The 144,179-nt window shown below is 46.1% G+C and overlaps 1 protein-coding gene and 1 long non-coding RNA gene across 2 annotated transcripts; one reads left to right on the forward strand and one right to left on the reverse strand.

The window, feature by feature from the left end:
• Positions 1 to 31,700: 31,700 nt before the first annotated feature.
• LOC144755828 (uncharacterized) lies at positions 31,701 to 34,642 on the reverse strand. The gene has a single exon (XM_078645126.1). The coding sequence runs from the start codon at positions 34,325 to 34,327 to the stop codon at positions 32,933 to 32,935; it is 1,395 nt and encodes a 464-aa protein (XP_078501252.1). The 5' UTR covers positions 34,328 to 34,642; the 3' UTR covers positions 31,701 to 32,932.
• On the forward strand, positions 34,345 to 100,110 carry LOC144755829 (uncharacterized). The gene is made up of 3 exons (XR_013594974.1): positions 34,345 to 34,499; positions 76,130 to 76,230; positions 99,868 to 100,110. It is a non-coding gene; the product is annotated as an uncharacterized LOC144755829 (long non-coding RNA).
• The last annotated feature ends 44,069 nt before the right edge of the window (positions 100,111 to 144,179 follow it).

A 144,179-nucleotide genomic window follows, 5' to 3' on the forward strand; every position in this document is an offset into this window, starting at 1 on the left:
CGCCTTGGGCACCCCCCAACTTTTTGCTGACTGATACTGGTGGTAACTGACTCTGACTGACCCTGGGCTCCGCCTTATCAGGCCCAGGGCCAGTGCTATGCTAAAAGAGACACATTAAAATACAGTTAAAACACCTACATACACTAGGGTACACAATTGGATGGTGGGGTGCCCCCGTGATTGGCATGACCTACCCTATAGGCCCCTAGTATATAATAGGGCAGGGGGATTGAAACTACATAGAAGTCCCCAGTACCCTGGGACATGGATATTTAGAGGCCAGCAGCCTTTTACTGCACGTGTGCACTGCTGAAGCCTGAGGTCAGTTTAAAAACAGCCCCGGGTGCCAGGACTGGTTTTAAAAGGTAAATTGTGCCCAAATTCGACTTTGGTGTTTGGGGCACTTACAAATGGATAACCTACAGTGTTTTGGAATATTAGGGACCCCCTGGGTCTACCCTAGGTATCCCTGGGGTGGGGGTCAGGTATTTATAAGGTACACCCTTATAAAATGAGTTTTAATATGCCTAGGTAAAGTGAAATTTCACATTTCACTCCCCACAGTGTGGTAAAGTGCTGCTCAAATTCGACTTTGACGCTAGGAGCTCTGTGGAGGGAGGATCTGCAATATTTCTACAGATTCAGAACCCCTTAAGTCTCCCCTAAATGCACATGGGGTGGGGTTCCTGTAAATATAAGACAATCACTTATAAAATATATGTTTGTAAGTTCTGGTGCTGGAAAAAAGGGCCCAAGTCATTTTTCCCATTTCAAATCCCCTGTTACATAGTTTAACATGGTAGGAAGTTATTGATTAATAACTCTTGATAGGAGAGGGCTAGAAATGCCATTCAAAGACTTCCCAGAATGGTATTAATAAATCCAACAATATCATATTGTTGAATTTCTCCTAAAGTGTACATACAAGAAGTTATAAGACTTTCTTGTTTGTAAGTCCAAATTCAGCCTTCCGGTGGTCTGCCCTGATTGGTCAGAGTTAAGTGGATTAGCCAGGCTGTCTGAAGAGGTGATAAAGAGCCCCTGGAGTTAACCAGCTCTGCTGGCAGGGCAGTGTGCTGTTCCATAGGAATGCCAGATCTGGGGCGGGGGGAGGAGAAGAGTCGTAAAATATGTTCTTCAAAGAGGAGAGCAGAGAACAGTGTCATTTACAACTCTGAACTTCCCACTTTAGGCAGATGGTAGTATTAAGGAAGGTATGAGCAGATGCAGGGGGGAGAGTCTAAGTAAATTATCCATCCTAGGGGTGTGTTTAGCCAGCTCTTACCTGCTTGCTGGAAAATCAGCCATTATGGATTTGGAAGATGTGATGCACTCTGGGACAAAATAATGCCGTACTCTACATGATGTGGTCACATATAGGAGGAGTTACCCTACTCCCATTGGTCAGAGGTGACCTCCTACTTGACCCAGAGAACTTGGAATACGTCTCTGAGAGGGGCGGAGCCCTCCAGATCTTCTGCTTGAAACTTACTGAAGCAAGAAGTGCCCTGTTGGGAAGTTTTGCTGTGCAAAGATTTCTAAGCCCTGACCTCTGAAGACTGCACCATCTGAAACTAAAGCCCTGTGGATTATCTTGCTGAAAAAGAACTAAAGAGTTGGCTCCCTGAAAGCTACAGGTTAAAAGAGCTAATCTGGAACATCACCAACTAAATCTACACCTTGGAGAACTACCAGTGGATTTGTAAGGGTTTTGAACCAGTGGATTGTGAGAACTGAAGTCCTCAACTTTCAAGGACCATCTTGGAGCTTCCAGACCCTTGGACTGAGTGTGAGACACTTTGGGACTCCTTGAGTAACTTCAGGAAAAAGTTCAAGAAGTTTAGCGAACTTTGAAGCAAGTTTAGCGAACTTTGAAGCAACTTTGAAAAAAATACCGCGAGCCCGCCAACCAACCAGGTTCGTCCGGCTCCAACTTCCAGAGATTAACCGGGACTAGAAGAAAACTGAAGCCGGCGAACCCTCACTGGATCCAGCTACATGAGGAGCATCGAGAGACCCCGTGAGAAAAAGCTCCAGAAAAGTTTCTAAGTGCACTCGTAGAAAAGGTGACCGGGAGCAACCGCGAGATCCAAGCTGCCTGCCTTCCATCGCGTGCTGGCCTGGATTCCTGGGTTGCCCCGCTGAAGCGTTAAAGGAAAAGTTTCTACGTCCGCTCCAAGGAAGTTGACCGGGAGCTCGTCGAAAGGCAAGCCGGCGAACCCTCACCAGATCTGGACTGGCTGGGAGCTTTGAGGGCCCTCGGGAAGAAAAGCTCCAGAAAAGTTTTTTTGCCTTTGGCCTGGTCTATCGCGAGCAGGTATCACAATATGGTGCTATAATCTTCTAAGTGCTATATTTTATTAAATCTTTGAAAATTCATATCTCTGGTTACCTACATTGGATTTTTGTCCTTTTGGTGTCATTTTAAAAATAAACATATTTTCAATTCTTATAAATTGGTATTGAATTTTTATTATGTGTTGTGTCTTAATTATTTACTGAATTTGTGTTTTTAAATGCTTTACATATCAGTCTTTGAAGTTAAGCCTGCCTGCTTGCAGCCAAGTTACCATGGGTTGAGCATCGGAATAATTTTCTAAGACCTATGCTGAGTCTTACCATGTGTTAGTGGCCTTATTGCCACTGGCAGACCTACATTTGCCCCTACCAATAACCCACTTTCCAACACTGTGTGATTTTCGGTGTCTGAGATTTATGTCAGGTGACATATACCAAATTCTTATGTTCCTCTTAATCAGGTAACATGTGTGAGAAGTTGACTATTCTAGTGGGCACCTTGCACCAGTCCAAACGACCCTTATTGAAAGTAGGTTTAAAGACAACCTATATAGAAAGCTATCCTAGTGGTAGCTGTGGAGAGCAGCCTTCAGGCTAAGTCTTGAAGGAATGTAAAGCAGCTTGTTTTACCAGTCTATAATCTCATGAATGACCAAATGAAAGGAGAACCACACCATGTATATATATAAAATATATGTATTTATTCTAAACACATCCCTCTAGTCTCTGTATGAGGCTAGAGGCAAAAGTACATTAAGTAAACTTATTTAGCACACAGTAAATTAGCACAATATATGATTATTAGCCCTAGGGCCGTCACAAACCATATACTAAGAAAGTGATATAAGAACCATGACTGACATTGATACAAGGCCTAGAGCCTTTAGAACCGCTGGGGCCCCCAGGAACCACCCAAGGTAGTGACACAGGGGACCCACGGGGGCGCGTGCAGTGTCTAAACACAGCCACGAATCACCATTAACTTCTATGGGGAAAGTCGCGGTTGGAAAATTACATATAAAGGACACTTAGAAGAGGACTTGGAGGAGACTGGAAATCAGTGCACAAGAGGCAAGATGGCGGACACGGCTGTGTCAGAGTAAGTCAGGCTGCCGGTGCTCTCCTGCCGCATCGCTTCTTTGACCCCCTGCTTTCTTGAAGACACCACGATTTTTCGTAAGCTAAACGGATTGTAGTGACCCGGTTTGTAGGAAAATTCTGTTTGACTGCCCCACCTGGCTGCGGTGTCAGCTCCTGCATCGCATTGCACTGCAGCGCAACTGGACTCTCGGTAGTTAACCCGACCTCAATACGGGCGTCATAACTTACCTAGCTATGCTGCTATGCTGCTGCTGGATCTATGTGCATCGACCAGACCTGCCTGCCAGAAACGCCGGCTTCAAGTACTGCTGACTGTCGGGTGCCGGCGTTTTCCTCCCGGTTTCTTTTCGGGCGTTTCTGGCGTCGTTGATGGTGAGAGCGGCAATACTTACTGTGTTAGGTGCGTGAAGCCTGTGGGTCATGCGAGACGGCGTGGCAGTGGAATAGGCTCATGTGCAGCTTGCTATTGTGAACAAGAGATCCCTCTCAGGGTTACTTACGCGACTTGGCGGCAAACTGCTTTCTTGACCAGGGTGCACTTGGAGGATTCCTGGCAAAACCCGGAGCGGAGTAGAGGCCCTTGTGCAGTTTGCTGTTGTGAACAAGAGATCCCTCACAGGGTTACTAACGCGACCTGGAGGCAAGCTGTTTTTTCGACCAGGGTGCACTTGGAGGATTCCTGGCAAAACCCGGAGCGGAGTAGCCTAGCACACATAATGAGATCAAAGAACACAGGCTCCAACACAATCTCAAAAGGAGCGACTACAAGGGCGGCGGCTGCTGCAAATACTCATGGGGAGGTATTACCTAGTTCTGGAAGCATGGATACTCATCCACAGATTGGGAGGAAAATAGATAGATTAAAGAATGGTGATAATGGCCTTCACGGGACTGGAAATCATGCAGCTTCCCCTGCCTCAGCTTCTTCAGTTGGATCCTCAGCGGCACTTGATTCTAATGAGTCTACGCAAGGCCTAAAGGTAACAATCCCTTCTATTTTTAATAATAATAATAATAAGAATCTGCTGAGAGAGGATAAGATTGCATTGTTGGTGGTGGCTGAGCTACCGACTACTAGCGCTGATACATCAGCGGGGAACTCTCCTCCTTTGGCCTGCAATGCTCCTGACCCACCCAGTTTTGAATCCGCTCCCACTGACTCTGATACAAGGGCATCGCCCAAATTGGCGAATCCCTCCTTTGAAAAAGAAATCGTGAACGACCTAGATTCTTGCGACTCAGGAGGGAAGTTTTATTCAATGTCTGATGTTTCGGTGGTATCAGAGGGTGAGGGTGGGGATGATTTGGACCTTGACCGGGCAGATGATCGAAGCCTAGCGAGTTCTGCCCTCTTGGAGGAGGAGGAGGAAAATTTCTCAAGCTCATCCGGGGGGGACAATACGGTACTAACTGTTCAGGAGGTTGGCAACACTATACCACTACAGGCTTTCACTGATCAGGGGTCTTCTTCGGATGTGAATGGGGTTGCAGCAAGTCAAAGACTCCCCCTTGACGACACGGGTAGCAGTATCACTCTCCTCACAATATATCAGGCCATCATGACGCATCGGAAGGAGACGAAGGCGGAGAGTCTCCGTATTCATGGTGCAGTGCGGAAACTGCAGAACTCAGTGCGACATATCGCAAAGACAAGCTCTGAACTCTCTACTAGAGTGGCTGAGGCTGAAAATAGAATCTCTACAATTGAGGATGACTTTTCTGTTTGTAAAGCCGATGTCTCAGCCTTGCACTCAGTTCGTGATGATATTAGCTGGAAATTGAGTGATATGGAAAACAGGGCGAGGAGAAATAACCTCCGAATACTGGGGGTTCCTGAAGGCTTGGAGGGGAAAGATATCCGACACTTTGTTACTGAGCTCTGTATGGAAGCCTTCCCTGAGCTAAAGGAGTGGGAATGGGAAAGGGAGCTCCAAAGGGTTCATAGATTCCCCTTTCAGGTTTGGGCGGGGCCGAGGGGTGCTGAAAATAAACCAAGTGCAAAATAACAGTTGATTGACAGAATGCAGAATAATGTCATACATTCACCCCAGTACAGAGATCTGGGCCTAAATCCATCGTTTTTTTGCTCACCACACCACCCCAATTCAGACATGGCCATATGCAAATCAGCCTTGACACTGTGCCTCATGGGAACAGTCCAGCCCGAACTGCCAAGCCATGTCTTCCTTGCACCGGAATCAAGCATCCTAGGACCGGTTTCTGGCTATCAGCCGTCTTCAGCCAGGATAGCTTGACTCCAGTGGTGTGGAGAGCACGGGACTCACGTCTGAGCATACCTGTCCGACTTGGGGTGACAAATGCAAAACAACAGTTGATGGACAGAATGCAGAACAATGTCATACATTCACCCCAGTACAGAGATCTGGGCCTAAATCCATCGTTTTTTGTGCTCAGACGTGAGTCCCTTGCTCACTTTGCCACTGGATTCAAGCAAGCCGGGCTGAAGAAGGCTGTAATACCAGAAACCGGTCCTCGGAAGCTTGTTTCCAGTCGAGGGAAGGCATGGCTTGGCAGTTCGGGCTGGACTGTTCCCATGAGGCACAGGGTCAGACTGATTTGCATATAGCCATGTCTGAACTGGGGTGGCAGAGTGGGCTAAAGAACGGTGATGGATTAAACCCAGATCTTTTGACTTGGTGTGAGTGTTTGATTGGTTCAGATGCTCCGTCCATCACCACTCCCTTTTGTACCGAAAATAGACCAAGGGCAATTCTTATTTGCTTTAATAATTTTTTATTACGTGAGCAATTATATGACCTGGCCCGACCTCGACAATTCTCGCTCTGGTGCCTACTCAACTCACGGGGTCACACTCTGCGACTCTGGGCAATAGCTTGCTTAATCTCCACTACGGCCCCTCGCGGCGGGATGCCTGGCTTTCACCTTGTGGACACCCTGCCGGGGTTTCTCACAGGGGAATACCAGGACGGGTTCCCTAAGCAAGCGCCGGGACGCTTACGGGCAGCTGTGCGCTTTACAAATCCAGCACATTTACATTTTGTGATGCCAGGGCTCTTTTAAACTTTTACCGGTTAAGTAAGTATGTACATGTCTTCTCCCTCTAGAGGGTGGAATTCTACCCCCGTCGCCAGAACTGGCAGGGGGGGTAGGATTCCAAAGTGTTTGACACCAAACAGGACATGTTTCCATGCAGCCATTCCAAAGTTAGCATTAAGCGCGAGTTTATAATGCACTTAAGAGTATATGATCTGGCTGCATCACAGAACAGCTACATAGAAGTGATTCCGAAAGCTGCAAAGGGGTCCTGCTCATGCATGGGCACCCTCTCACACAAAACCAAGCACTCTGCCTTCAGGATTGTTAAGGCCTGCAATAGGAGTGACTTATAGGATTATATGTGTCAGTGTTATAAGGTAGATATAGATAACCTATATCTCAGTTAGGGGTGCATGCACCACCTTACTCAGGCTGCAGTAGCAGACCTGTGGTGCCAATTTTGGAAGGCTTCCCAGGGGCGGCATAACACATGCTTCAGCCCCTGGTAGGCCTCTGGGGTACCTATGCCCTTCGTACCGAAGGTACCATATACTAGGGACTCAAAAGGGTAACCCAGTAACCAATCCGGAGTGTACCTTATGTACATGCAATCGATTTAAAGAGGAGCAGCTAGGCTGGGATCCTGGTTAGCAGGGCCCCATACAGACTAGAGTCGAAAACAGTGAAACACCAGCAAAAAGTGGGGGTAACCATAGTAAGCAGATCCTACTCTCCTACAACATGCCCTTTGCCACGTGATTAACCATAGGCTAAGACTAGAGTTCCTGACTGAGGAGTGAATGTTTGTGCTTGATTTATTTGGGTAGCAAGTGTTATTGGGAATAATGTGATAGCCCACTCACTGGAGGTCACATTAGCTCCATGTTGGATATAGGTGAAATGTTTTGTCAAAGATGTACTGTTGGTTGTGTGTGATTTCCTGGTGGCAAGGATTTTATCTCAAACCATACTGTTGCAAGGACTTCTGCTCATACACAGAACTGTGCACAGAGACCTAGGACATTAGTGAATTGTGGTGTACCAGAAACTCACCTCAGTACCTAGAAACCCCAACCAGCTAGGAATTAGTGTCACATTAGCTCTTTGTCCAATAGCAAAGTAAGCAATGATTAGACAACCTAGAACATGCGACTTAGGACCATCTCAGGAATCGTTGGAAGTGAGAACACTCTTTCGTTATACTCTCATACCAGTCCACAACAGGAGTAAAAAAGAGACACGGTAAGGTTAAAATATTTATTTTAACGACGTGATGTCATGCACAGTATTTTAGTCAACATAAGCAGACATATGATTACAAATAATATGGTCAGCATAGTTACAACTCCATAAAATACAAAAGGAGGAATCATATTACAATGATAGTGCAAACAGGTGATATAGCGCCTAGTTTGAACACCCTCCCTATATATGAACTATGTATTATAAACTAAAGAAGGTCTCTTGAGCTTATTATTTTGGCGGACCCCATTACCTTTCCGCTCAGTAAGTGTAAATTACATCTTGATCAGCAAGGCTCTCTGCATCCCTGGAATCTTCCAAGTGTGTGAAATTATGGCAAGTGTGCTATGATAGAGGCGCAGCTGCCAAAATGTTGTGTCTAGAATGTGTTACATGGACATGCCAATAAACAGGCTCACATGTTATGATAACCTTGACGGCTCAACACTCACTGTACAGACCGGGGGCACGATGTATGTCTAGAGATGTCGAAAAACAAACCTTTTCTTATGTATAGACCTTTGTGAAAGCTAATTGCAAAAACAACTATGCAGTGTCGTGTACAAAAAGCAGCAAAAGGTAAAATGCCGTTTAAACTTCGAAATAAGCCACGCTAACATAACATGCACACAAAAGGAGACCCTAGACCATACTACAAAACCAGAGGTGCAGCCTAGAGCAGTGCATGTTTGGTCTTATAAAGTGTAATCATGGGAGATCAGGACTATTAGACGTGATGTATGTAACCTTCTCAAGACGGGAATACTGCCAATTGATGTGTGCTAATAATTCTTTAAAAAAAATAACTTCTCAAGCTTATGATGTCTTATGGTTCGTATTCTTTGAATAGGATGGGATCTGAATTCATGTATGAGTTATCTGACGACCCCTGCAGTTTTCAGCTATCGGCAGCTGCTCCATGAACTGATGTGGCCAATCTAATATGGGCAGTCCACAGGTGTTGCCAAGACGGTGTCCTCTGCTTTCTGTACCACTGTTCCATGGCACTCTGGCCCCTAGGCTTTGCGTCAGCGTCACCGCCCAAAGCAGCAGAGCTTCCATGTATCGCAACTGGTTCTTATGTAAAGCGCTCTGACACCTTCGGGTAATGTTCGCGCTATATAAAATCGCATAAAATAAATAAATACATTTACATCAAATAAGCGAGATTACAACTAGAGTAGCCAAAACAGTTGGTGACAGAAGCAGAACTTATGCAACCTTAGTACAGATGTCTCCAGTGGCCCTGTGTTTATTGTGACCAGTTTTGGGCAGGGATTTTTGCTCACGCTTTTCCTATACTCACAATGGTTTTCAGAGCTAATGATCTCCAGCTAATGCAAGCCATTATTATGTTATGCTTAAAACCCAAGCCAGACTCGCACCTTCCTTGCACATGCCAGGATGAGTGAGATAAGACTCAATTGGAAAGCTACTGCAGTGTGAAAACAAGACCGATCACTTCTGCCTCATAATAACCCACTGCACTCCCCCTTCCATGTCAAATTCTATACTTTCGATTCCCTGACAGTGTTTTGTGTAAATGGTATGGAGTCCTTTTTCCTTCTTTAAGTTTCCACCCGGTAATTTTAACTTCCATTTATTTTAAGTTAGTAAAAACCTTTTGGGCCAAGCAAAATGAAGGATCCTGATTCACACAAAAAACAACAACGCCTGTAGATGTACTACTATTTACAGGTGTAAATTGTATCACTTTTGAGAATGCATGCCTAGTAGTAAGTTTGGAAACCTGACATTCGTGTGACATTGTAGATGCACTATGAAACGCTGTTCGTATTGTTTTTATCATTATTTACATTGCAAGGAGAATGTTGCACTAGGTCCTGTTTGCTTCACAGTCATTACTCGACGTTCTTCAGCATCACGTCCGGCTGGATCTTGGCTCACATCCGGGTGGTGTGTGCACTGTTAGTAAATGCAGTATTCTTCAGAGCGCTCTTACACTTAAGGCAGTGTTGTCCATATTTATTTGTCTTTACAATCATGAGATTTTTTTTCCCAGTGTTCCTTCCAGTCTCCATTAGTTACATTCTGCTCGCCCCTTTTTTCACATTTCTGGAACGAAGTTAGAAAATGTTCTAGTATTCTAAGATGTTGCAACAAGGGCTTGAAATTGAAATATAAAAGTGCATGTATGCTAAACCAGAGTGCTCTCCAATTAAAAGTATCGCACCTCTGCATAGAAGTGCAGGTACTCTCTCAATTTAAAGAAGTGCAGGTACTCCGCACCTGAGAGTACCAGCTCATTTAAAGAACTGGTTTCAACAGCTGTAGGACGCAGTCAGAGCCATTTGCTCCACCTGGACCATTTGCCTGCACGTGGACATACCCGCACTGCACAGCATCCACGTGCCTGCCTAAATCCTTGCTGACTTTTATTACCTCTACGTCCCTCGTCCTCGACCCAGTCATCACTCATGAGGTATTCCACAGACAGGAAACAAAACAGGAAACGCTTTTAGGCTCCACCCCCCTCCTGCCAGGTGCTATATCAGACCTAACCACCAGAAACACATCCTGTTTTGTTTCCTGTCGGTGGATTACTTGATGGGAGACGCTGGGGTGAATGCCGGGCACTTACCTGCTTCTTTGTCCTGTGGATCCTCCTCTGCTGGGCTCTGGGGGGCTCCCAAGGACCGTCGTGGGATTCCTGGGAGTGGGGATGCTGGGCTTCACTGTCTCCTCCTGGGGTCAGGTGACCTGGGCTGCTTGGCTTCTCGGGTCTCCCTGATTTGCTGCTGCCCTGATGTCTGTTCCTGCTGCTGTTGCCCTGAGGTTTTCCCTGCTATGCGAGGGGTTCCTTGGTGGTGATGACCTGCTTTCTTGCTGTCAGCGCTTGTTTGCTGTGTGGCGCGCTACTCCCCGTTTGGTCTCTCAGCTCGCGCCTGGCCCTCTCTGTGAGTGGGGGCCCGGGTGTCTCCTCCGGTGTTTTCTCTCGCGGTGGGGGGGGGGGGGCGAGGGGGTTGCTGTGCTCTTGCCCCCTCTCCGGGGGACCCAGGTCGATACTGGTCCTCTCGCCGGGCTTCCTCTGCTGCTCCGTGAGGACTCCCGGGCTGCTCTCTGTGTCCGCGCATGCGCGAGGGTGTTCGCGCATGCGCGGTGTTCTCTTCCTTACCGAGCGCTTGTCATGGCCGGTCGCCCGGGTGGGCTCCGGGCGCTCCGGTCCTTGGGGGACATTTCTATTCGTCCTGACGACGTCGAACTTTTGGCGTGCTGGTGAGTGGTTCTCTCTCTTCCCTACGACGGAATTTGCCTTCAGTTTACCGCGCCGGCTGTTTCATTTTGTCCGCCCCTCCCCCTTTTTTCCTCGGGCCTGTTTGTGGTTGGCTGGGGGGTCGGGGGCTTGCGTCCCTGTCTGTTTTTTATTGTGCATTGGTCGTTTATTCATCCATTGAGGGGCCTCTGGTGTCTTCTCTGTGGGGGGGGGGGGGCTGATTGGTGGGGTGTGTGCCCTGCATATATATATCTCCTCTGGGAGGAGGTGTTTCTTTGTAGTATTCATTCTTTGTTACTGCTTTGTGCTTGGGTGTATTCGTTATGGGCAAGCACCATCGCAAGAGGAAGCATTCCCCCCTGTGCCTCCCTCTTCCCCTGATTCCAGTAGGGACCCCTCACCCCCTCCTGTGAAGCATGCCAGGAAGGGTGATGATGACCGGATTAAGCACCTTATCCTGGAGACTCTTTCCGATATGAAGGAGAACAAGAAGAGTACTGCTGGCCTTTCTGGTCCTGCTGCTTTTTATTCTGACATTTCCTCGTCTGATGAGTCTTCTCTGTCTGCTGTTGAGCTTCAGGGAAAGTACATTTCCAGGGATCTCTTGCCTAACGTCCTTTCCCATGTGCGAGTTAACATGGGGTTCCCGTATGATTCTACGCCTGGTTCCTCTCAGGATTCTCTCTTGCCGCAGTTTCGGAAGCCTGTTGCTTCTTCCTTGCCGGTGCGTCCCTTTGTTTCTGATGTCCTGCTGAAGGAGTGGAAAGACCCGGATCATATTTCCATGCCCAGGTTTATGTCCAAGCTTTATCCCTTGCAGGATATGGCGGACAATTTGCCTGATTCCGTTCCTGTGGACTCTGTTGTGGCCAGTCTTGTGGGTCGTCCTTCTATGGCAGATGATAACATTCTGAAGGACGGCGTGGACAAAAAGGTGGATTCTGCCCTGAAAAAGTCTTATGTCGCATCTCACCTGGCTATACGTTCTGGCATTTATGGGGCATATGTTGCTCAGTCTCTGCTGACCGAATTCAAGTCCCTGTTTTCATCGATGCAGGAGGGTGCCAGTTGTCTGGAGTTGCTGGAGTCTATGGAGCGCCAGGCAGAATTCCTGTCGGACATTGCCTTTGATTCTGTGAGGACTTCTGCTATGTCCTGTGGTTCCTCTATTGCTGCCCGTCGTAACCTGTTGCTGCGGGATTGGAAGACGGACGCGGCCCAGGGTTCCATGCCTTTGAGGCTGCCTTTCACTGGTACCCGTCTGGTGACTCGCTGGAGGAGAAACTGCACAAGGTCTTCAAGGAGCGCAAGCATTCTTTGTCCTTTCGTGATCTTCCGCCCCGAGGGGGTTCCTCCTTCTCTGGTGCCAGGACTTTCCGCCAGCCTTCCAGGTTTCAGCAGTCCTTGTTTCGGAGTCAGCGTGGCACTGGCCGGTCTTTTCCCCGGATGTTTTGGAAGAAGTCCCAGAGGGGTGCCGGGTCTGGTCCACAGCGTTCCTGACTATGCCAGCCAAGGGGACATTCTCGCTGGTGGTCCGCCTCTGGTTGGTGAGAGGCTTCGCCAGTTCCTTCCTGCTTGGCGCCTGACGACCTCCAACTTGTGGGTGCTGGATGTCTTGTCGCGGGGCTACCGGATCGAGTTCTTGTCCCCCCCTCACCCTCCGGGGTGGTGGTGACCCCTTCTCCTCAGGATGCCTCCCGCCGTCTGGCCTTGTTGGACGGGGTCCGTTCTTTGGTCAGCAAGCTTGCGGTTGTCCCTGTTCCGGTGGCGGAGCGGGGGTTGGGCGTCTACTCCGTCATCTTTGTGGTGCCGTAGATCACGGGGGGCTTCCGGGTGGTCATCAACCTTCGGGGTCTGAACTTGTTCGTGAAGAAGATCCCGTTCAAGATGGAGACTCTACAGAAGGTTATTCCGCTGATCCAGTCCGGTTGGGTGTTCTCTACTCTGGACCTCCAAGATGCGTATCTGCACGTCCCGTGGCTGTGAGGGATCAGCGTTTCCTGCGCTTCTGCCTGGAGGGTCAGCACTGGCAGTTCTGCGTCCTTCCCTTTGGTCTTTGGTCCGTCCCGAGGGTGTTCACCAAGGTAGTGGCTCTCTTGGTGGCCCATCTCCATCCCCTGGGGGTGTCTGTGTTCCTGTATCTAGACGACTGGATGGTTCAGGCTCCATCCCTGGAGGTCATGTCTCACCACCTTCTCTTGACCATGACTACGCTCAGGGAACACGGGTTCTTGATCAACTTGCCGAAGTGCGACCTGGAGCCTGCCACCCGGAGGACCTTCATCAGAGCTGTGTTCGATTCTGTGTTGGGCAAAGTGTTCCTGCCGGAGGCCCGGATTCGTCGTCTTCAGTCTTTGCTGAGGAAGTTGTTGTCGCAAGCCTCGGCTCCCCTCCTTCAGTGGCTGGAGGTTCAGGGCCACAGGGCTGCTTCTGTCTTCACCGTGCCCTGGGCCAGGGTTCATCTGCGCCCTCTGCTGTGGCATGTGCAGCGGTGGGTCCCCTTTCCTGTCCTGGATTATGCGGTTCCTGTGCCCGTGTCTCTGGACATTGTGTCTGCTCTTCAGTGGTGGCTGGATCCTTTTCACCTTTCCGTGGGGATGTTGTTCCGTCTGCCTCTTCCTCTGGTTGTGACCACAGATGCCAGCGCTTCCGGCTGGGGGGCGACTCTGGACCATTGGGCTGTACAGGCTCATTGGCTCATGTTGGAGTCTCGCAGGTCGTCCAACTGGAGGGAGTTGTCTGCGGTGGAGAGGGCGCTCTGCTTTTTCCATCTTCATCTGAGGGGTTGCCATGTCCTGGTGAGATCGGACAACACCGTGTCTGTGGCCTATATCAATCAATTTGTAATGAATATATCTGTTGGGTAGGTCCATTTTGTGGTGTCTTTGTGTGCATATCTGTAGGTCTTAACTTATAGGTCCGGCTTTCTGGTGCTTGTTTCTGTAAGTGTGTGCATGCGCCATAACTAATATTTTATTTATTTATTTATTTTAAACGTATAAAGTGCGCAAATGCCCAAGGGCGTCTCGGCACTGCGGACAGTGGCAGAGTGATAAGCAGGTTATTGATTAAACAGCCAAGTCTTTATTTTTCTTCTGAAGGCTAACCAAGATTGACAGGATCTGATTCCCAGCGGGAGAGAGTTCCAGAGTTTTGCGACCGTGACAACAAAACGCCAATCACCCCAAGAGACGGTTTTAGTGCGAGGTACTGACAGAAGAAATGCATTGGAGGATCGAAGTGGCCTGTTGGGAGTATGGATGGCTAGGTATTTTATAAGGAACTGGGGACCTAGATTACGGGAGGCTTTATAGGCAATGCATAATGCCTTGAATTTAATTTGGTTCCTCACCGGGAGCCAATGATATCTCTTGATGACATGTGAGATAGGCTTCAATTAAGGGGTTCCTGACAGCATTCTAGCTGCTGCATTCTGAACAGATTGCAGTTTTTGAATAACCCTGTTCTGTGCATTGGAAAAGAGTCCATTACAGTAATCCAAGGATGACATCACCAGTGCACCGACCAAGGTCCTTCCTGCATTAAGAGGGAGATATGGTAAGATTTTTTTAATTATTCGAAGTTTATGAAACGAGGCTGAGACGACTGCATTAGCGTGTGGTGCGAAAGTCAGTTTGTCGTCAAATATTATGCCTAGGTTCTTGGCCTTGGTAACAGGGTTCGGTGGGGGGGCCAATGGCCACCAGAAGCTGGACCAGATGGGGGACAGCTTACCAAAGATCATAACCTCCATTTTGTCGGAGATTAATTTGAGACAGTTGCTGGCCATCCAACTACTGATGTCCAGCATGCCTTTTTGGAAGCTGGCTGCAACCCTTTCTCCGTTGTCGTTTATAACGAGCACCAACTGTGTGTCATCAGCGTACGATGTTAGGCCCATCCCATATGCCTTGATGACTCTGGCTAAGTCCGACACATAGATGTTAAAAAGAATCGGACTTGTGGATGAGCCCTGTGGAACACCGCACGGCAATGTCATCTGGGCAGAGTGGAAGTTGCCCAACGTTACCGTCACTGGCGTAACGAAAAGTGAGGGGGCCTCCCTGCACTGGGTCCGGTTAGTGAGGAAGGATGACAACAGGTCTCTTGCTTTGTCCTGAATGCCCATCGCAGTGACACGGTTGATCAGAGTGTTATGATCGACCGTGTCAAATGCAGCGGAAAGGTCTAGCAGAATGAGAACTGCCGTCCCTCCCTGGTCCAGGATGAGCCTTATATCCTCTGATGCCTTAATTAGCGCAGTCTCGGTGCTATGACTCTTACGAAATCCAAATTGGGTGTCTTCTAGCCGGTGGTAATCTTCTATGAATTTGGAAATTTGGTGGTTTATTTAGCTTTAATTTCGTAGTGCATACAGTCACAAGTATGTATGATTCTGATTCCTTACATTATCACATTATCCCAAACCTACTCGCTTTGCCGTTCACTTTAGCTGTTCACAATGCTGTTCAGAATCGGCAAACGGTATTGACAAAGCCAAAAGATCAACTGACAATGGCGAGACCTGTTGGCTTTTCCAATGCATGTTTTTTCCAGCAATTATCGTTACACCATTGTAAGCAATGCATCACTCCTCATAACGTTGATTAATGCCACAGAAGAAAAGCTTTTTTAAGCAGGCCTGGTGAGGTGGCCAGTTGGACATTTTATTGTTTTTTTAGGCCTGTTAGATGACCAGTCTGCTCAAGTGGTAAATAAATATGGCATCTTGTCCCACTGTTCAGTATAGAATGCCTTTTCCTCAAATACATACCACACACACTTTTTCACAAATTTTGTGTCATGCCCTAGCAGCCTGAACTTCTCTTAGGTTATCAGAGCGCGGTGTTAAGATCAGGGGCCTGATGCATCATTCTCAGGTCGCAAAGGAGTAGCTGTAACTGGCTGATGGCAGAGAATATTTGTGCACTGCAACTGATGTAATAATCCCTTGCAGAATCTCTGCCCCATTAATATTATTTAGGCGGATTTCTCTTTGGTACACCTAATGAAAAGGCAAGCAATGGAGGCCCTACATCCCTCTACCTATAACCCCGCATTCATATTTGCAAAATGTGGCTTTGCAAATCAGATCCTTTCCCTAGAGCAATGGCCGTGTCTTATACTGGAGCGAGAGTTTGTACCTGTGTGCATTATGCCAAGGAGTGCAGTGAGAATGAATACACCAACATGTCCAAGAGACTGACAGTAAGGCAACAGGGTATGCAGCAGTGGCTACAGGAATGAGGCATCACCAGACTGGATTTAAACAGGTGGCGAGTGAAGAAATAGTAGTAGGGTTAGGGTTTCGATTAGGTTTGGAGTAGCTTTAGCCTTACCTTTATAGTTTGGATAAGGGAAAGTGCAAGGATTAGAGCTATAGGTAAGGTTAGGTTTAGGCTTATCCTTAGGTGTAGGGCAAGGCGTGTTGAGGGTTTCCCTAAGATTTAGGTTTAGGCTTAGCATTACAGCTAAGCTTATAGTAAGATTTAGGGTTAGGTTTAGCATTACAGCTAAGCTTAGAGTAAGGTTTAGGAATTGTGTTGAAGAGAGTTAGATTTAGGATTAGGGTAAATTTCGGTTTTAGAGTTCTGGAGTATAGTGATCATACTTGCCACTGCAATAATCGTATTCAATGAAGCGGTGTTTTCAACAGTGGTCATTTCGATGTAGTACATTACTTATAGTTATATCTCAATATAGTTATAGTTTATGTAGTGACATGCTACATCATCAAACATAATCAGTGGTGGAAACAACAAAAGGTGTGAAATGTACTCCTGCAAACCGCTTCTGGGCAACAAAGAGGCGTGTGGCAAAACGTTAGCCAAGTACTCTGATGCCAGGAGCTCTGTTAGCACGATATGAGAAGCACTAACCAAACCAACAGGTTTTGTCAATGCTTTTTGCTGATGCTGCACAGCGTCAGCTACAAAAAAAAGGGATGCAATGATGCGAATGCGTGCATACGCCTCATGTTGCTGCTGGTGGTCATGTCATTCTGTATGCATACGTTACCACACATGTGGAACTTACAGATTGATACGGGCGCCATTTTATATATTTTTTTCTGTTCCAAGACGCCGGACACCATTTGCAATGGTAATTAAAAAAAAAAATTTTACTTGCGTAAAAGCACTATTTGCTTTTTTAGAAATCTGAATAAGCTGCCACACCCACAAAAAATGTAAGAGACAAAAATGTTGAAAAAATATTGCGCCAGCAGAAGACATTGGGTCTGGCAGCAAAAGAAAGTGGGCTGGGGAGCAATGGAGGTGCTTAATGTTGGGCGGTGGTTAAAGAGGGAAATAATAAGCCCAACTGGGGGAAATAACAGAAGAGCTAACTAAGGGTGTGGAAAGGAAGGAGCAACACAGAGCACGCAAGGGAGGTTACTTCAGTTGGAGAAGTGACGCATGAGAGCAAGAGCATGAAAACACATGCATTCTTATTGAATGCTAATAGAAAAAAATTGTTCCCTGGATGTAAGCAGGAAAGAATTTGACTTAGAAGCAAGCAAATGAGATTGACAACCGACCAATGCTAAGCAAAAGACTGGCTCTGAGCCAAATGTATGGTCTTCAAGAGGCCTTTTAGGCGAGATCTGAAATGTCTAAATAACTCCTCATGTTGTTCAATATCTCAACAGACAGTAATCACATAGGAAGAAATAGCACCTAGTAAATGGGCACACACTTTGAGGGGGTGAAGGGTGAGTACGCTATAATGGGGGGCTAATGCTTCTCCAGGGTGGCAATCTTCAGAAACAAAATCCCCAAAATTCTGTATAGATCACTACAAAGGAAATATTGTTTTCTATTGTTAAAAATAAAGGCCCAAGTTTATCAAACGTTCATGTGGCAAGCCACTTTGCTGCGCTGCGTGAAAGGGAAATGACAGGAATGCGCCATATTTAACACTATACAGTGCAGTCCTGTCCTTTCCTTTCCCTGGCGCACATTATGCAGCCTTGCATCATGGTGCAAGGGTGCCTGCGTTGTAGGCAGGATTGTTTTTGTGCATGAAGGGACACCTTTCGGTACAAAAACAACCCTCTGAGGCATTTCCTTTTTCTGTGTGTGTTGCAGAATGCAGCACACCTGGAAAGAGGAAAAAGCAAGGCGAAATAAATATATTTCTTCTCGTTACGCCTCACCTGGAGAGGCGTTGCATTTACACACAATCACAGGTCTACAAGTCATGATTAATCTGGGACTGTGCCACAATCCATGGGTAGATGCATGGGAACACACATGCTCCACCCTTGGAACGCCTCTCTGGGGCAGAGTAACGCTACGCATCGATTTACGCTGCATTTCGTACTCTACATTTATCAAGCCACTCGGGGCCTAATAAATCTGACTTTAGTGTTGCATTGCCCTTGTGCCCCTTTGCGTGGTGCAAGGGTGACACAACACTATGATGAATTTGGCCCAAAAGATTATTTGAAGCCTGTCCAATGAAGGTTCATATGAGATGTAGGCAACACACAGGGCTGGCTTTGGGGCAGTGCGACTGGTGCGTCTGTACTGGGCGCTGACCTGTGGAGGGGGCGCCAAACTCAGGGGGCAGTGTGTTTAGAAACAACATGATTGGAGAGATGAGGGGCACTTATGCCCGGTGGTAGTGAGAGATTCCGAAGAAGTGGTCCTAGGGTGTGGGAGCGCCGAAAATTATTCTTGCACCAAGCGCCACCAGCGCTAAAGCCGGCCCTGGCTACACAATTATTGATGACAATACATTTCATGATTAAATAAGGAGTATGTTCAGCTTCGCCAAATTAACAAATTTAGAGTATTTGAAAAAAAAGCAGCTAGAAAATCTTTCAAAAATGTTAACAGAGCAGGATCCAAACCTCGATGCTTTATCCTTAAGGCAATCCTCGATTTTGCGGGGTGCTTTTCCATGTTCTTTATTTATTTTTTAAACGTTCCTAGTTTCAGGACGCTGTGAAATGGAACTAGTATTGAACGCTTTCAGTTGTCAAAAATTAAGTGGAAACAAAATAGATGGAAAGTTACAAACCCACCACCACAGACCCTTTATCAGAAGCCTTCACTCCAGCGCCACGACAGACGTTCCACACTGACAAAGGCGCGCGAGTAGCTGCGGGGCCCCGGGCGGGACGCTTATCTCCGGGGCGTCTGCTGAGAACGTTAGAAGCCCAGTATTGTGACTGTAGGCACTAGTCACACAAACTGTTAATCACTCGTTACCAAAACAAGGGCCATCGCGCGCCCTTTTTACATCCTCGTTTCCCATGGCAGCAAGTGTCGCCTGGACATTGTGATGAGTACAACGTCACAGTGAAAGGGAAACTAATGCTGAACAATGAATGGCACAGGTGAACCTATATTTATACAAATACCAAACCAGACTGACGGGTCTAAAAAAGGAGCATTGGTAGACTGGCCCTGAAGTGTGTATAAAGAGAGTGGGTGGCGGTGGTGTGGTAGAGATTTAACTTCGCTGAGGTGTTCCTGCTTTGGGAAGTACGCTCTACAGACGCACGCTACAGGCACACTCTCACTACACAGCAACGCAGCTGCCTCGGCGCTCAGTCTCCACAACACTTCTCCACCTGCCCTGTAGGGGCCGGGCACGGCGGGAGTTTCCAGCGCCCGAGCCAAAGGCCGAGAGAGTTGAAGTTGGCACCGTGTGGGCTCTGAACAGAAATAAACTTTATTGATCGGTTCAGAAAAAAATCCCCACCAGCCATTTTCAAGAAGTGACATTTGTTGTACTAATAAACACCGTGGCCACTGGAATTATGCGACAAGTTACAATTTTCTAATTCATTTTCAACAAAAAATGTTTCTTGCTCAAACGGGTCAAAGTTACTAATCGATCTTGCATTTCAGGAACAGGCCTTTTACAAATGTTACTGGCCACTTTCCAGCAACTGGTTGCTAAAACCAAGGATTACATAAATGTGTGTCATGATGGGTCAGTTTAAGAGCACTGGTGTGTAGGAGGAACAAAAACAGTACATAAAGAACGGTGCAGGGATTGTCAGCTCTTCAGACAGAATACATTTTGCGTTTGAGGCCTTCTCTATACACAGGAAAAAATACATTTCCTGGCATTTTTTGTAAACTTGGTGCTACTGCTAGGTAAAGCCCAAAGTGCCCTTTCATATCACACTAATGGAAGTGTGGCCCTCTGTCGTACATACTTAAAATGTATTCAAACATATGTGAATGCACTTCAGAGTGGACAGAATGGTTTCTTGTTACTTTTGTTTTGCAGTTTATATACATTTAGAATTCCATCACAGACACGGTTCTCAAAGCAGCATTGAAAGTTTGTAAGAATCCCAACCATTAGTTCTGAGGTATGGTGTATTTAATATTAAAGTGCCTCTTGGCATGACAAGTTCATAGTAAATATAGCAATGCTGCTGCTCATTGGTATGGGATGTGTCCAGAGGCGCAAGCGTGTGCACACAGTAAAAACTAAACTGAAGTCAAGTTTTAGAACATACCCGGGATGTTCACAATAAAGAGGGCGCACGTATCTTTAGGAGTTGTTCTAGGGCCAAGCGAAGGTGCGCTGTTCAATCAGTCATATTCATCCGTGGATTCAGAAGAGAAGGTACATGTCTCGCTCTCTGAACAAGCCATCCTTTTAGCACAGTGGAAAGGAGTGCAGGTGTGCTGGAGTCAAAGCATGGACCAGTCGCGGGGGCCTCCTACCAAGATACAATAACCCCCCCTCACATACACCCACACAATATCCCCCCTGCTGCCTTTGATGTTAAGGTACTGCAACTTAAATCAGTAGGGGGTTTCAGTGATAGAATAACTCCAAAAATATAAGCATGCCATGCAATGGCGGTGACAACAGGACACATCAACATTTGATTGTAAACTGAGGTTCAGGGTATGTCTCTGGATGCACAAAAATCAACACACCTATTAAAGGAAATAATTACAGTGGGTTATTAGTGAGGGATGTTCAGGTACAAATTAATTCCATACGAAAAGAAAGGCATACTAGATTGTCACCCTCACTGCATTCACATTCACCTCGTGATTAAGATGCATTGGCAAAGCCAATCGGTGTGGGCTCGGCAACCTGGCCAATGGTTAATTTTTATATTGTTGTTTTACAGCGAGCAAATGCCACAAAAATATAAAAGAAGAAAAAAAGAAAAAAAGAGAAAAACATTGTGCCGCCGAAATTTTGCAGCTAAATACTTACAATAAAAATGTAACTTAAAAATTAACTATCACAGATCATTTTTTTTTTAATATAACGGTTATAAGCTCGTCATAGCAGGCAGGTGTGCATTGAATAGGTATAATATTTTTTGTTTTAATGTACATCACAGGAAAATATGATTCTTACTGTCTCATGAACGGACACTTTTGGTTTTGACTTGCAGTAAGCTGAAGATATAATTTAAATACACTAGGATAACGAAAACATAAAAAAGGGAAAAGAAAGAAAAGTGCAGTTTTATTAGGCAGTAGGCAACCTGGTTTGGCGTCACTCACGTTCCATTGGTAAAGAAAGTCTGTGTTACTTGTATATGGTATTGCACTATTGCTAAGGGGACCATTAGGTCTTGGATGGAATCCTGGTTCCCCAGTCATCAAATTGTGCGATCTTAGGGCACGTGACTGAAACTTCCAGCACCTTGTTTCCCCCATCTGCCAAAAGAGTAGTAAATTCCCCCTTCTGTCAAAAGAGAAGTCATTCAGTCTGAAACTAAGGTGCAAAGCACCCACCCATAAATTAAATGAGCAGACGAGCCAAACTTAGAAGGTGATGAGGCAGAGACAACCTGGAGAAAACTGGTGCCACCCCATACCTTCTACAAGACTGTTTCTGAAAATATTTAGCGAACAATCAGGATTTAAAGACTGAGCCAAAGACAAGTTCATTACACATTGCCATGCTGCTAGCAGTGCTAGTTCCCTCCATAAGTACATTTAATGTGTGTTTTCAGACAAGTGTGCGCCAAATAAAAACACTAAATGCACAACGAAGATTTATACAGCCTTTGATGCAGGAACAATCAAGTAATGATCCAAACCCTGCAAACTCAGTTATGCTTCTCCAACACAGTCCAGCAAAGTTCATCTCGTACCTTGCCGATGTACACCAGCTCATCCAGATGAAGGGCTCACAGGCTCAGAAACTGCTGTCTCCTGTGGAGGACCCCAAGCCTCCCTCAGGACCTACATCATCTTGCTGGATGCTCAGAGTCAAACTCATTGACAGCAGCATCAATATGTGTCAGAAGACTGACAACTAACTCTAAGTGTAAATCTCCACAGCACATGTTATCCAGTGACTAAAACGTACCTCACAACATTTGATAAGGTAGAAAATCCCCTAAATGCATCTCAAGCATATGAAGACATAATTAATTATGTTTTCCAACAGGACCAAACAACTAGTGATTCAGGCCTGGTCATCTGAAATGATCCAAGATGACTTCCCCTTCCCCACCCCCCAGCTGACACAAAATCCCTTGGATTCACCTTTAACACAAACAGCTCCTTCAAAGAACACATTACCAAGAAAAATGTAAAAGCTTGTTACCAGCTAACCCTTCTAAAGGAAGTGTAATGTTTCCTACCCCAAACTAACTTCAAAACAACAGTCCATGCCACAACATTCTCTGACATGGCTAGAGACAACACGGTGCTTAACACTCTAACCAACCCCATATTGATCCCCTGAAAAGCATCAGACAAGCCCTAGCCTGTCTCATCAAAAACCCTAAGTTCAACCACATGACTGCAAGATTAAAGGAACTACATCGGCTCCCCCTTATAGGCCACAACATCTTCAGGACCAGCTGCCTAAAATACACACCCAACATAAATTGCACCCCTGCATATCTAGCTGAGAAATTAACTACCCCACACAAACATGGCCATACTGGGAGCCAGAACATCGCCAGACTGGAAACTAAGAAACACAAGATAAAGAAACCAAAGGATAAACCTTAACCATACATCCACCCAAAAGCTGGACCACCATTCTTATTAATATCAGACCTGCCCCAACCCTCCTAGAATTTTGAAAGGAACTTAAAATATTAAAATACATTTTTTCAGCGAACCCTACCTCCAGACATGATATGAACCAATTACCCCCTTGAACATTCTGCCATGTTGTAAATGTTCATGATTTCTACTGATGGACACTCCTTGGTCAATGTTTTGTTGCTTTCCAACTAGGTTCACACTCTACCAATACCTTTCTATATACACATACATGGTTATGAAAATATCATAGATGGCAGTACACAATAATGATATATTTGTGCTATTGAAAAATGCATCTACACAGAACCAAAACACCTTGTTGTAAAGTTCTGAAGCACCACACTTATTCCCTTCCATAGGTCTGAGTCTACCTCTCACCTGCTTTCAACAAAGGGATGACTGATTTCCAGTTAAACTGTTCTGTGAACTGCTTAGAAACAAGATGGAAAGCAGGTCTTACTTCATGAAGATCCTTGCCCTTAACACCACCCGAGTTAGTGTGCTGGCTCCAAAATGCCTACAATGGTGTCTGGAGCAAAGTATAGATGTTGTAGTCTCCTGTCTGAGACACATCTGATGTCGGCTCTTTGCTGCCAATTGCTGTGCCTGTGCTATACCCATGCTGGGAGTGGTGGACTAGGTGCTCTTCCAACACACTATCTATGGAGATCACCCTCCTTGAGTAGAGATGGACAAGAATCCCATAGCCAACTTGGAGAGGTAGATCGGACCATCCTATAGAGCATCACATGAGGAGACATTCTACTGCCGCATTTTGCGGCCAGATGAGTGGCACTCATGCAGGATCTCTACTGCTCTACCAACAAAAGGTGAATGTTGAATCAGTTGGTGGGCACCCCACAGTGGACCTGGCAATCAACTCCTAATTCCATCTAGACCTGCATTTCCTCACTCTCAAGGTGACACCATGTTTGGGTTTGAATAATTATGGCAGGAGCCCTAGTTTAAATAGGATCATCACCGTCTGTATCAACAGTGGTAGTTAAAATAGCAGCATTTCTGCAGCTCTAATATTGGCTATTTTTTTCACGCTTAGCAATATTGATATGAAAATACAATGAAATATCCTATTCTAGATCAAAAATTGGCTTGGAACCACTGCAATGCGAGGTGTGGCTCCAGTGAAACCAAGATCAGATCACCTCGAGACTGACAATATGGATAGTAGGTGAAACTGGTGAGGATTGGTTGGAGGCTCTGCGGCAATGGATGATCTTGCCTAGGCAAGGAACAGAATATATCCAGAGTTGTACATCCAACGGCTTTTGACTTGTACTCTCATGCTAACTGCCTCAAATGCCCTGTTTTAACCTATAACTCTGCTAGGAGGCAATCAAAACAAGGGTCAGGAAGCAAACTGCCTGGCACACCAGCACACACTTCACCCAGATGCACTGTGGTAAATTCAGTGCTCGATAACACTTCAGTTGTATGTCTTCAGTACTCATAATTGCTGCCAGTGCTGTGTATCTCTAGGTGTGTTTCAGGATGTTTGACCTTCTTCAGTAGAGAGTACTACTTTAAATGTGGGGGTGCTGGCAATTCTGCTCAGTCCTCTAAGGTTACAGTACGACTCCACTAACCTATAAGCCTCAGTTGCAAAGTGTCTTTATCAAATATAACACAGTTTACCTAAAATGGTTAGGTTACGTAACTCTTATGTCAAGGGCTCTGAAACCAATTGTCTAGTTCACACTATATACATATACAAATAAATACAAGTAAATACAACAATTCTGTAGTACTAGCTCACTAGAACAAGTCCAACCAGAACAACAATATAAAAAATGAAGAATAATACGTGTTCCTTTCATGATAATCGTGATTTTAAGAAACACTAAAGAGGTCAGAATTTTCAAATTATATTGTGCATATGTTCTATCTCTGTTTAAACTAGGGTTTGTTATCGCCAAGTACATTAAACGCTCTGATTTTGACAATTATGTGGTCCATATGAAATTTTAAATACATTTTACAAAAAACTCCATTTCATTCTTTCACTCTTTTCTCCCTCACTCACATAACACACCTCATTCTTTCATTACCTCTATCAACAATGTTTAAATTCCTCTGACCTTCACTGTCTTATTTCATTCCATCAGGCTTCTCAACTCCACCACTGCCTCGGATTCTCCTTCCCCACACTTCCCTGTTCAGCTCTTCTCTGTCCCAGTTTCCCCCTCAACTCTGCCTCTCATTTGTTCACTCTCTATCTTCCAGTTTGCCTCTGACCTCCATTTCCACCACTCGTATTTCCTCATCTCCATCACTACCTGCATTTCTTTCACTTCTTGCAGTTTGCCTCCCATCGCCACCTCTTATTCTGATTTCAATTCTTCCATTTGCCTCTGACCGGCACATTTCACGACCATCCACTTTCAGATTTATCCCACACTCTGGCCACTAATTAGTTTTCTTGCCTCCAGCTTTATACCGGTCAGTCTCAGCACCCCAACTCAATTTCACCCTATGTAATATTCTCACTACTGTTCCCATCCACTTTTCTTTCTCCACCTTTCTCCCTTTTATTTTTTGACTCTTATCACCTCAGTTTCCTCCGGTTCCTACCCTCTCTTTCTCGACATGCATATTCCAATTTTCTTAATGAGGCTTCCACTTTAATATTTACCTATTTAACTGTTACCGTTGCTAATATTCAGGCACACAAGACCCGGTGTCATGCAACAATACTCTTCCATTTTATTACTGTTTTACACTGACTTTTCTCATGCCATCTCAACGCTTGTCCAATAAAAGCCTGCCTGTCGTGTCTTACTTCCTTATTCATCGTACTCTGTTCACCTTCAGCTCTATCTTGGTCTCTAGCTCGGTCTCTAACTCATGCTCCCCATCCCTCAACCTCGCTCTTATTATCTCTAGATTTCCTGTCTGCACCTCTCATTCTCTTATTTGATCCCGGTGTTATTTTCCTATGCTAGCTCAAATTTCTGCTTCTTTCTAATCGTGCTGATCTTGGATTTTATCCCCACTCATTTCATTTTGACTTGTCAACAACGTTTTTGTTCTATCACCCGCTTTAATTTCTCTGAGTCCTAAGATTGAGGTGAATGCTTATGAGTCACTTTAAAATTTACAACAGGCTGTAGCAACAAAAGTAGAAACAGGCCATGTCAAGTGCATATTTTCCTTTACACAAAACCCGCACTTCAAGCTTTCCTGATGCAAAGCAGGCATGACACAGTCATCAGCTTTTCAAGCTTCCTTTAGAAAGAAAAGGTGCAGCATGGCCAATAGCTGTATATATACGAGTGGGTCACGACCCACAGTGTGGGGAAACCTGCTGTAGTGGGTGGAAGAAAAACGTGAATGACACAATAACAGACCAATAGATGTAGAGGGCTGTCTTAAAGACCTAGGGGCATATTAGCAAGGTCCTATGATAATTATCGCTCAGCGCTTTTAGCGCGAGGATAATTATCGCAGGCTAACGCTGGATTCCATTGCGGAGATAGCGTGCTATCAGCAACGCTTATCTCCCAAGCGATAGGAATCCATGCGTTTGCTGGTAAACAGTGTGATTATCGCTGGAAATCCAGCGATAATCACACTGCAACCAGCGAAACCTTGCTGATAGGGCAGGGTCATGTAATCCACCTCCCATTGAATTACATGACCAAGTCTGAAAATTAGCAGACGTAAAAAAAAGCAGTGTTAACCGTGGTTAGCGCTGCTTTTTTGTCTCTAACAGGGTTAGCGTGAAGCTTGATAATAGGAGAAATGACGCTTAGCGACATTTCTCCTATTATTTTGCTCTGGAACGCCCACTTTGCATCTCATTAGAGATGCAAAGGGAAGCGTAGTGGAAAAGGGTGCGAACATGCGATTTTGCATGTTAGCACCCTGTTATTGATAGGGCAATATTTTTATCTCTGCTTCTTTGGCTTTTAAAGCCAAAAAAGCGGAGATAAAGCCATTGATAATATGCCCCCTACTAAGTATACAATACATATCATTTTAGTAAAATGAAAACGACTTGGCTAACACCAGACCTGAAAATGATAGCCATAAAAATATGGACAGGGAAAACTATCACTACTTGAAGAGCAAAATCTAATAATTCTATTCATTACAGTTCAAAATAAAAAAGGAAAAATATCTGAACCGTTAGAAGAGGCTTTCACGTACAAAGGTCGCGATTCAAAATTTCAGTTATCAGAGCAAAATTACATGCATTTTTTGCAGGGTGCACATTTTAGAACCCTCTGAAAGGGTGTGGCAGCTGGCATTACAACGAACGTCTTTTGAGTTCCAGACTTTTGCAGCTAAATTCATGAACCAACAAGTTGAGCAATCTTACCATCAAATGCATAGTTCAAAACAGTCAATTACTTAGGGTAGCTGATGCTGTGTCACAATTCGAATGAAGGTAATTTCCCTGAAACCCCTCCTTTCTTCCCAGCAATTCTATGGTTCATTGTACTTCTTTTATTTCTACAATTCAAGGGAGCGTTCAAGGAGGTGTGAAAGTTAGAAATGCTCTTTATAGGCATTTCTCTATAGTTTTATGCTTGTTCTCGCTCCCAGAAAGACGAGGCATAAGATTCCCTACTCAGGCAAGTGACAGTGATTGTCAAAATAGAGACTTCAGGGGGGATTTATTAAGATGTTACACTGTGTTTGCAACACAAACATGACTCAAATCAATGCAAAATCTTTTTTACGATTTACTATCTAGCGCTGAACTTATTTAGTGCTGGAAATAACGTGAAAGCTTTGCCTTACTTAGCACCAAGGGGACGTATCATGGCCATTCCCATGCGACCACCCATGGTTTCTGACGCTAAACCCTATTTACAAAATAAAGTAGACAGGGTTTTCGTCAGAAAACTGTGCCCTTTTGAAGTAGGCTCACCTTTTCCGACTTTGTACATGTGCTGCACTGTACAGCACACATACAAAGCAGGAAAAGATTTAGTTATTCTAATCGTGGTAATTTTAACTGGGAGGCTATCCTTCCAGTACAAAACCTATGCTAGACTCACAGAGGCACTCTTGCGCAAAGGTGTCTCCCTGGTGCACAGCAGCCGATTTCAGCGCTGGCGCTAGGGAGGAGAGTGCCTTATTTGCATGGCGCTCTCCTTTCCATGCAGCACAGCATTTGCAGCTGCTGCACTGCACGAGTAAGTGATAAATCGCGCCCTATGTTTACTTTCACCCAATAGTTTGATCAGCTGTAAACAGTTCAGATGGAATCCCTCCCCTAGGAGGTGTTCTCCTAGACATAAGCCAAGGAAATGCTAGCAAAAATAATTTTGAAGGATATTAAACAAAAAATTCCAAAGCCAAAATTCGCCAAGGTAACTGCTCTGATGCTTTTCGGTTCACTAGAACAGACGACACTGCATGCCATCAAGGTCACAGGGTGTCCAATACAACGCTAGCAGTTGTCTTACAGCTCAGTGAAAGCAAGAAACCTCAACTAAAATACCCGCTTCCGCTTTTGAGCAAATGAAGTTATTTCCGTGGGTCTGTGTACATACCAGCCACGATGGATTGTGCTTAGTTAGTCTCTCACGCTGTATTTTTGGAGCTTTGCTTACCGCTGGACAGGTCGCCTACGAACGAGCACCGGTTACACTAACTTTTACTCAGGCACGTTATGCTAGCAGTGTAACAGAAATGAGACTACATTTATTGCCTAAGGAAACTTCGAGGATTATGCTAGAGGACTCTTTAATCATGGTTTTGCACACATCATACACTAATTTGGAGTGGTCAGGGTGAGTTTTGTCTAGATCAGCCCCTAGTGTTGATACATGCCTTGCATATAGTACCTGTGCTCTTCGATTAGTGCATTCACCTGCACCTCTCCGTTTTTAGGGGTGCCATTTTATGATACAATGTGTTTGCATACTGTGATAGACGTACAGCACAAAAATTGCCCCAAGGACCTAGGTCAGGGTGCAGATCGATGTAGTCATGAATAATTTGTGATGTGACAGAACGTTGATGGCATGAGCATCTGGGACTGATACAGAATACGAAGGGGTGTATCTTTGAGTTGGGAGATGTTAGGGATTGTTGCAAATTGTTTAACTAGCATAGTTTATTAGACATACAATATGGCTATTTCCTAGTGATTACTTGCGGTGGCACTCATAATCTGCAATGCTATTTGGATCTATTTTTTCTGCTAAATAAGTCTACAGCGGCCTTGAGGTGTAGGAAGCTCTCTGTATATCGTTATAAATTCAAACAAAGTTAATAATAACATTAAACAAATAATATGCTACCGAGACATCAGGTAAGCCAGCTGTCCCCCCTGAACTATAGTCGGCTCCCCATTGCCTGCCATTGTCATTCTAAAAGTGGAAGTTGTCCATCAGAGACACTTCCACCTCAATCCATACCAAATGCTTTCACAGGTCGGTACCCTTTGAAACTTGACTCGACTTTGCAGATTAAGGCTTTACAAAAAGTGGTAAAAACAATTAATATGGAGCGTTATTGAGATGGAAACACTAAGCTTACTTACGTAACTTGGAGCTGTGCACATGATAGAGAAATAGGATGTCTAAAATGTACTACTGGTGTAAAGCGATATGAAGGTTATGCAAGTTTACCATGACGGGTTTAGGCGCTTTTTTGCAGTGCTGGGTGTATTTGTTCCCTCAACTGCTACTGTGCTGTTCCATTCTTTGGAAGTAAAGCAGAAGGAACAATACTGTTAATTTCAAAATTATAGATATGTTCTACAACAATTATAATTTACAGATATTGGCTGGATATCCAAAAAGTAAAACAATAACTTCTGGCCTTTCACATAAGGGGAATAGACTCATAGTATTAGTTGACCACCACGTAATCCTTGGCTGAGTTGCATTTTCAGCGAAGCTCTCCTTATGCTACTCAGTGATGTTTCTTGTCGGGTAACAGTGCTGGACTGTGAATGAGCCAGTGAGGGGTTTATGTGTCCTTCCAATCCCTCAGAGGGGCACTTAAGGCCCTAGATAGAATGAGTTGGTGACTGCGTATGTGGAAAGTGGTAAAGAACCTTAAAAATAAAACAATGGGAGCGAACTGTGCATAGATGATGACCTGTAGGTACAGTAAGTGAGTCATCTATATGGCTGTTTAGGCTGTGAGAATTGCCAGACAGAAAAAAGAGGGGGCCGGGAGGAACCAATCCATGTACTTAGGTGATTACTGGTAAGCCAGAAGATCAATAAGTGGCAATTGTCGGCCCACGTAAGCATCCAATGAGTTGACAAAGTGCCTGGGCTGCAGCTTCTCCTACACCCTGGCCTCTGTGAATAACCCCAGTGCAAATTAATTTGCTAATGCTCTAAATTTGTAAATTAACTCACTTGTGGAACTAAAGTAAAATATAGCATTAAAAGTGACCTTGAAGTCCAGCTCTTTCCATGGTGTAAGGTGAATGAACCGAAGGCCTTGTTTTAAGACACGTACACCCAGTGACCCCCCCCCCCCACACACACACACACACTTTCTTGGTCCAATTATGTACTGTATGTTCCATGAAACCTAGCAAAGATTAGTGTTGCCGTTTTCTGTAACTAGAATAGTTCGTAGAACTCATGTGTGCTCATTAGTTGATGATTAAGTAATCCCTTTTCCACATACAAGTAAAAATATTTAGAAATGAAAAACTGTTTACTTGGATATGGCCATCCTATCACTGTTTGGCTTTCAAGCACTACTATTTTCTTTTGGGTGATGCAGGACGAAAGTACGTTTTTTTTAAAAATGTATCTGTCTCCCGGCACTCAGTTTCTCTGTAGGGCGAGTGCTTCTCCACCCCCGCCCCACTCCACATTTCTCTCACTCATTGTTTATACTCCACCCAGAGTTCCTTCACGCTAGCCCCCTGTTTTGTCCAACCCTGTCTTTTGTAAATCTCCCCCACTCGTGCTGTCAAGTACAATAAAAGCTTTTGCTCCATGTTTTTTAAACTCAGTAAAAAAAAAAAGTTCAAACGCGCATGAATGGAGGAAAAATCTGGAAAAGTAAAAGTGGAGGTGAGACATTGAGTGCTAATGAATAGTACATTTCTCCGATACACAATTACACACAGCGATCTTGATGGGGGATACAAACATACCACCTATACTACTTACTTCTTTACAAGCGGAGGCCACTAATTACATATACCCAAATTTATTATCATTATCTTAAAGAAATTAAGAGAAAATACTAGTCATTTATTTCGCAGATAATTCTGCTTTCTTGGGTCAAATTCAAATGATGAGACAGCTCGATAACTTGGTTAAAACGCACCAAGTCAGAAGCGTATCACAATATGACATGCATGCTTTCTAGTCAAATGACGGTTATATTTCTTTCTTTCAGAAAGGCGTATGACGTCATGCTGCTACTTTCTAAAACTGCATATTAATACAAACGTTATCAAACTGTCTCATCACTTGAATTGGCCCACAAGACGAATTACATGGAACTCGTATGTCCAGAGTCACTTTCTTTGCCGTTTGTTAAGGTAACATTTAAGGATTTACAGAACTGGTTCCTCAATATTTATTCCAGACATTTGAGATTGTTACTTTGAGAATAAACTGCTGTTGAAAATAGTACCGGTGTTCTGGACGTCGCAAACGAGAATCCCCAATTTGTTTGCACCATACTGCTGTTATATATCACAAATGTAATTGTAAATTTAGAAATACACCCTGCTAAAATAAAATAAACACACAAGATTTTTTTTACATTTTATTATCCCTAAAATTAAAAAATATGAAAAAACGCATTGGGATTTGAAAAGCACTTAAAAATACTCCCACACAAAAACTAAGCCATTTTAATATCTCCAGAAAACAAATTATATTACAGATTTATTTATAACATGTATTGCAAATCAAACAAATTAAGATTACAATTTGGCCATTTGTCTTTACCACGCCGCAAAATCAAATATTCTGTTTTTCCTTTAGTGGTTGGTATTTAAAATCAATTTCTAAAGATATATATATATATATATATATATATACACGCACACACACACATACACACACATACTTGTACAAAATATGCGTAGCCCCCCTTTTCCTTGAGGCACAAAAGTTGGTTGGACATAATTAAAATAACAACAAGGGTAGACAAAAAGTGAAGGAAAAAAAAATTACGTTTGTTTGGAAGGTGGATCGTCGTGTCTTTTTTACAATGATCATATATGGCATACGCTGGCACTTGCATGATGCAACAGCATACTAAATGAAGAACATAGGAAACACTCATTTTCTGGAGTAAATAAGCCCAATTAACTTTAGTCGTCTTTACAATTTGTCCCAGTTTAATCTTTGCAAGTGCGGTGAAAATTCGATTTCACAAGACCGGTGCACAAAGACAATTCAAAGTCAATTATTTCATAAGAGTGAGACTTTAAGAACCATAGTCTTGAATATTAACCCAATACACTGGACAATTTGTTTCACAATTGTTACCACGATGATGATCCAGGTGGGCTCAGGACAACACAAATAGAACTGAAATAAGCAGAACTTGCTTAAAATTTGAGTCAAGCTTGTCACTCTTTTTTTAAGTGCCAAGCCAATCAAGGTTGATCCATCTTCCAAGTGGGATAATCAATGTTGGCTTGGGCGTAAAATAGAAACCTATAAACACTGTTCTTCATACAGGATCAATTACATGGTAACCTTTCAGACAATCATGATTATATTAGAACCTCGAGGAGTCCAGACCTCAAGGGTGCTGGAAATACGACACAATCCAGAATATGTATTCCAAGGGAGAAAGTTCTTCTTACTGGGAGAGAGACACCTACTAACTTTGGTAAGGACTGTAGCAGTTCTAATGGGTACAGACATTTTTAAACAAAAGTGAGACTTGAGTACATGCATCGGACGTAAAGGGAACACTGTTACTCCATTTTCTTTTTAGTAAGTGCAACTGGAAAAATAGAAAAGTATAATGAAAATGTTGGTTTCGTGAAATATATACATATCTATATAACCTTTATACTTCTTGTTCAAAGTCCTGCTTAGGCCTTGTGGCATTATCAGTCACCACAGCTATTAAGGAGGCTGCTCTCCTTCTCCTGCAGTAACTGCGTGTTTTGAGCTCTCAGTCTGTCCAACTCTTTCTCCAGCTCTCGTATACGGGTATGGGGCCGCTCATGGGACTTAATCTCTGGGTGAGAATCCTCCTTGTAAAGCTGAATAAGGGGCCCTCTGGGTAAGGCATGAGTGCTGGGGTCTTCCTTTAAGAGTTGTTGATCTTCAGAAAGAGGTTCTCTATCTGGGCGGGGGTCCTCCCTGGGGGGCTGTAAGATATCTTTCTCTGGTGGGTGATGCTGGGGTCCAGCCCCTGCATGCCAGTGAGCAGTGCCATGGTTAAGAGAGTCCTTATTATGAGGGTGCAGGTGAGATCGCCGGACACCCTGCTTGCGCAGCCGATTGTTCTCGTCCTCCATGCGAGATAGGCACTTCTCTAGTTCCAGGTACTCGCGCACCAGCTGCTGCTTACTCATGTTCTGCAGGCTCTCGGTGTGGTAGCGCTCGTACGTTTCAGAAAAATCTTTGAGGAGGAAGCCCCCGGGGCGTAGGCCGGAGCCAGGGCCTCCCGTGCCATCGCTGCCCGGTCCCTCGACCTCCTCCTCGGGGGGCTCCTCATCACTACTCTCCGTGCCGCCTCCGCTCCGCAGATCGGGCTCGGCTTGGGCATGATCGTCCATAAGAAATTGGGTGGTATTGTAAGGAGCCACTGGCTGGCCCTTGGCGAACATCTCTGCACGGAGGCGAGCAGCCCGCTGGCTCTCACGTTCATCCAGCTGTTGCTTCTCCTCCCATGAGAGCTTGAAATAGGGCTTCCAGCGGCGCTTCTTCTTTGAAGGCCGGCGCCGATGCTTCTTTTTCCGCCACTCTTCGCCGCCACGAAGTGCAGCAGGGACGTTGACATCGCACCCGCCGCTGGAAGGGTTCGCAACCTTACCCTCACATGCCCCGCTATTAGACAGCGCTGCGAGATCACTATGCCTCTCGTCGCCACTAGGCGGCTTTGATTGCTTCTCCAGACCCCCGCCCACCTGCTGCATGCCCACACCCCGCCATGTTGCGATTGGCTCATAAGGCTCTGCCTGCACACCAACCCCTCTATTGCAGTCTCGCTCTTGCCTCGCATTCTGATCTCTATGGCAGTTCTCGTCTAGCTGCTGCGCTCTATGGCTTTCTCGCTGCTGTTCCTTCGGCTCTTCTCTATGGCAGTTCTCTTCCTGTGCCATGTCTTCTCTACGGCAGTTTGCATCGGGACGCTCTTCTCTATAGCAATTCTGCACTTGCTCATCGCTGCAGCGCCACCCACCGTCCACCTCCATTTCAGACGCATGCGCATTCTCTCCCCCACCTGCACTCACAGGGGAAGTTTGGCAGTTGTCTGACAGCTCGTGTTCTTCCATGCCTTGGATAATGGAAGATGTTCTGCAGCGGCAAATCCCGGCGACTGCTGATTCAACAGCGTCTTGTGCTGGTAACTCTTCAGGTTCCTCCTTCAGTTTGCCACGCCTGCTGTAGTGGCTCCCAGGGCATTCTCGGTATCCTTGGGGACCACTCCTTGGGCTGCTCTGTCAGGTGAGCTATATACACAATCTTCCCCTTTCGTCGCAGTTTGGTCTTCCTTCAATGTTACTAGTACAGCTGTCAAACTTATCCCCGCCCACTTCTCACCCTTCTTGCTGCTCCCACTATACAACTTCTTCGCTTGCTGACTCCTAACTGCTGTCTTAAGCACTTGGTAGCTCCTTATATAGCGGAATCTGTGTTCTCCCTGCGCAGGCGCTTGCGTATGTCCTCCTGGGAGCTGTAGTTCCATGACTCCCCGTTCGTATCAATATGGCAAACTTACGCACTACAAATCCCGATAGAGACACCTGGCGGTCTGTTAGTCAACCAATCAATGCGTAGAATGTGAAGGCCCGCCTTTGAGGAATCTCATTGGCTGTAACTTGTGTCGATCTTTGTTAGCACCGTCCCATTTTCTTTACCAAGGGAGGGGACAAGTCAATCAAGTGCGGAAGGCCAATCATAGCAAAGCTTGATGCGTTACAAGGAGAGTACTCCATTTTATCTGTGTTTGAGAGGATCGATGATGACTACGCGTCGAATGCGAGGAATGTGGAAGGGGCATCAGAAACGAGAGAATTAAGACGCATGTTGTGGATTTCTTTTCAAAATAAACTACTTGTATTTAAGCTAGCACTCTTTGCTTTCTGTGGTCGTCTTCTGATGAAAAATTCGTCATTAGGAAAATAGTCCCAGCCATCGACTCGGCGCTAGTAAAGGGGAAGCTCGATTATTTCCAGGCACTTTTTAAATTGCACGAAAAAGCGTTACGCGTAAAGAGCCGAAATCGGCGATGGGGTTGAGTGTAAAAAAGTTGAAATGCTAGGCTAAAGGATACGTTTAATCTTCTCATACAACAGCCCCCCGTTTTGGCGAACATGGCGGACACTGAAGCAAAACAAAACGAGCGCCGTCTTAAAGAAATAGTTGCCCAAAAAGGAGAAGTTTGGAAATTTTTATAAATACCATTGTCTTTTCACATACTATTTTTATGTTTTGGAGCTGCACAAGTCTACACTGTAGTGTGTAGAGCTGGCTGAATTTATAATAATGGAACCAGGATACTAATCCCCGTTTTGGCACTTGCACAAAAACTGTTATTGCGGGTCAACTGTATGCTCTCTTCGCCTTTTTAAATTGTACTTTCGTATTCAGTAAATGTGAAGGAAAAATAGAATTTATTGTGGCCTAGTACTATTTCAGCTACGGTCCCCTTTAATTCCACCTTGGTTTCTATAATCCGGTCACAATCAGGCTGTACATACACCATATTATTCATGCACACCAACTAATGTTCGAGAAGCTCTTTCTACAATTAAATGTTCTTTGTAACCACCCCATCTCATTGGAAGTAGGTTAGAACTGTATCGTATATGTAAATTATTCTAAATATTACGTTGCTCGTTCTCGATTCCAGTTTTGACTAGGCTCTTTTGACTGATTTTGATCATGGATTGTGGGGAGTGCCTCAATGTAGGCAACTGTTGGTGGGATCATAGGTATATAAATGCAATTACAATACAATAAGATTAACCACCTGCATATTGTGCTCAGAAAAGCAGATTGAGAACTCGGGATGAGGCAAGGGCTGAGAATCGAAGGTGTGGCATAACGGCCAGAGCCGCCTACGTTGGCGATCCAGGCTTGAGTCTCGGCGTCAGCTCAACATCCTGTGATTCTGGGCAAATCACGTAATCATTCCGTGCCTAGGAACAGCGCCTGGAGACACCACAGGGATGATTAGCCGCACCGTACAAATCATAGAACAGAATGGAAATTGTTTTGCCCCATAACGGGTGAATAATTTATGCAGTCTGCTTTTGTTTCTGATACGTGTATATGTTTTTTTTTTGTACATAAGATCAATCGGGAAGGAGTAGTCGCATCTCGAATAGTGCACCCTCAAATTTATGTGGAACACATGTTGAATTTTATTTAAACAAGCACTGACTAAGCAAATAGTTTTTGGTTTTATATCCAGCTCCTTGATCAGGGACATCAGCGCTCAGCCTGTCAAAGTTGTGGGATCCAGTAACAGTGAAATGCTAGAATGGTTCCTATTTTCTGTTAAAATGCATTGGTCTTTCTGAAGTAGAGTTTAATAATCAAGTAGTAATTTTCCAAAATAAAAATGTGGGAAAATGATGCAGGACAATGAATGCGGGTCACTCGAAGGTTATGAAAGATGAGTCGGTAGTATTAAAAGAATGTTGCACAGGGAAATGACGTAGGCATGTAGGTGCTTGTGCCGTGGTGTGTGATGTTATTTCACCACATCTTTTGGCTACTTCTCTAGCTGATAAGAAGCATCTTATATTTCAATCTAGCTAATCTATATGACAAGGCTGTGGATAATCAGGAATAATTTTGAGATGCAGAAAGATATATATTTAATTGAATGAAAAAGGATTCTGTATTACCGGTATACACATAAACAGTCTCACACTCTGCCCTTCTGAACGTCGACAAGGGCTATCCAGGAACTAAAGGCCCAATATAGCAAATCGTGTGTAGGATTGTCTATGTAGAGTGGTCTTTCTTAGAGAAACAGAGGAAATTGTCTTTAATTGGATTGCATAATAATAATATTTTTCTGCTCGTGAGAACGGAACAGTATCAAGCCAGGAGGACAATCAATCACCAGGTATTTGTTATACTAAAGTGCCTACAGCCCCACATTTACTGGAAGATACCCCTTGGAGACCATCACATTTGAATTAACATTTAATCTTGCATTTCAATATCCATTACAACTACAATGTTGAGAGATTAATAATCGGGGGCTGTTTAGTGTAGCTCATGGACAATGGAGCCAGGACACGACAAAATGTGGAGGCTTGGTGCTGTGGGAAGTCAATCGCTCTGGCCATGTGTTACGTTTTGTAAAGGATAGTGTTTGGACCGTTGTGGATGAGAGATGTGGAGCTCTCGTTCTTGTGCTAGCAAGCTTTCCAGAGAGGAAGATGGCTCCCACCATGGGTAGGGTGAGGCAAGTCTGACAGAGTAGCTCTAGTGGGCATTTGATAGGCCAAGCGCAGTCCATAAAGTAAATCATGCTGCCAGTCAGGAAATACTCACATAACAGGTGTTGAAGCAACTTGAGTATTCCAGAGTGACTTGATGGGCAACAAGGATCAAACGCTGCCCTCCTCGCACAACTCAATCTAGTTTATGTCTTCTTGTCCCAGGGGCCTTCTCTGATGCGCTGACACTGCAGAGAGCTCACCTTTTGAAATGCTGAGTCCTCTTCCCAGGTACTTCTGTTAAGCATGTTTTCAGCAACAAAGGGAGAAGAGCAGCTTCAGAGAGATTGAAGTGCTGGTGTTTTCTGTGTATTTACAGGGATCCCCTAACTGCAGCTCTAATGTTCCCTAAGAAAATCCTTGGTGCACACTAAGTAGGGGAGAAAGTCAATAGTTCTCTCCACCCTGTTTAGAGGCGGAACATCTCTTGACCTTTTTATGAAGGTTCTGCCAGTGGTATCATTTGTGTGGTTTTGAGTGTACTCTCTGTCTCTGTGTAAATTAAATTCAGTGGCCAATGGTTGAACATATACACAGGTGGCCCCCTTCCAGCAGACACGTTCTCTGTGGACTCTGCTACAGAACGTCATGGAGCTGTGAACTGTTTACTGTTCATCTCCTCTTTTTTTTAAACTTAATTTTAGTAATTAGGAAAACCAAAAAGAAGAAAGAAAGTTGTGGCAATCAAAATTTACACAGAGATGCAAAACCAGACAAACATAAAAAGAAAGCAAAGCCAATACATGAGATACTCAGTGGAGAATGGACATAAGAAGCATAGACAATTACAAATTGGTTATACAGCCTGGAGGGCAGAGTAAAGGCCAGAAGGCACATAGATTAAACTTGTTTTTTTCATTTTTCCCCCTTTCCCTTCCCCCTCCTCTCCTCCTTTCACTTTGGACCTTTCTCAATAAGAAAAGAAAAGAAGCATTTACAATGCAATGGTCCGGCACTGTTAAAGTTAGAGCTATTGGCATTGCTCATGACAGGGACGGGTCAATAGATACTTCTATAGATACAGCAAGGTGCACATTTACTAAAGGTTTGTGCAAGAAATCTTGTGACACAAGTAGCAGAGTAAATCAATTTTTGCATGGAAAACGCCAATGCAGTCAGGCACAGGCAATCGGTATTATGGTATATTGCCTGAAGTACCTATTTGTACTGGGGGGTTTTCCCTGAATCACGCATCATCCATGTCTGATGTCTGTGCTGCTGTCTAAAAATAGGAATGTGTACTGGAGGATGTACAGCGAGTATACGCTAGGCATGGCTGGCTCACTTAGTGTGTGTGCAAAATGGAGTGAGGAATAGGAAGCGGCGTCACCGAGGCTGCTCACTTTCACTCTGTATAACCCGTCATTTTTAGTTGTTCCTTGTTTTAGGTTTGCTGACTGCTTAAAATGCGAGACTTGCCAAGATAATTTCACTCTCGCACAATCCAAGAAGTGATCCACCTTCCCACGAGGATTTCAAATGTCAAAAGCCAACAAACACAAAAAGACTCGGCCGGCCACTGTCGCGCCGTTTTCCTCTTGTTTTTTCGGAGCATGCGTCCAGGGTGCAGCGTTTCCACGGAGTTTACATCTTTAAAGATGCTGTGTGATGCTAAATACAGCACCGCTCTCTACTAACCTGAGAGTTATATGTAGGCCGCAGCCAGCTGCTCGGAATGTTTTTCTTGCATCTGCTACTGTTATTCAAAAAGGAGCCTGGAAGGAAGACTTTCAGGTTTTAAAAGCACAGTTGTGAATATTTCCCTTGGCACACTTGGTTCTCCCGTATCAGCTGCTTGGTGCCAGAAGGCTGCACTACTTTATTCAGGAATGTCTGTCAAAGTAAAATGGCGCATATCGTTCTGACTGGAATTTAATTTGAGAACTTCTGCACGCGCTAGAAAACGAACGACTTTATCAAATCTCGATAGTTTGCTCGCGTACCCCCATTTAATGAGGGGAACACTCAATGCGCGTCATCTAAAAATAGCTAGCACATGGCGGAATTTCAGCCGGAGGTTGTCATCCCAGGAAGTGCTCCCCTCGTTCCATGGCGGGAGCGGAGAGGGTTGCTTGTTAGTTATCTGATGCGCCTGATAATCTCGGTATTTATGTTGGCAGTTGCGCTGGGACAAGGCTGCAGTGAGACAGTTTGATAGATTGTGTCTGGCGTCCTATTTTTGTCGATTAAACCTTTTAGCCAGCAATTTTATGGAAAATATCTACACTTGATCTAAAACTTAAGCTTGTCAGAAATACTTCATTTTTAAGTACAGACAATGGAAATATACTGATAGTTATTGTGCTTATCAACTCCTGTCACACATTTATTCCTGTTAACTAAAGCGAAAGGGTTGTTAAAAATTCTGTGAAGTACTCCGCGCGTCTGTAAGCCTGCCTCCGCCTCTCCCGCACTCAGTCTCCTCTTTAGCAGCGCCGCGCGCTGGTATGCAGACTCCCCCTGCATTCCAGCAGGTGCGCGTCGCGATCCGGCCTGCATTAGCACTGTGGAGACAAGACCTGGCCGCGCGCACAACGTTATCCTATGGGGAAACGCTGCGCGCGGCCAGGTCTTGTCTCACTTCGGTGTTCTCAGACTGCTGAGACGCCGACAATAGTTCTCTGGCGAGAACGCGCTTTCAGCGCGTTATAGCCGAGACCTAAAAAGAGGGAAAAAAAAGATTTTTTTTCATTGCTCAAGCCACTCCCCCAGCGGGGCCCAGATCTTACAGGCCAGCTCACGCCTCCTTCTTCCCCTCCTCAAAAACACTGAAGACTCCAAATTATAAAGAGTGATAATCCTGGCTCTCCAATTGACAAAGGTGGGAGCTTCGGGACTCAGCCATTGTGAGGTAATGCACAACGGGATCAAAGACATGGCTATAAACAAGAAAGCAGAGGCATATCTTGTTCTTTCTACCGGCACAGTGCCTTCACACCCCATTATCACCATCTCTGGAGAGATGGTGATCGGAATATTGAGTGTAGAATTTATAAAGCACTCAACATCATACAAACATAACCCCAACTTTGGACAAGAGTAAAATGTGAATATCGTTAGCTGCTTGGAGCCCGCACCTGGCACAGCAGTCTCCCTTGCGGCCCCCCCATTTTACAATTTTTGCCGGTGTATAATATAGATCAAACATTGCCATATAGCAGGGGTACTCATAGTACGGCCCGCGGGCCAGTGGCGGCCCGGCAAGCCTTCCCTGGCGGCCCGCGGACCTTGTACACATCATACCAGTGTTTTAAATTTTTTTTTTTTTTAAAAGAGTGTCTGCAAACTAAGTTACAGCAGCGCGACTCCGAGACTCTGCTGCTCTGTGGGGGCCGGCCGGGCGATTCCTGCCATAGTTAGAGTGGAGCTGCAGGGGCCTAAGAGGTGAACACAGCCTCATTAACATTCTAATGGTCTTTTAAAGACCTGTTAATGCGCTCGGTGCAGCTATGTGTGTGTGTGTGTGCTCCGAAGCTGTCTCAGCCTGGGCTGACACAGAGGCAGGGTGAGATGACAGAGGGAGAGGGAAAGAAAGGGAGACAAAGTGAGGAAGGGAAAGGGAGACCGGGTGAGGCAGTAAGAGGGAAGGAGGGAAAGGGAGTGAGGAAGGGAATGGGAGGGTGAGGGAGGGAAAGGGAGTGACAGTGAGGGACTCTGTGTACAGTTAGAATGCGTGTGTGGGTGGCTCGTGGCTGGCATCAGTACTGGGTGCAGTGACTGACTGGGTGGCATCAATCATGCATGTCATGTCAGGAGGACAAATAAACATAAACTGCAAAGTGCAAACTTAACTGATGATTGATCGAAATGACTTTTAAATTATTTTACGCGCACTGTGTTACTAGGCCTCGGCTCGGAGCCTAGGCGCTGAGCGGCATTGATTTGAAATGCGATGGGGAGGCTCAGGCGAGGCGGCGCAGTGGCAGGACTCCATCTGGTTAACTAAGCGCGCCGCCAAACGACACTTAGACAGTCATGCCGTCATAAATAACATGTTGGAGGCGAGGCGCACAGTTAGGTGCTGCAGAACAGGTGCCACCGCCGGCCGCAACTTGCATCAAATGTCGATGCCCGTGATATAACCATAGCAATCAAATATGTCAAAGTTACTAAAGATAAAGGGGCCCTATAGTGACATGATGTAAGTTAAAAAACACACCAACACTTATCAACAAAGAGATGCAGGCTAGCGGGACCTTAAGTGACCTTTGTGGCGCAGTCCACGCTGTGCGATGAGCCACATGAACAGAGAGTGCAGTGGAACTGGAGTGAGGGCACTACAGGAAGAGATGGCAAACCGAGGGTGCACCGCGTGCAGCTGCATTGAAGGAAGAAAAATGTTAGCATTTTTAACATTTAATTGAAACTTGAGCACGTTCAGGTCAGTGATTTAGTTCCTGTTTACATTGTATGTGTTAATATTGCATAGTTGCATTCCCTAAAAGTGTTAGCTATTTTACGGATTCTGTTCATGTATTATTTTTCATGTCTCACATTACTCTTGTACAGTGCATACCTTGAACTGAGTGGCACCACTTGAGAGCGCTGGAGCTTAGGCTGAGGGCACTGCGAGTTTCTCACAGTGCCTGTCAAATAGTGAAAAAGATGTTCAGAAATCTTGATGGACATCAAATCCTGGCCTCTCAGCAGAGCGCACAGGGCAGTGGTCATGTGTTCCAGTTGCAATGTGATTCTGTGCATATGGGTTTGATGGAGGTATACTGTTTTCAAAATAATGATGTAAAAGAACATTTAGTGAATGCTTGCTACTCGTAACAAGTCATCCTTAACTTTTACGCCCTACCACTTTCAAATGTCACCAGCCGCCACTGTGAGGGAGGGAAAGGGAGATCGGGTGAAGGAGTGAGAGAGGGAAAGGGTAGGAGGCAAAGGGTAGGAGGGATAGGGAGGGAGGGAGGAAGGGAAAGGGAGGGGGAGGGAGGGAAAGGGAGTGACAGTGAGGGAGTGAGGGAGGGAAAGGGAGACCGGGTGAGGGAGTGAGAGAGGGAAAGGGAGACAGAGTGAGGGAGGGAAAGGGAGCCAGAGTGAGGGAGTGAGGGAGGGAAAGGGAGACAGAGTGAGGGAGGGAAAGGGAGTGACAGAGTGAGGGAGTAAGGGAGGGAAAGGGAGACAGAGCGAGGGAGGGAAAGGGAGACAGAGTGAGGGAGTGAGAGGGAAATGGATGCAGGGAAAGAGAGGAAGGTAAGGGAGGGAGGGAAAGGGAGGGAGAGAAAGGGAGTGAGGTAGGGAAAGAGAGACAGAGTGAGGGAGGGAAAGGGAGTGACAGAGTGAGGGAGTAAGGGAGGGAAAGGGAGACAGAGCGAGGGAGGGAAAGGGAGACAGAGTGAGGGAGTGAGAGGGAAATGGATGCAGGGAAAGAGGAAGGTAAGGGAGGGAGGGAAAGGGAGACAGAGTGGGGGAGTGAGGTAGGGAAAGAGAGACGGAGTGAGGGAGTGAGAGGGAAAGGGAGACAGAGTGAGGGGGTGAGAGAGGGAAAGGGAGACAGAGTGAGGGAGTGAGAGAGGGAAAGGGAGGGAGGGAAAGGAAGGGAGGGAAAGGGAGTGACAGTGAGGGAGGGAAATGGAGACAGTGAGGGAGTGAGGGAGGGAAAGGAAGGGATGGAGGGAAAGGGAGTGACAGAGTGAGGGAGTAAGGGAGGGAAAGGGAGACAGAGCGAGGGAGGGAAAGGGAGACAGAGTGAGGGAGTGAGAGGGAAATGGATTCAGGGAAAGGGAGGGAGGGTAAGGGAGTGACAGAGTGAGGGAGTGAGGGAGAGAAAGGGAGTGACAGAGTGAGGGAGTGAGAGAGGGAAAGGGAGACAGAGTGAGGGAGTGAGAGAGGGAAAGGGAGACAGAGTGGGGAGTGAGAGAGGGAAAGGGAGACAGAGTGATGGAGTGAGAGAGGGAAAGGGAGGGAGAGAAAGGAAGGGAGGGAAAGGGAGTGACAGAGTGAGGGAGTGAGAGAGGGAAAAGGAGACAGAGGGAGGGGGACAGTGTAAGGGAGAGTGAGAGGGAGGGAGGGAGAGGGAGGGAGGGAGACAGAGAGAGAAAGAGAGCGAGAGAGAGAGATGTGTGTCTTGTGGCTCAGTGGACGAAGGTGTCCGCTGCAGGGACCAGTGATCAACCTCATGATCAGTTTTTTTTTGTTGCTTTAGCCCCACCCCCTCCCCCACTGACCCCACCCCCACTGGTGCGGCCCTCGGACACAAACCACAGTGTAAATTTGGCCCCCGAGAGAAAGTTTGTGAGTACCCATGCCATATAGCTTTGAGTGCGTAAGCTACCAGAAACTAGGGCGTAGCTTGCTAGGTCAAGTGCCGGCCTTATGTCCACACCAGTCTTACCCAATTTGTCCTCCCACTTAACATTCTGTAGAGCGAGATAGTCCGGGAGATCAGATAGAAGATGTTGATACGTTGTCCCTATTCTAGCCCTTCTTAAAATTAATTCAAATAAAATAACCTTGTCAAAAATATTGAAGGTTTCATGCTCATAGTTATCAATAAAGCTTCTGATCTGAAGGTATTTAAAAAAGTCATGAATGTTCACATGAAACTTATCCTTTAAAAAGGAAGGAGGCCATTTGCCCGCCAGTGCCTAGATCACCTATGACCTTCAAACCCAATGACTGCCATCTAAAAATAATCTGATCCTGAAAGATAATAGGCAAAAGTCAAACAGCCGTAAAAGGGGTATAAGAATTAATGTTCGGAATTGACCATTTATGCCGAATTTTCTGCCAAACTGAGAACATGGCCCCTATAACCTTGAACCTTGTTTTCTTAGAATAGCTCGGCTCAAGAATTCGCGTCAGGACACCTTTAGCAGCCTCCCCCAAACCTAGCTCATAGATAGTGGGTCTGTTGGAGAGCGGAACCTCAGCACTCTCTCCCAGCAGCGGTAACCAAAGTGTTGAAGCATGGCAGACCAATAATATAGTAGAAGATTTGGAACCGACCAGCCGCCACGATCCCTAGAGAGACACATCCATTTAGCTGCCCTGCGCAAACGACTGTATCCCCAAAGAAACCTATAGCAGATCCTTTCAGCCCTAGCCAGGCTTCGTTGTGACAGCTCTAGTGGGACAGTTCTAAATAAATACAAAAACTTTGGGGGAACCAGCATTTTAACCCCTTCCGTGCTCCCGTCGAGCACTCCCTCCCCAGTGCTGCCAACGGCTGTCGCAGCCCCGCCCACTCAATAGAACGCCCGCCGCGGTTAAGGCCTTAAGAATGTTGCATCGGCCATATAAAGAAAGATGTAAATGGTCTAATCTTTCCAACTTGACATCGACAGTTTCAATCACCGGAAGAATATTCAGATCAGGGATATTGTCTACAAGAGCAGTGATTTTAACCCCCAGATATGCTGCTTCTATGAGAACTGTAGCTTCAGAAGGACCCATAGCGGATGATGGAATGACCTGCGTTTTTGAGACATTCAACCTATAGCCTGACAACCGGCCAAACTGTTCAGCGAGAGTCTTTAAAGCAGAAAGGGCTGAGCCGACATCACTAGTTATAACTACGATGTCGTCCGCATAAGCCAGCGTCTTATACTCTGTAGCATTGACCCTAATAGGCAAGATATCCAGGTTGCCTTTAATTTTGCTTAGGAAGGGATCAATGCACAGAGCAAAAAGCAAAGGCGAGCAGGGACACCCTTGCCTGGTGCCCCTGCTGATGTTAAAGGACGCTGACTCCAGGCCAGAAATGCGCAGTGTTGCAGCTGCGGAAATGTACAATGACTGAATAGCCTGAATAAATTTGGTGCTGAAACCCTTCCAGTGAAGAACTGCCCATAAAAACCCACAGGCGACTCTGTCGAACGCCTTCTCGGCGTCCAACAGGATCACTCGGAGGGGGGAGCCAGTAACTTGAGCCCAATCCAGTAATGCGATGACCCACTGAACATGGTCAGCCGTGTCCCTACCCAGGATAAACCTGTGCTGGCGTAGCGAAACCAATGGGGTAATAACCACCGCAAGTCTAGTAGATACAATTTTAGAGTATATTTTACTATTGGTGTTTATCAGGGAGATAAGTCGGAAGGATGAAGCTTGGGTTTATCTTTCTTCTTAAAAAGAACGATCGTAGTTTGGCGCCACGAAGCCGGTATAGTACCCCCTGTGCTGCCCTAAAAACTGATAAGATGTCTTGGCGGATCTCTGGATAAAACGCCCTATAAAATTCCAAAGGAATGGCGTCAGGACCGGCGGCCTTGCCGTTAGCCAGCGATTTTATGGCTAGCTCGACCTCCTCCCACACAATTGGGGCAGAAAGAGCCTCATTCTGCTCAGTTGTGACTTGGAGGGTGTCGATATCCTGAAGGAAATCCTGAGCCTGAGACTCAGTTTGAGAGCTAATATTATCTTCCGTGTGGAGCACAGCATAAAACTAATGAAACACACCCATAACCCCCTCCTACGTATCCTGAACATTGCCCCAGTGATCCTGGATTCTAGTAATACGATTTAACAAACTTTTCTGTTGAAGCCTTTTGGCGAGAATTCTGCCTGAATTTTCCCCATATTCATACATCATTGTACAATACTGAAAATACTTGGCGGCCAGGTCCTGCCCAAAGAATTCCAGAAGTTTAGACTTGATTATGGCAACAGACTGCTGACTCTGATCTGTATTAAGGCCCTCCTTGATAATACGTGTTAATTCTATCTCTGCGACCCTAAACTCCTCCACACGGCCCTTAATCTGCTCCTGCATAGTCTTCCAACGAAAGGCTGCGAAGCTCTTGGTCTGCAGACTATGCAATTAGCAGCAGTGCCCCTATTAATGTTTAAAAACTCAGTTACCCTCTTCCTCATTTGATCCTGGTAAGCCTGATCCAATAATAATTTCCTTTCGAATGTCCATGTCCTAGGAGCAGTGGCCCTGCGGAAGAAAGGACACTCTACAATCAGAGGATTATGGTCAGATAGAATTCTTGGTGGAGCAGAGTTAGAAGCCGCCTCAGCTACCTGATCGGACATAAAAATATAGTCCAATCAGACCATTTTATTGTGGGGGGCAGAATAATATGTGTAACCATCTTTGTCTTTAGTATGTCTATACCAAAGATCAATAAAACAATGTTCTTGAATTAATGTCTGAAGGGCCCTAAAAACCCTGGGTTTCCTAGCGGTATACTTTTGAGCCCCTGCTAAATTAAAATTTCCGGACAGGTTGATATTGATGTCTCAGCAGACAAATATTGTATGTGGCCATGCTGCTAATTCTAGGTTCAGGCATTTTATCACTTCAGGATCATCTAAATTTGAACCGTATATCGTGCAGATGGTTAGAGATATATTATTAACCACTATTTCAGCTAAAACCCATCTGCCTGCACTATCCTCTCGAGTTTTTTTACAGAACCCGACCCCCCGCTTCAACAAGACGGCTACACCTCTGATCATGGATGTCTGTCGGGAGCATGCAATGAAATCACTCCCGTGTGGCCCAGGGTATATATGTCTCTTGTAGACATAATACATCCAGTTGCATAATACGAACAATTTTAGAAAACAAGGCCCGTTTTTTACCATCATTGAGACCACATATGTTCCATGAGCATAAACGCAATTTACCCTGCCCCATTTGAACTCAAGAAAAAACCTAATCTCCACTGTGAAACGTTATCCATTTTAGTCAGACATTCTGGGATAGCACAATACCTATTAATAACAGAGGCAGTACAAATACCACGACTACAGCACAAACCCGAACATTTGGTGACCCCCACCCCCCTTTTCCCCACCCTTACCCTCAACCCTTCGAAACCAAAGCCCCCTCCAGCACAAACCCCCCCAACCCCTTCACCCCCCCTTATAAGGCAACAGGATCTAGGTCCTTGTGATGGGATATGCTGGTTTCCCACGCTCTCCCCTAGATCCCTCCCCCGATCATCAGCAGCCACAGAGGATTTGAGCCAATTGGAGTCCCGAAAAAGAAGGTACCCTAATACACCCAGGCAATCGGCTCATACCCCATTTTAAAGCATCAAGGCTACTGGAATAAAGAAACAGAAAGAATAACCAAACATTACTAACTATATTGAATTCAAAAACTCTTTCGCCTGAATTTCAGAAAGAAAAAATCTGGTCTGGCCCTGGTGAATTATTTCAATTTAGAGGGAAAAAGCAAGAATGCTTGAGCACCCTTCGCCTGAAACGGCGCTAATAACTGGCACTGCCACCTCCGCTCCACAGTCGCCGGACAAAAGTCTGGCCTAACAAAAAACTCGCAGTCTTTCCCTACTCTCTTCCTTTCTCGCCTAGCTAGGCCATAGATCTTCTCCCTAGCCAAGAAATTGTTCAGACAGATTAATATTGCCCGAGGCTTATCACCAGTCTGGCCAGACTTCTGCCTTTGCCTGAAAGGAAAGCGATGTGTGCGTTGCACTTCCAGTTGCCAGTCCCATTGCTTTAAGTCTGGAAAAGCTTCGTAGAGTTCCTCGACGAACTGTCTGGTGTCCGAGCCTTCACTACCTTCCGGTACCCCCAGAATCCTGAGATTGTTCCTCCTGGCCCTGTTTTCGAGGTCCGTCAATTTCCAAAGCATGTCATCCTTTTGTGTTTTAATGAGATCCGTAATGCCCTTCTGAGTAGCCAAATCGTCCTCCAGAGTGGAAATCCTCTCCTCGGCTTCGACAATTCTGGTAGAGACATCAGAGCATGTCTTTGCCACTCTACGGATGGAATTTTGCATCCTCCGACATGCACCCTGTGTTCGAGCACTCTCCTAACGAGTCTCTTCACGATGGGCCATAATAGTCTGATAGATAACTGAGAGTGTCATCTCTCCAGGGGGCGACTGAGAAGGATCGATCACACCACCTCCCCCCGAGGCTATAGGACTGCCCTCAGGACCAGGCTGCATGGAGAAGGAGTAATCCGAGACTAGTGATACCGGGTTCGTACTTGAAAAAAGGGCCCCTTGATCTCTAATAGCTTTTCGTACTGTACAGGGGCCTCGAGGTGAGACTTCTCCCCTTAATGCTTCGTTGGTTCGTCAGTCGCCAAACTCACTATCGTCATCTGTCCAATCCTTATCCGGCCCTTCATCCTCTGATGAGCCAGCGTGTTCGGATAGTAAATAACAATTGTCTCCCCCTTCTAGCTCTTTTATATTTCTGTTGAGATCAGACAGACCATTATGGCAAGCCTCTTGGGCCCCTGTACTTACAGTAACACCACTTTGGGGAGGCGTTTCATAAGTATTTTGCACAGGAATGGCCCCGCTTTCAGCAAGCGGAACTACAACTCCCAGAATTTCATTGGCCGCGAGGGGCAGTGTTAGCTGGAGTTCAGTGTTTGCCTCTGCTCGATCCGAAGAAATTTTGCAATCATCCTTTCCACCCTCGCCCGGCAGCCCACCACTGACACCAGCACTGAGACCTGCCTCCCCAAACTCGCTCCAGAAAACAGCTCCATCTCCACAGATTGAACCAGCACTAGCCATGACTGCAGCAACGGGCACCGGGCCAACGGGAATCAGGGTCGCACCTACCGTCTCCGAGACCGAGGCATCGAGGTCTTAGGAGGCGCCGGCGGCCCTCGCTTGTTTCTTACCGGAACCAGCGGGGTCTTTACTTTGCCGGATTGGAGTTTAAACATCGCGGGGAGGGTCTGCTTCATTTAACCCGGTACTGCGGACGCCGTCTGACTGTTGTCCGCATCCCCAGCAACTGTCGTGCCTCCACGGGTGACTTGTGGCTCTTTCTCCATGCTTGCAGATTTTCCCGGGCTAGCTTGATTTTTCGCAGCCGAATTCCTCACGGGCAATTTCGGAGCCATGGCGCTGTGTGAGGACCCAAGTAGACGGAACCGGCGGCGACGACCAGAGCAGTATGTGGAAGCTCCATCCCAGAGCCACAGTATTTTGCTGGTAAGACGAGTCTCTAAGAGCGGCAACCCCCACAGCATGGCAATCGTTGTGTTTAAATTTAAATCCACATAGGGAATTGCTCGTGCTTCCGCCCCAGGAACCTTAGCAGTCACAGATCGAGGGAGTTGTCCGGGAGAGAGAGCGCACCACCAGCACACTCAGCCGAGTGACCGGCTGCCATCTTGCCTGTACTGTTCATCTCCTCAATGCTAAAAGAAGGACATGTGCCCTGCTTAAGATCAGATAATCTGTCCTGCTGCTAATGACTGCATTTTTGCAATCACTAGGCTGTATAGATGCTGAACAGAGCATCTAGAAACTTTCTGCACCAGTCATGCAGAACGAAGGGCTACTGCACAAGATCTGTTTAAAAGTGTAGTTGAGCTGAGTGGTGAATGATTAGCAAGGTCACCCTATGCCTGTGCCAATATTTGCTTTGTTTCTTCACCCTATAGGACTCCCAACTTAGATATTTACCATTTCCACAAGCTTACACCTTGCATGACATTAGCACAGATCCATCACTATATTCGGGTGAGGCATGGAGAACCAGGCACAGTAGTCCAGAGGAGCCCTTTACAACCAGAAACAGCACTCCAAATGATGTAAAACAGCCTCCCTTTTCTGGTGTCCCCGCCTACACTGCAACATCCTGTTCACTCTCCTGAGTTTCACAAATATTGCATTGATGCTTACTGATTTCTTGCACACTGTGCAGTAGGTGCTGTTACCTAAATCCGGAGCTCTTTTTCTCAACACTGCTAGTTGCCAAGAAGGAGGCATTTTCCATCCTTCTTTAGGCTCTGGGCTTGTGCCAGAAAGCATCCACGCTGATCATCTTGTGATGTCTTACTAATAGTTTGCTGTGGTGTAAAGTCAGTTTGGCTTTAAAGGGAATGGGCGGGGGCAGGGGCAAAGAGAGGCAACATCATTAGTGAGATTTTGGATACATTCAGCATTGCTACAAAAAATCGCCCCAGAAACATTGCTAAAACACTCTGGGCCAGATGTACGTCATTTTTTGCATGCACAAACGGGTTTGCGAACCCGTTTGCGCATGCAAAAACAAATAGCGGTATGTACCATTCCAAAATAACGAGTCGCAATGTATTTGCAACTTTCTATTTTGGAATTGCGAGTCGATGTTAGGAAGGGGTGTTCCCTTCCTATTAGTGAGCGCATCTCCAGGTACAAATGTTTTGCAATCGCAATTGAGGTAGCAAAACACTCTAAAATTACCACCCTCTTCAAGAGAGCCGTAATGGGATCGCAAAAGGGAAGGGGTCCCCAGAGGACCCTTCCCCTTTGCAAATGCACGGGAAAATATTTTTTAAGGGCAGGCAGTGGTCCCAGGGATCACTACCTGCCCTTAAAAAAATGAAACGAAAACGTTTCAGTGTTTTCTTTTTTAAATGCATCCCGTTTTCCTTTAAGGAAAACGGACTGCATTAAAAAAAACAGCTTTATTTAAAAGCAGTGTCAGACACGGTGTTCTGCTGACCCAAGTAGGCCACTATACCTGGGAGGGCCTGACATTCCCAATGGGGACGCAAATTGCGAGAGGCTCATTAATATTCATGAGCCTCTCTATTTGCGACTCCACTGGGAATCACTAACAGTGTGGGTGAATGTTTTGCCATTGTGCAACATTCCGTCCATCATCTTGTGTGTTTTGCTGTTCACCCTATGTGGTAAGGGTATGCCCAGACGTGGGTCTCGTGCTCACTAAGCCACTGGAGTCAAGCTATCCTGGCTGAAGACGGCTGATAGCCAGAAACTGGTCCTAGGATGCTTGATTCCGGTCCAGGGAAGACATGGCTTGGCAGTTTGGGCTGGACTGTTCCCATGAGGCACAGGGTCAAGACTGATTTGAATATGGCTGGGTCCAAACTGGAATGGTGTGGCGAGTAAAATAACAATGGATTAAACCCAGATCTGCGACTAGGGGTGAATGTTTTGCCATTGTGCAACATTCTGTCCATCATCTTGTGTGTCTTGCTTTTCACTGTGTGTTGCACACTGTTGTACATCCAAAATTGCGCCTCGCAAATCACAAAAAACTTGCAATTTGTGATACGCTATATTGAAACAATTGCACATATACCTTTATCCGGTGTGTGTGGCACACCCCACATGAGGATTTATACACCTTTGGGCTACATCTTTTGCCCAGAAAAGTCTCATACCAAGACCTCCACAGTTGGGCGTCATCTCGAAGCAATATCGTGCTGCATAGACAGTCGGCTCCCTTTAAATCTTTATATTGGCAAAGCCTTACAGTATTTTTGTGCCCGACTATTGGAACATGTGGCATCCTTGCTCGTCCTTTCGGTTTTGAATTAACTTTTTCATACAATAGGATTAATGAAATTACAGTACGGTAAGACGGTGACCTGATGAAGGCGATCTCGCCGAAACGCGCGTAGTCCTACTGCCGCCTTGCCATCATCATTTGTGTCCAAGTTTTAGTTTGTACTGTGTCTTAGTTTTGTATACTTGCTTTAATCAATGGAAAAATAATGTCTAACAAAACTGTTTAGTAATATCATTATAACAAGTCTTAATAATCTCAAATAATACATTTAAATATGATCCATATTCTGATTTCTTCAGTCTGTCATGTTTAGGCCATAGCTGTATTACATCAGTTTTTGGGTTCTTCTTAAGTGTTTTACAGCCATTTGACCTAGCTATAGACCATTACCTACCTCATTTCTTGCCCTATGTATAGCTAGTCTATTAATTATATAGGGGTCCCCTGCTTTCTAATCACTATATTTGGCGTCATACATCTGGCCCTCTGGGCTGAGTTAACCAACGTATCAAGAATATCTCTTTACAATTTGAGAGAGAGTTAGGTGAGTGAGTATAGTGCCAAGCCTTCAACCAACCCATAACATCCCTCAACTGGCATGGACCGTCCAGTTTAAACGTTGCAACCCTATTGCCGAAAAACTCTATGGAATTTGTTCTGATATATCACTTGAGTCACTATAACAACCACATTTGCCTCTATTAGGCTACACCCACCATTGGTGAATCTATGTAAATGCACATCGCCCTATCTCGCTACACATATTTTATGCTGTATCCACCCTTCATCTCCAGTGTGCTCGCGTCAACTCTTTCCAGCTCAACCCTCCGTGCTTATATTTCAATGTATGTAAAGAGCAAGGTTGCAGACCCAATGTTTAATTGTGCCATTAGTACAACTTCACACTTATTTCGATGTCCTATTCCTATTTTATACCCATAGTCAGTTTCAAGTATTTTCTTTTGCTGCCAGCATTGCACCGCTATGTAACTTAACACCCTGTGAGCATCAGCTTCCTTATATTAAAACATCTTTCCAGTTGTTAGGTAAAGTTTCTGTACCCTGTTGACCTAAGGTTCTGGCGCATTGTATGCCACTCCCTGTGCTTTTAGTTTCACCCACTGAATTTTAAGAATTGCGTGCATATATTCCAAGATGATTTTTCAGCCCGTACAGCACGCTAGTCCATGGGTACTGTCTGGCACTTCCTTCTCAGCTGTCAGTAACAGCACAGACTTAGTCCTAATGCATTCCACACTTTGCTATGTTTTCATTGATTTTTAAAATATGATAACGTTGACGAAATTACACAACTAGTAGGTTTAATAAAAAAGTCTCAACAAACTCCTTCCATCACATTGGGGCAGCAGTGTGTTGTAGATGAAAGGATACAGCTGGAAACTTCTTCAGGTAAATCATAGGCATTTTATTCAAGCCAGCAGCAAAACAAACACTTCATCAGCTGACCAGAAGAGTAACTGACAAGCATCGAATCTCTAATGAAAACACATTAGAATACACAAAGGAATTCTAGAAGAGTTAGGGGACAAGGACCCAAAGAAAGGCCAGGCATATAATAATACAACATATGAGTGACTAATTATGTACAACACATCTTCCTCCTTTATATAAACAGAACACAAGGGGCAGGATTCATACATTTAGCATGGGAATGCCCTGAGGTATGTGCCTATTGGACGGAAGTCCATACAGCTCTCCAAGCAATTACTGGATATTCTTTCGACAAAGACCCACTGATTATGTTACTGGGATATACAATGCAGATCCCCAAGCAACATCGGAAATTCATATCCTTGGCACTACTACTAGCTAAACGAAGAGTGGCGTGCCATTGGGGACGTGGAAAGGCGCCTACATTTAAGGATTGGATAGCAGACCTCATGTATAATCAGGAACAAACAGCGGTATATGCAGACACGTTACCAGTTGGGTGTCGCCCTAAGGATATTTGAGGACCCTTCCAGGTATACTTACCTGGCACCACAGACACCCCCGATGATAGTGTGGAGGTAGCTGATGGAGATACGAACACACCTCTCGACCAATAACAGTAGACTCTCGGACACGATTCAATATATGATCTTTACACTAGCTTGGGTACACATACGCGACTAGTTCATCACATAGTCATATTAGCTAAAAGTGAATTACAATACTGAAAATCACTATACACAGGAACATATCACAAGCAGACTGTTATTTTCTTAAGCACTCTTGATTGTGTTTCCTCTACTGAATAATGTTTTCAATGCTATGTACTACGCCTATGTTGCAGATAAATTCAAGCCTTGTGCCCGCCTAACATGGTACTTCGATGTTTGTATGTATTTAGCGATGAAGCTGACTGTGCAATTGCCCTGTCTATGTAACTGTGTCCACATTGAATTAAAACATAAATAAAGTTTAAAAAAATAAATAAAAAATAAACAAAACACAAATATAAAATTTTCCTGGAAATAAAGAGAAAGACATGAAGGGAAAAAATAAGCAGAAATAAACGTTTAATAAATGAAATCATTTAAGTAAGCAAGTGGTCTGCGACATCTTAAACCTCTGGTCCCGAGAGACCTGTGTATGTTTTGTGAGCTTTCACCACTAGCACTGGCATCACCAACACCCCCTTCCCTTCGACTGCCAACAAATGGATCTACACCAGGACTGAAATCTTCAACCAGCATGTACCCACTACTTCGCTGCATGCCATCAAGATTTGGGTTGGCAAAATCAAGAGAATGAGTGGCCTTGGCCTTTTGGTATAAAGCCACTCGGGGAAGATTACATTTTTCACCATTAGTCAAAACCGCAAAATGTGAAAAAACATCCTTAACTGTAAATGGACCACTAAATTTGGAAAGACCCTTGCGAAACCTACCTGGTTTAACCTTGACCAGGTCACCTTTAGAAATATAAACCTTACTGCCTTTAGAAAGACCAACAGGTGCAGAACCCAACACACCACCGCTTGCAACCCACTCCTTAATCCAACCAGAAGTCAGTTTCGTTCCAGGAAGACTACAACGTATGAGTTCAAAAGGAGACTTATCACCATGGTTAAGCTTTGTAGTACGATAGGCCTAAACCATTTCTTGCACCATGTCTTGGGCAAATCTTCTACTCACACATGCCATCTGGATAATATCCTTGACCACACAATTAGCTCTCTCACATAAACCATTTCCCTGCGCGTTGTACAATGAAGTACGATGATGCACCACACCACACTCAACAAGAAATGTTTGCATGTCACGAGAAACAAGTTGAGTGCCATTATCAGTAATAATTATAGAAGGCAAGCCTTCTTCCTGAAATAAACTCTTCAAGAAAACAATAATGCTCTCTATGGTGATGTCGCTCACAGAGCTCACACTTAACCATTTAGTAAAAACATCAATAACCACGATGGCAAAACGTTGAGTAGATGGTAATTCATCCATAGGCCCTATAAAATCCAAACAAATGCAGTGCCAGGCACTTCCTGTGATGGCTATATGACCCATCGCTGACTTAGACCCTACCTTAAGTCTTTTCTCCCCCTCTTTGCACACAGAACATTTCTCCACTCTAGAAGTCACCTGTTCGTCCATGCCTGGCCACCAAAAGTTAGTTTTTAAGCGATGTTGAGTCAACGTGTGACTCAAATGTCCCTCATGGGCCAGAGTCAGAAGCTTGGACCTCCAACCAAATAGAGGAACACATCAGTCTCCCCTCATGAGGACATTAGTACCACAAATAGACAATTTGTCCAAGATTTTAAGAAAAAGACGCACAGAAACTAGAACACAACTCTCCCGCCTGGAATCTAAATTAATGAGATCCATGACTGCCTTAAGAACATGATCAGCATCCATCTCCCTGCACCACTCCTCACAAGAAAAAGTTCCTTCACCAACAACAACCACATCATGAACAGAAGCAACAGCTCCATCTTCATTAGTTAATGTAAAAGATGAACTATCTAAAGATTCCCATTTAAGAGATAGTCTAGATAGACAATTGGCTTGAAGATTTCTCCAACCTTGAATATGAGTGACTTCATATTGGTACTCTTGTAATTTGGCAGCTAATCTTACTAACCTCACTGAGCCCTTACCCGCACCCCCAGGCGTCAAAATCTTCACAGACGGCTTATGATCAGTTTTAAGTACAAATCTTGTTGCCCATAAGTAAGTGTGGAAGTACTGAACACCCCATGCCGCTGCTAGTGCTTCCCTTTTCATGACTGAGTAATTCTGCTCAGTTGACGGGAGCGTCCTGAACGCAAAAGCAACAATTATTTCACCCTCTGGATGTTTCTTTAATAGAACAACACCTAAACCAGTAGCACTAGCATTGACCATGAGAATAGACACGCCTTTGATATCAAACGGTGCCAATACATCTACCTCACTAATTTCCTTTTTTATTTTATTGAAACAAACAATTTGTTGTTCTCCCCATTAAAATTTTACACCTTTCTTTAGTAATTGTCTCAAATACAAGGTTTTTTCAGAAACGTTTTGAACAAACTTAGCATAGTATTCAATAAGGCCCATGAAGGAGCTTAATTGGTCTTTAGCAGAAGGAAATGGGGCTAGTTGAATGGCAGCCTAATCCATTGTGCTTTGCACGCACGGGTTCGTATCCCATCCTCGTTACCAAAATTGTTGTAGATGAAAGGATACAGATGGAAACTTCTTCAGGTAAATCATAGGAGTTGTATTCAAGCCAGCAGCATAACAAACACTTCACCAGCTGTCCAGAAGAGTAACTGACAACCATTGAATCTCTAATGAAAACCCGCTAGAATACACAAAGGAATTCTAGAAGAGTTAGGGGACAAGGACACAGAGAAAGGCCAGACACATAATAGTAAAACAAATGAGTGACTAATTATGTACAACACAGTCATGAGTGGATGTGCAGTTTAGCTCCCCTTTGAGTAGTATCAGGGAGAGGATAGTTACGATAGTTGGGGTAACAGAGTTCCATATATTTGGCACCACCAATGAAAATGATTGTTAATGGTTTATGTAAAGTCTGTTACCAGTTTCCGATGTTGCCACCAATGTTTTGTGATTGTTATTAATTGAAAGAGTTGGGATGACCAACCGTGTCTGACGCCATAAAAGGCTCTTTTTTAGGGGGTGGGGAGGAGTGGGAGAATTATTTCCATTTTCCACCTATGACAAACTTGACCATCATCAATAGGTGTCCTAATAAAACTGAATCTTGCCCCATAAATCCTTTTCAATTGGGTTCCCTCTTGCCCAGAACCAAGAAGAGGTACTGACTTCTGTTGCTTATAATCCTCCTAACAATAATCTTGGCCTTTTTAACCCCTTCGCTGCGGGGGTTATTCCCCCGCTGTGCTGGGGGGGAGGGGGGCGCGCACAGCACCCGCATGCTCTCAGCTCGTCATGCAGCACGGCGCTCCTGCGCTCATGACGAGCTCAGCTCGTCACAGGTGCATTGCCACCCGTGGAACGCTCAGCACAGGAGGGGAATTCTCCCCGCACCTGAGCGTTCCACGGCTCATGACGAGCTGAGGTCGTCATGAGCACCAGAGCGCCGTGGCTCATGACGAGCTCAGCTCGTCATGAGCATCGAAGAGGTTAAGCTATCGCTAGATGTTTATTAAATATTTGCAAGATTTGTGGGGCCCACTGTTGGCAATGTTTTTTCAGGAAATGCTCCATGCAGATACACTACCACAAGACCTGCTGAATTCTTTACCTGCTGAGGCTCTTCTACTGTCACATGGCTAGTTTAGGCCCAGGAAGAAACACTGCCATTTTACATGTACACGTTTCTTAAGTTACCTTCATTTCTACACAATGACCTTGGACACACATGCTTACCTGACAGTGTAGGATACGTTTCTCTGAAACCACATTGCTTACAATTCCACTTCTTAAGTAGACTATCAAGACACCCTGAACATTTAATACAGGGCCTGAACACACATACAAATGTTGTTGTTTCTTATTCGTCCATGAGGTGACATGGCTATCGCAAAGACAATAAACAATGTTGACACGGCTGAAGCCTCGACACGGAAGCATGGATACTGTTATAAATACACACACATTTCCGTGCTCCGATTAGAGGAGCACTCTGCTGTCATTGCGAGGTTGTCGCTGTGTCAGAGTCTCAGCCCAGGTGATTACTGTTTACCCTCTGCGAGGAGGGATGTCCAACTTGTGACCAATACAGGGAGCTACATACCTTGCCTTCAGGTAATGGGGAGTTAGATCAACCAGTAAGGGATTCTTGGCAGAACAGCTGCCCTAGACAACTAGGTTAAGGAGTGCATAGTAGGAGTCTACCATACTCAGTACTTATATGGCAGCATATATACACTGTTTTAGCACAATGGTGGAATCGTTTATCCTTTTCTCTGTTCTTATATTGTTAATTATTTTTATCTGCTTCTGTCTAATAATCATTGCAGCACATATATTTTATATAAATAAATATTGAAAACGCCCCTTTGTGTCTTTCTTGTGTACCTTTTTGAGTGAGCACAAGTAACTGAGCGAAAAGGTTCAAGATCTGTTACCACCATTCCTTGAGAAGTCAGGGTTGTCATGTTCTGAAGTTGCCCAAACCATTTGCTACCTCACTAGTGTTAGGGGTATATATGGTGGCATTGTGAGCTAGCAGGTCTATAGGCCAACATATCCTGAGGGTTTGCTTGGAATCAGTCTGACACCATCCCAACATTTATGCTGTCCAACAAACTAACAATTCCTACTGAGAAAGTGGAAAGCATACGACATGGCACCAAAAGTGGGACTCAAAACCATAACCTTGTGATTAAGAGTCTCATGCTCTGCCATGCTGATCTCTTTTTTGACTATCTAGGGTACTCCGCTCTTAGGCCTCCATTACTTTTTTTCCACAAAAGATATCCACCCCAAATTTGTGTCCTTTCTTCCCAACAACATGGAAATCCTAGAGGTACCCGAGGTTTGTGGATTCACCTGGAGAGTACAGAGAAAATATTAAAAATAAAGATTTTTTTTTTTAAAGAATGGGAAAAAGGTGCTCCTCAAAAAAAGTGCCCATTTTGTCCATAGAGTGGGCAATAACGAAAGGTTTGCTGTGTACAAATCATCATCTTCCCAGCTTTCAGGAACATGCAAAGCTGTATGAGAAATATTTTTCCCACAGTTTTTGTCATTTTTAGGTCTCGCCTACTCAGCGCGCATGCGCTGCATAGGCAAAAAGACATTTTGCAATTGCTTTGGCTTTTCAGCCAAAAACGTGTACGCGTTCCATTGCCTTCAATGGCAACGCGTGCACATGTGGTGATTCAAATGCGGGAGTGCAAGGCGCCATATGGTAGCAATTATCGCTCCTGGCACTGCTCGCCCTCGCAAGTGAAACGCTTTCACTCGCCCCATCCTCTTGCCCCTCCCCCTGCTGCCTCCTTTTATCGTGAGGAATGCGCTTGTTATAGATAAGCTTTTTCATCGAACTGACCTATGTGACTCTTATACCATACAGAACAATGTAAAACACTTGGCTATGTATATTTGTGATGTGTCTATTAATGTGGGAAAGGGTTAAAACCCCCCCAAAAGACTGTATCTAACAGAACACTGCTTGAGATGCACATGTTAATGCGGTCACCAATAAAGTGTGTTAAAAAAAAATAGATAAGCTTTTTATCTAATTCCATTTCATAAGTTGTTCGATGTGGCAAAAGATGTCTTTATATTTTACATCTCTGGTCTGATTGCTGATGCTAGGTTTGTGGTAACCCCAGTGTTCCCTACAGGAGTATTGAGGAAGTGCCTTTTGTAAAAACCGCACGCGCTCAGCAGAGTTGTCTGTTACCGGTGATCTCGTGGAGAGAGGGAGGCACTGAATCCAGCACTGAGGTCTGAGAGAACTGACGAGTATGGGTGAATGATGGCTGCGGGGCTCACTCCTTCGCTGCTGCTGCTGCTTCTCATGCCCTCTTTCACTGCGGATCAGCACCTCGATGGGCCCGGCCCTGCAGACAGCGGGGCCCGGGACCGACTGTCAGAGACTCAGGAGGTATGCCCCTCTTGCGGATTACCTTACATGGACAGGTACCCCCCTCTGTAAGCTACTGCGAATGGCACACGTCAAACCGGATGTACTCATTTGAAAATGGGAATTAGTGTTAAAATGAGTGTATTTACAAATGACTACTCCTTAGATACATCCGCCCATACACTCCCAGGTGTCAAGGCCAGAACATAATTTGATATTCATTACCGATTAGTCACGATATATGAATCCAGTGCACCCCATAGTCTGTGTGTGTAAAACGTGGGATATAATTAATCAAAATCCCCCTCTGCTCATTCAAATTGTAGCTTTTAACGCCCCATGCTGACACACAACAGAACTTTACACAAGGGTGGCTGGTGGGACACATTCTTACAGACACAGATAAACAAGGTCTGGACATGCTACGAATTCACTACATATGGTGCACTTCGCGCCAGGATACTCATGAGTAGTTGTGCGCGCTATAAATACCAATATAACATAACATAACATAACTGCTTCACCTGTACAGGGAGGGGAGTCTGCTGTTAGATATGATGACGTGCGTGGCGCGCCCTCAAGGTCACAGGGCAGGTGTTCAGGGCAGGCCTGTTCTTCTGTGCTCACTTTAGGCTAGTGCGACTTCAGGGCCACAATAAAAGCCAATACCGCGGATAAACAGGCAGTCACGAACAAAGTGCAGGGGGACATGCCGGGGGCAAGTCCATTCCCAGTATCCCCCAAGGCAGAGAATAAAGGCAAATGTCCACCTCTAGTTTGTGACCCTGCTTCAGACTTGGACTCAAATTAAAATGCATGCCAACGTCAGTAGGCAATGGCAGCATTAAAAGCATTCTGATTTGATAAGTTACTCTGTGTTCCACAGACTCTAGCAAGGAATAGCATTTACATCAAGACTGAAGTTGAACCGTTTAGTGTTAGAACTTTGTAATAACATTATTTTGAAATTAGGCATTAGTACTATTTTACCATTTTAATTAATTTTTATATACATATATATGTGTGTGTGTATATCTAATGATATTCACTCGCAATGAGTACAGTCCTATATACTCCAAATCATGAGGCTTGACATAGGCCAGGACACGTTTTTCATGGCTCCAAAATTCAGAAATTTAGCTTGGCAAGAATTTTGCATTTTTTAGCATAAAATGTCTTGTGGAAGACGTGTTTGGCTCCAACTAAATTTTCCTGCAGGATAACTTTGCAAAATTTCAGGTTTTATCGATACTTCCCTCTCAGATTGAGCACCTAAACAAAGCAATCCCTCACCACCTCGAGTCATTATACAATCCCGAGTTGTACAATTCCATGAAGAAGGGCAAGCATTACTCTTTTCTGGTCTCTTAGTCAGTAACTGGTTAGTTCCAGGACATCTTGTGGTTCATAAAAGTGCTCTATACATTTTTCAAAGTATGAAGTACTGCACTCAGCCTGCAGCTGTACCAGCTCGTTCAAGTTAAACTTTTACAAATTGAAAAGCATAATTCTTTGGTTGTATGTGGAAAAAAATATGTATTCATTATTTAGTGCTTTACTTTATTGCTGTTTTTGAATTTCTTTCCCCAAACACCAAACCATGTTTAATTTTCCTTGTGCTTTTATTATTTTACAGTGACGTCAACCGTTAAACAGTTTACCAGTACTTAAGTACGCTGATAGTTTGGTGGTTGTGAGAATGGTGGTATAACAGTGCTCTCAGTCATCCTATTTTACCACAAACTTTAATATCTTTAATGGCTAATATAATATAATCAATAATATGCTGCATAGTTTAACATTTATAAAGTCCCAAAGGCGAGACCTATTGCATTGCAAATGCTTGTTCTAAGAGGTAGCCACTTTTTCCAAATTTGTTTGCTTTCAACCTACTTCCAGTTTGTGATGTAAAAAGGTGTGAAACACTTGGGTGATGCCAAAAAGGTATACATTTCTGAAAAGTAGGCAAAAGATTTTGAAAACAGCAAGGTGTAATTTGTGTTGATCCTTGAAGGTTTTCCCAAAGAAACTAACAGTTGTACTAAAAATATATAAAAAATGAGTAGGAAAAAAACAGGCAACTGTAACACCGTTTTCATATGTAACTTCTTGTTGCAATGGCCTATTTACAAAACCAATACACCTTAACGTTTGCTAGTCTCTTCTGGTCGCAGGGATATATAGGGTTTGTAGGTTCTCCAAGAAACTGAGGTACACAGAGCCAACAACTGAGCAGCACCAAACAATAGTTTTTCATTGTGTAACAATATAAAGAGTGAAAGGGGTATGAAGGAAACCTGCATATTTCTGAAATGTACACTTGATGCTGAGTTTAGGAGCAGTGGTTATTTGTACACCTGTGAACTTGTGGGTAGCTATACCAGCATGTGATTCAGCCCGTTTTGCGGAAGTGCGGCACTTCCGCAAAACGGGTTGAGCCGCGTTGGCCATTGGCTGACGGCAGCACCCGCGAGTTAGTGCTGCCGTCGGCCAATGGCCGACGGCAGCATGGATAGGGTTAATGGTAGTCCCCCCGCAAGGAATGCCATTGACCCTGGTTTGATCAGTTTCTGTTGCGGGCCCTAGGCCAATGGGAGAGCACTAGGTGGTAGGAATTATGTGGATCCCTACAGATTCTGGAAGTTATGTCACATAAATGCGCAATTTTAGGCTGAGTTTGAGGTTTTCAGGGCATTGTGGGTAAGAAATCGTTTTGGGATCCATGCAAGGCACACCACCCTGGAATCCCCTGGGCGTCCATATTTCAAAAAGGGTTGGGGTAGTTAGTTTCCCTGGGTGGTAGAGCACGGGACCGAATAGTGCAACCATTCATCCTCTTGCTTGCCCTAGGAATGGGGCACTGTGCCCCAGTTGTCCCACCAATACACAATATATTATTTTCTACAATAACCTATATCCTTATTGTTTAGTGTACTTTTACCTCCAGGGGGCACGTGGGGGTGATAACCTCCATTTCAACGCCTGTGTTGGGGTAATAAGACTAAAAAACTAGTTACTTACCTGTACACTATGGTTCTCCAGTATTATCTTTCATCAATGCACATGCTTGTTTCTTCCCGGTCGTCATGGTGGGAGTTTCAGGGTAACAAGATGACTATAGCAGTACTAGAAAACTGCATAGGAAAAAATCCCATAGCGAATCATATTATTTGGTAACCAAACCTCATCATTATTTGGTCCAAAACTCAGCCAATCAGCTGCCAGCCCTGACATCACACTCCCCAGCAGAGCCACCATACCTCAGATTTCCAGCCCCAAGTGGGAGCCAAGGATATATATAGATTTGAAAAAGTCTACCTGAGAAACGGGGAGGTGGGCGGACCGCATGTGAATCTATGAAAGATAATACTGGAAAACCATAGTCTACAGGTAAGTAACTAGTTCTTTCTCCATTATTGAATCTTCCATAGATTCACATGCTTGTATCAGAATAGCGAGCAATACTTGTGCCAAGATGCGTTGCTCAGGATAGAACCTCACATTCTCTGTGGGCTCTGCTCCCATTTCTAGTATATTATCAACCTTAAGATTAGTCTGATTGAAGACAGTATTCAAATAATGCAAGAACATAAACATTTATACATTTGAAAACTATGTATTTTTTTTGTAACTTATTTTAATTGACATTTTGCATTGACAGTGGCATGTTGTATCAAATAACATTCTCATATAACCCAGCTACTAGTATTTATCTCAGAGCGCATTAGTAATCATGCCATTACTAGTCAAGTATCCAGTCGCTATGGGAGTCGTCCGATAAGGACATGCTGAATATAACTGTGGGGGGGGGGGGATGTTCATGGAATGCAGGGTACAAAGAGCGGATGTGACCGAAGGGTGGCGTGTACTCCTGTGATAATGTGGTATAGCAGGGTACCAAGGGTGGAGGGGGGACCCATACTCAGTCTAGGGACAAAAGGACGGCTTATCCTGAAGGCGCTTAGTTTGGTGCTGCTGTCAGTTAGCTGCGGGTGTGCCACGCGGTAGGGATCCGGCATTTGTGTCCGCGGCTTGTCCCTGTGGTAGTGTGATTTGCGATGTGTGAGGAGTTCCCACCGGGTCGTCTTGGGTCAGTGGTTGCGAAAATTGATGCAGTAGGATGGCCCAATCCATTAATATGGGGTGTTTACGTATCCCTTTCACCTCTTCTTCCCTTAACGTTTCTTCCTCCGCTAGTGCCCCTTTCTTCACTGCACCTACCCATGCCTCGAAAGGGGGGCCTGTGAGGTACCGCCAGTGCATGGCTATGTTTCGTTTTGCTAATACAAATGTTATGGAGACAAACCTGAGGAGTACTTTGTGTTGTTTCTTTCTCTGGTAGATACCCAGTGCACAGGCGTCCCATGTATCTAAGAACGTGAGCCCAGTAAGATTTCTGAGGGAATCGTGTATGTGTTGGCAGTATGAATGTAATGTGGGGCAGCTCCAGAACATGTGTTGGAAATCCGCCGCATGCAATTGACATCTGGGGCACAAGAACTGGGTTTCGGGATAAAAGCGTTGGAGACGTGCCGGTGTCAAATAGGCCCTGTGTAGGACATAGAATTCTATATTTTTAAAGTGCGCGTTTCGGGACACCTTCTTGGGGTATTCGAGAGCCCTTTCCCATTCCTTCTCGTGTAAAGAGCGGCCTAGTTCCTCTTCCCAAGTAGCCCTGAGAGCCTCTAGTGGTACATTTCTGAGTTCCCTAATAGCTTTATAGAGCCATGTAACCAGGTGTCGCCCCACTCCCATATGTAAAATTGTGTGTATGACTGGGTGTGTAGGTGGTTCCTCCGTCGAGAGGTCGTGGTGTGGACGATAATTTGCAAGGAGCTGGCGGTGGAGTAGGAATTGGCCCATGGGGAGATCATACTCCTCTGTCAGCCGTTGGAATGGTCAGAGCCGGCCATCCTCAAATAGTGATTCCGCCTCAGTGATACCACAGTCTGTCCATGCTTGTAACATGTGAGATGTGTAGTAGCATTCCTGTATGGGCCATCCGGCCAGAGGGCGGAGAGGGGAGTATGGGGCCCTTCCGGGCAACATGCGGTGTACCCTTTGCATGCATTTGCGTGCGAACGTGATGTGTAGGGGATATGTACGTCTAGGTTTGGTGCCCGGTAAGAGTAGCCGGCAGAGTTCTGGGATGGGCACTGGACTGTTCACGGTATACGTCTCTCCCAACTGTCTGCCTGACGTCCAGTAAGAAAGCCACTGGAGTTGGGCGGCCAAGAAATATGATTCGAAAGAAGGGGCGGCGAGCCCTCCCTGTGTGGTTGGTAGTTGCAGCTTTGCCATTGCTACCCTATGCTTGCTTGTCCCCTAGATCAAGATCAGTGAGCCAAGGAGTACATCTAAGTCTCGGAAGAAAGCTCTGGGCGGGATGATCGGTAGGTTCGTGAAGTAGTATAGCAGCCTCGGAACCATGATTATTGGCGATAGCCATTCGACCAATCGGGGCTAGGGGGAGGTTCTTCCAGAATCCTACCGAGGCTCTGATGCCGGCTAGTGCCCTGCGGTGATTACCTTCATAAATATCGGCCGGGGTGTGATAGAGACGAATCCCTAGGTATCGGTGGGCCTCTGCGCTCCAGGCGATGGTTTGATCACCTAGTCTGACGACCCATGGGGGGGAGTGTGGGTGCAGTGGGTATACTTTGGATTTCTCCCAGTTCACTTGCAACCCGGAGACTCCTGCGAACTCTGTCTGTGGTCCAGATGGGTGTTAAATCAGCAGTGATGTCTTTGATATATATTAGGAGATCGGCATACATAGAAACACTATGCGTGGTATTCGCTATGGGAATGCCCCACTGTTCCCCCTCCTGTCGCAGTCGTGGCCAGTGGTTCCACCGCGAGGGCAAAGAGCAGAGGCGAGAGCGGGCAACCCTGCCTCGTGCCCCGTTGCACTGGGAATACGTACCCGTGAGGTGAATTTGGTGTATAAGAGCCGTGTGTAAGCCAAAAGAGAAGGGCCAAGGCCTAGTCATCGTAGAACCGAGAAAAGGTAGTGCCATGTAAGGGTGTCGAAAGCCTTTTCAAGGTCTAGGATAAGGCAAGCCGCTCCGGGGTAGGTGTCTCCTATTTGATCTTGGACATGGAACAGCCGGCGTATGTTCTGAGATGTGTTTCTGCCCGGGACGAAACCACATTAGTCGGGATATACCAAGGGCCGTATAATATGCGTGTATCTATCCGCCAATATCTTTCCGAGGATCTTGCAGTCGGTAGAGAGGAGTGTGATGGGGCGATACGAGGCCATCAATTGTGGGTCGCGGTTGGGTTTCAGGAAGGTCACGATGACCGATTCCCGAAGGGATTTCGGCAATTCCCCAGCATCTAGTGCAGCGGTGTACATTGCCGCCAGTCTGGGGACCAATAAGGGGTAGAAGGTCTTATAGTATTCCAAGGGGAAACCGTCCAATCCCGGTGCTTTGTTGCGGGCTAATGCGCGCAGGGCCTGGGAGATGTCTGCGGGTTGTATCCTCGCCTCTAGTGACATCTGATCCACCCTCGTGATCTCGGGAATCACCACGGGAGCAAGGAAGTGGTCTATTCTGTCCTGTTCCACGGGGTTGGGTGACTGGATACCTCCAAGTAGTGTTGGTGAAATGCCGAAAGGATCTGATCTTGGGACCGCACTAGGTTACCATGGGGGTCTATCACCTGAGTGATAGGCTTCACCTCGCTATCCTGTTTTGCTAACCATGCCAACAGGGTACCTTTATTGTCTCGTTCCTTGTGCATGCGGGTTGCATATGACCTGAAGTTGTAGCGTTGGAGATCGACACAGGCTGCCATGTATTCCGTTCTGGCTTTGGCTATCTGTGCCACCGCCCCTTCCGAGTGCACATCCTGTTTAGTAATAGAAGCTAGGTGCTGCTCGGCTTTAGTAAGTGCTTTCTCTAGCGTGCGTCTCACTCCTGCGATTTTGTGTGATACATTCTTCTCGGGCTACCACCTTAAATGTGTCCCATTCTATTGATGTGGAGGATGCCGTTCCTGCATTGTTCGTAAAATAGTCCTCTATGCGCCGGCCCTGGTCATGTGTGAAAACCGGGGCTGCTAGGCAATCCCGTGGGAGACGCCACGTGGGGACTGGGGGGCGGGGGGTTCCCCAGTTTAATTGCAATATGTGTGCGTCCTGGTCAGAAATTATCCTCCCCAGGTAGTCTGTGTGATGTACTTTGGGTAGGATAGCCGCTGAGCACAGGAATCTGTTCAGGTGGACCCGAAGATTATGGGGGACGGAGTGAAATGAGTATAGTTTGGTTTGAGGATGTTGCATTCTCCATGCGTCAGTAAGTGCCCATTGTGTGACCCAAGCTTTGAAGCGCTCTGTTTGTTTCTGCGCGGCTGAATGTGTGGGTGGGGGGTGGGAGCAACCAAAAGAAAGAGAAAATCAATGGGGGTGTCAGTACGTGCTGGGCGAGGTATAACGCCGATCGGGCTTTCGTAGGATCTCATGGCGCCGTCTGGATTGTGTCAACTCATGGCTGTGGCGCAAGTATTCAAGACAGGAGTGCGGGTTATATGATTCGGCATGAAGTGGTTGTGGGATCAGTTCAAGCCGGGAACGAGGCTCTTTGCCCATCCATCATGGTATCAGCTGTCTGGGGGTGACCATGGGAGGTGTACCCGTGTCCACTCCAGAGATCGTCCCATCGCTGTCGTCCTCCCCTTCTGAGGTGAAGAGATGTGGAGCTTGTTCAATGTCCCCCGAATGCGAGGGGGTCTGTAGGTCTATCAACGCTTGTAGGGCCCCTAGCCTCTCTTTCATTATTTGTTCGAGGTTCGGGGAGTCATGGGCGCCGGACCGGGGCATGGTCTTGGCCCCGCTGTTCTGTTGCTTTGGAATGTGTCTCCTTGTGCTTGGTGGTTTGGAGGTTGGGTCCCGTGTGTAGTCTGTCCTGGATTGTTGCGTGCAGTGGCGGTCTGCCCAATCCTGTGCCTCTTCTGCACTCGTGTAGAAAGGAGCCATACCATTGTAGAGTATTTTAAGATGGTCTGGAAAGTGGAGAGAGTACTGTATGTGGTTCGCCCGTAGTCGGCGTTTACTTCCAAAAACGTAGATCGTTGCTGTTGCACCGCCCGCGAGTAATCTGGGAATATTAGCGCCCGGCCAATAGGTGTTGCCGGGTCGGTGGCTCTTTGAAGTGGACAGGAGCTCCCGCCCTGGTTGCCCCTGTGCATGGATTCGCCTCTTTGCTGGGTTTGGCAGTTTATGCTGACGCCGGTAGTTAGGGCGCCACAGGGGTCTTTGGTGCAACAGTTCTCGCGGCGCACCGCCTGCAAGGTGTAAGGGGTTAAGGTGGGCTATGAGCTAGACTACAGTGCCGCCATGTTCGGGTTGGGCGTCGGACACTCTCTGCCTCAGGATGGTGGGAATGTCTCGGTGTGGTTCCGCCCTTGGCCCGGAGTCCCTGTTTCACTGGGCTTAGGAGAGCAGGCGGGGCTGCCGGTGAGTAGTGCACCACAGAGTCTATGCAGGGGCTGTTCCTATGATGCTTCGTCAGTGAGGTATGGAGGCTGCAGCAAGGAGCCATCGGGGTGTCTACGCCGCCATACCTCACCGACGAGGTGTCATAGGAACAGCCCCTGCATAGACTCTGGGGTGCCCTACTCACCGGCAGCCCCGCCTGCTCTCCTAAGCCCGCGGGTGCGCGCAAGAACTGTTGCACCAAAGACCCCTGTGGCGCCCTAACTACCGGCGTAATCCTTCTAGAAATGCTAGATCTGGACAGCGCCAAACCTTTTCTAGGTCCAGAAAAGGCCACAAAAAGTTGGTTTGTTTTTGTGAACGGCTTTGTTCTGTCAATGTAGAATTTTAAACATCTTTGATGTCTAGGGAATGTAGAGCCCGTTCCACGGATGACGAAGGGTCTCTAAAGAATGTAGGTAATACCACAGGCTTGTTGAGAGGAAAAATGGAGGGAACCTTAGGAATGAACTTTGGATTTGTTCTCAAGATAACCTTATCTGGTCGGAATTGGAGAAAAGGTTCTGCAACTGAGAGAGCCTGAATTTCGCCAACTCTCCTTGCTGATGTGAGAGCTAAAAGCAAGGCTGTTTTCCATGAAAGAAACTGTAAATCTGATTTATGTATCGGTTCAAAAGGTGGTTTCATGAGCTGGGCAAGAACCGTATTAAGCTATCAAGAGACTATCGGACAGTGAACCGGGGGGAACACCCTGAAAAGTCCTTTGAGGAATTATTTTATCACTCTTTGAGACCAGAGAGATGGGTGGTTAGGATTCCTTCTATATCTTGAGATAGCTGCCACATGCACTTTTATAGATGCATGTGAAAGACCTGTTTTAGCCAAATGCAAAAGATATGGGAGAATTTGTTCTGAAGAGATATTAAAGGGATGTAGACTTTGAGATGCACACCATTGACAAAATCTCTTCCATTTAGCCGTATATGTAGAAATTGACCGAGATTTTGAGAAAATATCTCAGCATTCCTGAGAAATATTCAAAGATTGGAATACATGCTCATGAGATTCAATGCTGACAAATTGAGCAATTTCAAATTTGGATGTAGACTTTGACCTTCGTTCATGGAGATAAGGTTCTGTGAGAATGGAAACTGAATCCTGAGTGTCACGGACAGCTTGAGGAGATCTGAGAACCACGCTTGTCTTGGGCACGCTGGAGCTATGAGGATTAAGTGGCATGGTTCTGATTTCATTTTCCGTATCACTCTCGATATCAGAGGAAATGGAGGGAATGCATACGCGAACATCCCTGTCCAGCACATCTGAAGAGCATTGCCCCACGATCCTTTTTGATGAAACCTGCTTGCAAAGTGTTTGCATTTTGAGTTGTGGTGGTTCGTGAACAGATCCAGCGATGGGGTGCTCCATAGAAGAAAGACTTTGAGAAGTTGATCTTGATCTAATTCCCACTCGTGAGAAACCCTGGTTGATCTGCTCAGGATATCTGCTCTTGTGTTGTCTACACCTGGAACGTGCTAAACTTGAAGCGAGATGTTGTGGTGAAGTAACCACCTCCAAATCTCTTGCCCTTGTTTTGAGAGAAGTTTTGACTTTGTACCCCCTTGTTTCAATAGGTAAAACATGGTTGTTGTACTGTCTGTCCTGACCAGTACTGTGGAATCGTGGATTCTGGGAAGAAATGCCTGTAATCCCAAGAACACTGCCTTTAGCTCCAGCAGTTTGATGTGAAGATGAGTTTCGCATTCTGACCAATGACCCTGAATTTCAAGGTCTTGAAGATGTGCCCCCCAACCTTGACGAGATGCGTCTATCATCATAACATAGCTGTGATGTTGAGGTTCGAAGAGCAGACCTTTTGTTAAATGTTTTCTGATTTTCCACCATGACAGGGCCTTTTTTTATCTGAGGAGATCTAGTCACTCGATCTTCGAAGGACCCTTGAGATTGAATCCATTGCTTGTCCAGAAGCTCTTGGAGAGGCCTCATGTGTAGTCTGCAATTGGGAAGTAAGGGGATACAAGAAGACATCATCCCCAATAATGACTTGTGGATTCTCACAGAAGTGTACTTTCTTTTCTGTAGATGAGATGCTAGATTTATTATTTTCTGAATACGCTCCTCTGAAGGATAAACTTTTGCTTCCTTTGTGCGGAGCATGGCTCCCAGAAATTGAAGGGACTGAGATGGGATGAGAGATGACTTTTCTAGATTGACTCTTAGATCCAGACGACTGAAGATATCCATGCAGCATTGTAGTGAGTGCGTGGTTTCCTGAAACAAAGTTCTTTTTATGAGCCAATCGTCTAGATATGGGAAGATTTGGTGACCTTGAAGTCTTAAGTGTGCTGCCACTGGCGCCATACACTTTGTAAAACCCTTGAGGCCGCTTGAGACCAAATGGTAAGACTTTGAATTGGTAGTGAAGCCCCACCACCATGAAACATAGACATTTTTTGTGATTTATATGGATCAGAATGTGAAAATAAGCATCTAAGAGGTCCAGGGATGCCATGTAGTCTCCTTTGCAGAGAAGAAGGAGAATTTCTTGCAGAGATAGCATCCGAAGAGATATCTTTTTGATGAATTTGTTCAAACTTCTCAGGTCCATTACCTGTCTCCATTTCGCTGTGTGTTTTTTCTTTATTAAAAAGAAATGCGAATAAAAGCCTTTCCCTCGTTGATGACGTGGAACCTCTTCTATTGCCTTTTTTCCCAAAATGTCCACCTTTGAGTGCGGACAAGTGCTGTTGCTTTCTGAGAACAGGAGGTTCATTCTGAGGCTTCTGTATAAATTCTAGGGTATAGCCCTGCTGAATTATGTCCAATACCCATTTGTCTGTTGTTATCGACATCCATTCTTGATAAAAAAGAGAAAGGTAATGCTCTTTGAAGTCTGAACAAGTGGCGGGCGCTTTGATGGAGTCACTGTCTTCTAATAGATTAGTGCGATTTACCTCTCGGGGTAGCCTTCTCTTTTCCCTGCTGATGATACGGGATGTTGGAGGATCGACATTTTTGGCTACTAGAAAACTGGTGATACCCCTGCTGATTGTAAGGCTGTTATCTGCCAGACTGGTACGAGGATCTTTGATTATATTGTCTTCTAGTCCCTCTCTTTTGAAAGGACTGAAATCTGCTCGCGCTGTATCTGTGTCAGCTTTGATGCCTTGAAGGGCCTCTTAAATGTGTTTTCCGAAGAGATTTTCTCAGTCGAACGGCATGACGATTATTTTCTCTTGGACTTCTCGTCTAAACGAAGTAGCTTTAAGCCATCCTTGTCTTCGTAGTGCCACTGCAGCTGCCATTTGTCTGAATGAAATAGACGAAATATCCACTGCAATATCTATAGATTCGGATGCCGCTCTAGATCCATCCTGAATTATGGTGGCAGCCTCTCCCTTTTTATCCTCCGGCAGATGGGCCAACAATGGTGCTATATCTGACCACATTTTCCGATTGTACCTGCTAATGAGGGCCAAAGCATTTGCAGCTCTAATGGAAGCTTCTGCCATCATGGCAAAGCGCTTCCCCGCACCATCCATTCTTCTTCCTTCTTTGTCTGGAGGAGCTGCAGATGTTGAAACTGAATTTTTTGAATTGCGTTGTGCGGCTTGCATTACCACTGACTCTGGCCGTGGATGCCCAATTAAACACACTGGAGAGGATTCTGGTGCCCGATACTTCTTCTCTATCCTAGGCACCAAGGCTGCGACTGAGGCAGGATTTTTCATAAGTTTCAATCCCTCTTCCTAAATGAACTCGTTAATAGGGATTGCACTGATATATTTTCGTGACTCTTCTTTAAAATCGTATAGAAAACATTCTGGTTCCTGAACTGGAAGCGGGAGTTCAAATCTTTTTGAGGCTTTTTCCATAATATCATGGAATTCTCCAATGTCCTGTGGAGGAGAATTTGCTGGAGACGGCGGTGGAGACGGTGCAGTAGGAATAATATATGCATCCCATTCTATCCCAACTGGACTGTCTTGAAGAAGTTCTCCTTCTTCAGGTTGATCTCCGTCACTGTCTGCCAAATCATCTCTAATTGTTATAATTGGGGGGATCGAATCTTTTGAACTGGAGGTGGAGGTTGAGCTACTTGACATTGAACTTGACTTGCTGCAGGCTTTGAGGTTGGAGCGTTAGCTTCCAGAAAACGACGATAGTAGTCGATAATCATGTGACATAAATCAGTCACGAGAGAAATTGGCATCGAGACAGACTCCTCTCTCACCTCAGGCTGTACTTCTTCCTCCTCCTCATAAGCATATGACTGTTGAAATGACTCATATCTCTTTGATTCAGTCACTGGACGATCCTGGAAAGAAAACACCTCCTGAACTTCCTGATATTCCTCTTTGTCAGTGTCCTGGCTTTTTATTTGGTGCTGAGAAGGGCTACAAGCCACTCCTGTCGGCTCCTCATCCTCTGACTGCAAATCCAGTAAGTTTGATGGAGGTAGTGGTGAAATTTTAGTCCAGCTTGTAAAATCCGTAGATTTCTCGTCGACGGTGGAAAGGACTTCAAAGTTATCAATGACTTTGTCTTCGGGGACTTAAAATATGTTGTCGACGGAGCTCCCGTCAACGATGGTCGCGTTGACGACGAAATAGGGACTGTCGTCGACGAAGTCGTTGGCACCAACGGTGTCATCAACGAGGTCGTCATCGACGCAGTCGGCAGCGGCGTCGACGCTGTTCTTCCCGTTGAGGGAATCGTCGACAAACCTTTTTTCGACTATGTTGTTTTAGTTGTCTTCGTCGACGCAGCTGTCGTCGTCGATCGTAGTCGTCGAAGTTGTCGTCGACGGTGTTGTTGCCGTTTTCACAGGAGTCAATGCCGGCGACACCCCCACTTTTGTAGAAGGAGCAAAAGACACCTCCCTTGATACAGATGACTTTTTTAAGGGAGTGTGACGAAGAGAAGACGAACAGGCTTCTTTGACTTTGGTCTTTTGCTTTTTTGGATCTACCTTCTCCTCAGGAGCAGAAGACTTCCTCTTCTTGGAAGCTTGAGTAATGACTTCTTCCTCACATTCAGAATCTGAAGTGGCCTTCTTCTTTTGAAGCCACAAAAGTAAACGTGCCTCCCTGTCTCTCAAGGTTTTTGCCGAAAAGGTTCTACAGTGCTTGTAGTCTTTTGGCACACGTTTAGGGTGGAGGCAAAACAAACAGTCCTTATGTGGATCCTCAGAATATAGTCTAGGTTTTCCACAGGATCTGCAGGGCCTGAACAGCCTCTTTTTAGAGCTTTCAGCCATAGTAGGTAAGAGAAGTAACACAGTACCTTAAATCCAGCACAAAGAACTTTCAGTTGAAAAGGTGAAAAGTTCACACAGAAACAAAACTGAGCAGAGCTCAGTGGTACTCCTTCTCACACGAAGGCGGTTGGAAATCTGATGTATGATGGCTCTGCGGGGAAGTGTGATATCAGGGCTGGCAGCTGATTGGCTGAGTTTTGGACCAAATAATGATGAGGTTTAGTTACCAAATAATATAATTCCCTATGGGATTTTTTCTATGCATTTTCTAATACTGCTATGGTCATCTTGTTACTGTGAGACTCCCACCATGACGACGGGGAAGATACAAGCATGTGAATCTATGAAAGATTCAATATTGGAGAATGGTGCTCCTGGTGGAAGGGGCGGGAGGTGTAATACAAGCCCATTTCTAGCACTGGCGTAACAAACCTTGAGGGGGCCTCCCTGCAAGGCCCGTGGAGGGGCCCCTTCCGGGCTCAATCAGGAGTTCTGAAGCCAGAGTGCTGTGCTGAGGGGGGCCCTGGAGCTTGGGCCCCCAGCACCTCGGAGCCTGCGGGGGCCTGTGTTATTCCCCTGATCTCCAGGGGGGTACCCTAAAAAGATCCTGGTATCTAGTGGGCTATCACAACTCACACCCCACATCAAACCATTTTTCTAGACACTCAATTAGGATTCAGAAACAACCACAGCACCAAAACAGCACTCATCGAACCCACTGACAACATTCAAATCAACTTGCACTGAGAAAAAACAATAGCTCTCGTCCTGCTTGACCTCTTCACAGCCTTTGACACTCTCACGCAGCACCCTCATCAGAAGACTCAATGAGATTGGCATACAAGGATTCTCTCTCAAATGGATCTGTTCCTTCCTCGCAGGAAGAACCCAAAGGTTCGGGCTTCCATCCTTCACACCAGAGAACAAGGAATTGATGTGTGGAGTCCCAGAGGGATCATTCCTTAGCCCCACTCTTTTCAACAAATACATCACACCGCACGCCAATATCAACCGATCACAAGACATCACCACCATCTCCTATGCAAATGAAACCCAACTCATCCTCTCCCTGACAGACAAGACAACCACCACCTAAACCAACTTCACCAACTGCATGACCATGGTAGAAGACTGGATGCGAACCAACTGCCTGAAGCTCAACTGCGAAAAGAGGAACAACTAGTCTTTGGCAACAAGACCTCCCCATGGAACTCCGCATGGTAGCCTTTGGAGTGAGGACCAATGCCCACATACCACGCAAGAAATCTAGGGATCATCCTAGAAATCGGGTTCAACATGACATAGCGTGCACCTCCTGCATCCACATCCTGTGCATACTATGAAAGATCTTCAAATGGTTGCCTCAGAACACCAGACCATCACGCAAGCACTCATCACAAGCAAGGTGGACTACAGTAACACACTCTATGCCTGAATCTCTACCGAGACTCCAGACCATCCAGACTCGCACTCGACCTGCCACGCCACACCCACATCACAGTGCTCCTCAGAAAGCTTCACTGGTTCCCCAATCATAAACACAGCCAATTCAATTTTTCACTCACACATACAAAGTCCTACACAATATAGGAGCAGAATACCAGATCAGCCGCATACACTTTCACCAACCTACCAGACATCTACAATCTGCATCGCTCTCACAAACTCCCCGCATTCACAAAAGCAAAATTGGAGGGTGCTCATTCTCCTACATTGCTCCAACGAAACAGGATGACCTCCCTCAACACTTCAGAGCATCTTCCTCACTTCTTGAGTTCTACAGGAAGCTGAAGACCTGGCTCTTCATATAACCACCTTGGGGACCGCACACCCACACACCTGCCCAAGTGCTTGGATACACTCTCAGGGGATTAGTGCTCTATACAAATCAATATAATTAGGCTATGCTGGTTTAGGTTTAAACTTATAATAACTAATCAAACCCCACCAAAAGAGAAAGAGACCTCACCAGTGTAAACATATAAACACTGAAAAGACACATGCACAACTACAAACTAAATGCCATTCAAAGAAAGTAAAAGTCCTTTTTATTTCTTCCTGAATGGGCCAATACAAGGTAAAGTTGTTATTCAAGGTAGCAGCAAGAACGACTAGGCTAACATTATTCTGCTTGAGTTTTGTTGTTTAAGAATGTCACTAAAATATTGTTTCTTCTTCCTTTTGCTTTCTTCAGTTTTTTTGCTTTTTTGTCCAAAAATGCAGAGTTTAGAAGGATGTTTTATGCCTTGTTTAATTAATTTATAAACTGTAGAGAATCAGGAAATAACAACATCATATTTTATATTTTGGCTACGTTTGATGCTTTCATTGATAGGTAAAATGGCTGGTTTCAAAAGAATCTTTCCCAATATGTACCATCACATTTACCCACAGAGAATGGGTAAAGCCCCTTGATAAATCAGTCCCCATTTCTAGCGAGTCAGTATTAATAGTAGGTGAATTTCCAAACACCCCAGGCTTTAAACATTCAAGCAAGGTATAGTGACAGGCATATGTGAAAAGAGTGCAGTCACAAAGCATCTGGGATAGTGGTGAAAACATGACACCAGACTTATGGAAAACATGGAATGCAGTGTCACTTGGAAGTATGCTGCGAATGTTCTTAGCAAGTTCAACAAAGATTGAAGTAATATTGTTTGTATTTGCAGTGATTCTGGTACGTATATGAAAAAGTTGTATGATGACCTGTCAAAATCGATACTTGACCTGAAGTGCTTCCCTGTAAGAGATCCTTGCCACTTGCTCGATGGTATGCACCTTTATAATCTCCAGAGTTAATGAAAAATGCTATTGACTTTTTAGTCCATTCTGGTGCTGTTTTGTTATGCGCAGAAATGAAAACAAAAATATTTCTAACTTTTGCGTTGTGTGACATAAAAGAAGAGTCATCCCAACGGTGTCATTTATCCAGTGCTTCTCAGTCCTAGAGGCTGTGGATGCTACATTATACATGTGCAACCGTTGACAAAATATTTGCTGAGTGATGATGCCAAAGGCAAGAAATGTGAGAATCTTCAGTTGCATATTGATAGTGAGGTGAAAAAAAATGAACACTCTACTGCTTTTGATTTTTACAGGAAAACATGACTGCTGTTGTGGACATAATACAAAAACTAAAGTCTGAAAACACCCTTGTCTACCAAGTGTTCATCATAATTGGCATAGATGTGAAACATCTCCTTGAGAGTAGGCTGGGTGATACTTTTAGTGATTTTAGCACTGCAACATGTAAGCAAAGAAATGTTGAGGAGCAATTCAGGACATTTTATTTTACAATGTATGAGAAATGGCTTGCAATGATGCATAGAAATGTCCCTTCGCCAATCATGGCATTTGCATTCAATAAAGCCTCACTGTGGTACTCTGCACATGTTCCAGATCCCTTCAGTAAAGGGGAGTTATCTCTGGACTTTCAAAAGTGCCACTTTATTTTGGACCGCTTCAATAACTGAGGGCGTATGTGCCCAGTTCAAAGCATTTGTTGTAGAACCTGTCCCAGAGATTCGCAATCTTCAGGTGCACCAGTATTGGCATGGAAAGCTATGTCAGTGGCCAGAGTTAGCAAATTGTGTACTGGCTGTTTTGGCATATCCCGTCTCAAGCGCCAATGTCGAGAGGGCCTTTACGCAGGTGTGCATGGGAAGGAAAGAAAGATCACGCATGACAAAAGACTCTCTGAAGAAGTAGTGTATGGTGTACCATAATAAGTTTGATTTGTAAAAATGCATTTGAACCTCATATACACTGTACGTACACTGTCTATGTACCATGCACTATCAGTGCTGAAAGCAAGCAGTAATAAAAGCAAAATATTCCATAAACACTGTAAACACACTCTTTCTGTTGCTTTCAGTTCCATGAAAATGTGTAACCACTCATAACCACTGTTTTTTAAAGATAATGAAATCACACAAAAACACTGGAAAAAAACAACAGAATTTACCAAAAATATAAACTTAAAACAGGAAAGCCTAAATATAATATAACATGGATTTTAGTAAAATTACTTTATTCGATTTGGTTTAAGTCATAAAAAGAGCGGCTTAACCGCTAGAGCGCATAAACACATAACGCATAAAATTCACGAGCAAAGTACAAATTAGTTGATAAATTCTCATTTCAAATTTGTAATAAAAACTTTTTTTTTGATTAATAAAATATGGATTGAAAAGCGCCCACAATAATTCCAGTGGTTTTTATTGATTGAAACATTTCCACTTGGATTTCAACTGGTCTCGCCTGCAGACAGCTCATGCATGCTGTTGCTTGCAACAATCTATTGTTTCTAAAAGGGGCTTTTATCCCGCTTGTTACTTATCATTGATTGGCTCCATCGACAGTCTCATGTCCTTGCTTCACATAGGTTAGTATGTCGAGTCCAGTTTCATTTTCTTTCTGCCTTTGTCCCTTGGATGGAGCATGGACCAAGTACTGATTAAATGTTGCCCTTCTCCTGCTCCCCTTCAGATTGAGGTAAAAAAAAGTTTTATTTATTGCTCGGATTTCTAGCCAATAATGTTAGAAATAAGGGCTGAAATGTATGATTTACTGCTCGACCCCATTAAAAGTCCAACAGCAGTGACTGTGTGATTCTATCTAGACAAACTAGACTCGATCTAGTTGAGGCAGCCTGAAGAAGATATGTCCTATATGAATAATACTTTATAAATTCTGATTCTATCAGGAGAAATATTCCGTTTAAATGCCAGATCATTATCGGAAAGTGTAAATTGTTTTTGCACCATTATTTTTCTTACTACGGAGATGTCAGGTGGGGCTGTCATGCAAGCACTAACACTGCACTTGTTTTTTTGCGGTTTTATGAAACACAAACTCGACCCACAGGTATTGGAGTGGTTTACATGAGCACTAGTTACATTACAGAAGGTTGCATACATTTTTTAAGGCACAGGCAAATTAAGTGGTTAGCCCCGATTAAGTGATTCGCCCAGAATCACAAGGTTGTTGAGCTGACTTTGAGATTCGAAGTTGGTTTCCCAGTTCCACAGGTGACAGCTCTGGCTGAATGTCACATCCTCTCCCATTCATTCTCCCACTTGATAAATCCACCTTTTCAAAGGCTCTCCATGCCTGTAATATTAATAGTGGGCCCTGGTACTGGGGTATGTGTTTGCAGCAATAAGTGCGGATGAGGCAAGCGATTTAGCATCTCCTGATTCCCCATCTCCATCTATCATTTCCAGTTTTCCAAGGAGGGGCAGAAGGAAGGGGAGACAGCAGCCCACAGGCTGCATGGCTCCTAGCCCCAACTATTTGACGGCATTGGGAAAGCCAATACTTCCCCCTACACAAGATCTATTGGCTTTGTCAACATTATTTTGGCCAGCACAGCCGCTGTGAATCATAGCTGTAAGTAAAGAAAATAAAAGTGCTAAGATGTGGTCAACACTGGCCAGAATCATGTCCACCACTTCAACAGGCAAATCGAATCCACTCAGCTGTTTTGGCTCAATCTCCACACATGGTCCTTCTGAAGAGGTACTTGCAGCTCGGGACAGGGGTTGAATATGTTCCAGCTCAGCAGGTCAGAATACCAGACTCTCAGAGCCCAGTCTGGGCATATCAGGATGAGGTGAACCGAGCTCTGACCCGCCTGACCACCTTCTGCAGCAGCGGCGGAAATGTGTAACTGAGACCAGAGGCCCATGGAAGGCAGAACACATCTCCCAAGGAACCCTGTGGTGGAAACTGTAGAGTGCAAAAGGGTTTACAATTACCATTCTTAAAAGCAACCGAAAAATGTACACAAGACATGCACTAATGAATGACCTGAACTACCTTCTGTTACAGATGCCACTTGTGGTCAGCTAGATGGCATCTTATGAGCTCTGTTGCATTGCCACATGGCAGTCATGTTGTCCCACAAAACTTGCTTAGGACTGCGCTTGACAGAAGACAGAAAGGCCTTGACAGCTAGCTGGGTGACAAACTGCTGCTGATCTGTACCTTGTCCACTGACTTGCTGCAGTCAATCTGGAATCCTTAATTAACCTTTGAAGGTCCCAGGCCGCCCCGTCCAGTACACAGATGTCGGAGAGGCACCCCCAGTGCTGAGCCCATTGAAAGCGGAGGTTACACTGTAGAGCCCAAATGTACCAACATGCACGAGGCAACAGCAGGACACAAAAGACCAGGAGTCTGAAAAGTCTCAGAACTGTGAAGCCATTATACAGGGATAAGCTATCTGAATCATATTCTGAATGTGCTCAGCTCACTGTTCGAGCAGAAAAGCTTTGAACGCCACCATGTCCAGAACAGCCCCTCTAAAGGGAGTCCTTTGCATTTGCATTGTCCGAGAGTGGAATTTCAATTCTTTGATGGAGTACCCAAGGGAAGACAGCAGGAGTTCCGTAGGGGGGCTGCTATGGACAATGAAAAGCCCACCCCTCAACAGTAAGTCATTGAAGTATGGGAAAACATGCATCCCCAGTGTGAGAAGATGGGCCGCAACCACCACCATCCCCTTTGTAAACACTCAGGTGAGGCCGAATGGCAGGATGATGACATAATGAAGGGGAAGAAAAGCCAGTGGGACTGCTATATGGGTGCCGGAAAGTACTTGTCCTGCAAGTCCAAGGACAACATCCAAACCCCAGAGTCTATGCAGGGATAACCTGGGCAAGAGTGAGCATCTTCAATTTGTCCTTCCTTAGGAAGCTGTCCAAGAACCAAAGGTAAAAAATCGACTTGAGCCACCACAACCCCAAATCCTCCCCCTCCCCCTTTTCCAACAACAACTGAACCACTTGGGGAAGGATCAATGGTAACAAAGGCCCCTGCAGGCCCTGCATTGCGGGAGGGGGTGATCTCCAGGGGGCCCCCTCAGCACAGTGGGTGGGGGGGCAAGTTCCAGGGTGCCCCTCAGCACAGTAACCTATCCTGAGAGGTCCAGAGGGAGTCTGAAGGGGAGAGGGGCCTCCATGTACTTTGAAGGGTGGCCCCCTCAAGTTTAGTTACGCCACTGGGAAGGATGGAGGTATGCTCTGATGATGTACGAGTTAAAAAAGTAAGAACTCGAGTCGGTTTGACTTAAAGGGAAGAGCATAATCCAGATGAATAACTAGGCCCACTGGACCGAGGTAAATGCCCTGCAGATGGGTAGGTAAAATGTATTCTAGCCCCTACGGACCACAGGTGTCTTCTGAAGGTGGGGAATCAGATCCAGTTGACAGCAGCAGCAGGGAAAGAGGAAGATCAGGACTGGCCATGTTGTCAGTGTCCTTAACCTCTGACACCACTATGCATCCTGAAGCTTCAAAAGGGTTTAACAGGCTGCTAAATGGACTGAAATGAGTACCTCTAGAAGTAAGGCCTGTGTGTAACCCCTGAAAAGTTTGGTATTGTTGATGGAACTAACAGGCCTGCGAGAGCTGGCCCAAGCAGCAGGTATTACCACAGCTATATTTAAACCATTCAAAACCTTTATACAGCCAGGAGCTATCAAAATGTATATCCAAAAAAGATGCTTGCACATCATCGGATTAACTTTTTTGGGGGGGAATTTGTTTTTATTAAATTTTAAACCTCATCAACATGAGACTCACATAACATCATATACATAATAATAGGGCGTTGCAATTGGACACTTTGGCGTCATACAATTATCAAAGAAACACCATCTGCTGTACATTGTACTTGTGTTTTCATCAGTCGTCCACTCCTGACATTTACTTCAAGCAATGATACCAGAAGCCTGATCTCAATGACTTAGGACAGAGACACTTTTCCCCGCATTCCAATTGTACACTTTGGGACCCAGGAGGTGGGCCTGCTCCCTCCTCATTTGCACGGTCGCCTCCATTATCATCCTTGCCCTCCACATAGGTTTTATACAATGCCCAAAAATTCTTTGGTCTATTTCTTGGTGGGAGCAGTTCACTATAAACTTCAGTTTGTGTACTACAATAAAGCATTTCCCTTGACCATTGTACCAGTGTGGGAGGAGGTCCTCGCATCCAGCATGTCGCTACACATCGTTTTGCTAGCAACAAACCCATGTCTATTAATCTCCTTGACCCCTTTGGTATTGCCTTAGAATATCCCAATAAGGCGAGCGCCGGCTCTGGCAACAGCGTCAATTTTACCACTTGGTTTAGTTCAGTAAAAATCAACCACCAAAAATGTGCTATTCCCGGAAAAGTCCAGGACAAATGAAAAGAATCAGCAGCCTGTGCGTTACACCTATCACAGGTTGACTCCTCTCAGAGCCCATACCTATGTAGTCGTTCCGGGGTGTAATACATCCTGTTGAGGTATTTGAAATGTATTAATCTAAGCCTCCTGTTCAGGGATATACGTTTTGTGCTGAGACAACAGTATGTCCACATATCGTCCCTCTGAAGATCACGTTGCCAGGCCAGCCTCGCCTTAGTGTAGTCACCACTCCTAGTAGCCATCGAGATATGGTAGACCCTGGAAGTCTTGGTAGGGTCATCGTATTAACTTGGGGTATGCATCCAGGTGCAACAGCAAATTAATGCCCACACAGTCTGTAGTGTCTAAACAGACATAAATTGTACTTGGTCACATCCTGTCTGGTGCGAATGGCCTGGGTGAAGGTATTTCGGAACTCCTCAAGGAGAATAGACAAGATTTTAGTAGCAATATCCCAGAGGCCATAAGCAGACTGCATTCAGAGACTGCAATGTCAAACTGGCCAAGGAGAACACCCTCTTTCCAATCACATCATTGTGCTTTGATTGTCTATCATGTATCGCCACAGGAAAGGCATTCAGGTTAGCTTTGTTGGCTGAAGTCTGAACCACAAGATTTTCTGGCGTGGTGTGGTGTGTCACAGAGGTCAGATCACCTGAAGCAGGCCTATTGTGCCTTTTAGCAGTGTTGAGTATGGTTTTGACTACAGTGCTGTTAGGGCATCATTGAAAAGTAGCAAATCTCTGAAGCCAAGGGAGAGGTTGCAAGAGTTCTGTAAGGCAACTATTGTTCCAACACCTGTGAGGCATTACAGCCCACCAACACAAAGGCCCCAGTGGGGAGTCCAATTCAGTCTCTGGTGAGGTAGCAATGCCAGTAGTATTTTGAAGGTCTAAGTACAAGCCAGCATTCGTGTAGTGGGGTAGTAATACATTGGCTGCCTCCTCCTGATCCTGGTTAAGTAAAATCTCTCTAAAGAGCTTGTATTGCATCTAAGCCTGAAGTAAACAAAGCCTCCATGCTCCAAAAATACTAGTGTGAGGCAAAGGCACTGCTAGAGATTCCTCCCACACCTGGGCAGTGTTTAGTGTTTCATAGCAAGAGATCCGTCAATATGGAACTGAACTCCATATTCAAGACCAGTGCTGGGGTTGGATCAGGATTTGGCAGCTCCAGAGCCTAAACTGGTGCCATACTGGCCAGAACTCCTGTAGCCTTCAGCAAGGGAGCGATGGTACAGTGCCAGGAGGAGGCCTAATGGGTTCAGTCATGGCCGGTGAAGGCCCTTTCTGTAGCGCCACAGTCGCACCCGACACCGTCGTCTAATGCTGGCTCGGTTGGGTGCGACGTACAGCACTTCTCCAGTGGTGAGGGTATGGAGAGCTCTGGCAGGCCACAGCGCTCAGCCTTTCTGCTTACCTCACGGCGGCTGGCTGACTGACTGGAGTTGTTCTCTGCACCTGCATACTGGTCCTGGGGGTTTTACTTCAAGGATGTACCTTGCGTAACTCCATGTTCTTGGTGTTTCCTCCTCCCAGAATTCCTTGGAAAGGAATTATATTCACTTATTCACCCTATCCAATATGGCAGCCGTCCTTAGTTCTCCTATGGTGCTTTTCCCAATCCATCATGGTTTCCTTTTTCCCATTATGTACATTTCTGGGTTTTGTGTATAAAAGGAGATCAGAACTGCCTTGCCCTTAAGTCGCAATACTTAGTCAGTCTTGTCGAGGGGTCTATACTTCCTTATGTTTTCCTGGGTCTTGATTCCTGTCCTCATATTCCGTTAGTTACATCTTGCTCCCCTTTCCTTAAACTGCCTGTATAAATGTGAGCAAACATTTAGGAAATACAATTACTGAGTGGACCTATAAGTATACAGAAATAATATGTGAACAACAAGATGTAATAAAGTATCAAAAATATGTATTTATTTGTATGAATATGATTATTTTGAATATTATATTCTTTTTTCTTTTTTAGGGCAAATTTGGAAACATTATATCATAAAAAACAGTTACTTAAATGTGTGCAGTATAATCATACAGTGTTTAGCACATTGTTGAACCCTGGTCACTATTTTAGGTATGCAGGCATGCTGACACACTCATACTCTACCTATTACTGCAAGGATATATTACACAAATATTGTATATAATTGACATACATGTAGTGACACAGCATAAAAAAATAACAATAGAGTAACTATAATTCAATTAACATCACAGCGGTTTCATAAAGAAAAAGTATACATGTTAATCATGGTTGAAGAAATTCATGTCCTACGCAAATTTCGGCTATACAAATACATTTGTGGAAAAAACAGCTTTGTGGGTCACATATTGAGGGTCCTACTCAAAATTTCTACTTCAATGGATAATAAAATCTAGAAAAAGGATAGTTAAAACATGTCATAAGGGAAGACTGAAAAAATAGAAAAAGGAGGAAAGTGGTATTCAAAAAGTCCAAAAGAGTGGACTAAGTCTTAGATTTATTAAGAATTCTTAGAGTCACCAAGTAACGTGTTTGATGAAAGCAATAAAGAAAATAAGTGGAGCCCGTGAATTAAGAAAGCACCAAGTGAAGATGGAAATACACATGCACAAACAGATTGCCATAGAATGTGCATGTGGCGCTCAGGTAGCAGATATTATGAAACTGCTTTAAAACAGGCATATCGATATAGTACCCAATGTATGCCCCACGTTTGCTAAGAACCACATGTCCGAGCCACATATATGTAACAGATGAAAAAGAAGAAAAACATGTACCTTGTCAGACATACGAGATCATCTGACCTAGAAAAAATGATGGACTGGGGACACTGGTGCAGGAGTCTAGGCTGCACCTTGTAAAACATATGAGATATATTTATTACAGAAAAGGACTGATGAAAACTGGAGAAGAACTGGCTCAGTAAACGAACACCGGACAGCTACGCAGCCCACAAGAATGCCACCCGCAACCTCGTCACATCCGCCAAAAGGTCCTCCTTCAAAGACAGCCTAGACAAACACGCACACAACAGGAAATATAGTCAGGGGTACCCCTATTCTTGCAAACACCTCAAACTGCCTGTATTCCAGCTGCTTCGCCTGTGGTGCCAGCATCTGATGTTTTTTTGCCAAGTTTTCCTACAACAGGGGCATTATCTGCTTAGGTGTTTGCAAGTGTTGACAGCATTGTGGCTCCCGGAAGGGGTTGCCCATACCTCTGGCAGATCAAGACCAGGACGACCTGGGCAGTCCGCTCTCCTCAACCACGAGTATTTATAGCCTGGTGTGGTTCTGAGCCTGACAGATTGTGACGTCTACAAATTGGTCAAGTTCCAGAGACAATGGATCCAGCCCAAGATACTGTACAGTGTGCACTGGTGGATCAAGCCCAAGCCCTGCTGCAGAATGTACAGAAACAAGCAAAAGAACTGCAACAATTATGTGAGGAAAAGCTAGACTTGCGCCAAACCTTTTTCTGGAGATACTAAGTAGCTAAAAGAATTCATAGACTTCCGGCAGTCTTTTTCACCTTCCGCCCTGCACAGTTTGCTCAGGATACCGTAAAGATTGGTAACCTTATTAGTGCCTTTTCTGGGGCAGCTTTAGCTTAGGCAACCCCGTAAGTAGCCACAGACAACCTATGCCTCACGGATTATGCAACCTTTTAGAGAATGTGTGAGAGACTGGATTTGTTTATTTCAGTTGAATAAGCTGTTTGTGATATTCAACTAAGAAAGCAAGATCTTCTCACTTATATAACCCAATTTCATCAATTTGCTACGGACACCAACTGGGTAGAATGCCCTCTTATAATCTTGTTTCGCAGAGGTCTAAGAGAGGAAAATAAAGATGTGCTCTTTCACCCTAGTCAAGCGGAGCCTATTTAGACATTAATGGATCAGGCCTTGCTGATTCAACACCACCTATGCCGATCCGAAAAGTGATGAGCGCAGCCTTTCTCAACTTACGAAAGTGCACAAGTCCCTGCCCGAAAGACAGACACTGCCCCTGAGAAGTCAGTCTCCTCCAAGAGAAGAGCACATGCAAGTTGATATGGCAAGAGGAGCATTATCAAGTTCTGAAAGAGAATACACGTGTAAATATGGACACTGTATGTACTGTGGGTCAGCTGAACACCTAGTCTGAGGTTGCCATGTTCGGCCATAAAAACCGGGAAGTGCCAACTCCTGTCCCTTTTGAAAGGGAAAGGGAATGGAATCGCTTCATTCCCGTTCATCAGAATATCTAGGGATTCGCCAGCCTCTTTATTCATTTTGCCCATTCTATTGGAACTCCCTAGTGGCAATAACGAGAAGGCTTGCCCTTTTGGACAGCGGGGCGAGTGGCCTCTGCCTGGATGAAAACTGGGCATGAAAGAATGCCATTGAACATCTTTGGTTTCGGGACCCATCAAAGAAATGACAGTTCCACTGAAACTGTACTTTGGCAAGAATCAAAAGACTACATCTTTCGATCTCATAGCTTCACCAAACCATATTATAATTCTAGGAGTTCCTTGGCTGCTGCACCATAATCCTTACATCAACTTGGAGACTAGAATAATATCCTTATCTTTCCAATTCAGTCTCAAATTTGATTATTCCTTTGAAAATTAATGGACTCCTAAAAAAATGGCTCATATGACACCAATAGATTCAGGAAAAATAAATCTCCTTCAAGTGGTACAAGTTCAATATCAATCCTCTGATGGGAAACCTAAGGAATTATCCCCCAGCCTCCTGTGTGGACTGGAGTCAAACTAAATGCACATAAATAGTTGAGAGCAGAGAAATGCCCACTTTATAGAAGTAGTATTTCTAAGCTATTAATGACAATTCCACCTTTACCACGAGGGAGTGTTTGTCATTGAGAATCCAATGATAGTAAACAGTATGAGGCCTCTCCACTGTAAGCCACTACTGCAGCTTAAAGTAATTTCAGCCATTCCCCTATGTTAAACTATGAGAGAAGCACAGGCCTCGGCAAGCATATTTAAATGCCAAGTGACAGGACAGTGAGCTCAGGTCCTGCCTTGGCAGGCCTGAGACAGGCTTGAAAGGTGACTTATGTGGGTGGCACAACCTGTGCTGCATGCTCACTATGAGCATTTGAAGTAGAGGACCTGGGTATATTATACCACTGTACAAGGGACTTACAGGTAATTCAACATAAGCCAATCAGGTATACACCAATCACTAGCATGCTTAGGAAGAGCACACACTCTTTAGCACTGAATGGCAGTGGTGAAGTGCTCAAAGTCCTATGGCCAAGAAAAAGATACAGCAAAAAGGGGGAGGCAAATGGCAAAAAGTTGGAGGAAGATCACCCTAAGGATGACAGGTCTAACAGCCTTATGTGCCATCCGGCACCTAGATTACAGCATAGCTGAGGGATCCATTCTAACCTCAGTTATATATACCTATGGCAAAAAAAGTGTGCCTCAATTTCAAAGTATTATAACAGAAGGGGCACCCCCCTCCTGTCCCTCCCAACTTGTACCATTTGGCTGAAAAGGCCTTGAGTGGCAATGTGCCAAGTCTAAGGAGAATGTACAATGTCTTAGCCTCTGAAGAAGTAATTCTGTCAAGAAATAATTCAGACTGCATTTGAGAATTAAAAACTTCTCAATCAAGCCATCAGACCTACGCTTGCGCCATATTTCCTTACGGATGTAGTCCCAATAGACTCTCGGAATCCAAATAGCTGAGTCTTTCGTCATTTTACTGGGCTCTTCCCAAACGTCCTCTATTTTTTAGAAGGCTACACAAAGCTTTCACTGTTTTTAAGCATGGTGTGATACATTGTGTGTCTAAGATAATTAGCTCCTCAGGAGCAGCTCTGTATGGGGCCAAAGCGGGCGTTGTCCAGATTTTAACCCAGTAAATCAAGATTTTAAGTTGTGCTATGTGATGAATCATCTTTAAATTCAAGTCCCACCTTAGGAGTATGAGAAGTGTGCTAACTGGAACATTCAAGAGAGATCTCCTAAATTTGTTTTCTGAGCAAATCAATTGAGTAAATGTCCCAAAGCCCCACATTTCTGCCCCATACAGAATTCCTCTGAGGGTCACAGCTCTCTTTACCTCCAGGGCTGGCAAAAGTGCCCTACTAGAAGTTGACTTGATTTTTTTCACCACGGCTGCCGATCTTTGCTGGAGAGTAGAGTTACTTTTTAACAGCTGGTGGTCCCAAGAAAGCATATCCATAAGCCTAAACCCTAAGTAATCGAAATTCCTGAACTGCTTAATGGTTGCTCCATCCACAAGGATTTTAGTTCTAAATGTATGATGTGAGTTTAAGACCATGAATTTAGACTTGCCACCATTGATCTCCAAGCCCCTATGCTTACTAAATTGCACAAAGTTTAACAACTTCTGCAAGCCCATTGGTCTGTGCGACAGAAGCAAAGTATTATTGGCAAACCGCAGTACCGGAGTGCTGGTGCCGGCTAATTTTGGTGAGTCATGCTGACAGTCATTCAGTGCTTCTAACACGTTGTACATATTCAAGGAGAATAATGTGGGAGCCAAGACACACCCTTGTCTCACCCCGCATAATAGGGATCCTAGTGATGAACTCCCCTTGGGCATTCCACCTAACCTGTGTGTAAGTCTCTAAACGTAATGTAACTATGACATGAAGGCTACCTACAAATGATAGTTCTTAATGGTAATATACTTCCAACAAATAGTCATGAAGCAATACATCTGATCAATGGTACTTGTTTTCTTGCAAAAACCTGCCTGAAAGTTCGACAAGATCTGGTGCTCGGCCATCTAATCCTTTAGCCATGAGAGAACTTGCCTGCAAAATATCTTCTGAGTGTTATCAATAAGGCAAATCACCTTATAATTTGCAGGATTATCTTTTGCCCCCTTCTTATGAATAGGTACAATTATGCCACCATGTCATGTCTCAGGTATTCCATCCCCACTATAGTATTACTGAGCATGTTCAGACAGGGAACCCGTATATCTGGCTATGAGTGAAACAGGTCCCCTGGTATACTATCAGGGCCAGGAGCCTTTTCTTTTTTCACGTGCAGGAGAACAGTCCTGTTTTTCTTAAGGGTAAACACCTGTGAAATCGCATCCAAATAAGAAGGGTTGGTAAAGGAGAAAGCACGACTATCATCAGGGATGCAGTGTGCGCCTTTCTGATCACTGTCCCTTGTTTCATACAGGGCAGAAAAGTGTATGACACATTGTTCTGCCCGGATAAAAAACATCTGGTGTATTGATTTCAGAGATGCTACCAGTGGCAATGATTTTATGGCAAGACAGGAGGCTAGCATTATGGATAATACTTTTATTTACCACTTCTGAGCAGCAAACACTTCTAAGATAAACACTCAACATTAGGTCCTATATAATCATGCCATCCACCATCTTTTCCCTCTTTTGTTTGCTGCTTCGGAGCAGATAAGTACTCTTTATGTTACTTTATACGTTGAATCATATAGAATGTGTTTAGAATGTTGAGAGAGTTTTGGTACCAATTTATGGACCAGGTGCGTCTGTTAAGGTTATATTTCCCCATACAAGGATAAAAATGTTTTGCTGTCTTTGTTTTTTTATTTTTTATTAATTGTTTGAGTTGTCAAATAAATGTTTAGAATTCTTTAGTTTTTGGTGAGGGGTGTTTAAAACCGAGGATTTAGTTTTAGGAAGAGCCGTTTTACAGAATTAAATTTTTTGATTGAGAAACAGTAGTTGTGTCAGCGCTTACCATTATAGCGCGAGCTTTGTTAGCTGCAGTGCAAGGCTTCGGCAGCAGGGGGTGCGAGGCTGCAGAAGCCGTCTGGCGGCCATTATCAGCAGCTGCATTACTATGCGTATCGTCATGGGCAAGTTGTCTGCCTGATTAGAGGAGTGAGCTTCGCCGATGCGTGTAACACAAACATTTCGGAAGCCATTTTGACGCCAAGCACATTGTTGCGCAGAATTCAAAAGACGTCAAGGCCGGCATTATTTAAAGATTTGGCTTCTGGCTTCTTTTGTGTGAAATTTAAAGGTTGAGTAGGTTATGTGTTGTTTAGGAGAATTTAGAATCGGAAGGTGAACAATTGCTGATTGGAGGTGCCATTTTGAATTGGGCTTCTATCGGGATTTACTAAGTTATTTTTTATCAGCATGTTGGGCATGTTTTAAGGTCACGAACATATTGCTAGGCAATGGATTATGCCGGTTGAGTAACAGCAATTGCCTGACTAGTGCGTTGGCGTTTCAGGTAGGAGGTAGCCTTTTGAGGTTTGAGATAGATTTGGAATTTGTAAGGAGATTAATTTTAAACATGGCTGATGTATAGATTGGAGGGACAGATCAGGAGACTATAATTAAAACGTTGTTCACAGATGAAATTAGAAGTTTGGTTCAGGATTCTGTGAGGTCAGCTTTAGCTAATAGGAAAAGGAGTCATGCAGATGAGGAAGATGACTATTTTGCAATCTCTGAAGGAGAAGAGAGTTTACAGAGGACCAGGAGATAAATGGTCTGATAAAAGAAAGCACCTGGAGCATGGTGCAGGGAAGAGGAGTCAAAAGCGGCTCACAAAGAAAGGGTGTTTGTGGTAACACTACAGAAGGGTATGTTTTCCTCGCAGAAAGATTTGGTGGTGAAGATTTCGATGAATACATTTTTAATTTAAATTATAAAGATGATTTGGATTATGATTTTGAATTAGCGAAAAAGGAAGAAGCAAAGGAGAAAAAACTGTGGTGGATCCACTTGGACAGAAGTTTTTTGACCCTAAGGGGATTCGTCATCCCGAGGGTCTGACTGGTGGCCTATGAGTCATGTGGCAGATTATATCAGGCATTGGATTTGACGAACCTTAGGAAAAGGGGAATGTCATGTCATGAGAGCAGAGTGTTCCTGCCCTGTGATTGGGGAAAAGGATTCCATGACACCAAATCTGGACCTGAGTTGATCACCAACACGTTTAAATTGGGTAGGGATCTGAGAAAGGGTCTTGAGAAATCTCTCAAACAGTGCAAAGAGAAACTACTGGACACACTAGGGCCTCTGGCTAGGATGTTTGACATGCTAGAGGAGGCATACTTGAAAGGTTCAGATCTGGATATTAATCTATTGAGAGGATGGTGCCAGAGGACACTTTCTTTTCTAGGAAGTGTGAATGCAGGGCTAATCGCTGAGAGACGTAAGGCTGTTTTGTTTTGCAGAAATCCAAAATTGGGAGATTTTGCACGTAAGTTATCAAGTAAGGATCCCAAAGAAATGCTTCTTGTAGAAGGTCTAGTTAAGGCACTGAGAAAATACATGCACACTTTCACTGCATTGGATAAGGTGCAGTTTAATATGCGTAGGGAGGTCAGAAGAGTTTTTCTGGCATGGCTGGAAAAAGAGGCAACCTCCCAGCCGTAGCTTCCTTAAGTCCCATGGGCAAAGCAGGGGATTCTTCCGAAGTTCCCACAATAAATATGGATTTTACCTTCAAAAAGTAAAGGGGGTCCAGATCAAGGGCTGCAAGGAGCAGAGGACAATCATCTGTAACACATCCAGGTGAGTACAGCGATCTGCTCTGGTTTTATCCAGCAAAAGGTCGGTGGAAGGTAAAGTCATTTTGTGGATACTTGGAGAACAATTACAAGTGATCCTTTAGTTTTGGAACAATTGTGGGGTACATACTAGAGTTCAATTCAATGCCAGAACAAGGGCAAGAACAAAGGGAACTTTGTTCCGACAAAATGCAAGAAAGCATAGTGAAGGAAGAGATAGAGAGTATGTTACAGAAGGAGGCAATCATAGAGATAGAAAAGGAAGATACAGGTTTTGTGAGCACATTATTTTTGGTGGAGAAAAAGGACAAGGGATGGAAACCAGTAATCAATTTGAAGGATGTAACTTACAGACACTTCAAGATGGAAGGCATCCAACTATTGAGAGATGTCTCACAGGATTCAGATTGGTTGGTAAAGTTGGATCTGAACAATGCTTACTTTACAATTCCTATGTTGAAGGAAAGGCCAAAGTATCTTCAGTTCAGGTGGTAGGTTCAATTGTACCAATTCATATGTTTACCTTTTGGATTATCTTCAGCCCATTGGTGTTTCATAAAGGTAATGAGATCAATAGTGGGTTATTTAAGGGAAAGAGTGGTATGTATGATCATTTATCTAGACGATTTATTGATCATGAATCAAGATTTTTCAGTGTGAAGTTAGAGTTGAAAACAGTGAAATCCCTGTTAGATTTAGAAAAGTCAGTGTTAGAGCCAACTCAGTCCCTGGAATTTTTAGAATTTGTGTTGGAGGCTGTGAAAGCTCAACTGTTATTAAAAGAAGATAGGAAAAATGAGGCAAGAAGTGAGAACTGTATTGAGGAAACAGGTGGTGGAGTTGAGAGATTTGGCAAGGGTTATTGGTCTTTTATCCTTTTCGATACAGGCAGTGTTTCGAAGTCTGTTGCACTACAGGGCTTTGCAATGCAGGGATGTGGAATTCCTATGGCCTGAAGCCCAGGATTTATTGTTTGGGGTTAAGGGCAACAAGTTTTCATGTGTATATTGTCCTTGGGACAAGTAGGCCCAACCCCCTGCAGCACAAATCCTTTGGCTGCCAGTTTGCAGTACCACATTATGGATCAGGTGAAGGTGTACTGTCTGCAGTTAAGGTACTATTTTTGTCCACATGTCAATGGTGTTCAAACATGTATTTATGGTTCATTAATTGAAAGCCTTTATTATTAGTGTGAGTGCTCTAAGTAAATGTTGTAAGCTCCAACTGCACTACTGACAGTCGTTCCAGTTTAAAAATAAATAAAAAGTTTAGCAATATGAGGCAATGTATTATGCTCCCAGAATGCTCTCTGATTTGATGCAAATATTTGCAGAAGCTTGACAGCAAGATTGAGGATTCTTTGCTTTCCCACATAAAATGTTCATAAAAAAATTAAAACAGGAAAAAAAAACATTTTGCTAAACTACTGTAAAATTTCAGGTATCATTTCTTTGCAGCATCATTTAGTAACATGTTTTGATGCATGCTAGTATTTCCCAAAAATATTCATAACGGAAAATCAGTATAACCAGTTTCAATAAGATTACGGGAAACAAAAATAAACAAGCATTGGGAAAGGTCAGCTTTTTAGTTTTGTCAATATGTGAATTGTTTTGGCATGGTTTTTGAGGAACCTTATTGGTAAGCGAGCTGCCCGGGCCCTCACCATTATAACAAGGATTGGCAAAAGCAAAAATTGTTTTTGGTCTTAAAAACGACACACACTTACTGGCACTTAACAAAACTGCTTTGTGTGCCAATATGCTTCTTGTGAAAGAGCAGAATGCTTTCACTTCCAGTGAAGCCAGCCGATACAGAGAGAGAGAGTCAGAATTTATTAAACGCAAAAGGTCAGGGTCAACGCCAGACCAAATTTGGGGCCCATTTACTAAATAGTCTTAAAGTGCACCCATGGTATATGTCCTTGCATTAAGTGCAGATGGTGAACAGTCAAAATATCGACTTCAAAATATCGACTGGACATAATATCGAGTTTTAAATATCGACTGGACAGAATATAGACATCAAAAATATCGTTTTTAAGGTAAGTACAGTAATATCGACTGTTAAAAATATAGACAGTTAAAATATCAAAGTATATAATATAGGTTATTAAAATTATCTAATTTTTAATAATATTGATTTTTTATAGTGTTTTTTATGTTATTATATGTGTGAAAAGTGTGTATTTATGTTATAAATAATAATATTTAATGAAACTTATTTTTTAATTTTTGCGTTATTTAATTCTGTAGCGGGTTGTGGGTTTATAGGGGAATAGGGTGGGAAGTAATTTAATAATAATTAATTAAATATGTAAATGTATTTATTGGTATTCATTTTTAATTATTTGTTAATTAATTTATATTTGGTAATTATTTAAAATGTAATTGGCAATTAATTTAAATTAATTGATTAATTGTTAAATATGTTAATTTTTCTAATTTATTTTTGTAGGGGGTTGTGGGTTTATAGGGGAATTGGGTGGGAAGTAATTTATTTATAATTAATTAAATTAGCTAACATATTTATTGGTATTGTTGTAGAATTAATTGTTAATTCATTTTTTATGGGTAATTAATTAAATTAGAATTGCAAATTAATTTTATTTAATTGATTAATTGCTAAATATGTCAATTTAAAAATTTATTTTCTGTTGTGGGTTTATAGGGGAATAGGATGGGAAGTAATGTATTTATAATTAATTAAATAAATCAAATTAAATTTATTGAATTTAATTTGAATTTATTGTAAATTAATTTTTAAATGTTAAATTATTAATTGTTAATTTGTAATTAATTTGTATTAATAGTTAAATAATTGTAATAATTAAATTTAATTTGTAATTTTAATTGATTAATTATTATATTATATTAAATTCGTAATTACTTCTAATTAATTTTTGATACATATTAATTTATATTTATTGATATAATATATGAAGTATTTAATTTCACTACCGTTGCACTCTCTGGAGTGGGAATAGTAATTTTTACCCCTACGCTATCCAACACTTTCCCTACTGTTGCACCCACTGGAGTGGGAATAGTCATTTAAACCCCTACGCTATCCAACGCTTTCCCTACTGTTGCACCCACTGGAGTGGGAATAGTAATTTTTACCCCTACGCTATCCAACACTTTCCCTACTGTTGCACTCACTGGAGTGGGAATAGTAATTTTAACCCCTACGCTATCCAACGCTTTCCCTACTGTTGCACCCACTGGAGTGGGAATAGTCATTTTTACCCCTACGCTATCCAACCCTTTCCCTACTGTTGCACAAAATGGAGTGGGAATAGTAATTTTAACCCCTACGCTATCCAACGCTTTCCCTACTGTTGCACCCACTGGAGTGGGAATAGTAATTGTTACCCCTATGCTATCCAACGATTTCCCTACTGTTGCACCCACTGGAGTGGGAATAGTAATTTTTACCCCATACGCTATCCAACGCTTTCCCTACTGTTGCACCCACTGGAGTGGGAATAGTAATTTTTACCTCTACGCTATCCAATGCTTTCCCTACTGCTGCACTCTTTGGAGTGGGAATAGTAATTTAAACCCCTACGCTATCCAACGCTTTCCCTACTGTTGCACTCTTTGGAGTTGGAATAGTAATTTAAACCCCTACGCTATTCAACGCTTTCCCTACTGTTGCACCCATTGGATTGGAAATAGTAATTTTTACCCCTACGCTATCCAACGCTTTCCCTACTGTTGCACTCTTTGGAGTGGGAATAGTAATTTAAACCCCTACGCTATCCAACTCTTTCCCTACTGTTGCACTCTTTGTAATGAGAATAGTAATTTAAACCCCTACGCTATCCAACGCTTTCCCTACTGTTGCACTATTTGGAGTGGGAATAGTAATTTTAACCCCTACGCTATCCAACGCTTTCCCTACTGTTGCACCCACTGGAGTGGGAATAGTAATTTTTACCCCTACGCTATCCAACGCTTTCCCTACTGTTGCACCCACTGGAGTGGGAATAGTATTTTTTACCCCTACGCTATCCAACGCTTTCCTCACTGTTGCACCCACTGGAGTGGGAATAGTATTTTTTACATTTTGCTATTGTACGTTAATAATATTGGATATTATTTAATTATATTATGTTAATATATATATATGTTTTAACAAATATGATTATTAATTTGTTTAATAACTTTTATTAAATATGTAATTATTATAATTTAATTAAAGTATTTTTAAGTATATTTTAGTAATTAATTTTAAATTATAATTTAATTTAACACTGTTTTTAATAAAGTCGATATTTTTTAAAACTATATTTTTGTAAACGATATTTTGTACTCAATATTTTTGTACTTACCTGTTTGTACATACAAACTCGATATTTTGTCTGTAGATATTTTTTCCTCGATATTTTGGGTAGTCGATATTTTGTCAGTCGATATTATTTCAGTGATCCAGTGCAGATATACGGTTTTCATGAATTCCCAAGAATTTACAGAAATAGTACAAGAAATAGTGCACCTAGAAAATATTTGGAACTGCATTTTAGCATGAGCAAATATGCATGTGTAGTTTTGCTCATGCGAAAATCTTAGTGTTTGTAAGTTCCCTTTCCCTTCAACCACTTTTTTCCCAACTCTGGAAGAATGTTTACGTCTGCCATTGTCAGGAGTACATTTCCAACATTTCTCAGTATGGGAAAAGATTAGAGAAGAGTTGTTGAAAACCCTTAAAACTTGAAAATTAGTAAGTTTGCACTGACTCAAAAGGGAATTCTAACCCTGGAACTATTGCTTACCAGCACCTTTAGCCCCAGTATGTAGATCTGTGGAAATGTGGCAACATAAGGGGATTGCAAGTATTCAAACACTACTATGGTATGAGCCCTGGCATAATCAGAGAGGCCAGGGCCGGACTGGCCGTAGCGGGCACCAGTCAATCCCCCGGTGCGCCGTTTCTGCAAAATCGGCCCTGTAACAAAATCGGCCGAAAACCTGCCCTGGCAAAGAGCTCAGCCGCACCCGCAACCCCCGGGGGGGGGAGGTCTGGCCGAGCCCTTTGTCAGGGCCGGTTTTTGTTCCCAGTCCGGCCCTGAGAGAGGCCATATCAGAGCTCTTATATAATGAGATTGCTGCCATAATTTGTCACCGCACTACATGGCATCAAAGGGACAAGTGGATTTTGTTACAGGACAAGTAGATTTATAAAGCAATCGGCTCCATGGACAAGTAGATATTTTATTAAAGAGACTTATTTCCGGAGGGACATTTTAAGATGCAATTTGACACTACCCACAAGACTGTGCTAATCTACATTGACAAGTTTATCCTAGCTAGACTACACAGCACACTAAGCACGGTAACAACATCTTATCCGCTGGCACCCACGGAATTCCCTCCACTTACTTTGCTTATAGCTGGCCCAGACAGCTCACACCTGACCGCAGAACTATACCAATCATGCATTGCCTTAAAGCATACCCACAACAAGGGGGGGTGGGTTGCCGTTGATGGGAGGAAGATCTGGAACACCCTATATCAGATAAAGACTGGTCGCACAGCTGCGCACAAATTAAACGAGTATCCCCCAACCAACGCCACAATCTTCTACATCTCTGTTTCCTCAACAGGTCATACATTACCCCCGGGATATGGCCTAGTATGAAGTTTCAAGATCATCTCAATGCCCTAAATGCCACACGCCAGATGACGATTTCACACACATGACCTGGGTCTGCCCCTTGATCAGCACATACTGGATTGTGGTGTTCCAGGCACTACCCCTCATGATATCCACGTCCTGCTGGGCAACATTGCAGACATGCCGGTTATCCACCCCAGATTTACAGCCATTGTCCTATTGTTGGCTAAGAGGGAAATCAACTTCGCTGGGGCAGCCTAGCCCACCCCACTAAGGAGACATGGCTCCACAGCATGACATACTGTGACACGCAGAGTGAGATATATTCCACACTCCAACCACCCACCTCACGCCCGAAGGATATCTGGCAACCCCTTTGCACCTATCTTCTCTCCTTGCACCCCAACTCACAGACACCCTCTCCCCAAGTGCTGCCACCGAAGTAGTGGCGAGCCCCCTAGCATCACCCCCTCCCCAACTTTTGGTGGTTCAACTACTGCCGGCGTGTAATACAGCCCCTCCGATGGCCCGCTCTCTACTGCAGGTACCCGTGAATATTCCTTTGGTACTCTACCTAAACAAAATCCTTTACCATCTCACAAGACTCTGTGCCCTCTCAAAACTGCCCACCACTCCCAGCAACCTTTATTGTTTTTTGATCTTCCTTATTATGCATTTCTAGTACGAAATGAACATTTACTTCTCCAGCTTTGCATACAGCAGATCACCAGGCAGCTGCATACTGCAGTGGCACACATGAAGCCTACAAAAGATGCAATGTTTCCTACTGCCTGTTTAAATGTTGGGATTTGCAATCATTGTGAAATTGTGGGCTATGTCAATTGCATGTTTACTATTTGCCTTCTAATAAAAATTGATAATAAAAAATAAAAGTAAAAATATTAGATTCAAATCTACACCTGCATCCTTCAAAACAGATCTTACCCATCTTGCTATAGTATCTGTTTTAACGCCTTCAAATGGTTTTACATACGGGATCAATAACTGATCTACCCCATGATACCTGAACTCTATTACTCTACTCTCATATTCTTTCAAACACCTGACAATACAAAATTTCGACTTTCATCAAACCTAGGATAAAACACTGAATCCAAAATCATCTTTGTTCTTTTCCAGATTTCATAAAGAACTCCCTGAGGTTGAGAAAATCTAGAAGTAATATCCGATGCCCTAACATCTGATACTCTTTTAAAAGAAACCCTTCATGACAAAGTCGCCAACTTCCAAGTCAATTCTATCAGACCCAAATATTTATTTGCAGGCCAACTCTCAAACAATTAGAAAATCAAATCAACATCCCTTACAGAGTTGTATCTAGCTTTAGGAGGTCTTTTTAATCTTATCCCTTTCATAACCCTGCACAAAAAAGGACTTCTTCCCATAAACATATTCTGCACCAAAGCATGACCTGCCGATACTGCAGATCTATAACCGTTCACTGTTCTATAAGATAAACCCTTCTTAAATAACTCCGCCCAAAAATTAGCCACCATCACCTCATCAGCCTCCATGGGATCCAAATCCCTTGCACGCACCAACGTAGCCAAGCTGACCATGCACTCTTATATCTCTTTCGATGCCCATTACTCATTGGACAATTCAGAAGGTCTGCAAAAGGACTGACAATCCACCGGATCTCCTGATATTCTCCAAACTAGTACGTTGAGTAAACCTGACCTCCACTAAAGGATGTTCTATCCCTTCCTGTCTCACCAACATTTCTCTATACGCATTGATTAGAAAGGGCACATCCATCACCATCTCCATCACAGAAGGAAACCATGGCTGCAAACTCCAAAAAGGAGTCACTAACACAATCTGACTGACCTGCTTCTGCACCTGTATAAACACCCTCAAAATCATTCAAATTCTTCCAATTCTGAGTAAATGCAACAACAGTCAGAGGTCCCAGGTCCGGCCTCCACCTGAAATAATCTCTCAACTGGTGCGTCAAACTTGAGGCAAACAGATCTCTTTGAGGGTCCCATATGAGTTTGAATTTCCTGAAAAATAACCCTGTCCAGCTTGCAGTCGCTGTAATCCATCAAGTTTCTTGAATTCCAAACCGCTACGAAATTCTGCACCACTGGCAGATACTGAGCCTTCAAAGCAATCATGTTCTAGACATAATTCCCATATGCCTTTTGCCATGTCTGTCAATTTCCTGGACCTGCTTCCTCCTAGCCTGTTTATGTAAGTTACTGCGGTTAAATTGTCCCTCTTGAGAAGTACTGAGCCATTCATTCAAAAAGATTTGAAACTGCGCAATGCAAAACTCCCTGCTTTCATCTCTAAATAATTTATATTCTCAGTCTGTTCCATCTTGCTCCAAACTCCACCTGTCTCGTGTGTCTAGCACAAAGCTTCCCAAACAGATTTGCTCGCATCGGTTTCCAACACAAAATCTGGTATTGTTCCAAATATCGCTTGCCCATTCTACGCCTCCAAATTTTCCAGCCACCAGCCTAATTCCTTCCTTGCTTCTTCTGTTAATATTCCATAATCCCTGTACCATAAAACATCTGCCAACCCAGCTTTCTTTATCCTATGCAAGGTGCGCTGCACCAACCCCTCGGTGGTTAGGGGAAACCAAGGGGATTTGAATCTTTTACAGCGCATTCTGTCAGGGGTTTAATGGCTACTAAGGCTTTTATCAATGGTGGTAGTTTGGGGGGGATTTTAAAAGCGGCAAATTGGTCTAATGCAGAGATTTTTTTTAAAGTGTTATTTCAAACCTGGAGAGCATGTTTCAAATACAGTTTTAGAAGGCTTTGAACATGCATAATGCTAGCCTCGGGTCTTTCCATGAAGTGTTGATTCTCATAGGTTAACTGCATAGAGAATCGTGATTTTTTTAAATACTAGAGGATAGCATTATCCCACCCTTCCACCCTAGTCGTGGGACTGGGTTGTGTAAGGATTTATGTTTAATATAAGAGTTTGGCTAGCAGTTCTGTATATTTTATTGAAGTATGTGTATAAGGAATGTGATGAACCTTTAGGAAAATTACATTTTTTTCATTATATTTAATATTTTGTTTCTTTTTTTTTGCAGAGAACTAGGATCCATTTGTGGTTGTAACAAATTCAACAAATTGGATGAGGGTTTGCGATATCATAAGGACAGGATTGAAGGAGTTGACAACAAAAGAGGAAGAAGATGGCAGATACCAAAATTATATGGGCCCTTAATGTTCTATTCCTTTTTTTGAGTGTTCAAAGTTCTATTCTGAAGTTTTATCTTTGAAGTGTTTGCTGCTCAAAATTGGTAAATAAAAGTATTATGCATTATGCATAATGCTAGCCTCCTAGTCTTTAATAAAATCACCATTATCTATGCAGTTAACCTATGACAATCGACATTCTCCAGAAAACTCTTAAATCCTTATTTTGCAATGCCTCTAATAGGTCCAGTTCTTTTTAGAGTTAATTAAAGTTGTCTTATAGTCTTTCCCAGCTCTTGGTATACCCAATTTAAAGCCCTTTCTTGTGGCATCAATCAAGCACCCCTTTGCCACTCTGCAATCATTAGTATACCAAGGACACAAAGTATTCTTAACTTGTGACTTCCTAACTTTCTGACTAAAGGCAAGCTTTAAGGCTTCATAGAAGCCAGAATGTACTGAAACAAAACTGATAGTGCCGGATTTGGCTTGTTCATAGGGCTCACAGCATGCCAGCAATAGCTGATAGATCATTGCCTTAGTGTATTCATTGTCATTAATGTTGGCCCATTTTATATTCATGCCGTTAGATGTAAGAGCTAGCGATGCTGTGGAAGTAATATCATAAGTATATTCCTGGGACTTACAAAACAAATCCACATTTAATTCTGCATTAAGAGCATTATGATCTCTGTCCGGATGTACAAAGATTTTCATATGGATCATATAGTGCTGAATCCTTAAATCAAGCAGTATATCATTTATATGATTAGTGTACCTTCCTCTTTTAAAGTTAGGCTGTGGACCGTGGCCAGATCTAGTATGCTCATTTGCCACTTTCAAGATGGAAAAGTTGGCTAGCCACTTTTGATCATTTCTTAGCGGGATTGCTCATGACCTCAGATAAGCCCCACTCCTCATCCTCCTATATCATAAGAGGAGAAAAAGGTTCCATAGGTTTTGCAGTCACCTGCTACAATACCAGGCCAGGTATAGTGTATACAAGTCTAGCAGGGAACATAAGCTGTGTACGGTGGAAGATTCAATATTATCGTGGACTGATCGTATGTATATATTAATCACTACAATGTATTTAATATGAGCAGCACTATCTAGTGGCAAAACAATCCCCAATATATCCGTAGAGCTAGAGTCTAAGACTTTTACTTTACAGTAATTAGCATTTTTAGCCAAATTAGTAGGCCCCCTAATGCTCTCCCTACACGAGCGGGAGTAGCATTAATCAAAAATGTGAGGTAGCCATAGAGCATGAGCTGCCCACTCGAGGTCCCCGCACCTCCTTATGTGACAATACAAAACCATTACTGGTCTCAAGAGATGAGTTCTGGGATGGATTCATTTTCAAGCAGATATTTGAACTGTTGTTTAATGCTACTCTATGTTCCAAAGCAAATAGGCCTTCAATTATTTTATTATAAACAAATCTTACTCCAATGTGGTCCATATTGCAAAACGTGTTTGTGTAGCATCTCTCCATCACAATATCGACGATTATTATTGATCTACATTTACACACGACGAATCCATTGAATAGTCTTATCTAATAATGAATCTCTATTTTCAAATGACCCTGGCATCAGTTTTGGAATATTTGTAAGAATAATTGTCAAGCACGCTGGGCCTAGTTCTTCAATCAATACGATTTTTACATCACTCATATTCTCAGCGCAAACAATCCACTTGCACATGCCTTGTCTCAATGGTGTCCTAAGTCTTCATCTATTTTAGGTCATAATCTTCTTGCTCCACAACAAATATTCAGGACTACCCAGTCCTTTCTTCAGAATGTACAAGTGGCTTACTCCACAATTACAAGACAAGACTGGAACCCATTTCAAGGTTTAGTCAATAAAGTTGGCATGGTGCTATACAAGGGGAAGTCTTTCTTTGTACCAACCAAAGCCTTGAATTGAGGTTTTTAAAATGTATCATGATTCACCAGTCGCAGGATACAAGAATGTTAAGGCTACTTTATAATTAATACAATGTTCCCTGAGCTTTATGTCAAAATTTGTCCCACCTGTACACAACACAAAACATCTAATTCTTGTCCTCAGGATTTTTTCAACCATTACCTATTCCGTCAGGGGCATGGCATACCATCTCAACTGACTATTGTAGCTCTATCCCCATCTGGCAAAAATCAAGTCATTATGGTGACATTCAATTCCTACTCCAGAATGGCACATTTTACTGCCTTAAAGAAGCTGTCCAGTGCCAGCGACATTGGACACATATTCTTGCAGGAAATATTTAGTTTACATGGGCTTCCCCAGGTTATTATTTCTGATCAAGGTTCCCCATTTGTTTCCCATTTCTGGAAGTCATTGTGTAAATACCTTCAAGCTGAAATAGCCCTGTCATCTAGCTTTCATCCCCAGACCAATGCCCAGAGTGAACCCATAAGCAGGGGTTAGAGGAATATCGCCGATGTTTTGTACTTCAACACAGAGTAACTGGTCATCCTTTTTATCCCTGGTGGAATTCTCATATAAAAACTTTGTCCATAGTGCCACTAAGACTTCATATGTCTACATGGGTTGCATCCTAGGGTATTCCCTTCTTCGCTTTCCCTCCTGGTCCCTGCTGCTAGCAGCTGTCTTAGTCAGTTATAGTCTAATAGCCTTTGGATTTCCTCCAATCTTCACAACACTAAATCTCTCTCGCACAAGATTATAAGTTGGGGGGGCGGAGCTTGCTGGCGAACATGGCGGACGCCTAAAGTGAGAGCTCCGCGCCGTCACTCCTGAATATCCTGCAACTATCCTGGTTCGGCCGAGCACCGAGGGCCGCAAGACTGTCGTCTGACCCCCGAAGCCGCCCGGTACCTGCAGCGGAGCGGCAGCGCGTTTCCGTGCAGTGGGGGCCGAGACCGCACACGGCGAGCACTGAGGCGAGCTGGGCCGTGGAGCCGGGCCCTTGCTTGAGCACTGCCCCGGTGTGTCACGTGACGTGCGGCCTGCCGGACCACCCGAGCCTCGGTGAGTCGGCACCCGCGGAAGTGGAGCGGAAACCTGTGGGCGCCGCTGACGCCCCCCCGCTGGACGAGGGCGCACTGGGGGCTACAGTCACCTGCCCGCGCCCGCTGTGAGGCTGCGGCCCACGGAGGGGTGGGTGCCTCATCAAGACGCGGCGCCATTTTACCCGGACCTGCGGAGGTTCTCTTTGAGGTCCCCAGCACGGTGCGTGGCGACGATCGCACAGGGCTGCCGGGCGGCTGATCCCGGCCCCCCCCCCCGGTTTGCCACACGGCCACGACGAGACGGGAGGAAGAGATTTGAACCGCGCAGACATAGTGGGCCTGTCGCGCCTGAAGCTTTATTGTGCGTTTGAGCCCAGGACCTGGCTATTTGCGGCGTTGCAACATCAAGGTGAGAGGGTCCCGATAGCACTGGCAGCGCACACTGGGCGCATTCGAGTGGCCTTGGAGGGACCCAGGGTGCACGCCTTTGGAGAGCACTTGCTGGCGGGGGCCGCGGGGGAGCGCAGAGGCTGGACATTGAGGGGGCACCTCTGGACAGTGGTGAAGAGGAGCAAATCTGGGGACTCGGCGATACAGAGCTTGCCTACCCTATCCACTGCGGCTCGGCTCTGGCGCCTGCTCAGTGGCGAGACGCGATTCACGGTCCTGAGGAGCTCCGTGGTGCCCCCCCCTCCACCCCCCTGCCCGCTGGCTGACCGATCCCGGTTGGTGGGCCTGCGCATATTTGGCTGTGAACCGGTGGGGAGTTGCAACGGCTCAGAGATCTGAGATGGGGACCGTAGGGTGCGCGGAGAACCGACTGCGCGGGGCAGGAGCTGACAGTGGCGACTGCGCCGACCACTATAAGGACCGAACTCACGAGAGCTGAGGAGGCGACCATGGGCAAAGGGGACAAGACGCAGTTAAAATTGGCGTTTGAGCAGCGCAAGTCAAAGACCCCGGAAGTACGAGACCCCTCGCCTACGCAGCAGAACAGGGGCCCGGAGAGCACGTTCTATGCTGATATCAAGGGCCTGTTAGTCACCATGGAAAAGGGCCTTCAGGACAGCATGGCAGCGATCGGGACAAAGATCGACGCCCTCACTTATCGCATGGACCGGATGTCTGAGAGAGTGGACAAGCATGCGGAGAGGATAGACATGTCCGAGAGGCGCCTGACTGAAGTGGAAGAGGCCCAAATGGACCTGGATAAGGACCGCAAACAGATTGGGAAACTCCTCCAGGTCATCCAAGACAAGGCAGAAGATTTGGAGGCCCGTTCACGACGCTCCAACATACGCATTACAGGCGTACCGGAAACGACACAAGTGGGGAAAATGGAGGTATTTGTGGAGAAATTACTCGCCACGTTACTAGGAGACAATGTTTTTTCAACTATGTTCATAGTGGAAAGGCTAATCGCTCACTGGGCCTGCGGCCGCGCGTGGGTGCCCCACCGAGGCCAATCATTGCGAAACTCCTGAATTACAGGGACAGGGACACTGCCCTCCGGCTGGCCAGAGAGAAAGGGTCACTGCAATACGAGGGATCGTCCATATCGCTGTACCCAGACTTCACGGCGAAGGTGCAGGAGGAGCGGCGCCATTTTGCCCCGTACAAGCAGCAAATCCGTTACCTGGGGCTGGACTATGCTATGCTGTATCCGGCGAAGCTCCGCATCAACAGACAGGGGCATTCCCATATCTTCACTGATCCTAAGGAGTTGCAGAAGGCGTTGAAAACATGGACAAAGGAACGGCGGAACAGTCCCAGCAGCCAAGAGAGTGAACGAGAACAAACCAGCGGGCTGGAGGACCAGGAGTAGTGTCTTTGCTATGGGCCGGGATCGCGCCACCTCGGGCTGCTGCCCGGGGGCGGGACCCGGAGAGTGATTAACACGTTGTCGCATGCTGCCCCTGATGGTCCGGGGACTGGATGGCTCCGGATCCATACGAGACTGCGAGGCCTGTGAAGACGCAGAGCCCCGGTGAGATCGATTCTAGTTCATTACTTGTTATTTTACCGCAGAGACCAGTTGTACTGCATGAACTATGGTTGGAATGTGGCCTCTGGCTGTGCACAGTAGTCTAGCATATTCTTTGGGGCGGGGGGAAAGGGGGGTGCACAACATTGATTTTGTGGGGGGCTGGCGGGGTGGCGGGGGATTGCTCGGGTCATGAAGCTCGAGCGTAAAGACTCTGCAGGAGTGACGGAGCTTTAAGACTCTCAAAGACAGTATGAGATATGAACGCATTCTCTGTGCTATATTGGCGACCTCTGCCCTTGCGCTGATCGCACACATCTGTCCAGTTGGGGACACTTGGGGTAGCAGGGAGGGAAGGTGGGGGGTCGAATCTATCAAGCTAGGCCGAGTTGTTGGGGTTGGTCTGCTGTGGGAGGTGGGTGGGGGACTATTGGGAAATGGGGAAAGTTATTGTTTGCCTGTTTACACAAGATATATTTACGCTCAAATGTCTACAAGTGCTAGCTCTGAACTGCCATGTATACACGTCCTGAACCGTGCTACCTCACCTAGAGTCACGCCACGATGGCTGAAGTAAATAGTACACAGACCAATGCACAATCCTCCACGCTCAGGGCCCTTACGTGGAATGTTAGGGGGCTGAACGACTACAGGAAACTTAGAAAGGTGCTAAGCTACCTCAAGCGACATAACATAGACATAGCGCTTCTACAGGAGACGCAGAGGCCTGGAGGGACACATAGCAGTGGCGGGTTTCACTACACATGCACGGGGGGTTATCACATGGGTTAACCCGACAACAAACATGCAAATACAGACACTCAGGGCGGACACGGATGGCAGGTATGTTATAGCGTCCTGCAGGGGTCTGGGGTTAGACTTGATAGTGGTCAACACTTACGGTCCCAACTATGACTCCCCTGAATTTTATGAGGCGCTAGCTAGTGAAGTGGGTGGGCATGTTCACCCGCACATACTCTGGGGGGGTACTTCAATCTGACGCTAAACCCGGACTTGGACAGGTCCTCGGGTCCTTCTCGTAGACCCTCGGCGGCCGCACAGTCGCTCACCGCTCAACTGCTAGTGTTAGACATGGAGGATGTGTGGAGGAGCAGGAACGCTGGACGTGACGGCTTCACCCACTACTCTGCGTTTCACGATATTCATACCAGGATCGATTACTGGTTCGCCACTGAGGAGATTAGTCGATCTATCAAGCACTGCACAGTGCTCCCGCGCACACTGTCGGACCATTCTCCTGTGCTGCTAATCATAGAGTCCCCTGTACGTAGGTTCCCCCCTTTCACGTGGCGTTTCCCGCCACATTCGCTTCTGGATCCGGTCTTTCGCGGTGACTTAGCGGAGGCTATCGACATATTCTTTGAGAAGAATGTAGGTTCTGTGGAGGACTTCCAGACAGTATGGGAAGCCTTCAAAGTCTATATACGGGGTATTGCAATGTCTAGACACTCCAGTGTCCTGAAGGCGACGAGGGGTAGAACCAGTGGCGTCACTGGGGTTGGTGTCACCCGGTGCGGGTAACTCATGGTGTCACCCCCTCACGACTTACCGCATGGACCACCTCTGTCGGAAATGTACGGTGCTAGGTACTGTCTTACTCCCTCTAGCTCCCTCTCTCTGTCTAGCTCCCTCTCTCTGTCTTACTCCCTCTAGCTCCCTCTGTCTCCCGCTCTCTCTGTCTTACTCCCTCTAGCTCCCTCTCTCTGCCTTGCTCCCTCTAGCTCCCTCTCTCCCTCTCTTACTCCTTCTATCTCCCTCTCTCTCTGTCTTACTCCCTCTTGCTCTCTCTCTCTCTGTCTTACTCCCTCTAGCTCCCTCTCTCTGTCTTACTCTCTCTAGCTCCCACTCTCTCTCTTACTCCCTCTAGCTCCCGCTCTCTCTCTTAATCCCTCCAGCTCCCCCTCTCTCTCTTACTCCCTCTAGCCCCCCTCTCTCTGTCTTGCTCCCTCTAGCTCTCTCTCTCTCTGTCTTACTCCCTCTAGCTCCCTCTCACTCTGTCTTGCTCCCTCTAGCTCCCTCTCTCTCTTACTCCCTCTAGCTCCCTCTCTCTGTCAAGAGCCCTCTAGCTCACTCTCTCTCTGTCTTACTCCCTCTCTCTGTCTAGCTCCCTCTTTCTCTGTCTTGCTCCCTCTAGCTCCCTCTGTCTCCCTCTCTCTGTCTTACTCCCTCTAGCTCCCTCTCTCTCTGTCTTACTCCCTCTAGCTCCATCTCTCTGTCTGGCTCCCTCTAGCTCCCTCTCTCTCTCTTACTCCCTCTAGCTCCCTCTCCCTCTGTCTTGCTCCCTCTCTCTCTATATTAATCCCTCTAGCTCCCTCTCTCTGTCTAGCTGCCTCTCTCCCTGTCTTACTCCCTCTGTCTCCCTCTCTGTCTTACTCCCTCTAGCTCCCTCTCTCTGTCTTACTCCCTCTAGCTCCCTCTCTCTCTGTCTTACTCCCTCTAGCTCCCTCTCTCTTACTCCCTCTAGCTCCCTCTCTGCCTTGCTCCCTCTAGCTCCCTCTCTATCTGTCTTGCTCTGTCTAGCTCCCTCTCTCTCTGTCTTACTCCCTCTAGCTCCCTCTCTCTCCGGCTTGGTCCCTCTAGCTCCCTCTCTCTGTCTTGCTCCCTCTAGCTCCCCCTCTCTCTTTTACTCCATCTAGCTCCCTCTCTCTCTGTCTTGCTCGCTCTAGCTCCCTGTAGCTCCCTCTCTCTCTATCTTACTCCCTCTAGCTCCCTCTCTCTGTCTAGCTCCCTCTCTTGCTGTCTTACTCTCTCTAGCTCCCTCTCTCTCTGTCTTACTCCCTCTAGCTCCCTCTCTCTGTCTAGCTCCCTCTAGCTCCCTCTCTCTTGCTCCCTCTGTCTCCCTCTCTCTCGGTCTTACTCCCTCTAGCTCCCTCTCTCTCTGTCTTACTCCCTCTAGCTCCCTCTCTCTCGGTCGTACTCCCTCTAGCTCCTCTCTCTCTCTTACTCCCTCTAGCTCCCTCTCTCTCTGTCTTACTCCCTTTAGCTCCCTCTCTCTCTATCTTACTCCCTCTAGCTCGCTCTCTCTGTCTAGCTCCCTCTCTCTCTGTCTTGCTCCCTCTAGCTCCCTCTGACTCCCTCTCTCTCTGTCTTACTCCCTCTAGCCCCATCTCTCTGTCTAGCTCCCTCTCTCTCTGTCTTACTCCCTCTAGCTCCCTCTCTCTGTCTAGCTCCCTCGAGCTCCCTCTCTCTCTGTCTTACTCCCTCTAGCTCCCTCTGTCTAGCTCCCTCTCTCTCTCTGTCTTACTCCCTCTAGCTCCCTCTGTCTCCCTCTCTCTCTGTCTTACTCCCTCTAGCTCCCTCTCTCTCTGTCTTACTCCCTCTAGCGCCCTCTCTCTGTCTTGCTCCCTCTAGCTCCCTCTCTCTTATTCCCTCTAGCTCCCTCTCTCTCTGTCTTGCTCCCTCTCTCTCTGTCTTGCTCCCTCTAGCTCCCTCTCTCTGTCTAGCTCCCTCTAGCCCCCTCTCTCTGTCTTACTCCCTCTAGCTCCCTCTCTCTGTCTAGCTCCCTCGAGCTCCCTCTCTCTCTGTCTTACTCCCTCTAGCTCCCTCTCTCTGTCTAGCTCCCTCTAGCTCCCTCTCTCTCTGTCTTACTCCCTCTAGCTCCCTCTCTATGTCTAGCTCCCTCTGACTCCCTCTCTCTCTGTCTTACTCCCTCTAGCTCCCTTTCTCTGTCTAGCTCCCTCGAGCTCCCTCTCTCTCTGTCTTACTCCCTCTAGCTCCCTCTGTCTCTGTCTAGCTCCCTCTCTCTCTCTGTCTTACTCCCTGTGGCTCCCTCTGTCTCCCTCTCTCTCTGTCTTACTCCCTCTAGCTCCCTCTCTCTCTGTCTTACTCCCTCTAGCGCCCTCTCTCTCTGCCTTGCTCCCTCTAGCTCCCTCTCTCTTATTCCCTCTAGCTCCCTCTCTCTCTGTCTTGCTCCCTCTCTCTCTGTCTTGCTCCCTCTAGCTCCCTCTCTCTCTATCATACTCCCTCTAGCTCCCTCTCTCTGTCTAGCTCCCTCTCTCTCTCTGTCTTACTTCCTCTAGCTACCTCTGTCTCCCTCTCTCTGTCTTACTCCCTCTAGCTCCCTCTCTCTCTGTCTTGCTCCCTCTAGCTCCCTCTCTCTCTATCGTACTCCCTCTAGCTCCCTCTCTCTGTCTAGCTCCCTCTCTCTCTCTCTGTCTTACTTCCTCTAGCTACCTCTGTCTCCCTCTCTCTGTCTTACTCCCTCCAGCTCCCTCTCTCTCTGTCTAGCTCCCTCTCTCTCTGTCTTGCTCCCTCTAGCTACCTCTGACTCCCTCTCTCTCTGTCTTACTCCCTCTAGCTCCCTCTCTCTGTCTAGCTCCCTCTCTCTCTGTCTTACTCCCTCTAGCTCCCTCTCTCTGTCTAGCTCCCTCGAGCTCCCTCTCTCTCTCTGTCCTACTCCCTCTAGCTCCCTCTGTCTCTGTCTAGCTCCCTCTCTCTCTCTGTCTTACTCCCTCTAGCTCCCTCTGTTTCCCTCTCTCTCTGTCTTACTCCCTCTAGCTCCCTCTCTCTCTGTCTTACTCCCTCTAGCGCCCTCTCTCTCTGTCTTGCTCCCTCTAGCTCCCTCTCTCTTATTTCCTCTAGCTCCCTCTCTCTCTGTCTTGCTCCCTCTCTCTCTGTCTTGCTCCCTCTAGCTCCCTCTCTCTGTATAGCTCCCTCTAGCTCCCTCTCTCTCTGTCTTACTCCCTCTAGCTCCCTCTCTCTGTCTAGCTCCCTCGAGCTCCCTCTCTCTCTGTCTTACTCCCTCTAGCTCCCTCTCTCTGTCTAGCTCCCTCTCTCTCTGTCTTACTCCCTCTATCTCCCTCTCTCTGTCTAGCTCCCTCTGACTCCCTCTCTCTCTGTCTTACTCCCTCTAGCTCCCTCTCTCTAGCTCCCTCTAGCTCCCTCTCTCTGTCTTACTCCCTCTAGCTCCCTCTCTCTGTCTAGCTCCCTCGAGCTCCCTCTCTCTCTGTCTTACTCCCTCTAGCTCCCTCTGTCTCTGTCTAGCTCCCTCTCTCTCTCTGTCTTACTCCCTCTAGCTCCCTCTGTCTCCCTCTCTCTCTGTCTTACTCCCTCTAGCTCCCTCTCTCTCTGTCTTACTCCCTCTAGCGCCCTCTCTCTCTGTCTTGCTCCCTCTAGCTCCCTCTCTCTTATTCCCTCTAGCTCCCTCTCTCTCTGTCTTGCTCCCTCTCTCTCTGTCTTGCTCCCTCTAGCTCCCTCTCTCTCTATCGTACTCCCTCTAGCTCCCTCTCTCTGTCTAGCTCCCCCTCTCTCTCTCTGTCTTACTTCCTCTAGCTACCTCTGTCTCCCTCTCTCTGTCTTACTCCCTCTAGCTCCCTCTCTCTCTGTCTTTCTCACTCTAGCTCCCTCTCTCTCTGTCTTTCTCACTCTAACTCTCTCTCTCTGTCTTCTTACTCCCTCTAGCTCCCTCTCTCTCGCACATTAAACCCGGGAGGGGGGGGGGGGGGGGGGGCAGCCCCCCCCATTTACACTCTCTGACGCTTTCATGTGGTTTCTCTTTTAAAGCTTTTCAAGATGCAAAAAGAAATCTGTGTACAAGGCACCAGCGAGTTTGTAGACGTGAGAATTTTAAACAGCTAAAGTAAAAGCTAATTTCCAAGCGGTTAATACCCCCCCTCCCCGGCCCCCCCTCTTTAGAACCGTGTCTTTTCAAGATGCAAAAAGATATCTGTTTACAAGGCACCAGCGAGTTTGTAGACGTGAGAATTTTAAACAGCTAAAGTAAAAGCTAATTTCCAAGCGGTTAATACCCCCCCTCCCCGGCCCCTCCTCTTTAGAATCGTGTCTTTTTCCATATAAATGGCGGGGGCCCCTCATTACTACACTTTTCAAACGTTAACTAATGAGAACATTTTAATTCGAATAGGTGAGAAAATATCTCTGTTCGCTTTTAGTTTTTAAAGCGGATCGAGTCTCTCCGAGGCATTCGGGTGCGGTGCAGGGGGTGCCATGTACAGAGGCCTGCTTGGGGGGGGGGGGGGGCGCAACCAGATGGTGTCACCCCCAGGTGAGGTGTCACCCGGTGCGGTCCGCACCCCCCGCACCCCCCTAGTGACGCCACTGCCTCTAGCTCCCGCTCTCTCTCTTAATCCCTCCAGCTCCCTCTCTCTCTCTTACTCCCTCTAGCTCCCTCTCTCTGTCTTACTCCCTCTAGCCCCCTCTCTCTTACTCCCTCTAGCTCCCTCTCTCTCTCTTACTCCCTCTAGCCCCCCTCTCTCTGTCTTGCTCCCTCTAGCTCTCTCTCTCTCTGTCTTACTCCCTCTAGCTCCCTCTCACTCTGTCTAGCTCCCTCTAGCTCCCTCTCTCTCTTACTCCCTCTAGCTCCCTCTCTCTGTCAAGAGCCCTCTAGCTCACTCTCTCTCTGTCTTACTCCCTCTCTCTGTCTAGCTCCCGCTCTCTCTGTCTTGCTCCCTCTAGCTCCCTCTGTCTCCCTCTCTCTGTCTTACTCCCTCTAGCTCCCTCTCTCTCTGTCTTACTCCCTCTAGCTCCATCTCTCTGTCTGGCTCCCTCTAGCTCCCTCTCTCTCTCTTACTCCCTCTAGCTCCCTCTCCCTCTGTCTTGCTCCCTCTCTCTATATATTAATCCCTCTAGCTCCCTCTCTCTGTCTAGCTGCCTCTCTCCCTGTCTTACTCCCTCTATCTCCCTCTCTCTGTCTAGCTCCCTCTGACTCCCTCTCTCTCTGTCTTACTCCCTCTAGCTCCCTCTCTCTAGCTCCCTCTAGCTCCCTCTCTCTGTCTTACTCCCTCTAGCTCCCTCTCTCTGTCTAGCTCCCTCGAGCTCCCTCTCTCTCTGTCTTACTCCCTCTAGCTCCCTCTGTCTCTGTCTAGCTCCCTCTCTCTCTCTGTCTTACTCCCTCTAGCTCCCTCTGTCTCCCTCTCTCTCTGTCTTACTCCCTCTAGCTCCCTCTCTCTCTGTCTTACTCCCTCTAGCGCCCTCTCTCTCTGTCTTGCTCCCTCTAGCTCCCTCTCTCTTATTCCCTCTAGCTCCCTCTCTCTCTGTCTTGCTCCCTCTCTCTCTGTCTTGCTCCCTCTAGCTCCCTCTCTCTCTATCGTACTCCCTCTAGCTCCCTCTCTCTGTCTAGCTCCCCCTCTCTCTCTCTGTCTTACTTCCTCTAGCTACCTCTGTCTCCCTCTCTCTGTCTTACTCCCTCTAGCTCCCTCTCTCTCTGTCTTTCTCACTCTAGCTCCCTCTCTCTCTGTCTTTCTCACTCTAACTCTCTCTCTCTGTCTTCTTACTCCCTCTAGCTCCCTCTCTCTCGCACATTAAACCCGGGAGGGGGGGGGCAGCCCCCCCTCCCCATTTACACTCTCTGACGCTTTCATGTGGTTTCTCTTTTAAAGCTTTTCAAGATGCAAAAAGAAATCTGTGTACAAGGCACCAGCGAGTTTGTAGACGTGAGAATTTTAAACAGCTAAAGTAAAAGCTAATTTCCAAGCGGTTAATACCCCCCCTCCCCGGCCCCCCCTCTTTAGAACCGTGTCTTTTCAAGATGCAAAAAGAAATCTGTTTACAAGGCACCAGCGAGTTTGTAGACGTGAGAATTTTAAACAGCTAAAGTAAAAGCTAATTTCCAAGCGGTTAATACCCCCCCTCCCCGGCCCCTCCTCTTTAGAATCGTGTCTTTTTCCATATAAATGGCGGGGGGCCCCTCATTACTACACTTTTCAAACGTTAACTAATGAGAACATTTTAATTTGAATAGGTGAGAAAATATCTCTGTTCGCTTTTAGTTTTTAAAGCGGATCGAGTCTCTCCGAGGCATTCGGGTGCGGTGCAGGGGGTGCCATGTACAGAGGCCTGCTTGGGGGGGGGGGGCGCAACCAGATGGTGTCACCCCCAGGTGAGGTGTCACCCGGTGCGGTCCGCACCCCCCGCACCCCCCTAGTGACGCCACTGCCTCTAGCTCCCGCTCTCTCTCTTACTCCCTCTAGCCCCCTCTCTCTTACTCCCTCTAGCTCCCTCTCTCTCTCTTACTCCCTCTAGCCCCCCTCTCTCTGTCTTGCTCCCTCTAGCTCTCTCTCTCTCTGTCTTACTCCCTCTAGCTCCCTCTCACTCTGTCTAGCTCCCTCTAGCTCCCTCTCTCTCTTACTCCCTCTAGCTCCCTCTCTCTGTCAAGAGCCCTCTAGCTCACTCTCTCTCTGTCTTACTCCCTCTCTCTGTCTAGCTCCCGCTCTCTCTGTCTTGCTCCCTCTAGCTCCCTCTGTCTCCCTCTCTCTGTCTTACTCCCTCTAGCTCCCTCTCTCTCTGTCTTACTCCCTCTAGCTCCATCTCTCTGTCTGGCTCCCTCTAGCTCCCTCTCTCTCTCTTACTCCCTCTAGCTCCCTCTCCCTCTGTCTTGCTCCCTCTCTCTATATATTAATCCCTCTAGCTCCCTCTCTCTGTCTAGCTGCCTCTCTCCCTGTGTCTCCCTCTCTGTCTTACTCCCTCTAGCTCCCTCTCTCTCTGTCTTACTCCCTCTAGCTCCCTCTCTCTTACTCCCTCTAGCTCCCTCTCTGCCTTGCTCCCTCTAGCTCCCTCTCTATCTGTCTTGCTCTGCCTAGCTCCCTCTCTCTCTGTCTTACTCCCTCTAGCTCCCTCTCTCTCCGGCTTGGTCCCTCTAGCTCCCTCTCTCTGTCTTGCTCCCTCTAGCTCCCCTTCTCTCTCTTACTCCATCTAGCTCCCTCTCTCTCTGTCTTGCTCGCTCTAGCTCCCTCTCTCTCTATCTTACTCCCTCTAGCTCCCTCTCCCTGTCTAGCTCCCTCTCTTGCTGTCTTACTCTCTCTAGCTCCCTCTCTCTCTGTCTTACTCCCTCTAGCTCCTTCTCTCTGTCTAGCTCCCTCTAGCTCCCTCTCTCTTGCTCCCTCTAGCTCCCTCTGTCTCCCTCTCTCTCGGTCTTACTCCCTCTAGCTCCCTCTGTCTCTGTCTAGCTCCCTCTCTCTCTCTGTCTTACTCCCTCTAGCTCCCTCTCCCTGTCTAGCTCCCTCTCTTGCTGTCTTACTCTCTCTAGCTCCCTCTCTCTCTGTCTTACTCCCTCTAGCTCCCTCTCTCTGTCTAGCTCCCTCTAGCTCCCTCTCTCTTGCTCCCTCTAGCTCCCTCTGTCTCCCTCTCTCTCGGTCTTACTCCCTCTAGCTCCCTCTCTCTCTGTCTTACTCCCTCTAGCTCCCTCTCTCTCGGTCGTACTCCCTCTAGCTCCTCTCTCTCTCTCTCTCTCTGTCTTACTCCCTCTAGCTCCCTCTCTCTGTCTTACTCCCTTTAGCTCCCTCTCTCTCTATCTTACTCCCTCTAGCTCGCTCTCTCTGTCTAGCTCTCTCTCTGTCTTGCTCCCTCTAGCTCGCTCTCTCTGTCTAGCTCTCTCTCTCTCTGTCTTGCTCCCTCTAGCTCCCTCTGACTCCCTCTCTCTCTGTCTTACTCCCTCTAGCTCCCTCTCTCTGTCTAGCTCCCTCTAGCTCCCTCTCTCTCTGTCTTACTCCCTCTAGATCCCTCTCTCTGTCTAGTTCCCTCTGACTCCCTCTCTCTCTGTCTTACTCCCTCTTGCTCCCTCTCTCTGTCTAGCTCCCTCTCTCTCTGTCTTACTCCCTCTAGCACCCTCTCTCTGTCTAGCTCCCTCTCTCTCTGTCTTACTCCCTCTAGCTCCCTCTGTCTCTGTCTAGCTCCCTCTCTCTCTGTGTCTTACTCCCTCTAGCTCCCTCTGTCTCCCTCTCTCTCTGTCTTACTCCCTCTAGCTCCCTCTCTCTCTGTCTTACTCCCTCTAGCGCCCTCTCTCTCTGTCTTGCTCCCTCTAGCTCCCTCTCTCTTATTCCCTCTAGCTCCCTCTCTCTCTGTCTTGCTCCCTCTCTCTCTGTCTTGCTCCCTCTAGCTCCCTCTCTCTCTATTACTCCCTCTAGCCCCCCTCTCTCTGTCTTGCTCCCTCTAGCTCTCTCTCTCTCTGTCTTACTCCCTCTAGCTCCCCCTCACTCTGTCTAGCTCCCTCTAGCTCCCTCTCTCTCTTACTCCCTCTAGCTCCCTCTCTCTGTCAAGAGCCCTCTAGCTCACTCTCTCTCTGTCTTACTCCCTCTCTCTGTCTAGCTCCCGCTCTCTCTGTCTTGCTCCCTCTAGCTCCCTCTGTCTCCCTCTCTCTGTCTTACTCCCTCTAGCTCCCTCTCTCTCTGTCTTACTCCCTCTAGCTCCATCTCTCTGTCTGGCTCCCTCTAGCTCCCTCTCTCTCTCTTACTCCCTCTAGCTCCCTCTCCCTCTGTCTTGCTCCCTCTCTCTATATATTAATCCCTCTAGCTCCCTCTCTCTGTCTAGCTGCCTCTCTCCCTGTCTTACTCCCTCTGTCTCCCTCTCTGTCTTACTCCCTCTAGCTCCCTCTCTCTCTGTCTTACTCCCTCTAGCTCCCTCTCTCTTACTCCCTCTAGCTCCCTCTCTGCCTTGCTCCCTCTAGCTCCCTCTCTATCTGTCTTGCTCTGCCTAGCTCCCTCTCTCTCTGTCTTACTCCCTCTAGCTCCCTCTCTCTCCGGCTTGGTCCCTCTAGCTCCCTCTCTCTGTCTTGCTCCCTCTAGCTCCCCCTCTCTCTCTTACTCCATCTAGCTCCCTCTCTCTCTGTCTTGCTCGCTCTAGCTCCCTCTCTCTCTATCTTACTCCCTCTAGCTCCCTCTCCCTGTCTAGCTCCCTCTCTTGCTGTCTTACTCTCTCTAGCTCCCTCTCTCTCTGTCTTACTCCCTCTAGCTCCCTCTCTCTGTCTAGCTCCCTCTAGCTCCCTCTCTCTTGCTCCCTCTAGCTCCCTCTGTCTCCCTCTCTCTCGGTCTTACTCCCTCTAGCTCCCTCTGTCTCTGTCTAGCTCCCTCTCTCTCTCTGTCTTACTCCCTCTAGCTCCCTCTCCCTGTCTAGCTCCCTCTCTTGCTGTCTTACTCTCTCTAGCTCCCTCTCTCTCTGTCTTACTCCCTCTAGCTCCCTCTCTCTGTCTAGCTCCCTCTAGCTCCCTCTCTCTTGCTCCCTCTAGCTCCCTCTGTCTCCCTCTCTCTCGGTCTTACTCCCTCTAGCTCCCTCTCTCTCTGTCTTACTCCCTCTAGCTCCCTCTCTCTCGGTCGTACTCCCTCTAGCTCCTCTCTCTCTCTCTCTCTGTCTTACTCCCTCTAGCTCCCTCTCTCTGTCTTACTCCCTTTAGCTCCCTCTCTCTCTATCTTACTCCCTCTAGCTCGCTCTCTCTGTCTAGCTCTCTCTCTCTCTGTCTTGCTCCCTCTAGCTCGCTCTCTCTGTCTAGCTCTCTCTCTCTCTGTCTTGCTCCCTCTAGCTCCCTCTGACTCCCTCTCTCTCTGTCTTACTCCCTCTAGCTCCCTCTCTCTGTCTAGCTCCCTCTAGCTCCCTCTCTCTCTGTCTTACTCCCTCTAGATCCCTCTCTCTGTCTAGTTCCCTCTGACTCCCTCTCTCTCTGTCTTACTCCCTCTTGCTCCCTCTCTCTGTCTAGCTCCCTCTCTCTCTGTCTTACTCCCTCTAGCTCCCTCTCTCTGTCTAGCTCCCTCTCTCTCTGTCTTACTCCCTCTAGCTCCCTCTGTCTCTGTCTAGCTCCCTCTCTCTCTCTGTCTTACTCCCTCTAGCTCCCTCTGTCTCCCTCTCTCTCTGTCTTACTCCCTCTAGCTCCCTCTCTCTCTGTCTTACTCCCTCTAGCGCCCTCTCTCTCTGTCTTGCTCCCTCTAGCTCCCTCTCTCTTATTCCCTCTAGCTCCCTCTCTCTCTGTCTTGCTCCCTCTCTCTCTGTCTTGCTCCCTCTAGCTCCCTCTCTCTCTATCGTACTCCCTCTAGCTCCCTCTCTCTGTCTAGCTCCCTCTCTCTCTCTCTGTCTTACTTCCTCTAGCTACCTCTGTCTCCCTCTCTCTCTGTCTTGCTCCCTCTCTCTCTGTCTTGCTCCCTCTAGCTCCCTCTCTCTCTATCGTACTCCCTCTAGCTCCCTCTCTCTGTCTAGCTCCCCCTCTCTCTCTCTGTCTTACTTCCTCTAGCTACCTTTGTCTCCCTCTCTCTGTCTTACTCCCTCTAGCTCCCTCTCTCTCTGTCTTTCTCACTCTAGCTCCCTCTCTCTCTGTCTTTCTCACTCTAACTCTCTCTCTCTCTGTCTTCTTACTCCCTCTAGCTCCCTCTCTCTCGCACATTAAACCCGAGAGGGGGGGGCGGGGGCAGCCCCCCCCCTTTTACACTCTCTGCCGCTTTCATGTGGTTTCTCTTTTAAAGCTTTTCAAGATGCAAAAAGAAATCTGTGTACAAGGCACCAGCGAGTTTGTAGACGTGAGAATTTTACGATATGAAACAGCTAAAGTAAAAGCTAATTTCCAAGCGGTTAATACCCCCCCTCCCCAGCACCCCCTCTTTAGAACCGTGTCTTTTTCCATATAAATGGCGGGGGCCCCTCATTACTACACTTTTCAAACGTTAACTAATGAGAACATTTTAATTCGAATAGGTGAGAAAATATCTCACTTCGCTTATGTTTTTAAAGCGGATCGAGTCTCTCCGAGGCCTTCGGGTGCGGTGCAGGGGGTGCCATGTACAGAGGCCTGCTGGGGGGGGCGCAACCAGATGGTGTCACCCCCAGGTGAGGGAGTCACCCGGTGCGGTCCGCACCCCCCGCACCCCCCTAGTGACGCCACTGGGTAGAACTTCAACTGCGGTCCCTGGAGGAACAGATCCGTATAGGACCGGATGCTGCACTCGAGGAAGAAATGAAGCGCCTTTTACTGGAATACCACGAAGAGGCTGACAGAGAGGTCCAGCACATGGGCAAATATGCAACGGCCCGTATATACGGGGAGGGAGAGAGGCCTGGTTCGGTATTGGCTAACATACTCAAGGGCAGCAGATGATCTCGGAGTTGAGAAAGACGGACGGCGACGCAGTTACTGATGAGGCGGACATTGCCTCTGTCTTTAGGGACTACTATTCGGAGCTCTACTCCTCCAGGAGTGGGGATATGACGGATGCAATATTGGACTACCTGGAACATATAAAGCTCCCGTTCCTAACAAATGCTCAGAGAGAATTCCTCATGTGTCCCATACAGCTGGAAGAAATAAAAGACGCCCTAGCTACAATGCGCTCGGGCAGTGCGCCGGGTTTAGACGGTCTGCCCGTCGACTTTTACAAAACATTCCAGGAGCAGTTGCTACCGCATCTTCATAGGCTACTGGGGGACATCTGTGAGCAAGGCAGCATGCCTGGCTCCATGCGTGAAGCCATGATTGTCACCATTCTGAAACCGGGCAAGGCGCATGACGACTGCGGATCATACCGCCCCTGTCGCTCCTTAATGTGGACACTAAATTGTATGCCAAAGTCCTAGCTACTAGATTGGCGCTGCTGGCCCCTGACCTGGTGGCCCCAGAGCAGGCGGGGTTCATGCCCACCAGAAACCTAACGTACAACATCAGAACGGTGCTAGGCACTATCCAACATGTTAAGCAGGACACACCAGCGGTGGTACTTTTCCTAGATATGGAGAAGGCGTTTGACTCGGTGGAGTGGCCGTTCCTCCTACTGGTGATGCGTCGCATGGGACTCGGTAAACCCTTCTTGCAAATGGTGGGAGCGCTCTACAAGGGGCCTTCGGCTAGAGTGCGAGTGGGCAATGCGATATTGGCGCCTCTACACATCGGCAGGGGTACCAGGCAGGGGTGCCCACTATCCCCCCTGCTCTATGCACTGGCCGCGGAGCCGCTGGCATGTGCGCTGAGAGAATATCACAGCCACAAGGGCATACGCTTCCCGACATACAAAATAGTGGTATCCATGTACGCGGATGACACGTTGCTGTATGCGCACGATCCGGCAACATCGCTCCCCCCACTACTGAGGGAGGTTGTGCGCTTCGGAGGGCTGTCTGGGCTGAAAGTCAACTGAGCAAAATCGATGGTTCTGCCCTTAACCCCGGTGACCACACAGGTTGAGACTGAGTTTTCTCTGAAGTGGACGGATGACCCGATCAGGTACTTGGGGATACAAATACACGCGGACCCGGATCTGCTAGTCACCCAGAACTATGGCAGAGCGGTTAGCAGGTTGGAAGACGACATAGCGATTTGGAACAAACTGCCACTCACACTCATGGGCCGCATTGCTATCATGAAAATGGTAGTGCTGCCGAGGTTTCTGTTCCTCTTCAACGCCTTGCCAATAGTGCTCTCTAGGGCCTTTTTTCAACGCCTTATTGGCATCATGATAACACTAGCATGGGCTGGGAAACAGCCTAGGGTCAAATGGTCGACGCTCACTCTGCCGTATAGCATGGGAGGCTTGGCAGCCCCGGACCTAGAACTGTATTACAGGGTGGCGCAGGCATCGCACCTCCACACTTGGATACATGGGGACAAGCTGATCCCGCATGTGCGAATGGAGCGTCTATTTGCTCATCCGTTGCCACTCCCAGGGACAATCTGTAAACTGCAAACATGCAGGACAGGAATATTAGACTGTATCACCTCTACTAACCATGCCTGGCACTCGCTCCTGAGTCGACAAGGTGGTGCCGCATTGTACTCTCCGGAGATGCCGCTGGACTGGATGCTATGGCGGAAAGGGCGGTCACAAACGAACTGGCGAAATTAGGACTCAGCAAAGCGGGTGACCTATTCCGAGACGGGGTAGTCATAACCTGGGAACAGGTGCGCGGGGATGGGGACGAACCCCCTCTTCGGCAATGCTTCCAGTTTCATAGGACCCGAAGCGCTCTCGCCGAAATACTGGGCGCAGATATGGCGGAACCCCCAGACGTCCCTGAACTGACGTATGTTATAAAACGAAAGGAACCCCAGAAGCTCCTCACGAACCTCTATAAAGTAGCCATGTCCCATGGTGGACATCAACTCATGAAAGCCAGACTAACGTGGCAGAGAGATCTGGAGCTCACGATCGATGACGTGACGTGGCGCTATTGCTGTGAGAGCACGAAACGGATTTCCCTCAACGGGAAACACCGACTCATTCATTTCAAATTCTTACAGAGGGTGTACTACACTCCGGAGAAGCTTCGCAGGTACGGCCTACGCCCTGAGACGACCTGCGAACGCTGCCATGCGGCCGACGCTGACTTCATGCACTTGCCCTGGTCCTGCCCGGGTGTGCAAGCGTTCTGGTGTGACATCTTCGCGGAAATGAGCAAAATTCTGGAGGTTGACTTGCCCCCGGAGCCTGGCCTGGCTCTCATTGGCAACTCGAGAGGGCTCCCTGTCGCGATCCGTAGGCTTGCGGACATGGGGCTGCTAATGGCCAAAAGAGTAGTAGCCCAGTGCTGGATGAGAGGTCCGTTACCCACCAAGTCCAGATGGGCGCGGGATATGCTATACTGTAGCACTCAGGCGGAAACGTATAGTGAGTTGCTCCCCCCAAAAAGCCGCCCAAAGAATTTCTGGGCGTTATACCAGACATACCAGCGTGACCAGCAGAATGCAAGCACTGGCGGTTCAGACGGTGAGTCGATGGCGCAAGAGGCCTCCGGACCCCAGACTCTCATGCAGGTCGACGTCAGCATCTGACAGTGCAGGGGTGGGAGAGTTGGTCCAGCCACTGGTGGGGAGGGAGACGGGGAATAGGCTGAGCGGAGAGTAAGGGATGGAGACATCACCAAGGGGCACGCTCCACGTAACTGGTCAAACGGGGTCCCCTGCATGGCCACTAACATGTAGGCAGATTTCCACCTTCTCGGAGGCTTAGGTGCAGTGGTGGTGGCGGGGTGGAAGACTGGGTTGGCACACCTTAAGGCTTGGAGCTGTAACACAAGTAGACTACATGAGGGAGGGGGAGGAAGGGAGGGGGGGTTTTGGACAGTTGGGGGCACATGGACTTGTAGTAGGGTCCCAGGGTAGCGGCTACACAAATTTAGCTTCTGATGAGGTGCACTCCTACTCGAGGTTCGGGTGGGAGCTTGGAGGTAGCATCACCTAGACATCGCAGAAGTGACTCACACGCGACAAGATGGGGGAAGGCTGTAAAACCCCACTTCCTTGACGATTGGAATGCGCCGCCGGACCCCCGGGTTGTCGGCAGTCGGGCTGTGTAGTGAAGTATTTGTGATCTATCCACTATGCATATGTCGCGGCCGGCCCGTGGGGTTGTAGGCCTGAAGCCGTGTAACCTGAGTTTGTGCAATAAAAAAAAAAAAAAAAGATTATAAGTTGGGGGATAACGTTTGGGTATCTTTTCAATTTTTGCCAACCTATATCTTTCACAATAAATTCAAAACTCATTTCCATGGTGTTAGATCTGGCACCATTGGCGTGGGTCTCCCTTCCATTTTTGCTGTTGCCTCTTATGTTTTTGCTGGTTATCGATGCTTTTGGGCTCTGTGCCACTGCTGTTCAGTGCCCCAGTGAAAGTGCTCCCTATGATAAATTGATGTATGAATTAGTGACTCCATGATTGGCTTGATTGGTTAACTTGTCAGACCCTAGTACAGTGCACTGCGCGTGCCCAGGGCTTGTTAATCCAATGCTGTTGGTGGGCTTGCAGCACTGATTGTGGCAGCCACCGGAGCAACTTGTAAAGTGTGTCTCAGGTCTGCCATTGCAGAGTCTGTGTGCAGTCTGGTACTGCCATGTTGACTGGGCATGTGCACTCACTTGCCAGTCCCTGAACCGTCCCTTTTATACATGTTATTCACCCATTAGGGTAGGGCCAAGGGCAGGGTGCATTATAGGTAAAAAGTAGGACATTCCCTGATGTGTGTGGCATGTCCTAATAGTGAAATACAGCCATTTTTGTTTTTCACTATTGCAAGGCTACCTGTTCCTCCATAGGCCAGAATGGGCAGTTTGGTTATAACATCTTATAATCCTAACTGACCCAGGGAACTAGGTAGGAATTCGAGTTTAGTATGTCTCAACTCCGAATGATAAAATACATATTTTAGTAAAGTTGGTTTTCACATTCTGTGTTTGAAAATACCACTTTTAGAAAGTAGGAATTTTCTTGCCTAACTATCCAGGCCTGCCTCTGCTAGGATGTGTATTCCTTGTCTGGACTTTGAGTGACAGGGGCTAGGGCTGGGGGATTCCAGGAGACGGGGTGAGTCAGCACAGGGATGAATAGAGAGATTTGCATGCAGATGGGAGGGAGGAGTTGCACCTGGGCCCTGAATAGGGCTGTGCCTTCCCTCCACAATGCTGGCTCCACCTTTTGTGGTGTTTCTGATGTCCCTGGCCTACACTGTGAAAGGAAAGAAGGAGTCTTGGCAACAAAGTGCTCCAGGACTGACCAGAACTGGTTTGGACTAGGCCAAGAGAACAAAGGGAAAAGGAGTATAAATATTAGGACCCAGACCTAAGAACTTTAGATCACTTCTGGGAATCAAGACGAACCTTTGCTGAGGAAAAGAACCAGGAAGCTGAAGGAGGAGACTACCCCTGTGCTGTGTGTTTGGGGGTTGGCCTGCAGTGGTTGCTTTTCTGCCAAAGAAAGAAGAAAAGGACTGAGTGTGCTTTTTATCAACTTGAAGAAGAATCTCCAAGGGCTTGAACTAGAGCTTGCCTCCTGCCTGAAGTCTCAGGGATACAAGACTTCACCAACCAGCTCCCCCCTGAATTCCCTTGCTGGGAATTGAAGTGCCTACTGTTGTGCTGGGTCTTCTGAGAGACTGCGTGCCGCTATGAGCGCGATGCAACAATGAGAAGAGTGTCGCCGCCGCAGCAGATATCGTCGCATCGCCGAAGATGCGAGACGCCGCTGCCGCTGTCATCATCGCATCGCCGAAGCGCGGCGCATCACCGGAGAAGTGGGACACCGTCACAGAGATCTCTGTCGCCTCACCGGAGAAGCGTGTTGCAGGGCCTGTTGCGGCTCCAAAGATCATCGAGGCGCTGCACGGCCGTCGGGCGTGCACGCATCGCACCAACGTTGTCGCATCATAACCAAGACACAATTTTGTCGCATCGCTCCGGAGAAGAGTACCGCATCGAGGTGCCATCTTGTCGCATCGTACCGGAGAGCAGTAAGAAACCAACGCATCACCTCCCCATACAGTAAGGAAGTGAGCATCAACTCCCCTGCGCAGCAGCAAGGAACCGACGCATCCACTCCCCTGCATGTAAGGAACCGAAGCATCACCTTCCCTGCGACCCTTTTGTTTTTTTACTTTACACATTCAAGGTACATTAAGAGTAAAGTGTCGCATTTACAACATGAGAGAACTGAGCTATTTTATAACATTTTAGAGTCTATTTTTGAGTACAGTATTGTGGATTTTTGTTGTTTGGTCTTGTGTTAAGTCTATATAAAAATGTTTATTTTTATAATACAACATGTGTGGTGTCCATTTGTAGTGCTGTCACTGTATTACTGTATGTGTTCACAAATGCTTTCCACACTGCCTCTGAGATAAGCCGGCCTGCTCGTGCCAAACTACCAAGGGACTGAGCAGGGGTTATTTTAAGAGTGTACCCTCTTACCCTGACTAGACGCAAGGGTCCCTATTTGGTCAAAGGTACCGACCTCTGCCAACTAGAGACCCCCAAATCTAACATTGGTGGTCAGCGGTGAGGATTTGGAGTTGCATTTGTGATTCATATAGTGATTGGTGTACACTACTAGTAAGTGCAGACCATAATGCAACCACATACTTTTTGAGAGTTTTTTCTTGGAACTTCTTTTCTATTTTTTGATTCTTGAGAACTGCCAGTCTTTTCTACCATGAGCAAGTCAGCATCCATAGTATCTGTAGACATTGTATTGAAAGAAGAGAGAATTGATACTTACAATTTGCCTCATCTCAAAGCTTTGTGCAAGAATTTTAAAATCTCTGTGAAAGGGCTCACCAGGAAAGAGGAATACCAAAACGCGCTGAGGGCCTGGGTAGAGTCTGGGAATGCCAGTGAGCATCCTGAGGAGCCAGTGATGGAGGCAGAGGATTTAAATGGGCAGCTTGAGAGGCCAGTGGGCCCAACCGGGGGGAAAGCACCTTCAGGGGCGGGCAGCAGTGTTTCTTCCAAGGATTGTCCCCAGGAGAGCTGGAGGACAGAGCAAAGGAGAGGATGCATAAGTTGGAGCTAACTAGCCTCAAAATGGATGGCCAGAAAGACATAGAGAGCAGGAAAATAGAGCTTGGGATGGAATCAGAGATGAAGAAGTTAGTCTTAGAGGAAAAGAGAATGCATTTTGAGCATGAGAGAGGATTGAGGGAATTGGAACTCAAGGCCAAAAGTTTAGAGGTTCCTCCCTCTGGTGGCAGCACACCATCAGTGCATGTAGAAGCAAGAGCCTAGATTCCCAAAGATGTAGTTAAAGATTTCCACAAGAATGAGGATATTAGTCAGTGGTTTAGGTCTTATGAAGTTGCGATGTTGGCCCACCGGGTCCCTGTGAAGGATTGGGGAGCGGGGTTGTGGGGCCGCTTTGTTAGTGATGGGAGGAACACTTTGTTGGATTTACCTACAGAGGAGCAGATGTCCTACACCCACATGAAAGGAGCCCTAATGTCCAGATTTGGTTTGACCCCAGCGTTATACAGACAAAGGTGTAGAATTGTTGCAAAACGGAGTCTACCACATGGGTGGAATATGTGTCTTTCTTTTGCAGAGCATTGGATGGTTGGGTCAAGGGTAGCAAAGTGGATACTTTTGAGGCGCTCTATGATTTGTTTGCATGGGAGCACTTGTCAAATAACTGTTTTCCAGATCTACGCCAGCATCTTATTGATAGCAAGCTAACTAACCCTAGGAAGCTTGCTAAGGAGGTGGACAGCTGGGTGAGCACCCGGGTCCAGAAGGGTAATGTGGGAGACTTCGCCAAGGATGGGCAGGGTCCCCAGCAGAAGAGTGGGGGGGACAAGGGTAAACAGAGGGAGTTCCACAAAGGGTCCCAAAGTAATCCCAAAGTGAACCAAGGGAATGGTTCCCAGCCTCCCCCTGAGAAGAAGGCAGTGGCACCCACAGATAAGCCTGTTCACAAGGGGCCCAAGACCTGTTTTACGTGTGTTCTAGTAGGCCACTGTTCTTATGATGCTAGATGTCCCTTGCATTGGAAAACAGCACCCACTGGTGCACCACCCAGCACCCACTGGTGCACCACCCCAGCGGTTGTGGGGCTGCTTTGTTAGTGATGGGAGGAACACTTTGTTGGATTTACCTACAGAGGAGCAGATGTCCTACACCCACATGAAAGGAGCCCTAATGTCCAGATTTGGTTTGACCCCAGAGTTATACAGACAAAGGTGTAGGAATTGTAGAAAAACGGAGTCTACCACATGGGTGGAATATGTGTCTTTCTTTTGCAGAGCATTGGATGGTTGGGTCAAGGGTAGCAAAGTGGATACTTTTGAGGCGCTCTATGATTTGTTTGCATGGGAGCACTTGTCAAATAACTGTTTTCCAGAGCTACGCCAGCATCTTATTGATAGCAAGCTAACTAACCCTAGGAAGCTTGCTAAGGAGGTGGACAGCTGGGTGAGCACCCGGGTCCAGAAGGGTAATGTGGGAGACTTCGCCAAGGATGGGCAGGGTCCCAAGCAGAAGAGTGGGGGGGACAAGGGTAAACAGAGGGAGTTCCACAAAGGGTCCCAAAGTAATCCCAAAGTGAACCAAGGGAATGGTTCCCAGCCTCCCCCTGAGAAGAAGGCAGTGGCACCCACAGATAAGCCTGTTCACAAGGGGCCCAAGACCTGTTTTACGTGTGTTCTAGTAGGCCACTGTTCTTATGATGCTAGATCTCCCTTGCATTGGAAAACAGCACCCACTGGTGCACCACCCAGCACCCACTGGTGCACCACCCCAGCAGTTGGCTAGTGTAGCCCTGGGGGAGGAGTTGGGTGCCCATGGTGGTTGGGGTCCTGCATAGGTGTCCCTTGTATCTTTAGGATGACTGTGAGGTGGTCCCCAGGACCCAGCTGCCTGATAACACTAAAAAATACAGGCAGTGGGTTACCATCAATGGCTAGAGGGTGGAAGCTCTTAGAGACAATTCAATTCAAATGACTTTATTTCGATTCCACAAAGGAATCATAAAAGTATACACCAATATAAAATACATGAATTGTAATAATAAACCACGATACATATTTACATATTACGGATTTTCAATACGTTAAGAAATTACCGTAATCACATATATGAATATAACATAAAGTGCTCCGTTAATTTCATCAACAGGCCAACAATAAAGACATTTTATAAGAATTTCCACCCTTAACTTATTTCAGTATCGGTTTCTAATAACAAAAGCTGATCTGATAAAACTAAGTACGGCATTACAAATGTTTGGGGTTGACAAGGACAATAGATGTTCATAGCCCTCTTTGTAATAGCGTGATCCAAAGGATAATAGGACTGGTCTAATGAAAGTGTTTCTTGGGACCTTATACAAAGCACAGAAAAGAACGAGGTGCAAAGTACTTTGTGAAACCTTATCATTACAGGGGCAAAAAGGTAGTCTCTCACACCACCCCCCTTGTTTTGGGAATGCAAAAAGGAAGTGTAGAGTACTAAGGCGAAACCTTGTCAAATAAAACCGCCATTGCGTATTGATGATATATGATAGATAAAAAGGGCGCAACAATTTGCCCCTGACATACAGTGCATGCTCACTATTCCTTAAGGTACCCAAATTAGAACCATATGCATTTTTGATAATTAATTTTGAATCCTTACTAATCCTATCAGGGTTTTCAAACATATTACCTAGCCCAATCTTATAGAAGGTCTCCTTGACATATAAAAGCCATGGAATTTCCCTATAGTGGTCAAGTTTAAGGCAATCTTGTAAAATATCTTTTGTCAATTTCAGATCTTCAGATTGCCAAACTTTAGACCATAGTAGTAATGGAGCTACATGTATAATGTCACTTACGAACTCCATACCAACCTCCCCATGACAGAAACTATTCGACGTACCCGATGGGACAGATAGGAGGCGTTTTATAAATTTATTCTCCATAAACTGTAACTTTTCACATTTTTGTAACCCCCACACTCCAGCGTCAAAAGTTATAACGGCAGTACACTTGGCTTTATACAGGGATATTATTTCTGCTATTCGCCGTTGACCTAATTTACTAGCAAAACGAAAAAGGGCTTCAATTGATTGTGTAACCTTTTGGGCCCGAGCTGATCTCAAAGGGTCCCAATTCAATTTCATGTTAAATAGGTTACCCAAATAATTAAAGTTATCAACTTTCACTATAGTTGAGTCCTTTACCATATACCTGCGGGTTTTAACACTTTTCAAGCCGCAAATCATGGCAAAGGATTTGGTAAAATTGACCCTAAGATCTAAACTTTCCATAAATGTCTCAAAAGCATTCAGACAGATCTGCATGCTATTGGGAGTAAGGGTCATTAAAACAGTGTCATCTGCGTATGACAACATTGGAATCCTTTTGCCATTAGCCTGTGGAAAATCAGCACCAGATTTTAACAAAAAACTTTCCAATCCATTGGTATAGACCAAAAATAAAAAAGGGGCTAAAATACATCCCTGGCGGACGCCTTCAGTGGATAATATGGGTCTAGTCTTCTCCCCACCAGGGCCATATTCAATCCTCACAGTTGTGGCAGCATGGAGCCTGCGAAGCAAGGTAACCAAAGGCTCCTCAAACCCCATAGACTCCATCATCTGCCACAACTTACCCCTACATACAGTGTCAAAAGCACTGGACAAGTCCATGAATGCCAAGTAGATGGAGCTTTTCTTGGCACCCATGTACTTGCCCATAATTAGTGCCAAATTGAGACACTGCTCAGTAGTTCCTTTACCTCTTCTGAATCCATATTGGGAGTCCACAATAACCCCTGCTGAGTCTGCCCATGTTTCAAGCCGAGCCAATATCACTCTGCCCATTAACTTGCAGGATGCATCTATTAGTGATATTGGCCTGTAGCAACACGGGTCAGACTTATCACCCTTCTTAAAAATGGGTACCACAACCGCTTCTTTCCAGGAAATGGGAATGGACCCCACCGTTATTGCCTTAAAAACATTTAAGAGTAGTGGAGACCAAACCTCTGGGTTATGTTTGAAAAGATCCAAGGGTACTGCATCAGGTCCTGGGGCCTTTAGTGCAGCACCCTTACTCAGGGCTATCTTTACCTCTGGAAGCGTTAATGAATCACTGAGAAACTTTGCTGACTCCATATTAAAATCACCAGCTCCCATGGTAGTAGTCAGCAATACCTCATTTGGGTTAAAGATTTTGCTATAGTGAGCTACCCAGGAATCTTCAGGTATATGCATTTGGATGGTACCCTCTTCTCCCGTTTTTAAAAAAGGTCGGTTTATTACCTCCCAAAAAAGCCTGTTGTCCCTTAATTCAACCGCTTTTCCCAAATCTTCCCATGCCTTAATCCTTAAGTTATTTTTCCTTTTGCTGACCGCATCTCTATACCTTTTCCTAACTAATCTGACCAAATCAATATCACGTGGTACTTGGCGTAAGGCCTTTGATAGACTTGTTTGAGCAGCAGAACATTCTTCGTCAAACCATTTGGGTCCCCTATCTTGTTTCCTTCCCCCTGTCTTTACATGGTGTGAAGGCGCAGCTGAATAGAAAAACAAAAAACCCCTGCCAGGGCAGATTGGGAGGTCCCGTGAGGGGATCCTTTTATAGGAATAACAAGTGACTAGGAACCTGTCTGAGCGGAATGAGTATGAATTTAGGATTCAGGCCACTTTCTAGAGAAATATATATATTTTATTTACAGTACAAAAAAGTTTCATTCAAAGTAGGCATGAGATCATGACATATCCTAAATACGGAGGTTTATATAAAAAAACATAGTAGCGGGTCCCACATACTCCCTCAGTCACCCAAAGCAATCATTCACTTTCACCACTTCGGGCATTCAGCTCATTCATACTCCAATCTTACATAGACACATGGCAGTCCAGGGAAATGTGATCTTAAACAATGACCACTGGAGACTGCAAAACAGGTATGGAGGCAAACAGTAGTAGATGGTAATGGAACTTGTGCTGCATAGGTGCCATCCAAATAGGTTATGCCGACGCGCGTTTCGATGCTGGGCCTAATGAGGCTGCATCTTCATCAGGGCGAGGGTGACCAGGAGGGACAAGGGCTGAGCAGTGATGGATGCACCGTAAGAGGACATGGGCTGACAGATGACTTCCTATTTCGCTAGTTGACTTCTGTTTACTCGGAGTATTCAATAAATAGAAATGGGGGGGGGATTTTCTGAATAATCGGGGCGGAGTCTCTGCGGCAACCAAAACTGACGTAATGGGTCAAAGATATGAGGCATCTCGGACCGCAGGGCGGCATCTTCTGGGAGTCCCCTGTTATCCCGGGACTCCCAGAAGACGCCGCCCTGCGGTCCGAGATGCCTGCCATCGTAGGAGGATTCCATCCGTGACCCCGCGAACCCTCCACGTCAGCCCTAGATTTCCCTGCCCTGTTCAGGATCCTCAGGATCCGCGCCTAATCCTCATATCTTTGACCCATTACGTCAGTTTTGGTTGCCGCAGAGACTCCGCCCCGTGGCATCTTCTGTCACCCCTTCCACCAGGATCCTCTGAAACTCCGTGACCTCAGAGAAGACCCCATCTGGTGGTTGGCGCCCATATCCCCTGTTTCAGGACTCCTCTGGGCCACCCGATTATTCAGAAAATCCCCCCCCATTTCTATTTATTGAATACTACGCAGCGGAGTGCGCCCCTTTGTTTATCAGGACGGCCCAGGACCTTATTCGATTGGTCCGAGTAAACAGAAGTCAACTAGCGAAATAGGAAGTCATCTGTCAGCCCATGTCCTCTTACAGTGCATCCATCACTGCTCAGCCCTTGTCCCTCCTGGTCACCCTCGCCCTGATGAAGATGCAGCCTCATTAGGCCCAGCATCGAAACGCGCGTCGGCATAACCTATTTGGATGGCACCTATGCAGCACAAGTTCCATTACCATCTACTACTGTTTGCCTCCATACCTGTTTTGCAGTCTCCAGTGGTCATTGTTTAAGATCACATTTCCCTGGACTGCCATGTGTCTATGTAAGATTGGAGTATGAATGAGCTAAATGCCCGAAGTGGTGAAAGTGAATGATTGCTTTGGGTGACTGAGGGAGTATGTGGGACCCGCTACTATGTTTTTTTATATAAACCTCCGTATTTAGGATATGTCATGATCTCATGCCTACTTTGAATGAAACTTTTTTGTACTGTAAATAAAATATATATATTTCTCTAGAAAGTGGCCTGAATCCTAAATTCATACTCATTCCGCTCAGACAGGTTCCTAGTCACTTGTTATTCCTATAAAAGGATCCCCTCGCGGGACCTCCCAATCTGCCCTGGCAGGGGTTTTTTGTTTTTCTATTCAGCTGTTTCTTCCCCTCATTCCCTGCCAGCATCATTAAGTCCCCCTGGGGAACCCCCTTCTATTCCTATATTTACAAGGTGTGAAGCCACGTTTCCCAGTAATAATTCAAAATTCTTGATTATAAAAACTGGGTCAGATGTAGGCGTGAAACAAGTTTCTATCCTATCCTTGTTTTTCTTAAAGATATCCGCCTCTAGTTGCCTCACATCTACTTTATCCCACCTTAAGGTGACCCCCTGATTTTGACTATATTTTATCGGATGTTCCGCAATCTGAGTTTTCTCAAAGACAGAATTAAAGCTCAAGATTAAGGGATTATGGTCACTGGCGGGATTCGCCTCAATTTTAAAATCCTTTAGAAGATGGGAGAAATCCTTAGATACCATAGCAAAATCAATTGTACTCACTCGTCCCCCTGTACCCTGAAAGGTGGGTATATTCAGTGAACCAGAGAAGCTAGACATATCCAGGATACATAAATCATTATTCAAAACAATACTATTCAAAGCCTCCCCCTGTTTTGAGTGAGTAAAATGAGCCATAGGCTGGTCAGTTGAATCCACCAGACCACATACTCTAGACCCACTAAATTTACATAGGACACAATTAAAATCACCTAACCATATAATAAAAAGAGGGAAAACCCTGTTAGCGACCTTAACAATTTCCTCCTGTAGATTTTCAATAACTGTGGTTACATGGGGATCAAATATATTATAATACCAATTTATAAGGAGAAGAGTTACTGGAAATAGATCCTTGATCATAAGTAATTGGTACCAAGGAGATTCCACCACTCGCTTCACATGTATTAAGTTATATTTTACAGAAATAGCTGTCACAAGCCCACCTTTAGCTCTCCCTGCTTGTGAAGGCTCTGCAGAAACATTAAACATTTGATAACCATCCAAGCTGTGATCCATAGTACTCCATGTCTCCTGGAGGCAAACGATGTCAAAGGATTCAATGCAATCTAGCCAGGCGGGGTCCTCTAGCCTTCGCCAGAGGCCAGCTATATTCCAGGAAATTAAACGAAAGCAACTGTCCTCTACCCGGTTACCCTCCTTTCCCCGTAATGATTTCCCATTAAGGTGAACTAAGTCACTCCCACCCACTCTTGTTTCTGTACCATTAATTGCTGCAACAGCATAGGGGGAGTTTATGCCTCTAAAATTACAGGGGTTTTCTCCACTCCACTGATCTAAGACAGAGTTAAAATTTACCTTGCCCATAGATCCCATATTCACGTGAGTAACATCATCTTTATGGGCTGCAGGATTAATATTTTGCTCATCAAGGTTTTGGGTTATATTACTAGTCTGAAGGCCCTCTACGTCATTGTTCCTTTTCTCCAAATCGTCCCGCTGAATAAATTCAGGATGGATCGCCGGTTCAGGCATAACCTTCTTGACCGAAAAAGGGAATATTGACAATTTATCACAGACAAATCTTTCTTGTGAGGAGGTTGGAATCAGTCAATCATTTACGTTCATACCAGTTAGGGGATGAAACATATTATGTAGAGGAATATTCCAAAATTCCTTTGGGTCAGTGGGAGGATAATTATTATCGGTTGGGATTGGATACCGGTTTGGATAATTGGGCGGAAAAAAGGGGATAACATTTCTATTATAATGAGTAGGGGTGGCAAAGTTCGTGATTTGATTCAAATGATACGGAACGTCAAAACCGTGCCTCCTTAGAGGTTTATTGGAGGGCAACATCATAGTTTCCGGGTAAAAGTAAGTCAAATTTCGGGATGATACTCCTCCATTATTTCCACCCGGGAACCAGTCACTAATATAAGTGACCACCCTATGGTCCCGAAAATTTACAATGATCGAATCACCTTCTATGTCTTTAGGGCGTAAGCCCACCCAATAGCACCTTCTAACTGAGACAATGTCACCATTCAGGTGCAAAGGTAGCGGTCTATTTATGCGTAACCAGTGGATAACTTTATTTTTCAAACTAATGTTTGATTCCGCGTTTTCCTCTGGTACAACAGGGACACCAGTTAGGATAATGACAAAATTGGACGACTCAGGGGGCAGGTTTACTATATTTTTAGAGTTAAATTTTGCTCTAGTCGAAGTGCTTATTTTAGTGGACGGTAAACTACTAGTATGGACAGGTTTTGGTACCACTGTTTGACTCTTTTCTCTACTTGTGGCTTTTATAACTGTAGTGTCTGATATGCCTACCGATTTGGTGGAAATTCTATCAGCCGGCATATTATTAGATCTTACAGTAGGTGTATGTTGCCTACGTTGGTTGTTAGTAGGTTGTTTGATTATAGGTCGGGTTTCAGTTGGAATAGATGGAATAGTTAAATTGGAGTTCTCTGAGGGGATAAACTCCGGCAGAAGTCGATCCAATTTTTCACCCAGCTTTTTAAGCCTCTCAGTGAGTGGAAGAATGAGAGCCTTTAAAAGACTTTCAACTGCCTCAATAAGCCCTCCATTAGAAAAGGATTTATGATCTGTGGCGAATTTCCCTGTTTTTACCTCTTTCCCCACTCCATCTGATGGAACTTGTTTGGGGTCTGCTACCTGTGGATCCTTCCAAAGGTTTCCAACCCCATTTTTTAGCCCACCCTTCCTCCTTCTTTTCCTAACAGGGGAGCGTACTGCTCCTCCGTTCCCTTTATTTGTCTGATTGTCACGTGCTCTGCTATTTTTAGCAGTAGGTTGAAAATCAAGCAACGTGGCTGCTTCGGTTTGGCTCGTCGGGACTAAAGGTAAGATGTTACTAATATGATGAGGGGCAGAATCTAAAGGTGAAGGGGTATTAAGATCTATAAGATTGTTGGATGCAACTGTGGACGCGTTGCCGTCACCGTCCACAGTTACCTCCAAGTCTTCCAATAGTGGCGGGCTATCTTGAAAGATTAGGGGGATATTTTCTGTATTAAACAGTTCCGCATCGGTCTCTGGATGCGTGGTATCATGTACTGATATACTCATAGCAACCTTCTCAAGATTGAGAGGTGCCTGTCTCTTAAGAAGCTCAATAGAGAGGCGGCGCTCGGCCCTCCTCTCTGCCAGTGCTAACTCTCTATCAATATCTTTAGTGGCTCTAGCAAAATATTTATCGAGTGGGCCAAGTATAGGTACACCTACACAATTAGGAAGAGGGCTTAAAGTAGGACTAGACATCCCTAATCAATAATAAAAGAAAAATATAAAACAGTATAGAAACAAAACACGAAACAACCAGGTTAAAACACTCAATAAAAAACAGTTAATACTAATTTTCATACATTTACAAGCAGAATTAATCAGGGGTGACGAGGACTACAGGCCCTATGCAAATAAAATAAATATATAAAAAAGCTAAAACCAAACATAGTCAGAGGGGTGGCCCAGCCCAGCCACAATCGGCCACTGACAGCCACAGACGGTCCCGCCCTTGTCCCGGGCTTCTCCCGGGCGCGCTCCCGCGCAGCGGTACTTAGTTTGTCAATTAATAGAACTACGGAGGAAGGGGGAGGAGCAGGCAGGGAGAGCGGCCCAGGTGCAGTGATTTCGGGCTGGCGGGCGCTCCTGGGAACGGTAGTCCCAGTGCAGCGCTCGCACTCACTCGCAGCCCTGCCTGTCAAACTCGCCTCCTACAGGGACACAGTCAGGCTCCTTCGAGTTGCTGCAATCAACCCCCCACGAAGCGGGACCCGCGGAGCGGGTTCCGCGAGAGGTAGGCTAGGTAACAAACAATAAATTCACTCGGTCCCAATGGTATCTGCCGGTCACAGGAAAGCGTCCCAACTGGAGTCCAAAGGCAGGAGTTTAAAAAGCACAAGGAAGGGGAGGAGCAGGCAGGGAGAGCGGCCCAGGTGCAGTGATTTCGGGCTGGCGGGCGCTCCTGGGAACGGTAGTCCCAGTCCAGCGCTCGCACTCGCTCGCAGCCCCGCCTGTCAAACTCGCCTCCTACAGGGACACAGTCAGGCTCCTTCGAGTTGCTGCAATCAACCCCCCCACGAAGCGGGACCCGCGGAGCGGGTTCCGCGAGAGGTAGGCTAGGTAACAAACAATAAATTCACTCGGTCCCAATGGTATCTGCCGGTCACAGGAAAGCTCTTAGAGACACCGGAGCCCGTGTGACAGCTGTCAGTTGTTGGATGGTGTCTGAAGAGCAGGTAATCCCCAATGCATTTTACTCAGTTGCTGCCGCTGACAACACAAAGAGCCACTGCAAGGTGGCACAGGTTCCCTTTGAGTGGGGGGGGGTCTCAGGGACTCTTCAAGTAGTTGTGAGGCCAACCATGCCTGTTGAATGTCTGTTAGGTAACAATTTGGAGAGCTCCCCTTGGGCTAAGGTGGAGCAAAGAGCTCATTTAGAGATGTTGGGTTTGCCTGAGTGGGCTTGCGTAACCACTCGGTCTATGGCAGCCAGTAAGGGTGTTCAAGAGGACCAGGAGCCTGAGAAATGGCCCAGGTGCCTGCCTTAAAGAGAAGAGGTAGGGGGCATGAGAAACCGGCCCCTGAGATTCCCACGGCCCAGGAGGAGGCTGACCCTAAGGGGGATGCCCTGGAGCCTACCGGGGAAGAGATTTCTGAACTGGGAGACCTGCCTGAGCTGACCCATTGGCAGCAGGAAGTAGGTCCCTCCAGGGAAGAGTTCTGTGAGGAGCAGAACAAGTGCCCTTCTCTTGTGGGTTTGCGGCAGCAGGCTGAAAACCAGGCAGCAGGTGATCAGTCTGGATTACATTGGATCTACTGGGAGAATGGTCTCCTGTATAGTGAGCCTAAGGTTGCAGAGCCTGGGTCAGCCCGTGCGCTGGTGGTACCCCTGCATTTCAGAGCCTTCCTACCGGGGCTGGCTCATGATGTGTATTTAGCAGGACATTTGGGGCAGGACAAGACCCTTGAAAGGCTTGTCTCCCACTTTTATTGGCCCAAAATGCGCAAGAGTTCAGACACTCATTGCAGGACCTGTCAGACTTACCAGGTGGAAAGAGTGGGAGGAAGCACAAGGCTCCTCTCCAGCCATTCCCTGTGGTCAGCACCCACTGTGAGAAGTTGGCCTGATATATGATGTTTCCAATTCTGGAACCACCTTGTATCAGTCCAAGCTATCCCTTATGGTGTCTGGTTGTAAGTCAATCTTGTAGACAAGCTATCTTAATGGTAGCATAGACTAAGCAGCCTTAAAGGCTTAACTCAAGAGGTCGTGTTAAGCAAGCTTTTTTACCAATCACAGTCCTGTAATATCAAATGAAAGGACACCACACAAGTATATATTATAAAAATATATGTATTTATTACTTAAAATAATCCCCAGTTAAATTTTGCTCTAGTCGAAGTGCTTATTTTAGTGGACGGTAAACTACTAGTATGGACAGGTTTTGGTACCACTGTTTGACTCTTTTCTCTACTTGTGGCTTTTATAACTGTAGTGTCTGATATGCCTACCGATTTGGTGGAAATTCTATCAGCCGGCATATTATTAGATCTTACAGTAGGTGTATGTTGCCTACGTTGGTTGTTAGTAGGTTGTTTGATTATAGGTCGGGTTTCAGTTGGAATAGATGGAATAGTTAAATTGGAGTTCTCTGAGGGGATAAACTCCGGCAGAAGTCGATCCAATTTTTCACCCAGCTTTTTAAGCCTCTCAGTGAGTGGAAGAATGAGAGCCTTTAAAAGACTTTCAACTGCCTCAATAAGCCCTCCATTAGAAAAGGATTTATGATCTGTGGCGAATTTCCCTGTTTTTACCTCTTTCCCCACTCCATCTGATGGAACTTGTTTGGGGTCTGCTACCTGTGGATCCTTCCAAAGGTTTCCAACCCCATTTTTTAGCCCACCCTTCCTCCTTCTTTTCCTAACAGGGGAGCGTACTGCTCCTCCGTTCCCTTTATTTGTCTGATTGTCACGTGCTCTGCTATTTTTAGCAGTAGGTTGAAAATCAAGCAACGTGGCTGCTTCGGTTTGGCTCGTCGGGACTAAAGGTAAGATGTTACTAATATGATGAGGGGCAGAATCTAAAGGTGAAGGGGTATTAAGATCTATAAGATTATTGGATGCAACTGTGGACGCGTTGCCGTCACCGTCCACAGTTACCTCCAAGTCTTCCAATAGTGGCGGGCTATCTTGAAAGATTAGGGGGATATTTTCTGTATTAAACAGTTCCGCATCGGTCTCTGGATGCGTGGTATCATGTACTGATATACTCATAGCAACCTTCTCAAGATTGAGAGGTGCCTGTCTCTTAAGAAGCTCAATAGAGAGGCGGCGCTCGGCCCTCCTCTCTGCCAGTGCTAACTCTCTATCAATATCTTTAGTGGCTCTAGCAAAATATTTATCGAGTGGGCCAAGTATAGGTACACCTACACAATTAGGAAGAGGGCTTAAAGTAGGACTAGACATCCCTAATCAATAATAAAAGAAAAATATAAAACAGTATAGAAACAAAACACGAAACAACCAGGTTAAAACACTCAATAAAAAACAGTTAATACTAATTTTCATACATTTACAAGCAGAATTAATCAGGGGTGACGAGGACTACAGGCCCTATGCAAATAAAATAAATATATAAAAAAGCTAAAACCAAACATAGTCAGAGGGGTGGCCCAGCCCAGCCACAATCGGCCACTGACAGCCACAGACGGTCCCGCCCTTGTCCCGGGCTTCTCCCGCGCGCGCTCCCGCGCAGCGGTACTTAGTTTGTCAATTAATAGAACTACGGAGGAAGGGGGAGGAGCAGGCAGGGAGAGCGGCCCAGGTGCAGTGATTTCGGGCTGGCGGGCGCTCCTGGGAACGGTAGTCCCAGTGCAGCGCTCGCACTCACTCACTCGCAGCCCTGCCTGTCAAACTCGCCTCCTACAGGGACACAGTCAGGCTCCTTCGAGTTGCTGCAATCAACCCCCCACGAAGCGGGACCCGCGGAGCGGGTTCCGCGAGAGGTAGGCTAGGTAACAAACAATAAATTCACTCGGTCCCAATGGTATCTGCCGGTCACAGGAAAGCGTCCCAACTGGAGTCCAAAGGCAGGAGTTTAAAAAGCACAAGGAAGGGGAGGAGCAGGCAGGGAGAGCGGCCCAGGTGCAGTGATTTCGTGCTGGCGGGCGCTCCTGGGAACGGTAGTCCCAGTCCAGCGCTCGCACTCGCTCGCAGCCCCGCCTGTCAAACTCGCCTCCTACAGGGACACAGTCAGGCTCCTTCGAGTTGCTGCAATCAACCCCCCACGAAGCGGGACCCGCGGAGCGGGTTCCGCGAGAGGTAGGCTAGGTAACAAACAATAAATTCACTCGGTCCCAATGGTATCTGCCGGTCACAGGAAAGCTCTTAGAGACACCGGAGCCCGTGTGACAGCTGTCAGTTGTTGGATGGTGTCTGAAGAGCAGGTAATCCCCAATGCATTTTACTCAGTTGCTGCCGCTGACAACACAAAGAGCCACTGCAAGGTGGCACAGGTTCCCTTTGAGTGGGGGGGGGTCTCAGGGACTCTTCAAGTAGTTGTGAGGCCAACCATGCCTGTTGAATGTCTGTTAGGTAACAATTTGGAGAGCTCCCCTTGGGCTAAGGTGGAGCAAAGAGCTCATTTAGAGATGTTGGGTTTGCCTGAGTGGGCTTGCGTAACCACTCGGTCTATGGCAGCCAGTAAGGGTGTTCAAGAGGACCAGGAGCCTGAGAAATGGCCCAGGTGCCTGCCTTAAAGAGAAGAGGTAGGGGGCATGAGAAACCGGCCCCTGAGATTCCCACGGCCCAGGAGGAGGCTGACCCTAAGGGGGATGCCCTGGAGCCTACCGGGGAAGAGATTTCTGAACTGGGAGACCTGCCTGAGCTGACCCATTGGCAGCAGGAAGTAGGTCCCTCCAGGGAAGAGTTCTGTGAGGAGCAGAACAAGTGCCCTTCTCTTGTGGGTTTGCGGCAGCAGGCTGAAAACCAGGCAGCAGGTGATCAGTCTGGATTACATTGGATCTACTGGGAGAATGGTCTCCTGTATAGTGAGCCTAAGGTTGCAGAGCCTGGGTCAGCCCGTGCGCTGGTGGTACCCCTGCATTTCAGAGCCTTCCTACTGGGGCTGGCTCATGATGTGTATTTAGCAGGACATTTGGGGCAGGACAAGACCCTTGAAAGGCTTGTCTCCCACTTTTATTGGCCCAAAATGCGCAAGAGTTCAGACACTCATTGCAGGACCTGTCAGACTTACCAGGTGGAAAGAGTGGGAGGAAGCACAAGGCTCCTCTCCAGCCATTCCCTGTGGTCAGCACCCACTGTGAGAAGTTGGTCTGATATATGATGTTTCCAATTCTGGAACCACCTTGTATCAGTCCAAGCTATCCCTTATGGTGTCTGGTTGTAAGTCAATCTTGTAGACAAGCTATCTTAATGGTAGCATAGACTAAGCAGCCTTAAAGGCTTAACTCAAGAGGTCGTGTTAAGCAAGCTTTTTTACCAATCACAGTCCTGTAATATCAAATGAAAGGACACCACACAAGTATATATTATAAAAATATATGTATTTATTACTTAAAATAATCCCCAGTATTCTTTATGAACAAAGGAGCACAAGCGTTAAATCAAAAGCACAGTATAACATACAAAGTTGCACAATTATGGATGAGGGTGAGGGGCCACTCAGACCATATATTAAGAAAGTGGTATAAGAGATACCAATCGAACAGTGGTTAGGCCTAGGGCCTAGGGAATCGCTGGGAGCAGTCGGGACAAGCAATGTTGAAGTCGGGAAAAGCCTGCGGGATTCGGGTGCAGTGCTGAAAGCACACGCATGCACCAATGCAAGTCAATGGTGCGTAAAAGTTACACAAATAGAGTTTTAGGACACTTCCGTTGAACCTAGAAAGACAAAACTTAAGACACAGACCCTAGAGGTGTGTACCAGTGTGGGAACACCGGCGTTGCAATGTTACCTCACCCACAGGAAGCGGGTGCACAGGGTCGAAGTAGTGTCGGATTTCGTCACGCTGGTTCTTGGTGCTTGAAGCTGAAGAGGCTGCAGGCGCTGTGAAGGAGAAGTGTCCGGTGGGATCCAAGGGTGGATCGAAGTCGAAAAGTACCTGAAAGCAGAGGGGACAGAGTCTGGGTCACTCAGCAGTGACCAGGGTGGAACCAGGACGGAACCAGGCAATGTCGGGCGCAATCAGGTGGTTGTCGAGGAGCTTCTCTCCGCTGTCACGTGGGCTCTGGGGCATCTGCGACGTCCATGAGCGGGTCACGATCTGTCCCACGAAGGCTCTCGCTGTCGGCTTCAAGATTGGAGCAAACAACACTTGGCAAAAGCAATCCACGCGGAACTGGGAGATTGCTTCTCACTCGGGCCAGGAGGGTCAGAGTGGGTACTCCTTTTCAGGGGAGTGGGTGCAAATCTGGAGCAACCAGAATCACAAGTCGTATTTCGGTTTTCGTCGGCACAGGGGCCACAAGCCAGCTGGCAAGTGACCGGGCCAACGCATTGAGCCAAAAGAAGCAGAAGGGCCCCACGCAGCACTCGTCGAGTGTGGAGGGCTGAACTTCGGTGCAAGAGTGGCTCAGGATTGGGGCTTCTCAAACCCCGGTGTACAGCTTCGAGGGTCACTCGTGGGCTGCACGGTCAGTGTCTCGTGGTCTTTTCAAGATGGCGTGCCCCACGCTTCCGGTCGCCTCCACGGGTCTCAGCTCTGCAGGGACTGTGGATCGGGCTGTTAGAAGGCAGGCAAGCTTGATCTCGTCGATCTCTGTCGCTCGAGTTCCAGCAGGAACTGCAACAAAGCAGACGTTGAGGTGTTGGATGGTGCCAGTTTGCACAGGGTGGTCACTCCTTGACCACAAGGGAGATTCTTCAGTCTTCTACGTTGAGTAGGATGTCGAAGAGTCCAGAGTTTCATTTCTTATGTTTCATCAGGATAATCTGAAGTGCATTGGCACTGCTCCCACTCTTATTCGAATCTGGGGGTTGGATTACCTGCTAGGTCCCCTCCTATGGGTGGGACCCAGGAAGCGGGTGGATACCCCCCTTTCCTTTGATCCAGGCCGCGCTGGGACTGGGGCTGGTGTGCCCCAGAACCGGTTTGACCGGATTATGCAAGGGGCAGCCTTTTGCTCCCCATGCAGTGCCTGGTTTCTTTCAAACCTCCCTGCTATAATCCACTATCTCCTGTCTGGGGTGGTGTGACACCTCCCTGCGACAGGAAACCCTTTGTCCAGGCCCCCTTGGCTGAGTTTCGGTCAGCTTCAGGGGGTCAGACTTGTGTCTGTGGCAGAAGCATCCATTTTGTGGATCTGAGGCTCTTTTAGAAATTAACCGCATTTCAGTAAAGTAACATGTCTTCTCCCTCTAGAGGGGTGGAATGCTATCCCCGTCGCCAGAACTGGCGAGGGGATAGTATTCCAAATCGTATGACACCTTACACGACATGTTTTGATAAAGCCAAACCAAAATTGCTATATAACCGCGAGGATTATAAGGCACTTAATAGTATATGGTATGGCATTATCCTGAAACAGCTTAGGGATTTGTTCCCGACAGCTGCAGACAGGCTCAGCTCATGCTAGAGCTCCATCTCACATTAAACCACGCACTCTACCTCCAGAATTGATAAGGCCTTCCATAGGAGTGGCTCACAGGTTTATATGTGTCCAGATATAGGTTTAGATATAGGTATACTATATCTAAGCAAGGGGTGATTACACCACCTTGCCCCAGCTGAGGGATCAGCCAGTTGTGTCAATTTAAGAACCAGCCAGGGGGGGTAAAAGATATGCTGCAGCCCCTGGTAGGCCTTGGTGGCACCTATGCCCTGAGCACCTATAGTGCATGGTACAGGGGCTAACAAGGAGTTCATTTCCAATTGTGGTATGTACCTATAGCACATGTATTATAATTTAGAGAGAGAACAGCAGGCTGGGGGTCTGATTAGCAGGCCCACAGCCTCAGTAAGTCGAAAACCAGTGAAGCAAAAAGCAAAAATGTGGGGTGACCATAGGATAGCAGACCCTACTCTCCTACACAACCCCCCCCCCCAAACGCAGGGACATTAAACTAACCTTGACCAGATAAGTCTTCATGTTCTAAGTGGAAGTACCTGGAGAGACCATCTGCATTACCATGGTCAGTCCCTGGGCGGTGCTCCACTGTAAAGTCCATCCCCTGTGGGGAAATGGACCACCTGAGCAGTTTGGGATTTTCACCCTTCATCTGATTTAGCCACAAGAGGGGCTTATGGTCTGTCTGAACTAGGAAGTGAGTTCCAAACAAGTATGGCCTCAACTTCTTCAGGGCCCAAACCACAGCAAAGGCCTCCCTCTCAATGGCTGACCAACGTTTCTCCCTGGGGGTCAGCCTTCTGCTAATAAAAGCAATGGGCTGGTCTTGACCATCTTGATTAAGTTGTGAAAGCACAGCTCCCACCCCCAACTCAGAAGCATCTGTCTGTACAATGAACTGTTTGGAGTAGTCAGGACTCTTCAGGATAGGTGCAGAGCACATGGCCTTCTTCAGGTCATCAAATGCCTTTTGACAGCTAACTGTCCACTGAACCTTTTTTGGCATCTTCTTGGATGTCAAGTCATTTAATGGTGTCACAATAGACCCATAGTTTTTCACAAACTTTCTGTAATACCCAGTCAGGCCCAAGAAGGCTCTGACTTGTGTCTGGGTAGTTGGAGGAGCCCAGTCCTGTATGGTCTGGATCTTGCTCTCCAGTGGCTGAACCTGACCTCCACCTACTAGGTGGCCCAGGTATACAACCTTGCTATGCCCTATCTGGCACTTGTAGCCTTGATAGTCAGGCCTGCCTTTTGCAGGGCCTCCAGAACTTTCTTCAGGTGGATCAGGTGATCCTCCCAGGTGGAGCTAAAGACAGCAATATCATCTAGATATGCTGCACAAAAGTCATCCAACCCAGCAAGGACTTGGTTCACCAACCTTTGGAAAGTGGCAGGTGCATTCTTCAAACCAAAGGGCATTACCACAAACTGATAATGTCCACTAGGGGTAGAGAATGCTGTCTTGGCTTTTGACTCTTCAGCTAGTCTGATCTGCCAGTAGCCAGCTGTCAAATCAAATGTGCTCAGAAACTTGGCAGAAGCCAATTTATCAATGAGCTCATCTGCTCTTGGAATGGGATGTGCATCTGTCCTAGTGACAGCATTGAGACCTCTGTAGTCCACACAAAATCTCATTTCTCTCTTTCCATCTTGGGTATGAGGTTTTGGCACAAGGACCACTGGGCTTGCCAATGGGCTCTCTGATGGCTCAATCACTCCAAGCTCCAACATCTTTTGCACCTCAGCCTTTATACAATCCCTGACATGGTCAGGTTGCCTGTAGATCTTATTCTTCACAGGCAGACTGTCACCAGTGTCCACCTCATGGGTGCACCAGTTAGTCTGACTGGGTGTGAGTGAAAACAAGTGTCTGTGGGCTTGCAAAACTTGTCTGCAGTCCATCTGCTGCTGGTCAGTGAGGCTGCCTGCCAAGGCTACTCCATCAACTGAACCATCATCAGGGTTCTGGGAAAGCAGGTCTGGGAGAGGGTCACTCTCTTCCTCCTGTTCCCCATCTGTGGCCATGAGCAAGCTCATGTCCTCCCTGTCCACAAATGCTTTCAAACGATTTACATGAAGCACCCTGTGGGGGCTCCTAGGGGTTCCAAAGTCAACCAAGTAGGTGACTTCTCCCTTTTTCTCAATGATAGGGTAGGGTCCAGTCCATTTGTCCTGGAGTGCTGCTGGGGCCACTGGCTCCAACACCCACACCTTCTGCCCTGGCTGGAACTCAACCAGAACAGCCTTTTGGTCATGCCAAGCTTTCTGCAGTTCTTGACTTGCCCCCAGGTTTTTGGATGCTCTCTCCATATACTCAGCCATCCTGGAGCGGAGACCAAGTACATAGTCCACAACATCTAGCTTAGGCTTTTTGAGAGGTAACTCCCATCCTTCCTTCACCAAACATAGTGGACCCCTCACAGGGTGGCCAAACAAAAGTTCAAAAGGGCTGTAGCCAACCCCCTTCTGGGGGACCTCTCTGTAAGCAAAGAGCAAGCAGGGTAAAAGGATGTCCCATTTCCGCCTAAGCTTCTCTGGTAAACCTTTTATCATTCCCTTGAGGGTCTTGTTGAATCTCTCCACAAGCCCATTGCACTGTGAGTGATAGGGTGTGGTAAACTTGTAGTTTACTCCACACTCCTTCCACATTGCTTTTAAATATCCAGACATGAAGTTTGTACCTCTATCTGAAAGTACCTCCTTTGGAAAGCCCACTCTTGAGAAAACTGCAATGAGGGCTTTTGCCACCACAGGTGCTGTGGTGGTCCTTAGGGGAATTGCCTCTGGGTACCTGGTGGCATGATCCACTACCACCAGTATAAATCTGTGCCCAGATGCTGTTTGAGGATCCATGGGACCCACAATATCTATGCCAACACGTTCAAAGGGTACCCCCACCACAGGTAGTGGTATCAGGGGGGCCTTTGTTGTGCCACCTGACTTACCACTGGCTTGGCAAGTGACACAGGAGCGACAAAACTACTTGACATTTTCTGACATATGAGGCCAGTGAAAGTGTGGAACAAGCCTGTCCCAAGTCTTGTTCTGGACTAAGTGTCCGGCAAGGGGAATATCATGGGCCAAGGTGAGAAGGAAACCCCTAAACTTCAAAGGTATAACCAACCTCCTGGTTGTGCCAGGCTTGGGGTCTCTAGCCTCTGAGTAAAGGAGTCCATCATCCCAATAACCCTTATGGGCACCTTGAGCATTCCCTGCAGCCTCAGCAGCAGCTTGCTGTCTGAGGGGTTCAAGTGAAGGGCAATCTAATTGAGCCTGCCCCAGGTCTGCCCTTGAGGGTCCCCCTGTCCCCAGAAACTCAACCTGATCAGGCTCAAGTTCCTCTGAGACAGTCTCCTCTTGGACTGCAGAATCAGTTTCCTGTGAAATCTGATCCTCAACCTGGGGCAAGGGGGAAGACATAGCCTTAACCCTCTTGCTCCTCCTCTTGGGTTGTGGTTCGTCTATTGTTCCAAGAT

This window comes from Lissotriton helveticus, chromosome 5_1, assembly GCF_964261635.1.
Source record: "Lissotriton helveticus chromosome 5_1, aLisHel1.1, whole genome shotgun sequence".
NCBI lineage: Eukaryota > Metazoa > Chordata > Amphibia > Caudata > Salamandridae > Lissotriton > Lissotriton helveticus.

What these genes read in the sequence shown, in the direction of transcription:
- LOC144755828 (XM_078645126.1), bottom strand. Translation starts at nt 34,327, where the DNA reads ATGGAAGAACACGAGCTGTCAGACAACTGCCAAACTTCCCCTGTGAGT.